Consider the following 144,179-nt stretch of genomic DNA (forward strand, 5'->3'; position numbering starts at 1 on the left):
TATGCTTTCTATTGGAAGAACTATGGTTGTTATGATTTTTGTCTCCTGTTATTTTATTTTATATTTTGTACAGATTGGTCTATGTGCATTTAGTGCGTCATATGGAAGTGTCAGATAGAGTGGTAGTAGGAGAAAAGGGGACAGCATTTTTTTGTCATCAAGGGATCTGTAAGGGGTGTGAGGGGGTATGTGGGGTAGCAGAGGAAAGATGAGGTCATTTTGACCAGGATGAGATTGGGGCACTGTGGGTTTACATTTTATATTTGAGTGATTTAGCAGATGCTCCAGAGCGACATACATTTAGTGCATTCATCTTAAGTAGGCCTAGGTCTAAGCCCTTAGATCTCAATATCTACTGAGCTAAAATGTGGAATTGTTTAAAGATGGTCATGAAATTTATCATTTAGCCATTTGATTTAGAATTTTAGGTACCCTGAAGGTATATAAAATTATTTTATGAAAGGAAAAGACAAGTGCAAGCATTATTTATTTATTTCATTTTGGGGGGGATAATAAGACTGACATGTCTGACAGTTTCAGAAGATGGGCAGTGGCTCTGCTGTCCTAGCTTCAGGGGGAAGCTCATTTCTACCATGGGGTGACAGGACAGAGAAGAGCTTTGACTGTGCTGGGCGGGAGCTGTAGGGATGGAAGGCAACGAGACCAGGGCCCGGTTTCCCAATAGCGATGGAATTTAGGCTTACAAGTGTTTTAAAGATACATATTTGGTCGTTGTAGTAAAGATGTCCAAAACACCATGCAAAGAGAACAGTCGCTAAGTGTGTCATTGGAGCATGTGTGTCACGCCCTGGCCATAGAGAGGCTTTTATTCTCTATTTTGGTTAGGCCAGGGTGTGACTAGGGTGGGCATTCTAGTTTCTTTATTTCTATGTTTTCTATTTATGTGTGTTTGGCCGGGTGTGGTTCTCAATCAGAGGCAGCTGTCTATAGATGTCTCTGATTGAGAATCATACTTAGGCAGCTTTGTGTTTTGTGGGTAGTTAGGCACCTGTGTTTTGTGGGTAGTTGTTTTCTGTTTTGTGTTTGCACCAGATAGAACTGTTTCGTTTTGTTCCACTTCGTTTCAGTGTTCAGTTTGAATAAATAATCATGAACACGTACCACGCTGCACTTTGGTCCCCTTCTTCAGACGAGCGTTACAATATGTCGATACTGATAGTGTCAAAAAAAAGGGAGCGCTGCTCTCAGATTAGCTTTCTCCATTCAAATCTTAATTTAACATAATTATTTCACAATAGTGACTACGGATCAGCTCCTATTACAACCTAGTGCAGCAAATATTGAGGTGGCTTTTTCTAATGTAATGCTTACTCAATAAAAATGCACTAAATCACCGATTTGGCACATCATGTGCACGTTATGCTACAATGAAAGAAAAGAGAAACCTGCACACTGTTCTTGCTAGTATCACTGTTCTTTATTAAGTTTACGTATTGGCCTCAAGGCGTTCGTCAGAGCTTTGTAAGTGTTTTTAATCTGCAACCTTATGTAGACATTGCTCCACCCACATCCGTTCAGTGCATCAAATGTTGCTGTCGTCAAGATAAAAATAAACATGTGTTATCAAATATAACAATTTCATAAATATTCATACAAAGTACATACTTTATTATCATGTACCTGCAACAAAGATACTATAGCTCAGATATGAGAGTGCCTTTTGAATTTTGAGGCTACACATCATGAAATAAATTGAGACAAATTACAGAAAGTAGTAAAATATAACTAAATTGATTGAACATGAATATGATTGAAATAGGCATATCCGGTTTTCATTTTGTCATGCAGAGCGGAACAGGTGAACCCAAGAGCAGACTGGGATGAGGTAACCAAGATATTTATTGAAACATAGGTGGAGGATGGGGTGCAGGTCAGGGGAAGCTTGGGCGGGTTGCTGGAAGCCAAGTGCAGAGGCTGAGGCTGGAGAGAGGCGAGTTGGGACTGGGTAAGCAGGTCCGGAGAGCAATCCAAGGACGCAGTGGATTGGTGGGTTCAGGACAGAGTAACAGGACGTGGGACTGGAGACAGGGTCAGAGCGGGCAGAACTGTAGCGGAGAGGAAAACAGCATCAGGCAAGGGAAAACAGGCATAACACAAAAACAGGCTCTAATCAGGAACAAACGGCTAAAACCGCAGACTGACTAAGCAGAGGTTACGATCTGGCAGCGTGGAAGTGGCAGAGCTGAGTATTTGTAGAGGTCTTGATTATGGAACAGGTTGCAGCTGGTGTAGATCTGCTCTGCCTCCAGCACACCTGGCTCCGCCCACACACACACACACACACACACAGAGAGGAAGAGGGAGAGAGCACAGGGAGAGTGGCGGGCAGGTTAGGAAGACACGGGATGAGAAGTAGAAGGCGTGGCAGGAGCAGATGTAACACGTTTGAAGCATCTTTTTATACGTTATTTGTTTGTATCAATTGCAAAGACAATGGCAACTTTGTACTTGTAGTCAACTTTGTTCTGAAGAAAATCAATTAGCATAATTAAAAAATCCCCATAAAACCAGCTAGAAATATCTGTTTTTTTTGCATGGGCTACGTCTCAATCAACCACATCCGCCGATGTCGGCCACCTGCATCTGTGGGGAAAGGTGGAAGAGCTACAGCGGTGTTAGTCAGACCATGAGACTTCCCGAAAATTGACCTTCTCACGAAAACGTCTGTAGTGTCTGAACGGTTGTCCTAGAAACTATTAGGACTCATCTATGGAAAGATGAGACTCTTATGAACATGATCGTGTCTGAAGTCGGTACCACAGATATGCCAACTTCTGTCTGAAGTGTCCGAACAGTTTGGGCTACACATTAATATTACCCCACTATTGAAAGTTGAGAACACATACAAGACTCGTCTGAAGGTAGCCCTGTACCAGTTTTAAAAAATGATGGAAGCATATTTAGAAGTAGTTTAGTGCCTAAAAACAGGTATTAAATATGTGTCAATTAAAAAAAATAATCTGATCTTTCTTTTATGTCTCAGATATAGGACAAACACTTCAAAACAAACTTCCTTTAGATTTGTGTTTTTTTTACTATCTGTTTTTCAATGTATGAATCTGTTATTTAATGCATTTCCATAGGCTAACAGCGGTAAGGTCAAATTCAATGTTTCATCAAATAATTTAGAAAACATTTTTTGATACCGAAATGATTCCTAAAATTCAAATATGACCATCTTTAAACAATTCCATGTGTTAGCTTAGACTCTAGGGCAGGGGTGGGCAACTCCAGTTGTCTTGACGCGACTTGCAATAATGTGATGACTGTTATTTATTAAATCAATTAACTATGTTTAATTGTTACTCGATTAAATTAACCATGTAACAATTAACTCATTAGGCATTTGGGGCACCACAGGAAAAGTTGTTTAACGGATTACCATCTCCCAAATTAAACTCTTGGAAGATATGTATCTCAATAACAGTCACTGATTAATCATTACCTCATCAGTCTCATTCTGAATGTCACATACTCCTTGATATCTGAAGGAACATTAACTGTATTCATGAATCAGCAATACACAAATTGGCGTAATTATTTATTTACTAACTAACTAAATAATAACACAGAATACATAAACACACACACAGTATAGGTTATTGATTACTAATGTAATACAATGAAAACAGGTCCCTAGTGGACTAACAAAAGCATAACCATTTGGTTAAAAAATATGGAAGGATGGAAAGAGAGGGAAAGGGAGAGTCAACTATCGTTGTTACATTTGGAAGCTACGCTCACGGAAATATGAATAATTAGCACCCTAACTACCGCTCATTCAGATTAGAAATGCAATATATATTTACGCGGAGCTGTCCTTGATCGTCGTCCATCTCTGTTGAACTTGATGGGTCCTATGGTGAAGTTGTCGAGGGATATAAGACTCTGGTTTGTCCACGAGAGGTCACAATGTCCTTTGCAGAGCTTCTCTGGTAGTGGAGTGGTTGTTAGAACAGTTACGTGAGATTTACGAATGGTTGTCTGAGAGGGATCTGTTCTTCACCCTTGTGTCTTTGGTCAAATGTCCTAGACTACTTTACATGCCAGCTGCCGACTGGTAAATGCTACGGTCTAGTGAGTTTCTTCTTCTTCTGTAGGGATTGAGAGTCAGAGTTTCAACATTTCAAACGTATGGACTACTGTCTCACGTTTTCTGGTCTGTAGAGTTTAAACCATCTCTGGTAGTGGAGTGGTTGTTAGAACAGTTACTTGAGATTTACGAATGGTTGTCTGAGAGGGATCTGTTCTTCACCCTTGTGTCTTTGGTCAAATGTCCTAGACTACTTTACATGCCAGCTGCCGACTGGTAAATGCTACGGTCTAGTGAGTTTCTTCTTCTTCTGTAGGGATTGAGAGTCAGAGTTTCAACATTTCAAACGTATGGACTACTGTCTCACGTTTTCTGGTCTGTAGAGTTTAAACCATTTATCATGTTCAGCTCGCGCTGTATGTTGGCTGGTCTCATGGAAATTTAGTTACAAAGGCTTTTATAAAAAGGGGGCGTTCCATCACGCGAACACAATGCCTGTGCTCACTTGGGCATGGTTACTAATTTTTCACAAGTTTATATGGAAAACAATTATCTAATCTAAAATCACATTGCTATCTTCCCAAAAGTATTATCATACATAATCATATATTTTATACAACATTTAGATGCAAACCTGACAACTAGAATGTGTACACCCTCAGGGATACAGTTATTTAGTTATACCATCCTTAATGACATCACAAAATAATAAACAATATGACATGTTTATTCTTTACATCCCCACCAACCATTCCAAACATTTGAATTTCAGAAATAATGTTCCAATGTCCAATCTTTTGATGTAATAGTTTTTAGGTGGGCCACACTCTCTGTAACAAAGAAGTTTCAGTCTTCCAATACTGCAGGGAAAGGAAGAGAATGTTCTCTCTAAATATACAACCCAGTGTTAAGGTGTCAAGACCGGCAGAGCCAGCCCCCCCTTCCCCTCTTCTGTGGGAGAGAGGGGGTCTGGCTATCCCCAAGCATTTGCCTAGCTGATGGGTCCTTTGATCCACTGTATGGAGAGTCATGACAGTCCACGGGGGCCTGATTGGTGTCACATTTTCCCCCAGCCCCAGCTAAAACACCTGACTCCATCAATCAACTAATCATGAATGCAATTTATTTAATCAGCTGTGCAATGCTAGGGATGGGGAAAAAGTGTGACACCACTCCAGCTCCCGGGGACTGTCAGGACTGTCAAGCCATTCTTAAGGGTTTGATGAGCGTAGCACTGAGTGGGTTCAGGAGAGGGATGTCTGCCATGGATGCCCTGGTGACAGTTAGTACAGAGATAGGAGAGGCCCTGAAAATAAAAGAGGTGATGAGTGCTGTGTATTTTTTTATGGAAGAGAGGTGGGAATGTGAAATACTGTATGTGATGAGGAAGATGCAAGAAGTTGTGAGAGTTGTGGAAGATTGGTCTCTAACATGGGGGTTTAGGATGTCTATGGCCAAGTCCTGCTTTATGGTGTATTCTAGGAGGAAGTTTGAAGATGTTAGGCTACAAATATACGGACAGGATATAGGTTGGGTGTATTTAGGTATGTGGTTTGATGAGAGGCTTACGTTGGAGATGTTGAGCATATTAAAGTTAAGTGTAGGAAGGTGCGTGAGACGGTGTGTGGAGAGATATATAGATAATCAGTTTTTATTAATTTTAAGGATATATTCAGATGATTCAAAGGATCTAGTCAGTGTTAGGGTGGGGGCAGGAGTGTACATCCCATATTTCAATCTTAGAGTATGTAAGCGGTCAACTGATTATGTGTCAGTGTATGCAGCCGAGTTGGCTAGGTTTGAAATGGGTGGAGGAGGTGAAACCACTCAGAGTGGTGATCTGCTCTGATTCGACGGCAGTGTTGAGTAATGTGAAGATGGGCAGGTCGGATATGACAGACTTGTTTGTGAAGATGATGGTGCTGTTATTGGGATTGGAGAGGATGGGGGTGGTGGTAAGATTTTTCTCGGTTCCCGTCCATGTGGGTCAGGAGGGTAATGAGAAGGACGATGTGGTGGCTAAGAGTGCTGTGAGGAGAGAAGGAGTAGATATTCAGCTCTCGCTGAGCCAAAGAGAATTCAAGTTCTTGATCCGGGCAAAAGGGCTTGATCTTTGGCAAAGGGAGTGGGATGCTAGTAGTAAGATGAGGCAATTTTATCGTAATGCACCAGTCAGGAAAGGAAGAGGTGGGGAGTATGGGATGTCGACAGGGTTGGGTAGATTACTTTCTAAATGTAATCCATTACAGTTACCTGTCCAAAACTGTAATCAGTAATGTAACTTTTGGATTACCCAAACCCAAGTTACCCAAGTAACGTAATCTGATTACATTCTGTTACATTTAGATTACTTTCCCCTTAAGAAGCATTAGAAGATGACAAAAATGTATGTTACCAATTGAACGGCATCTATTGCAGGATAAATCAATGTTAAAGTATACATAGCTGGCCATATATGGATGTTATATTTTACTTTATGGCTTGGTTATGTAGGCTTCTTCTAACCCTTCGCTTTCTACTACATATAATAATACGATTAAATTATATCTTTACATTAAAAACCAAAGTTTATTAGAATTTCAGTCATTCCAATAAATGTTATAGCCCTTGATCTTCAAGAATAGAATTTGGAAATATGGAAGTATAGATTAGCCAAATTGTTTAACCTGAGCATGACCCCAAAACTAAGTACTTACTAAACAGCTCTACTCTGTTTTTCAGGATTTTGTTGTCATGGGGGACTGATTGGGCTCATTGATTCGAGTTGAAAAATAAATGCTGCGCACATAGAATGGCACGATTTGAGCACTACTGAAAAGGGCTATTTACATGTGAAAAATAAAAGCCATATGCTGCATTTGCTACAGGCCTATTGTTTACATTTTTGTTAGTGACACTGATATCTTGAGCTGTTTAAAGGGCAAATCCACAGATGAAACAATGTCAAAAAGGTTGCCCCACCTCTGTTTTGGAAAAAAAACACTCTCAGATTAATAGACAGAGCTATGGATGCAAGGACTGACCATCCATGATATCAAATGATCCATGATCCTGAGAGCAGTGGTGTGCGTAGTAGAGCTGTACCAGTACAGAGAAATAAGCCAACAAGTGATATAGCAATGATTATCAACTGTACTGCAGGGATGGAATGTAAATTGCAGAAAATTGAGGTTATGGTGGTAGCTGCAGAGAGGTATTTGGGTGCGCGAGACTTGACGTCAGAAGAGTTACAGGGTGTGTTAAGTGGTGATATTCCATCCTTTCAGGCTGTTGGCCTGAAGTAGGACTAAATATATTTAAATAATGGAGTAGGGTGGTTTTATTTATTAATATATATTTTTAAATTTGTGAGTGTAGTGTCAGATGGTAGGCTATAAAAAATGTTTTTTAAACAATGTATTAAGAGAGTTCAACTCCAGTCTAGTAGGTGGCGGTAATGCAACAGTGGATGCCAACCACAGTTTTCTTCATCGAAGAAGAAAATCACTTTCGTTGGCAAGTGGTAGACAACATTATACAGTGGTTCTATTTTTCTTGTTCTGTTTTTTAAAATATATTGGCAGCTTCGTTTAACATAAATAAGCATAAATAATATATGTGAGTTGTACTGTACAGGGAAGCTGAAAGAGAACGAAGGTAGGCGATGTATAGCCTTTGGACCCAGTCTCTCTAGCTGCTTTTAGCAACGCGGGTGTATTTACAATGCATACACTAGCTTTGAGCCCAATTGTATTGGGTTGCACAAAAACAGTGCGCAGGAAGCGAGTTAAATACAATTCCATTTCGATTTACTGTGCCGGTCGGTTGGTCACTATGACGGGGAATATAAATAAATAATAGTTATGCACATGCGTCATGTGGTCAAAAAATGAACAACTTGTGGGGGGACTTTTATTTTGACATGAGGTAAGCAGAGAAGAAATGGGTCTATAACAGACCCACGTTTGGAAGGTCTCTAATTCCCTGTTTTTGTGCAACCCAATACAGTTGGGAGCAACGCTAGTGTATGTAAATACACCCCCGTTGTTAAAAGCAGCTACCCTCTTCCAAGTACTGATGTAAACAAACATGCAATAATCATTACAAGCATGGCAGTTGCATAACTTAAACCAAGGATCCTCTCAGAATCTAATGATGATTTGTAGCCTATTTGTTGTATCCAGAGTCGTATAGAGATGCCAACCTATACTGGTTGTGGTGAAATCAGTGGGTTTAATCCTTGGTCATGTCCATATTCTACAACCCCTTTTATTTTGCCCAGTAAATGCATAGGTAGGGATCTCTTGCTTTCATCAATCCAGCATTTCCAATGGTGATGACTCATGAAGGAAAGAAGATGATGAGAGGAAAGTGCTAGTAGTGAATCATTAATCCATTTGTTTATTTACTCATTTGTTTATCCCAGGCCTTGGATGTGGGGACTTGAATTAGTATATGGATTGGGACTATAACCCTGTGTTTTGTCCTCCTAGACCCAGTAGAGTTCTTCAGACAGCGGAACCATGGCAGCTGTGGGGACATGGGGTTTCTCTCAGCCTTCCGTGGAGAGAATACGGTCCCTGATTACTGCTGGAGGACACGCCACAGATGCTGTAGAGGAGGCCATGGCAGGTTGGCATGAGTTGGCGTGGGTGACTCATCTACTACAGTTCCGCAGTGCAGCATGTCTTATGTCCATTGTGAAACTCTTGAATTTCTTCCAGATGTTGAAGATGATCCAAAGACTGGGCTTCACATTGTGGGGAGGGGAGGATTCCCTAACAGTGGGGGAGTGTTGGAGTGTGATGCTGCCATCATGGAGGGCATCACTGGCAGGTTCGGGGCAGTCGCAGCACTACGGGGGTGAGTGAACCACATGCTAAAACCACTGCCATGGCATGGGAAAGAGATGTCTGTGAAAATGAATAGTCATAGGGATGCCCATTAATAAATGTAACGGTATGAAACTATGGTTTCCAGGGTTGGGGCTCCGGTGCGGGTGGCTCGTAGGGTGATGGACAGAAGCCCCCACAGTCTGCTTGTTGGGGAGGGAGCAGTAGCTTTTGCCAGGGAGCAGGGCTTTACTATAGAGCCCAATGACAACATGCTGAGTGCACACTCAGCCAAGGCTTACCAGGTACCAATACTCCCTGGGGGAAAATGGCATGGCTAACCATTTTAAATATAAATGACAGATGTTGGAAAACTACAAATTATAAATCTTGTTCATTCTTGCAGGAATTTCTGGAACAGAAGCAAAGTGTCAGTGGACATGACACACTTGGTGAGAACTGAAACTTAATTTTTTTAAATGTTGATTTATCATGATCTTCCTGCTCATTGTAGAGCATTGAGTGACAGTAGAACATCTACTGTAACAACTGAAAATGACTGATAAATGTGACTGAGACTTGTGCATTAAATTGTTTGGTCCTCTAGGGGGAGTCCTAATCCAAATAATCACATTAGTCTTAGTTGTATATTACATTATTTATGGATCCCTAACCTGGCACCTACTGTTTTGAATCTGGAATCTCTTTACAATAGTCTCGATTCCCCCATCTCCAATATCAAAGTTTCTCATCTAGGTTAAATAACCCCACTTTCTCTTTTTTTAATATATTTTTTAAGTTATTATTACTGACCATTCCTGCAAGACAAGTTGGTACAAAACATCTGTGGAAGCAGGTCTAAAAGTGCAGGTTACATATTTAGTATCAGATCTAACAACTTCTTCCCTTTCTCAACAGGACTTATAGCGTTAGACAACATGGGGAACATAACTGTTGGTGAGGAAGTTGGTGTCTTCTGTTTTTTCTCTTGCTCTTTCTTATTTATTATGTAAAAGACATATTGCAAGCTCCAGTAGTTGAGTATTTATTTTCAGAGTCTAGAGATACTTCCATCGTAGCTACAGTATGAGGTTAGGTTGTAGTAATATGATTCAGCTGATTTTGCTCATGTCCTGTTTTTCAGGAGTTTCTACTTCAGGGGCCCCCTTCAAATCACCAGGGAGGGTGGGAGACTCACCCCTACCTGGATGTGGCCTATACGCTGAACACATGGCAAGCTTACAGCTACCAAAATCAACTCAGTCAAAGAACTGCACACACTGATGAACTTCTTTCCCTCTCTGTTTTTTAGTAGCCTTTTCTGGATAATTGTGTTGTGACACACTACACAATGAATCCATTTTACTGCATGTTTGTTAATCCTACAAAGATTGCAGGTTTATGTAAAGTTTTAATACACTATTGTTATGTTAATGTATCGGTTTCAGTACGCTTAAAGGGAATCTCATTCATAGCCAATTCACCACAGTTTAACATCCTTATGATCAATTATCCTTATGATCAAAAAACACTGGAGCAAGGGAAACGCATGTTGAATTGAAAGTGGTTTAAAATATTCCAACTGAAGTAACAGTCAGATTGCAGGTTCACACCAAGTGTAACAGGCACATTTTTCTATGACTGTCATCTCTGTCATTGTATAACCCTGCTCACTTTTTCAGGTGGGAGCTGCGGCAGGTATGTGAACTATTTGGATGATCTTTTCTTTGAATGCTCAAATACATTTTTTATTATATTATATATTTTCTAAAGACTTCTCTTATCAGCCACAGGTGATGGTGATAAAATAATGTGTCATTGCCCAAGCTTCCACGCTGTTCAACTGATGAAACAGGTAGTGTTATGAGATTATCAAGTCATAAATCCTTTTACTTTGTCAACCTTATACTGAGTCAGGTGTAGGTTTGATGTGCCCTGTGGTTGAGATGTTTGAGCAGCCACACTGTCCCATGAAATCTAACTAGCCAGCTATTATTCACACAGCATTAGCCTGCCTGGAACTTTTGGCCACCCTTACCTCAACTGACTTTCTGTCTCCCCCAGGGGTCATCACCCAACATGGCCTGTTACACTGTCCTGGATGACATCATCAGGAGGACTGCCCCGGACAAGTGCTTTGAGATTGGACTCATCGCCCTGAACGTGAAGGTATCTTTTCTACTCTTAGTACTATATTATAGAGATACAGAGTAGTCATTGTTATATAAATAAATTAAGTTGCACAAAAAAACAGATTGGGTCTTTCTGTCTTCTCGACTCCCTAACACTAGATTGAAACCTATCCTCTAGGGTGAAGTAGGGGCTGCCTCTTCAGTGGAGTTTCCCTACACATTCTGGATCCAGGGGAAGGACTATGTGGAAACAAGTACTCAGCTTCCAAATTCCACAGAAATGGAGGGCACAGAAAAATGTGACACATGTACAGTAAAATAAAGGGTGTGTCATTGTTAACAGTGATGTCTTGAATTGTATTGATAGTAATTGATAATAAAACTATTTTATGTTTACTATAAGGGTCTAATAGTGCTGTCTGAAATAATATTTTAAAGTAGGCCTACACACAGGTATGAAAATAATGTTATAATGGTATGTAGCATACTTATTTCCCCCAATCTGTGGAAAGGAAGTTTATATCTTTAGCCTACTTGTGAAATTTTTAACGCCTTTAACATGCACAGTTTATGGGCTGACTGACTCATACCTGTGCAGGTCCTGACAGGTGACCATCCTAGGCTGACATGATGTCACCCACACTAACTATGACTCAACCATTCAGGATGGAAGATCCTTCTGAACATAAACATTTAGCTAACCTTTGTCGATGCATGATCTGATGTGACTGGTCAATTTCATGAGGGACCTGGTCTGTGCCTTCCGTTAGTTTTGCCATTGTATCCTCCATGTGGTCCTTGTCATTAATTTACTCATCCAACAGACTATCAGGGTCATACTGTACATTTTGAGAACCTATTGACAGAGGAACAATTTGTTTTTTGAGCACTCTTTTTATGATTAATTTAATCACATATGATAGGCTTGATTAATCTTAATTAATCTAGATGGGGGGGTCATGTAATTGATTTTCCCAGACCAGAGTGATTCACGCCAAAATTTTGCCACGTTTCACTAGTAATGACGTAGACTTTGACAGCAAGCGCAAGGGGCAAACGAAACATCGACCAGCCTAGTTTCCTAGCTACATTGTCATTAGGGTAGTGTAGTCATATTCGGCACGGCAGAACATACTCAATATAAGACGAGCCTTTAGGAACAAACTACGATTTCTGAGAATCGCTGATCTTGCGTCTAGGGCTTCTCTGTTCAGTGTTTGAGTTGCTATTTCCTGGTTGATACTAGCAGCCATTTTGGTTTCACGACAACTAGCCTGGGTTTGGATGAATACCTTGCCAGCTAGTTAGTTACTTTTATTTTTCCTCCAAAGGAATTAGCTAGTTAACTATTTATTTAAAAAATTTCAGAGCGAAAGGGAGTGCCGTTTTATAAGGAAAGGGGATTTACTGTGACGAGTCCAAGATGAATCCCGAATAGTAAGTACAGTAGCTAACTGAACGTTAGCTAACCTAGCTGTTCTGCTAGCTACACAGCTAACATTATCTGACCTGTTTGTGTTCTGTCCATCTAAAAAGTGCAAACTAGTTAGTTAGTTAGCTAGCTACCATTAGTCACTGTGTTGTTTGTTGAGGTCATATTAACGTTTCACACAAGTTAGTCAATGTCAATAAATGTGTTTACAGTCAGCTAGTTAACTTAGTTGCTAACTAGCACCGGCATAGTTATTAAAAATTAATTAGTTAACTGCTAGGGCAGAGTAGTTAAGTATAGTTGGTAACGTAGTACTAACTAATGTAAGTTACTTAGCTAGTTACCTTTTTATTCTAGTAGCCTGGCAAAGCACACGTCAACTAGCTAACGTTACTGTACATGTCATTAGATATGTTGTGATTATCGCTATCTAACTAGTTAACATTAGCCAGTCAAGTCAATATCCCAATGTGTAACGTTATATTACTGCAGCCTTTTGTGCACTTGGTCAATAATGGTGGTGGTAAATATTGGTGGTATAATTGGTGGTGGTCAATAATAAATGCTAGCTAGCTATTTATATCTATAACGATTTCATCTGTGGCTATACTACACAGTGGTAACTTAACTCCTTGCTAGTTAGGCAATGTAGCTAGCTAGTACACTGGTTGATGCTAGTTAACTACATTGACAATAAACCAAATGAGTGAATTCAGCATTGTGATTGATTCTCTAACGTTACATCCATGTTATTCTGTGAATTTGGCCCTCAAGTGGAAAGCAACTAAGCAATATGACAGGATAGGAGTCAGTGGCACCCACCCACTCTCTACATCCTGAGTCAGTCATGTGTAGGTCACATGCAATATGACATGCCTCTTTCAACACACTCATTGGGTTGTTGGGCAAGCCACGGGTTCGTCTACCATCCCTCTAAACATGTTGGCAATTACCGGAATCCTGTGGTTTAGACATATAGGTTGGTGTTTTATGATACATATTTAGTATGTATTTTAGCTCAGTTAAAAAATAAAAATCTAATCTATTCAACAGTCCCACTGCATGGCATGGCAGTGAACATCTGATTTGTAATGTTCTTCAGAATCTATTCTGATTACACAAGATAGTGACTATGCCTTTGCATTGCAAGGGTAGCCATTTCCTTTTTTGACAGGCACACTAGGCTGTTACCCCCATTTAGAGACAGGATAACATTTTATTTGAGACAGGTTTAATGGGTTCGCACTCAGATGTTGCATAAAGCTTACTTCATTATTCAATGTTTATGAATTTTTTACTGCATCAAGGATAGCGTACAGACGTTTCGGCTTTACAGCCTTCAGTGTGTAGGTACAATTCTCTTTCAATCAAAAAAGTATTTCTAAAGAACAACAGATGAGAAGCAGGTGCTTCTAATCAGGGTTGCCACTCATCTGCCAATCATTGGCCCCTCTGGTGTACCTGTATACAAATTTGTCACAAAAATAAACAGAATTACAGGGTATGGGGGCGGGGGCGGGCACGAAGGGCAACTCTCAAATCAACTGCCCCAGGTGTCTGCTCACCTAAATACATCACATCAATTCATGAGCCAGCCCACCGCGAAGGACATCAGGCAAAGCCGTTCATAAATGTGTGGGGCCAACTCATAAATGATATGCAAAATCTGCTAAGAACATTGTTCTTGTACAGTCTAAATGTGGCTTATAGGAACAAGGTGAAATCTAATTCTTAGTTTAAACCATGTGGAAATACAGAATTTAATTGATATATCCAGCCCTTGCTTCTGGGAGAGCGCAGTGGTTCTCTTTTGATCAGTTATTTCTTTGAGACCTCAAGGGGTACATTATTCATAAGTTGTTATTGAACTTTTAAAGGCCAAGTGCAGTCCAAAATGGTATTTTCCTGTGTTATACATATCTACACTATGCAGTTGGAGTAATACTGTGAAATTGATGACCTTTTAGTGTAAGAGCTGTTTGAAAAGAGTGCCTGAAATTTCAACCTGTTTGGTGGGATGGACTTTTGGCCTCCCATGGTGACATCGCCATGCGGTATATTAGTTAATAAACCAATGAGAGAGAGTTCCAAAACTCTCTGCCAATAACTACACATTTTTCCCCTCCCAACTCAGACCTATCCTAAACAGTCCTAGCTAAATTCTTGCTTGAGAAATTTACCTTTGCTAAGAAGCTATTTTTGTTTATTTTTGACCATTTTTATTGAAAACAATCACGGGAAAGTACTTATTTGTTACCCATAAATGATTTGGTATTGAGATAATGGGTTGCGAAATGTGCTTTCTATCAGCAGACGGCGCTCTTGACTGATGTGTAGCTACTTTCTCTGGTACTTTTCTCGGTGTAGCCTACTTTTATTCAATTAAAATTCAAGATTAACTTCAAGCAAAACATTTAGGAAATGTAGCTGGCAGCATTCTTTCTATGATAAACGTTAGAAATATGATGGCTATGCATCGTTTTTGCCAAAAAGACCTTGCTTTTTCATTGTACGCTCATTTACTAGTGTGGCTGCTAGCCAAATAGCTTTGCACATCTGAAAATGAAGCTATTTTCTGCTGAATGTGTTGCACTTATGTATTTTCTGTGAAGGACAATTAGTTGTATGCCCCTTATCACCCTTGAAGCAACAAAAAAAAAATGTATTTTTCTAGTAAATCATAAAAATAAATAAATCATATAACAGTTTTGGACTCATTCAGCAGTTTTTACCTAACGTTTAATTAAGTAGAATACTATTGGAAATGAATGTGAAAAGTTCATTTATATTCCTGAAACATAAGTTGAAATTAATGCCGTCGCTGCTTCCCGTTGTCTGTTAAAATGTAAATATATATATATTTATTTATTTAAGTCAATAGAGCAAGGGCAAACGTTTGGGGTGTATGCACTATTTAAACTAACACTATTCAAAGGCCACACAGAATCTGAGAATACTTTTTATAACACTGGTTAGAAGAGAATTTGCTGAAGACCTTCATCCAGAATGTTAGATGGAAGTTTTGCGAGGCTGCCGAAACAGGGAAGGAAACAAATCAGTTGCTTTGTTATTCAACTTAAACAAATCACCACCCGCTGTAGTATATCAACAGTGACTAGGGTTGGTTTCTATTTGAGTGATAGTTTGACTCGCAGATCCATGTATTGGTGTGAGATCAGCTACTTTTATACGGAGAGAGTCTTGAATTTTCCCTGCCGTTTGAGTTTGAGACGGCCAGCGGGTATGACAGAATCAACTGTACAAAACCAATGATATTTATCTATTTTAAATTGATTTTGTCATTGTTTTTACTATAAGCTTGTATACTAACATCACTAATCGGAGGTAGAAAGGATGTGTAATTACCCTCATTCGATGTAGTCAATGTGAGGTTGTGTAATGTAGTAACACATACTGTCCACGTACAGGAAATTGCCACATCTTAAATGACCATGTTTTCATGGCATATCATTTTGAAGCCCATTCAAAAACAGTACGGGACTAGATTTATTAGGATCCCTGTTAGCCGACTCCAATGGCAACAGCTAGTCTTACTGGGGTCTGACACAACGAAAAAGACAAGACTTTATAATTGACATTTTATTTAATTAACACGTGTTCAAATCAAATCAAATGTTATTTGTCACATACACACATGGTTAGCAGATGTTAATGCGAGTGTAGCGAAATGCTTGTGCTTCTAGTTCCGACAATGCAGTAATAACCAACAAGTAATCTAACTAACAATTCCAAAACTACTGTCTTATACACAGTGTAAGGGGATAAAGAATATGTACATAAGGATATATGAATGAGTGATGGTACAGAGCAGCATAGGCAAGATACAGTAGATGGTATCGAGTACAGTATATACATATGAGATGAGTATGTAAACAAAGTGGCATAGTTAAAGTGGCTAGTGATACATGTATTACATAAGGATGCAGTCGATGATATAGAGTACAGTATATACGTATGCATATGAGATGTATAATGTAGGGTAAGTAACATTATATAAGGTAGCATTGTTTAAAGTGGCTAGTGATATATTTACATTTCCCATCAATTCCCATTATTAAAGTGGCTGGAGTTGAGTCAGTGTCAGTGTGTTGGCAGCAGCCACTCAATGTTAGTGGTGGCTGTTTAACAGTCTGATGGCCTTGAGATAGAAGCTGTTTTTCAGTCTCCCGGTCCCAGCTTTGATGCACCTGTACTGACCTCGCCTTCTGGATGATAGCGGGGTGAACAGGCAGTGGCTCGGGTGGTTGATGTCCTTGATGATCTTTATGGCCTTCCTGTAACATCGGGTGGTGTAGGTGTCCTGGAGGGCAGGTAGTTTGCCCCCGGTGATGCGTTGTGCAGACCTCACTACCCTCTGAAGCCTTACGGTTGAGGGCGGAGCAGTTGCCGTACCAGGCAGTGATACAGCCCGCCAGGATGCTCTCGATTGTGCATCTGTAGAAGTTTGTGAGTGCTTTTGGTGACAAGCCGAATTTCTTCAGCCTCCTGAGGTTGAAGAGGCGCTGCTGCGCCTTCTTCACGATGCTGTCTGTGTGAGTGGACCAATTCAGTTTGTCTGTGATGTGTATGCCGAGGAACTTAACTTGCTACCCTCTCCACTACTGTTCCATCGATGTGGATAGGGGGGTGTTCCCACTGCTGTTTCCTGAAGTCCACAATCATCTCCTTAGTTTTGTTGACTTTGAGTGTGAGGTTATTTTCCTGACACCACACTCCGAGGGCCCTCACCTCCTCCCTGTAGGCCGCCTCGTCGTTGTTGGTAATCAAGCCTACCACTGTTGTGTCGTCCGCAAACTTGATGATTGAGTTGGAGGTGTGCATGGCCACGCAGTCGTGGGTGAACAGGGAGTACAGGAGAGGGCTCAGAACGCACCCTTGTGGGGCCCCAGTGTTGAGGATCAGCGGGGAGGAGATGTTGTTGCCTACCATCATCACCTGGGGGCGGACCGTCAGGAAGTCCAGTACCCAGTTGCACAGGGCGGGGTCGAGACCCAGGGTCTCGAGCTTGATGACGAGCTTGGAGGGTACTATGGTGTTGAATGCCGAGCTGTAGTCGATGAACAGCATTCTCACATAGGTATTCCTCTTGTCCAGATGGGTTAGGGCAGTGTGCAGTGTGGTTGAGATTGCATCGTCTGTGGACCCGTCTGTGTTTGCATCTATCACATGTCAGTACAAACACACAACAAGTAGGCCACATGGGGGAGAGGCGTTGTGTTGTGAGGTGTTGCTTTATTTGTTTTTTGAAACAAGGTTTGCTGTTCACTTGCGTTTATATGAGATGGGAGTTCTATGCACTCATGGCTCTGTATAATGTACCAGGAAGTAGGCTGGACTTTCATAGGGTATTGTCCCCAGCCCTTAACACCTCCCTCAGCATCTTTTGTTGCACTGAAGTCCTTGCAAGAGGTATGCTACTTATCCATCCCCACACTGCTTCCATGGATCCATGGACTCAAATTCACCTGGTCAACCAGGGGGTTCTCTGAGTTCCCAGTTAATAGCCCGCAGAAAACAGGCTATATCTGATGCAGTGCGTTTTAGTGATGATTGGGGGAGGGGGGGTTGTCGACAGTTAAATATCGCAATATTATTTGGGATGCAAACTCCATATTAGGAAGGTGTTTGTAATGGTTGTACACTTAGTGTATAGTCAGCAATATGTTTGGAATATCAAATCGCAATACATATAATCGTGAGAATCACAATAGAAACCGTATTGGCACTTAAGTATCGTGATAATATCGTCTCATCAGATCCCAGGCAAATCCCAGTCCTAGTGTGTATTTTTGCAGAGCACTTGCTTTCATTATCTTTGCCTTGCTCTCTAGCCCATCTTTTGTCTGCCGGAGCTGAGCAGCTGATGTGGAAGTCGAATAATGGTGGGCGGCTTGGTGTGTCTGTCTTTGAAGCATACACAGTATCATCCAATCCCACTTAAAATGCTGACTGTGATAGTGGGGTAGACAGATTTTTGCTGTAGGCTATTTCCCCCTCTCTTGCAAGACTAGTCAGCGGTACTACTAGCCTTTCACAGGGCCTGTCATTGTTGTCCTCAACCATCTGCTTAACGAAGACTGCATGACTGTAATTCATAACAATGGGCGAGGGGGGAAAATGACAGGGAGGCAGGAAACAGGGCTGCCTCAGAGTTTCTTGAGCGTTGCCCAGGTTCTAGTTTCTAGAGCGTCGCCCAGGTTCATCCGAGCCTGCCTGCCTTCCTTTGACGACTGGAGAGAGTGGAGGAGGGTCCGATCTGAATTCCCCTCTATTGTGGAATGCTTAATCAGCTTACTGGAGTTTCCGTACCTTTCTGTGTGTAGCCTAGTTGTATGGCACATTGCGTAGCACATGCCCCTGTTAAATAAATGCAGCAAACCGAGTGGAGGGGGTTGAGAGAACTGTGTGTGTGTGTGCTTTGGTTAGAACTGAACATGAGTGGACAATAGCTGTATAGTTTCTAGATGTTTGTCTTTTGCTGGTCTGACCTAATTTTATAGGCTTTGCTGATGATGCTTCCCTAATTCACACGGTTGGGAGTGGGACAGGATGTATGGACTGGAAATGCTCAGCATTTTGTTGTCGTCATGGGTCCATCCTACTGGGGTTTCAGCTCATATACAGTTGAAGTCGGAAGTTTACATGCACTTAGGTTGGAGTGTATGTAAATTAAAACTCGTTTTTCAACCACTCCACACATGTCTTGTTAATTAACAAACTATAGTTTTGGCAAGTTGGTTAGGACATCTACTTTGTGCATGACACAAGTAATCTTTCCAACAATTGTTTACAGATTATTTCACTTATAATTCACTGTATCACAATTAGAGGTCGACCGATTAATCGGAATGGCCAATTAATTAGAGCTGATTTCAAGTTTTCATAACAATCGGAAATCTGTATTTTGGGGTGCCGATTTATTTATTTTTACACCTTTTTATTTAATCTTTATTTAACGAGGCAAGTCAGTTAAGAACACATTCTTATTTTCAATGACGGCCTAGGAAAGGTGGGTTAACTGCCTCATTCAGGGGCAGAACGACAGATTTTCACCTTGTCAGCTCGGGGGATCAATCTTGCAACCTTACAGTTAACTAGTCCAACGCAATAACGACCTGCCTCTCTCTCGTTGCACTCCACAAGGAGACTGCCTGTTACGCGAATGCAGTAAGCCAAGGTAAGTTGCTAGCTAGCATTAAACTTATCTTATAAAAAACATTCAATCAATAACGAACTGAAATGAACTGAAACGTTAGCTTTCTTACATAGCACATATTGCACTTTTACGTTCTTCTCCAACACTGTTTTTGCATTATTTAAACCAAATTGAACATGTTTCATTATCTACTTGAGTCTAAATTGATTTTATTGATGTATTATATTAAGTTAAAATAAGTGTTCATTCAGTATTGTTGTAATTGTCATTATTACAAATACATTGTTAAAATTTAATCGGCATCGGCTTTTTTGGTCCTCCAATAATCGGTATTGGCGTTGAAAAATCGGCCGACCTCTACTCTGGACGGTTCTGACTTAGAATATGTGGACATTTACAAATACCTAGGTGTCTGGTTAGACTGTAAACTCTCCTTCTAGACTCATAGTAAACATCTCCAATCCAAAATTAAATGTAGAATCGCCTTCCTATTTCGCAACAAAGCCTCCTTCACTCACACCGCCAAACATACCCGTGTAAAACTGACTATCCTACTGATCCTCAACTTCGGCGATGTAATTTACAAAATAGCCTCCAACACTCTACTCAGCAAACTGGATGCAGTCTATCACAGTGCTATCCATTTTGTCACCAAAGCCCCATATACCACCCACCACTGCGACTTGTATGCTCTCGTCGGCTGGCCCTCGCTACATATTCGTCGCCAGACCCACTGGCTCCAGGTCATCTATAAGTCTTTGCTAGGTAAAGTTCCGCCTTCTCAGTTCACTGGTCACGATAACAACACCCACCCGTAGCATGCGCTCCAGCAGGTATATCTCACTGGTCATCCCCAAAGCCAACACCTACTTTGGCCGCCTTTCCTTCCAGTTCTCTGCTGCCAATGACTGGAACGAATTGCAAAAATCGCTGATGTTGGAGACATATCTCCCTCACTAATTTTAAGCATCAGCTAATCGATCACTGCAGCTGTACACAGCCCATCTGTAAATAGCCCATACAATCTACCTACCTCGTCCCCAAATTGTTTTTATTTACTTTTCTGCTCACCATTATTTCAACTTTCACATCATCCTCTACACATCTATCACTCCAGTGTTAATTTGCTAATTTGTCATTACTTTGCTACTATGGCCTATTTATTGCCTTACCTCCTCCCACCATTTGCACACACTATATATAGACTTTTTTTCTATTGTGTTACTGACTACGTTTGTTTATTCAATGTGTAACTCTGTGTTTGTCGCACTGCTTTGCTTTATCTTGGCCAGATCGCAGTTGTAAATGAGAACTTGTTCTCAACTGGCCTACATGGTTAAATAAAGGTGAAATAAAAAATAAAGTGGTGATCCTAACTGACCTAAGACGGGATTAAATGTCAGGATTTGTGAAACTGTGTTTAATTGTATTTGGCTAAAATGTATGTAAACTTCTGACTTCAACTGTAAATGAGCATAGCCTGAATTGGTGTATTTTAGCAAGCATCAGTGGGCCAAGGAATGGTGTTTTAGTGTTTTACCGATCGTTTGAAGATCAGTGTTTGGCAAGCTCATACCCGTTTGCTACATTGTTACGCTGTGAAAGCCAGTTTGATAAGATGTCCCATTTTGAATCTAAGAACATCGTCATTAAGGCTACCGCTGTCTGTCACACGTTGATATTGGTGACCATCACCAGAGCTCACAGCCCCATGTCAACCCAGTCTTAAGTTCACACCTCAGCCCTCACCTCTTCCTCCTCACTGTGAGTTGCTGCGCAGGTCCCCCGGCCTCGTTTCACCCAGTGTGCATGTACCTGCGTGTGTCTGACTGTCTGTGTACGTTTTTATGTAGGCTATTTTTGTGCAAGTGTTTTTCTGTGTGGTGTCTCTCACACCGGATCAAGGTTAGCAGCACTCTGAAACCTGAGCTGATGAACTACAGAGAGCTTTGGCAAATTCGACAGCAGCTCTGTTTGTAACAAATCATTAAACATGCATCAGGCTGATATGACATGAGCTTAATTAAAGAAGGCTTCTTAGTGAAGTTGAGCAAAGGCCTACTGAGTTTCTACTGTATTCCATTTAACATACTATGTTGTCAGCAGTCACAGTGCAGTCTTCATCCTTTTTAAAATGCCATTGAGTGTGTATCACATGAGCACTGAAACGTTGATCTCCCCCACTGATATTTTGTTTTGCTGATCGTGCACAGATCTGTATGGTCCTAGCAGCGTGAGGTTTCATTTGCCTGCCAAACCCGATGTTTCACTGTCTGCTGAAATTGCAGACAACAGATGTCTGTTGAAATGTCTACTTTTCTGCACCAAAAAGGTATGCAGGATTGCATCTCTTTGTGTTTGGACTCAGGCTTGAATTAGCCTGGTTTCAACTTTGGTGTGCTAGTCTATAAAGGGGTCTGCGTGAAAGACCTTTCTAGGCGTTAGGCAAGCATTATAACACATCAGACTCATACACTCTGATTGTATGGTGGTGTGACCAAAGTAGTTATGCTGAGAGTTAACCCAACACCAGTATCTTGCCCAAGACATTGAAAGCAACATAACCGCAATGGCGTCTTTTGAATCGTCTGACGCAACAATACAATGAAATCTCTCCTTGAGAGACGGTGAAGCGAGAAGAAACTGTTCTGTCTGAGGAAACCATCAGAGCTAATGCTGTCTACAGAGTTTAGAGGCAAACTTCCAATGGTTTCTGACAAGGCTAGCGTAATTTTAATTTTACATTTTTTTTATAGCTACTTTTGTTGAAACTGTGGGGAAACCTGGAATCCTGTTTTTAAAACATCTCTACTCTCCACAGTGACTATTTATTCAAGCTGCTCCTGATCGGTGACTCTGGTGTCGGAAAGTCTTGTCTTCTCCTCCGATTTGCAGTAAGTGTTCTGTTCATCCGTCCCTGTCTCATAGCCATTCATAAGGTGCTCGTCGTCACTCATTAGTTGTTCAAAGGCTGACCTAGTCATATTAACAATAATAATTATAGTCTTAATAATAATAATAATAATAATAATGTAATATTGGACTAAATTCACAAGGTAAGAACTGGATGCCCTGTAATGTGAAAAGGTCAAATCGATCACAGAAATAGTATTTATGTTATAGTATTAAAACTGTGTTAAATCAACATTTTCTGGTTTACTCTCCTACTGCGGCGAATGATCCTACTTTTGGATTCCTTTTTTTTCTTCTCTAGACTGGGAATGTATGAAAGGTTAAGGATTTGTACTTTGAGCAGGACGTCTGCATGTTCCCACACCGACTCCTCCCCTTTCCTTTCTCCCCAGGATGACACATACACAGAAAGCTACATTAGCACAATCGGAGTGGACTTCAAAATACGAACTATAGAATTAGACGGAAAGACTATTAAACTTCAAATCGTAAGTGCTCCCCCCCGACCACATCTCTATTGTCCTCTACTGTGTAAAGGGGAAGCTCCACGTTACACTAACAAGTATGTATTTCAGGATCTGGCCACATTTGGACCAAAAAATGCCATTGTAGGCATTTTAGAACCTAACTCTAGACTGTTCACCAAATATCCAAAGGCAGAGGCCTCCTACATTATTAAGACTATCACGGTTGACTACAAAATGGTGAATTATCAGTTAGAAATACCCTTCTCTCATTTGTGTGTTTTGGTCTTATTTGTCACAGTTGAATGTGCTATGAAGCAGCATCTATTTGGCAGAGGTGTGTGTGTGTGTGTTTGGCCTTCCCGTATTTGTGACGGTGACTGAGTGTCTCTGCTGTGTGTTGACACTGACAGTGGGACACGGCGGGGCAGGAGAGGTTTCGCACAATCACATCCAGCTACTATAGAGGAGCCCATGGTATCATCGTAGTCTATGATGTCACAGACCAGGTCAGTCCACCATTACCTTTTCACTGTGTTTGAGTGTTCTAGATTATTTTCCACTATTAGTTGTTTTTAATTGAAATTCCGGAGTGCAGGTTAACTAGTATTTTGAAAGACTAAGGCCTAGATTCAATCAGAGCAAGCATTAACCGGTGATCGCCGAGAATCGCATAGCTGATGTTTTCGCGGTGTCAAAGGTGTAGCTGCGTTGGCGCTGTCAAATCGGTGAGCAGCTGCTCTTGATCATTGTCCCGACGCCACATCTGTCCCACTCACGTTAGAAGTTCAGAATGAAAAAGTGTAGGTTATAGAGAAATAATGATGCTCAAATAGAAAATCATTAAACAAAATAATGAGGATTTCTGTCAGTCAAATCGAGGTCTTGATTACATCACACGTTCCATTGTTTGAATTTGTAAACATGGCTGCATGGGGTTTCTCATAATGCGACTCTATGCAGCCAATGGCAACGTCTGGTTTAATGCCAGGTGCCGCTTGTGGATTTGAAAGCTCTTAACGCATTTCCACCTCCGACACCGCCAAAACAACCACTATGCGGATGTCGGCTAAAGCGGATCTGATTGAATAGATCCCTTTACAAATATCTTGCCTACCCTTTCATGCTGGTTGTGATTCTCTTTCTTCTTCTAGGAGTCCTTCAATAATGTCAAGCAGTGGCTACAGGAAATCGACCGTTACGCCAGTGAAAACGTCAACAAGCTGTTGGTAGGGAACAAGTGTGACCTGACAACAAAGAAAGTGGTGGATTACACAACAGCAAAGGTAAGGGCTTCCATCAAAGTCAATGGGTTATCAGATGGTGCAAGAGTAATGCATTTTTCTATTTAACTATTTGAAAAAATAGTCTACAGCTGTGGTTTCCAAACTTTCAAATTTGATATTTTGTTGAGGCCCCCAAACAAACCAAATGTTTCTGGACACAATCGGATCTTTGTCTGCAACCCAGTAGTAAAATAGTAATAGTGTACAGTACTGTCACGAATGCAGCAGCTCCTCTAACCCAGTCTCTCCATTCCATTCTTTGCAGGAGTTTGCAGACTCCCTGGGCATCCCGTTCTTGGAAACGAGTGCCAAGAACGCCACCAATGTGGAGCAGGCCTTCATGACCATGGCTGCTGAGATAAAGAAGAGGATGGGCCCTGGGGCTACGACCGGAGGCAACGAGAGGTCCAATGTCAAGATCGACAGTACGCCTGTCAAACCTGCCTCGGGGGGCTGCTGCTGAGAGGGAGAACCCCCACCAACACCTCTACCCTCACCTCCACCTGGCCCCCCTCCACCTGGCCCCATTCTCCACCATGCCTCACCCACCCAGCTTAACGGTAACTGAGCGAGAGTGTGAGAGCGAAAACAAAATTAAGTTGCCTGAATTTGTACTGTAGCTGTACTACCAACAAAAATGTATGGTTATCACCCTCCCTTTATGCCCTGGTAGTTGATGATTAGTAGTACTTTCCAGGCTGTCTGTTAGCAGTCAGATGGTCAGCCGCTCACTGGACCTCCCCTGGCACCCTCCTGGAGTGGCTTTACCCCCCCCCACCCTTACCCGAACCTCATCAGAAACAATGGATTTCATTTGAACCCCCACCCCCATCTGTGTGAAGGTTAATGAGAATAATGTGTGCGTGTCTATCTCACTGCATTCCTACTGCAGGGTTGGTCTATAGTCAAATTATGTTTTGTTCTTCTGTCCCCCTCTTTTCTTTTCGGTTATTTTGCTGTTTGTATCAGCAAGTGTAGATCTCTGTCCCTTTCGAAGGCGTTTATTCGCCAATATGCGGTCAGCCAACTGCACAACAGTGTCTCACTGTCTCGCAAAAAAGTCTATTGGAAAATATGTACATATACATTGTGTGTGTGTATGTGTGTGTGTATATATGTAAGATCTGATTTGCTAGTTCTGTAGACTTCAATACATTATCGGAGTAGTCTTGACTTAATCTCTGCATTAAAATTTGTCTCAACATGTCACATTTAAACTGAAAAATAAATAAATGTTGTACTTCCAGACTGTATGATACGGAATAATCTGTTTGCGATTCTTGGTGGATATGTAGGAACATCTTGTTTTTAATAATTTATTCTACATTTATATGGCAAATATATTGTACCAGTAACTTAGACTGTGTATGCAAATTGGCCATTACCTGTGGGATATCTCAGTACAGAATTGCATATATAAAACACTATGTTCTTTTTTCATAATAAAGGCTACTGAATACAGTTTTAAAAGAACTCAACCATTTCTCTAGCACTGTTTGACGTGTGTTCGCTATATGGATAGATGTCTAGCTAGATTTGTGCAATAGCACAGTGGTCTGTTGTATGTCAGATTGACTTTACCACAGAATGCTAACTACAGAAGGTCAGAACAAAATTCCCATGTATCCCATTCTCACGAGTTCTCCCCTGAAGTCCCCACAGTGCACCAACTGCTAAATTCAGACACATTCTAGTTATTACACTTGAGCTCTACACTGATTGTACATAAAAATCAAGTGGCCATACAGTATGAGGTTTACTCAGTAGGAACAAGTAGTGTAGTTTTCACCAGGTTTAATCTGTGAATGAGGATTCCAATAGTGGGAATGAAAGTTTTCCAGGGTGTTTAAAAGTTCTCATTCAAAGTGTACATTACCCTCATAACATTCACAATTGATTACTACAGTAACAAAGACACTTGTTAAAAACATGTTGCACATTAAAGGCTTTAGGTACAAGTACTGTATTTCTTAATGCACTTTTCATCCAGGATTTCTATGTTCTGGCCCAAAGTGCTAACTGCTAGGCTACCTGCAGCCCTAAAGCCACTGAATGGTCCAACATCCTACATTACAAATCTACAATGTGTAGTGCAGACCACATTCTAATTTGGAGTGATGAATAACGCTTCACCATCTGGTAGTCCGATGGATGAATCTGGCTTTGGTGGATGCCAGGAGAACACTGCCTGCCCGAATGCATAGTGCCAACTGTAAAGTCTGGTGGATGATAAATAATAGTCTGGAGCTTTTTTTCATGATTTAGACTAGGTCCCTTAGTTCCAGTGAAGGGAAATCTTACGCTACAGCATACAATGATATTCTAGACGATTCTGTGCTTCCAACTTTGTGGCAACAGTTTGGAGAAGGCCCTTTGCTGTTTCAGCATGACAATGCCCCAGTGCTCAAAGCGAGGTCCATACAGAAATGATTTGTCGAGATCGGTGTGAAAGAACTTGACTGCCTGCACAAAGCCCTGAGCTCAACCCTTTTAGATGAATTGGCCCACCGATTGGGAACCAGGCCTAGTTGCCCAACATCAAGTGTTCTACCTCACTAATGCTCTTGTGGCTGAATGGATGCAATTCCCTGCAGCAATGTTCTAACATCTAGTGAAAAGCCTTCCCAGAAGAATGGAGACTGTTATAGCAGCAAAGGAGGGAGCAACTCCATATTAATGCCCATGATTTTGGAATGAGAGGTTCAACGAGCAGGTGTCCCCACATACTTTTGGTCATGTTCTGTACCTTGATTAGATATGTATTATGCTGATTAAACAGCATGATCATTACACAGGTGCACCTTGTGCTGGGGACAAGGCCACTCTAAAATGTGCAGTTTTGTCACACAACACAATGCCACAGATGTCTCAAGTTTTGAGGGAGCATGTAATTGGCATGCTGACTGCAGGAATGTCCACCAGAGTTGTTGCCAGAGCAGTGAATGTTAATTTCTCTACCATGAGCCATCTACAACGTAGTTTTAGAGAATTTGGCAGAAAATCCAACTGGCCTCACAACCACAGACCGTGTGTGGCGTCATGTGGGCAAGATTTGCCCGTTCTTTCTGTGAGATGTTACCCCACTCTTCCACCAAGGCACCTGCAAGTTCTCTGACATTTCTGGAATGGCCCTAGCCCTCACCCTCCAATACAACAGCTCCCAGACGTGCTCAATGGGATTGAGATCCAGGCTCTTCGCTGGCCATGGCAGAACACTGACATTCCTGTCTTGCAGGAAATCACGCACAGAACGAGCAGTATGGCTGGTGGCATTATCATGCTGGAGGGTCATGTCAGGATGAGCCTGCAGGAAGGGTACCACATGAGGGAGGAGGATGTCTTCCCTGTAACGCACAGCATTGATATTGCCTGCAATGACAACAAGCTCAGTCCGATGATGCTGTGAGAGTACAGGCCTCGGTGTAACACTCATTCCTTCAACGATAAACGCAAATCCGACCATCACCCCTGGTGAGACAAAACTGCGACTCATCAGTGAAGAGCACTTTTTGCCTCCTGTCTGGTCCAGCAACGGTGGGTTTGTGCCCATAGGCAACATTGTTGCCGGTGATGTCTGGTGAGGACCTGCCTTACAACAGGCCTACAAAAAGCCCTCAGTCCAGCCTCTCTCAGCCTATTGCCGACAGCCTGAGCACTGATGAAGGGATTGTGCGTTCCTGTTGTAACTCGGGCAGTTGTTGTTGCCATCCTGTACCTGTACCGCAAGTGTGATATTCGGATGTACCGATCCTGTGCAGGTGTTGTTACAAGTGGTCTGCTACTGCAAGGATGATTACCTGTCCGTCCTGTCTCCCTCTAGCGCTGTCTTAGGCGCCTCACAGTAAGGACATTGCAATTTATTGCTCTGGCCACATCTGTAGTCCTCATGCCTCCTTGCAGCATGTCTAAGGCATGTTCACGCAGATGAGCAGGGACCCTTGGGCATTTTTCTTTTGGTTTTTCAGAGTCAGTAGAAAGGGTGCATGTTTTGGAATATTTTTATTCTGCACAGGCTTACATTTTTTCACTCTGTCATTTAGGTTAGTATTGTGGAGTAACTACAATGCTGTTTTCTCATATCACAACCAAAGTCTGTAACTGGTTTATCATCACCATGGTGAAATCCCTGAGCAGTTTCTTTCCTCTCCGGTAACTGAATTAGGAAGGACACCTGCATCTTTTTAGTGAATGGGTGTATTAAGCCTAATTAATAACTTCACCATGCTCAAAGGGAGATTCACCGTCTACTTTTTTATATTTGTACACTACCAATCGGTGCCCCTTGCGAGGCATTGAAAAACCTCTGGTCTTTGCGATGGAATCTGGGCTTGAAATGCACTAGTTGATTGAAGGACCTTCCAGATAATTGTATGTGTGGGGTCCAGAGATGGGGTAGTCATTCAACAATTATGTTGAACACTATTATTGAACACAGAATGAGTCCATGCAATTTATGTGATTTGTTAAGCAAATCTTTACTCCTAAACTTATTTAGGCTTGTCATAACACAGAGGTTGAATACTTTTTCAGCTTTTATCCCCAATTTCATGATATCAAATTGGTAGTTACAGTCTTTTCCATCGCTGCAACTCCAGCCGCACCAATGTGTCAGAGGAAACACCGTACAACTAACTGGCGACCGAAGTCAGTGTGCATGCGCCCGGCCCATCACAAGGAAACACTAGAGCGCATTGGGACAAGGACATCATGGCCAGCAAATCCCTCCCCTAACCCGGACAACGCTGGGCCAATTGTGTACCGCTTCATGGGTCTCCCGGTTGCGTCCGGCTGCGACACAACCGAACCCGGGTCTGTAGTGATGCCTCAAGCACTTTGATGCAGTGCCTTAGATCGCTGCGCCGCTTGGGAGGCCCTAGCTTTTCAGTTTTAATTCATCTGTAAACATTTCTGAAAACATAATTCCACTTTCACATTGTGAGGTATCGTGTGTAGATCAGTGACACAAAATGTCAATTTAATACATTTTCAAATCAGGCTGTAGCAACAAAATGTGGAAAAAGTAGGGCCTCCCAGGTAGCGCAGTGGTTAAGGGCACTGTACTGCAGCGCCAGCTGTGCCATCAGAGTCCCTGGGTTCGCGCCCAGGCTCTGTCGTAACTGGCTGCGACCGGGAGGTCCGTGGGGCGACGCAAAATTGGCAAGCGTCGTCCGGGTTAGGGAGGGCTTGGCCGGTAGGGATGTCCTTGTCTCATCGCGCACCAGCGACTCCTGTGGCGGGCCGGGCGCAGTGCGCGCTAACCAAGGTGGCCAGGTGCACGGTGTTTCCTCCGACACATTGGTGCGGCTGGCTTCCGGGTTGGATGCGCGCTGTGTTAAGAAGCAGTGCGGCTTGGTTGGGTTGTGTATGACTTTCAACCTTCGTCTCTCCCGAGCCCATACGGGAGTTGTAGCGATGATACAAGATAGTTGCTACTACAACAATTGGATACCATGAAATTGGGGAGAAAAAGGGGTAAAATTTAAAAAAATAAATAAATGTGGAAAAAGTCAAGGGGTGAGAATTCTTTCTGAAGGCACTGTAAATTTAAAAAGCACTTAACAAAATAATGAATCAAAAGCATGACAACAGTCAAGTGGTCTCTTTTCAACACAGCAAGGATCGTTCCACAATTTTTTAACCAATGTGATATAAATTGCATGCATGAAGGGTGCAGACACTTTTTTGCCGATTTCACTTGGTTTTGAGAAACTTAGACCACCCGCAATAGACTTCCTCATTGCATGCTCTGCAGTATGGGGGCTGTGGAAAAACACAAACAAAGGCTCCAAAAACACCCAAATACATTATTTTAGTGATACAGGTCATTAGATGTTGTACACATGAAATTATGTCATTCTGAACTTTATCTGCACCATTATATTATTCCAGTTTGTGCGACTCGAGCAGTATCCCCTACCAGCCTTTGTTAATGTTTTTCCATAGCCCCCACACTGCAGGACAAGCAATAAGGAAGTCTATTGTGAGTGGTCTAAATTTCTCAAAACATACCATTGACATAAAAATGTTAACATTTGGTGAAAAAAATGTGAACCAATCCTTTAAGGCAAGTCAAAGTGAAGAAGCTCCTCCCCCTCATCAAGCCTGCTCCACCAATCCACACTCATTCTTCATTACTGAAAGAGAATAGGAGAAAACTGACTTCTTCTGATGATAAATAATAAACCTGATAACATGTCACTAGAGGGTGCTATAGAGTAATCATATCCCATAGAAACATACTATCCAAGCCTCGAATGGGCTCTGGACCGCCATCCTATCCGGGTCTCCTGCCTGGGTCTCCTCTCTCCCACTGGGCTCCCTGGGCTGGGTCAGTCTGTCCATGACCGAGATAATAGAGGAGAAGAGGTGCTCTGAGTGGGTCTCCAGCGCCTTGGACTGCCTCTCAATAAGACAGAGGGTCTCTTTCAGAACTGGGGGACATAAGAAGAGGAAGAGAGAGAGGGGGGAGAGACAGGGGAAGAGAGATGAGAGAGTAGTATAAACTGAACTATATGGGAACTGAAACAAATAGTCAAGCTCACCACTGTTAGCAGACAAGAAATTATACCCTTTGATCAAGGTAGCCTTCACACAAACAAGTAAACTCATTTGTCATTTGTAATGTGGAGTCCTTTAAAACACAGGCAGCGCCCACTTCAATAGTCTCAGATGTTGTTGCAGTGTCATGCAATTCATTTTACGCTTCCGTTAGTAAAGGAGCACAAGTGTATTTCAGAATTCACAAAGGGAAATAGTGTAGGGTGGTCTGTTGGCCTCATCGTCTTTCGGTTAAACACTTCCACACTCTTTACTAAGAAGAAGTCTGATAGGCTGATCCGCTTGAGTTGAGAGCAGGATCATTCCTGTGTGAAGACTAATTTCTAAACCTGTCCTAAATATCAGGTGGTGGGTGACACCTGAGATACAGTAGGTATAAATTAAATAGCTGCAGGCAAAGAGTAACTTGTCAATGATGGAAGGGTCACCGGAAGAAGTGGAGGTCAAACAACCCAAGAGAAGCCCTCCAGTTTGCAGAATTGAGGTGGTCAGGGGCTGATGTGCGTTCACTTCTGTCTGAAACCTCTGTGGAGGGAGAAAGCGAGGGGGAAGCAGAGAGTGAGATAGGGTGAAGAAGACAAATTGAAAAACAGAGGTAGTGGGGAGAAAGAGGCATATAGAGATATTACGAGAGAGAGAGAGAAAGAGAGAGAAAGAGAGAGAGAGAGAGGGAGAAGGGGGCAGAGTGGGTTGATTAATCCATTTTCTCAAGATATAAAGCTGAGAAGATGCGTAATGTACACCCGAAGAATTAAATATAGAATTGATTTATATGACAATTTAAAGTATCTGTGTATGTGCACCACTGACCTTATAATCCGCCAGGGATGACTTGACACTCTTGATGTCCACAGTGGGCGGCTCCAGTACCTCCATCCTCTCCACCACCGTGTACAGCCATTGGATGAGCTCCTCCAGGTTAGAACAGAAGGTCTGATGGGTAAACAGGTCGCAAGTCGCAGAATTAATATCAAATTGCCCCACAACAGCTTGTTCGTGGATTTGCATTTAGTAGTATTTAAAGGTGCTACACATAGGATGTGTGTTATTGTTGAATTTGTGCATTGTAATTTCAGAAAATGTCCATAATATATCGGTCGTAATAGTGGAATGATAGTGTTTCACAGTATTACTTAACCGCCAGTGTTGTGATTGGCTGTGATATTCACAGGTTGATTTCTCCCGTCGAAGCGGCAGCTGTTCTGACTTTGTGGCTGTGCTTCAGTTTGTTTTAGTTTATGTGATAAAACAAGTACTGGATAGTGTAGGGAATCATTGTACCATCCAAATCGCTGAGAAAAATATTTTCAGCAACCAAAAATATTGTTTTTACAGCCGTTTGAAGCTGGTGAACTAAAACCCAAAAGTAAGAATATTTTTTCTTATTGAAAATATGTTTCACAGTGATTTAGATGGTACAATGACTCCCTACGCTACCCAGCGCTAGTTCTCACATAAAGGTAAACGGTGTAGAATTTTTGCAAATATCACAGCCAATCACATTAATACTGTGAAACACCATCATTCCACTATTAGCGCCAGATACACTGAGTGTACAAAACATTAGGAACACCTGCTCTTTCCATGACATAGACTGACCAGGTGAATCCAGGTGAAAGCTATAATCCTTTATTGATGTCACCTGTTAAATCCACTTCAATCAGTGTAGATGAAGGGGGAGAAGACGGGTTAAAAAATGAGTTTTAAGCCTTTGGGCAATTGAGACATAGATTGTGTATGTGTGCCATTCAGAGGGTGAATGGGCAAGACAAAAGATTGAAGTGCCTTTGAACGGGGTATGGTAGTATGTGCCAAGCGCACCAGTTTGTGTCAAGAATTGCAACACTTCTGGGCTTTTCCCGTGTGTTTCAAGAATGGTCCACCACCCAAAGGAAATCCAGCCAACTGTGGAATGCTTTCGACACCTTGTAGAGTCCATGCCCCGACAAATTGAGGCTGTTCTGGGAAATGCAACTCAATATTGAGGCGTTCCTAATGTTTTGTACACTCAATGTATTATGGACATTTTCTGAAATGACAAAATTGGCAATGAAAAAAAATATATATATATCCTGTGTGTAGCACCTTTAAGATAGATGAGACCTATGTACTGTACATGTATTATGCAATATTCCATTATCAACACCTTGCATGGATTGTGTAATGTGTATTGTATTTCATTGTGCGGTGTATCATATTGCATTACGCTGCATTGTATTGGTGGAAGTGGCATATGCTTGTCATTATATTCCACAAAATACAGTGATCATCTTACAGTAGCTCTCTGTCCTAACCTGGATGTGCTGCATGAGGGACTCCGTTTGCTCCTGCTCCCCCTGGCTCCCCGTCTGGAACTCAGGCAGGGTTAGTCCACCCACCATGCCAGCCGCCTCCCTCAGACTGGCCATTCTCACTCCCCTGCTTACTACCCCAGCCTCCATCCTAAAACCAGGGCCTCTGGCTGCCTGGAAGGACTCCCCACAATTGCTCGCTTCAAAGGCGGAAAGTATTTGAAGTCAAACACGTGCTAAATTAAAAACTATTGCAAATACTATAAAATACCATAGAATAATAGAGCTAAAATGCTGCCACCAACACATACCTTTATTGAAGTGTTGAAGTGCTTCAGAAATGGACACTTCCTCTTTCTCCTTCTCTTCCTCCCTTTCTTCCTCCTTACTCTGCTCCTCTTCTTCTCTCTCCTCCTCTGCCTCCTGTTTCTCTGCCATGGTCATGCAGGACTGGACAGAGGTGTTCCCCCTCTCCAGGGAGTCCCAATAGGCTGTGACAGATTGGCTGAGTTGGGCCGTCACCTCCCTGACTTGCTGGGACAAACCCTCGAGCTCCTCCAACTGCTCCGGGAGAGGCCAGAACTCCTCGTCCCAATCCCACTCTCCGAGGTACCCTGGCCGGGGAAGGATACTGGTTCTGCGGATGAACGTGGTGGAAGAGGAGGAGGAGCTGCCATGTTGGCGGTAGTGACCTCCCCCGCTACGATGTGAATGGTTCAGACCACCACCACTTCCACTATAGTCCAGACTCTCTACTGATAGACCAATAGGGTCTGCAGAGCAGAAGGGGCTAGTGGAGAGGCGACCATCAGAGGACTTGGAGTGTGAGAACCCACGCAGCTCAGATGACCTCTGACCTATACCCAGCATTCTCATCTCCCTGGCCCTACTAGTGCCCACCCCTGCCGTGACACTTAGGGAAAAGTCCAAAGCTGATAGGCTGATGGAGCTGCAAAGACGGTCCAGTTCTATCCCCGAATCCAGGAGGCCTGGGTCTGTCTGAATGAGAGACCCACCCCCGAGCTCTGAGGTATCCCATCCACCCACCCCCCTACCTGGCCTCAGGGGGTAGGTGTAGTCCAGGAGGGTCTGATACTCCTTCTCAGGGTCCCAGCTCGAAGAGTGTCGGTCTGGGGAGTGGGGCAGGGAGCTGGAAATGGCATAGGGCCAGTAGTTGGCCTGATGGGGGGACATGGTGTGTAGCGCAGGGTTGGAGCGACCCTTGGGGTCGCCCACTGAAGGGCCTACGTTTAGATACGTTTCCCCTCCCTCTTCACGTGATTGATAAACTTCACCTGCAACCATTCTCAGCTCTGTCCGTCTCTGTCTGGAGGGGCGCAAATGGGAGATGTAGGAAGGCGAGAGGGAGGATAGCAGAGTGGAGGTCCACTTGGGTCTGAGTGGAGTAGAGAAGCTATGGACCTCCAGGGGTCGGCTGGAGGGGCTGTGTCGGCCAGGCCTGCTGCCCAGGTATAATGACCTGAAGGTGGGTTCTTTGTGTGATAACCTGGTCCTGAGGTCTGACATCCCCAGGGAGGTGTTGAGGTCCTCTTTGGAAGCTGAGCAGGGCAAGATGTCAGCCTGAGAGGGGTTGAGGTTGTCTGGGGACTCCTGTTGATGGTCTGCTCTATGACGGTCTGCTTCATTACTGCTACCTTCCCACTGTCGCTCCTATGGTGAGGTATAGAGTAGGAATAGGTACAGCTAACATACACTGTAGTATTCATTGTTATTATTTGTATAGTAGAAGTAGAATTAGTTTCAAAGCAAAAACAATAAAAAATCAGGTCACCTAAATTTAACGTGTTCTTTATACTTCTCAGAAGTCATACAATTGTAGCAGTCAATGCATTTGTTACAAAGCATATACACTCCCATCTCACGTGTTCTGGGTGCTCCTTGTTTAGGATGGAGGCCTGCTGCTGCTCTGTGGTGGTGGCCACCGGGGTCCTTATAGAGTACTGCCTCCTGTCACTCATATACCCGGAGGTGGGTGCCATGTCAGCATTCTTCCTGGGACCACCGCTGTCCCCTTTCCTCCTCTCCTCGCCTTTGTCTTTGGAATGTTGGGTTGTTGTTCTGCCTGTCCCACTCCTCTGGATAAACTCTGGAATCCGGTTCTTCTGTCGCCCACTGCAGCCCTTGAACTCCAGCGGAGAGACGTATGCTGGGACGGCCCTGTCAACTCCCAGCTCCATGGTTACAAGGAAAGGCCTAGAGATGCGTCATGTGTCCAAGGCAACCGCTGAAATTGACAGCAACATAAAAAAAGGTACATTTCAGTCTGTAAACAGTTGTTGCAATGTAAAACAAAGACTGGTTGCATGGTCAGGGTTGGCAGCACAGATATGTATGAGGGCGCTTATTGGGTCCATGGGAGTGGAATGATATCATATGTTTGCTCCTGGCTGCCTGACTCGCCTCACTGATCTCATTAAGTCTGCATGCTCAGGCTTGCCTTGCCAGTGTCCGCGGGACCAGGAGAAAGGACACTGCCCTTTGTCCACTTCTGCAGTGTTCCTGCAGTAACGTAGCTACAACCAGACAGACCAACCATATAAAACACGCAAACATTTAGCATCCATCCAGCTAGAGCCACCTGACAAGTCATGCTGATATGGCAATGTAAACCATCATATTAGGGCAACGTGTGGTAACAAGTGGTTTATTTATAGTAAGGCTCCCCTAATACACTAAAAGACTAAAAGTATGTGGACACCTGCTCATCGAACATCTCATTCCAAAATAATGGGCATTAATATGGAGTTGGTCACCCCTTTTAACAGCCTCCACTTTTCTGGGAAGGCTTTCCACTAGATGTTGGAACATTGCTGCATGGACTTGCTTCCATTCAGCCACAAAATAATTAGTGAGGTTGGGCACTGATGTTGGGCGATTAGGCCTGGCTCGCAGTCGGCGTTCAAATTCATCCCACCGATCGCGACAAAACGTATTTGTATGGACCTCGCTTTGTGCAAGGGGGCATTGTCATGCTGAAACAGGAAAGGGCCTTCCCCAAACTGTTGCCACAAAATTGGAAGCACAGAATCTTCTAGAATGTCATTGTATGCTAAAAGTTTTAAGATTTCCCTTCACTGGAACTAAGGGGCCTAGACTGAACCATGAAAAACAGACCCAGACCATTATTCCTTCTTCACCAAACTTTACAGTTGGCACTATGCATTCGAGCAGGTAGTGTTCCCCTGGCACCCGCCAAACCCAGATTCATCCGTCGGACTGCCATTCTTTGATGAACTGACTTGTTGGAAAAGTGGCATCCTATGACAGTGCCTTGTTGAAAGCTCTTCAGTAAGGCCATTCTACTGCCAATGTTTGTCTATGAAGATTACATGGCTGTGTGCTCGATTTTATAAACCTGCCAGTAACGGGTGTGGCTGAAATAGCCAAATCCACTCATTTGATTGGGTGTCCACATACTTTTGTATGTATGTACAGTGCATTTGGAAAGTATTCAGACCCCTTTACTTTTTACACATTTTGTTACGTTAGAGCCTTATTTTAAAATGGATTAAATAAATGTTTTTCCTCATGAATCTACACGCAATACCCATACTGACAATGTGAAACAAGTTTTTTAAAATCTTTACAAATGTATTAAATATAAAAAACAAATATTCATACCATTTGCTATGAGACTCGAAATTGAGCTCAGGTGCATCCTGTTTCCATGTATCATCCCTGATCATCCAATCAAGTTTCTATAACTTGATTGGAGTTCACCTGTGGTAAATTCAATTGATTGGACATGATATGGAAAGGCACACACCTGTCTATATAAGGTCCCAAAGTTTACAGTGCATGTCAGAGCAAAAATCAAGCCATGATTGTGTTGAGGCACAGATCTGGGGAAGGGTACCAAAAAATGTCTGCAGCATTGAAGGTCCCCAAGAACACAGAGGCCTCCATCATTCTTAAATGGATGAAGTTTGTGGAGATGTGAGAACCTTCCAGAAAGACAATCATCTCTGCAGCACGCCACCATTCATTGCATTGTTTGCCCTATAACCTGTTAGTTAATATGCCTTGCCACTGTGATATTTAGGCATAAGGCCAAGACAATAAGAAAACACAGAATAAATTCAGCCATAACCTTTGTTTCCTCACAAAACCGGAGAGCAACCTCTGTCCGGTGAAGTCCACAAAGCATATTGCATGTAACAAACAGTTACACAACCTACAACATGGTCAAGTAAGTTAAAAGTTTCCCAAATTTTCAGACTACTTAACAACTATTGATTTAGAACCACAAGTCGCAAAGAAAACAGGAGCTACTTCCACTATTCTAGCACCATTTCAACTTCAATATTTCAACATCATCAAATCACCTACTGTATGCTTAGACAAATACAGTGACAACTAAAAGACACCAAAAACAATTTAGTCCAATCAATGTAAGCTAAATATATTGTCCATGGTACGGATTTCTGTGTGTGTGTGTGTGCTGTGTGTGTGTGTGTGCTGTGTGTGTGTGTGTGTGTGTGTGTGTGTGTGTGTGTGTGTGTGTGTGTGTGTGTGTGTGTGTGTGTGTGTGTGTGTGTGTGTGTGTGTGTGTGTGTGTGTGTGCGTGCGTGCAAGTAGAAAACACATGTTTGACTCACCCTACTCACACCAATGCCATCCTCCTCTCTTTCATGTTGAATAAACGTTCTATGACCAAACTACCTACCCTCCATGACAACTACAGCACCTGATGTCACAGGAAGGCCATAAAGATCATCAAGGACAACATCCACCCGAGCCACTGCCTGTTCACACCATTATCATCCAGAAGGCGAGGTCAGTACTGGTGTATCAAAGCTGGGATCGAAAAACGGCTTCTATCTCAAGGCCATCAGACTGCTAAATAGCAATCACTAACTCAGAGAGGCCGCTGCCTACATGGAGACCCAATCACTTCAATGAATGGATCACTAGTCACTTCAAAAAATGCCACTTTAAATAATGTTTACATATCTTACATTACTCATATCACATGTATATACTGTATTTTATACCATCTATATTGCACCTTGCCTATGCCGCTTGGCCATTGCTTATCCATATACGTATATGGACATATTCTCATTCACCCCTAGATTTGTGTGTATTCGGTAGTTGTTGGGGAATTGTTAGATATTACTGCATTGTCGGAACTAGAAGTACAAGCATTTCGCTACACTCGAATTAACATCTGCTAACCATGTGTATGTAACCAATACAATTTGATTTTGATTTGATTTGATTTACTTGGCTAAAATGCTTGCTCACTATCCTACATATACCTACGTATTGAACTAAATATTGAACTTCCATCCTCTCTGGCCAGGTGCACAATGTATGAATTTCTGGTTGTATCAAAATCGTCGTTATAATCATTGGCCAGTACGGAGAATTAAGTCAAAACATAAGTCCAAATCCCTATCTCCACCCATGGCAAATTTAGGAAAGGGCCAATTTTAGCTAGCTAGCTAGGCATCGGTGGACAACACAACAAGAAGCAACAATTCAAGTTTTCTGTCAATTAAGTTTTGATTTTGATGTGATGTGATTGGTGTGAAGCCAAATCCAAACTAGTTTCACTTGACACTTTTCTTTTGGTGTGCCAGGAACATTCACAGTTGAGCTCACTCAGTTCAGCTCAACGCTGATTGGCTATTATTGTAGGCAGGCCAAATACCGTCTGGCTTTGCATTCCATGCTACGGCTGGCAACAATGTCATACTCTTTTTGATCAGACAGCATCAAATAGGTGAGCTACACAGAGAGACAGAGCATACACTCAGATGCTTTCTCCAGCGAGAAACATTCAGCCTCTTGCCAATTAAAGGAAAATGATTAAATACACATGAATACACACCACTGTTGGTGACAAAGTGGTTTCCTTGAGAATTACCCTATCTATATTCATCAGGAAGTTGAATATCTCCGATAAGCTCCATTATATTTAATGACAGTAAGATTCCATTCTAGACTCACACATAAGGAACACAACATTTTTGTTGTAAATACAACAGCGCGTCACAGTCAGTTTTTCTTTAAACAGACAGCTAATACTCATTGTGTCTGGGGTGTTGCACTCCCTCTAGCATCCTTCCTGCAGGTTGAAGTCTAATAAATCCATCTAATATATATATAGCCCACACCATCACAATAAATCCATGATTTATTTCTAAAGAAACATGACATGAAGAAAATCTCTATTTCAGAAGTACAGAATAGCATACTCTGAGTTGCCCTTATGTTAGGCCCTGATCTGGCTAGGCCAAATTAATTTAACAGACAAGGTTTTCTTAGAATTCCGTGGCATTATTTTTAAATAATTTTATAGTATGAAGAATACAATTAAACAAAGCTGAATAAAATAGAAAGGATATTTTCTCCAAACAATTTTTAATACATTCTAAGGCTGCAACGTGCGACTCTAATGATGATTTGAAAAAAGTTACATGAAAGGCATGGGCTCTGCTGAGTTTTTTTGTGCAGGCTGTACACACTCCAATAGTCTCTCATTCACAATTTGACAAGCACTTGATAATGCCTCCAATTTACTGGCGGCATTCACTTTGTGTGGCCGTAATGCCCCCTGAAAAAATCCATGCCTTTTGTGGCCAGTGGCCGTTGTGCCCTGAATATAATAATAATAATAATTTCCTTCTCCCATCTGCGTGCTTCGAAGCATCTCTCACTCACATGGCTCTCTCAGGTAGCTCAATTCTTATTAGCCAATGCCCATCACATAATTAGGTTTCTCTCACAGGCTACAAGTGAAGACAGACACATCGGGGACGCAACTGCGTGTGTCCTTCTCCAATTCCGAGGCGCATATGGAAGATATTGAAAGAACTGTCCACATTAACTTTTTGTCAGCCAACAAGATGAGTAGGCCTAACGAGCAGCAAAAGCATTAGCCTATGTCAATCTACTATCCCACATAGTACAAAAGTTTACCTATTCTATTTTTGCGATAAATAAATATTTCAAACCGTCTGGGACAGTTGTGGGATGCAATAAATTGCAAATTAATACAACTACTAGTATCAACATTTTCTTTAAGTAATGAGGCTGATGCAACAGATCAGAACATTTATCTTAAAATGTTAATAAACTATTAGGCTGTTTCTTCACATTATAAACGCATCATTGCGCATACGGCAGTAGACTGTAAACGCAAATGTTTCAAAATCAATTAGCGGGAAAACACCATTCTCAAAAATGACCGCAAATGTGATTATGCATGTAAATGCTTTTATTATAAAAGGTGCATTTTTATGGTGAAAATAATCTTCCCAAAATGTGAAACTCACACGCTGCTTATGTATGCCAGTTAGGCTCCACACCCGTTGAAAAGCGGATTCATGTGATTAATTTTCAGAAGTTGTTTGGCCACTTTAGTTGTTATACATACATATTAGCCTGTGGGCTAGGCTACATGAGGTGTGCAACTATGATTGGAAAAAGCCATACTGCACAGAAGCTGGGCAGCATTCACAAGTGATAGGCTAATATTGTCAGCCATAAGACTATTCTTGATTTAATCTTGTCTTTACATATACTAAATCATATGTGTGAAATTTGTTTTGATTTAGAATGGATTATCATTATCATGCAACTGTCTCAAAACAGGAGCAGGGGAAAATAATACACGTCATCTATGCACTTAAATAGCGAATGGAGGACACTTTTCCCGTGGTTAATTTTCATGCCAGCCTGGTATAAATAAATATATAAATATAGTAGGCCTAGCCTATAGAAAGCTGATGGGATTATCCTCTTTTTAATAGAGGCCATCACTCTGTTTTCTCACGCAAATGCATAGCCTATAGAAATGTTGCGTAACATGAGCTCATGAAGCGTTTGATTTTCGATTACATTTGCCTTGACGTCAGAGTGATAAGAGAGACAATAGAGTGCTGAATAGTTAGTTTGAGTGCTAAGTACCAGGCTACTAATGACCATCAGCAGCATCAGAGAATGGAGAAGCCTAATTACCATGACTAAATGTTCACATGAAATATGACTGCCGTCTTGACTTGTGAACACCGGTGTGGCGGTAATACGGTCACCGTAACAGCCCTATGCTAGAGTGGGCATGAACCCTCTTATATTTCTCTCAAGGCCAGCCATGTTGGTCAGGGAGTTGGTCAACCATGGTTTGCCAGTGCTGTGATAAAATATTGTTTAAAACAAGGAATATGAAGAATTTATCTGCATTTTCTGTGTGTTAGCTAACTAGCCAGACAGTTTTAGAGGAATGATTCCATACATTTTTATAATGAACTGCCAATATGCAAATATTCCATTCAAGCAATGCCGTCAATCCACAGCAGTACACTGTTTCAAATCAGTTGATGATAGGACTTAGACAATTCGTAAATGCAACAAGTACATAATAGGACTCACATCTTTCCAAGAACATGTATGGTCTGTTTACATAGAGGCTGTTTATACAGAAAGTGTATAAAACCTGTATAAAATGTATTTGTAATTATATGGCAATATCGTAGTTTGACTATAATTCCATTACAACATTTCTGATATACACGGAACAAAAATATAAACGCAACATGCAAAGTGTTGGTCCCATGTTTCATGAGCTGAAAAAAAAGATCCCAGACATTTTACATACACACAAATAGCTTATTTATCTCACATTTTGTGCACAAATGTGTTTACATCTGTTAGTGAGAATTTCTCCTTTGCCAACATAATCCATCCACCTGACAGGTGTTTCCATGTCAAGAAGCTGATTAAACAGCACGGTCATTACACAGATGCACCTTGTGCTGGGGACAATAAAAGGCCACTCTAAAATGTGCAGCTGTGTCTCACAACAAAATCCCACAGATGTCTCATGTTGAGGGAACGTGCAATTGCAATATTGACTGCAGAAATGTTCACCAGAGCTGTTGCCAGATGAATTGCGTGCCCATAGTTTACTGCCTCTTACTCTGTCCCAGATGCTAATATATGCATAGTATTATTACTATTGGATAGAAAACACTCTGAAGTTTCTAAAACTGTCTGAATTATGTCTGTGAGTATAACAGAACTCATAGGGCAGGCAAACTTCCAAACAGGAAGTGGAAATTCTGGGGCTGGTTGATTTTCAACTCATCGGCCTCCCGGGTGGCGCAGTGGTTAAGGGCACTGTACTGCAGCTCCAGCTGTGCCATCAGAGTCCCTGGGTTCGCGCCCAGGCTCTGTCGTAACTGTCCGCGACCGGGAGGTCCGTGGGGCGACGCACAATTGGCCTAGCGTCGTCCGGGTTAGGGAGGGCTTGGTCGGTAGGGATGTCCTTGTCTCATCGCGCACCAGCGACTCCTGTGGCGGGCCGGGCGCAGTGCGCGCTAACCAAGGTTGCCAGGTGCACGGTGTAGCCTCCGACACATTTGTGCGGCTGGCTTCCGGGTTGGATGCGCGCTGTGTTAAGAAGCAGTACGGCTGGCTGGGTTGTGTATCGGAGGACGTATGACTTTCAACCTTCGTCTCTCCCGAGCCCGTACGGGAGTTGTAGCGATGAGACAAGATAGTAGCTACTACAACAATTGGATACCACGAAATTGGGGAGAAAGAGGGGTAAAATTTTAAAAAATAAAATAAAAAGATTTACAACTTATCACCTTATTCACATCCCAATAAGATATGGATCTGTTTGCACTTCCTACGCCTTCCACTAGATGTCAACAGTCAGTAAAATGTGTGTGATGTGGGGCCGGATGGGAGGGGAATGAGTCACTGGTCTGGCAGAATACCAGTTCCTGGTTATGTGCAGTACTCATTATATCGCCTTGCGATAGACAAAAACGAATGCTCCGGTTGGAACGTTATTGGATATATACACTGCTCAAAACAATAAAGGGAACACTAAAATAACACATCCTAGATCTGAATGAATGAAATATTCACACACATTAAATGCTTTTTTCTTTACATAGTTGAATGTGCTGACAACAAAATCACACAAAAATTATCAATGGAAATCAAATTTATCAACCCATGGAGGTCTGGATTTGGAGTCACACTCAAAATTAAGGTGGAAAACCACACTACAGGCTGATCCAACTTTGATGTAATGTCCTTAAAACAAGTCAAAATGAGGCTCAGTAGTGTGTGTGGCCTCCACGTGCCTGTATGACCTCCCTACAATGCCTGGGCATGCTCCTGATGAGGTGGCGGATGGTCTCCTGAGGGATCTCCTCCCAGACCTGGACCAAAGCATCCGCCAACTCCTGGACAGTCTGTGGTGCAACGTGGCGTTGGTGGATGGAGCGAGACATGATGACCCAGATGTGCTCAATTGGATTCAGGTCTGGGGAACGGGCGGGCCAATCCATAGCTTCAATGCCTTCCTCTTGCAGGAACTGCAGACACACTCCAGCCACATGAGGTCTAGCATTGTCTTGCATTAGGAGGAACCCAGGGCCAACCACACCAGCATATGGTCTCACAAGGGGTCTGAGGATCTCATCTCGGTACCTAATGGCAGTCAGGCTACCGCTGGCGAGCACATGGAGGGCTGTGCGGCCCCCCAAAGAAATGCCACCCCACACCATGACTGACCCACCGCCAAACCGGTCATGCTGGAGGATGTTGCAGGCAGCAGCACGTTCTCCACGGCGTCTCCAGACTGTCACGTCTGTCACATGTGCTCAGTGTGAACCTGCTTTGGTCTGTGAAGAGCACAGGGCGCCAGTGGCGAATTTGCCAATGTTGGTGTTCTCTGGCAAATGCCAAACGTCCTACACGGTGTTGGGCTGTAAGCACAACCCCCACCTGTGGACGTCGGGCCCTCAAACCACCCTCATGGAGTCTGTTTCTGACCGTTTGAGCAGACACATGCACATTTGTGGCCTGCTGGAGGTCACTGCTCTGGCAGTGCTCCTCCTGCTCCTCCTTGCACAAAGGCGGAGGTAGCAGTCCTGCTGCTGGGTTGTTGCCCTCCTACAGCCTCCTTCACGTCTCCTGATGTACTGGCCTGTCTCCTGGTAGCGCCTCCATGCTCTGGACACTACGCTGACAGACACAGCAAACCTTCTTGCCACAGCTCACATTGAATTGCCATCCTGGATGAGCTGCACTACCTGAGCCACTTGTGTGGGTTGTAGACTCCGTCTCATGCTACCACTAGAGTGAAAGCACCACCAGCATTCAAAAGTGACCAAAACATCAGCCAGGAAGCATAGGAACTGAAAAGTTGTCTGTGGTCCCCACCTGCAGAACCACTCCTTTATTGGGGGTGTCTTGCTAATTGCCTATAATTTCCACCTGTTGTCTACTCCATTTGCACAACAGCATGTGAAATTTATTGTCAATCAGTGTCGTAGATTTCACAGAAGTGTGATTGACTTGGAGTTACATTGTGTTGTTTAAGTGTTCCCTTTATTTTTTTGAGCAGTGTATGATAATAACATCCTGAAGATTGATTCTCTACTTAGTTTGACCAGTTTATTTGACCTGGAATATAACTTTTTGAAGTTTTCGTCCGAGTTCGCCTGGACCAGCGCCAGCTTTTGGACATGTGAACTAAACGTGCTAGCAAAAGTAGCTAATTGGACAATAGTAATGGACATTATCAAACAAAACAACGATTTATTGCGGAACTAGGATTCCTTGCACTGCATTCTGATGAAGGATCATCAAAGGTAAGGGAATATTTATGATGTAATTTCGTATTTCTGTTGACTCCAACATCGCAGAGAAATATATTTACGTCTGAGTGTCGTCTCAGATTATTGCATGGTATGCTTTTAATTATTTTTGTATTTTTTTAAGTTGAAAAAAAATCTGACACAGCTGTTGCATTAAGAACCAGTGTATCTTTAATTATATGTAAAACATGTATATTTCGTCCAAGTTTATGATGAGTATTTCTGTTATATGACGTGGCTCTCTGTAATTACTTCAGATATTTTGGAGGCATTTCTGAACATGGCGCCAATGTAAACCGAGATTTGTGGATATAAATATGCATATTATCGAACAAAACATAAATGTATTGTGTAACATGATGTCATATGAGTGTCATCTGATGAAGATTATCAAAGGATAGTGATTAATTTTATCTCTAATTCTGCTTTTGTGACTATCTTTGGCTGGGAAAAATGGCTGTGTGTTTTTTAGGATTTGGTGGTGATCTAACATAAATATATGTTGTGTTTTCGCTGTAAAACATTTTAAAACTCGGAAACGATGGGTAGATTAACAAGATGTTTATCTTTCATTTGCTGTATTGGACTTGTTAATGTGTGAAAGTTAAATATTAAAAAATATATATTTTTGAATTTCCCGCTGCCTTTTCAGCGGAATGTTGGGGGGTCCGCTAGAACCTGTGTCCTAGACAGGATAAGCTGCCTCCAACGTCGTTTTAGAGAATTTGGCAGTACGTCCAACCGGCCTCACAACCATAAGGTGTCGTGTTGTCGAGTGGTTTGCTGATGTCAACATTGTGAACAGAGTGTCCCATGTTGGCAGTGGGTTATGGTATGCAGGCATAAGCTACGGACAATGAATTGCATTTTATTGATGGCAATTTGAATGCACAGAAATACCATGACGAGATCCTGAGGCCCATTGTCGTGACATTCATCTTCCGCCATCACCTCATGTTTCAGCATGATAATGTGACATGCTGGCCATGTCACAAGGATCTGTAAACAATTCCTGGAAGCTGAAAATGTCCCAGTTCTTCCATGGCCTGCATACTCACCAGACATATCACCCATTGAGGGTGTTTGGGATGCTTTGGATCGACGTGTACGACAGCGTGTTCCAGTTCCCGCCAATATCCAGCAACATCGCACAGCCATTGAAGAGGAGTGGGACAACATTCCACAGGCAATCAACAACGAAGGAAATATGTCACGCTGCATGAGGCAAATGGTGGTCACGCCAAATACTTACTGGTTTTCTGATCCACGCCGCTACCATTTTTTAAGGTATCTCTGACCAACAGATGCATATCTGTATTCCCAATCATGTGAAATCCATAGTTTAGGGCCTTATGAATTTATTTAAATTGACTGATTTCCGAGTATGAACTGTAACACTGTAAAATTTTAGAAATGTTGCATGTTGCATTAATATTGTTGTTCAGTATATTGCATGCCTTACTTTTACTTTCCTGCATAAGTAAAAGCAGGAAATGCATCACCTATTCCTCTACTGCAATTCAATCCAATTAGACTGATTTTCGATTTCTCCCAGACCAAGATGGCTGCCATTTTTGCCCTATTATGGAACTGAGGGTTTATGACATAGCCCCTCTACCCTCTAGTAATTTAATAGGATCTCTATGGCGTTGTCATTCAAAGCCTACTACAGAACAAAGACTGATAGAACACTCAGTCTGCCCCATTTCCTTAGTTGTTACCTTTATGCCGACACCATTTGAAATATCCTACTGTATTATGTCTGAAAACAAACAAATACACATCAATTTAATCTAAGTTAATTTCTTACCACTCTGTCGAAGCTGCCACTGTGATCAAATCATTTCGGTCCCCGGTGCTTCTTTGTTACTTTCATTTGAGGGAGAACAGTTGTGGATACTGGCTTAGCAACAACTTGTTTGCCTTTAATCACACATGGCAGAGCAATGCACAGTGAATAATCGATGTTGTTGTTAATGAGCCAATGACTGTTCTTGTAGCCATACTTGCCAGACTTACAGACATTTCTGGGAACAAGACTAGTTTTCTTTGTATATATTTATCTTATTAAGAGAGCCTAACTTTCAGAGATATGCAGGTGATTTGACACCTCAACACTAACTAGGGTTGTGCACTGTGACACTGTATGACCTTAATACGCACACTTAGTTAAATAGGAGGAGGACAATGATACAGAAGCTTTGCTCTGTGAGAAAACCCTCCCATGTTTTAGGATGCTGACTACTCTTCTGACAGGCAGTGTTTTTTAGGGGGCTGAAAAAGTACACAGATCTCACTGGGCACCAAAGGTAAACCCAGTGATTCCAAACAAATGAACAAAACAAAGCAGCGCTCCTGGGTGAATAAAGCTTGCTCACTGTCCAAAATGATCCCCGTTATAGACATCTATTTCTTGGTTAGTTTGGCCTACATTTCCCAATCTTGTTTGTAAAGAAAGCTCTTAATTGTCAATCTAATGTGTCAAATAAAGTTCCTAAGAGCCTTCCAGGTCTTTCAAAAATCCCATCTTTGTGTGAAAAACAAACAACTATGGTTGCCAGGCTGAAACAAAATAGCCTAGAGTTTACAATCATTTATGGTTCCTAATATTTTAACTGTGATACACTACGTAGGACCTAGTAACTTTAAATGATTGCAAGGGTCTACACAAAGTACAAGTCAAAGATCAATCAATTGAGAAATAAAAAAAATACCAGTGCAGGGCTTGGGGTGTGGAGGGGGTTCCATGTACATTTAGTTGAGATTTCTGACTCAAAACTGAGAATGAAGAAAATGGTAAATGTTCCGTTTTTTGTTTCTGAATTTGAAAATGAAAATCGGAAATCGACTTGTTTTCTCATTTATTGTGTCAAAATTGGACATGGAACAACAGAAAACAAATAAAATGCATTCAATGTTTGATTGTAGTTTTTGTTCATACATGGAAGTACATGCCTCCTCGTAGAATATTCACGGGGTTTAGGGGGTGTGTTTACAGCCTAGGTTGGCAGCACAAAGAAAGGATTAGACTGTGTGAGTGTGACAGGAATATAAAAATACTCATGCTTGCTAAAATGCATGACTTATTATGAAATTAGCATGCCAATAGAAAAACTCAACAACTGAACAAAGTTGGCTTGCACTAGCTGACTATTGAGTAGCTAGCAGGCTAGTTAAGTTAGTCCCTCAACCTGCTACAAGATTAAGGTGGCTTCTGTAGTTTGTTATTTCCACTTTAAAATATCAGACCTGATTTATCCTAACTAAAAATGCATCAACCCTCTCAAAAATGTCAATAAATTATAATCCACACAATAATTAACATTTTCTGATACTGCAGGATTATTTTCCTGCTTTGAGAAAATTGTAAATATTATGACCCTACATCTGTACATAGACCCTGTGGGGAGGTGGGGGGGGTTGATGATCAATGATATGGAACCAGTCTAATATTGCTTGGTTAATGATTCCCCTCCCCACAATCTTCCTCTTTCTCACACACCAACAATCTTCCTCTTTCTCACACAGTTCAGTCCTATGGACGATGCTCTCAAGGTCCTGTACTACTCCTCCTACAACACCCCAATGAGAAGCAATAAACCTGGCCCCATGACTGTACAGTAAGTGTGCGTAACTCTCTAACCCTGCTATACCTACTGTGCTGAGACAATATGACTCTAGAACAGTTTTACACTACTTTAAATGGAATGCTCAACAGTGATTATCTCTCTCTCTCTCAATTAAATTCAAATGGACTTTATTGGCATGGGAAACATATGTTAACATTGCCAAAGCAAGTGGAATAAACAATCACAAATGAACAGTTAACTCTCTCCTTCTCTCGCTTGACAATCTTTACAGGTCATTCACAGATGGTATGGTATGTAGGCTGGTTGACGCCACCTGCAGGCCTGTTTGAGGGACAACAGGACAGTACATATCAGAATTCTTGGACTTCAGCTGAGACCCTCCCTTTACACTTCCTTTAAAGCATGATGCTCTCAAAGTGTGTCTCTCCATTTCTCTCATGTCATGTGGTATTCTCTCGCTCTCTCTCCAGCATGCATTAGGGGAAGTTGTTTGCACCAACATCATTGCCAAGCAATTGACTTGGCAAAGTTCAAATGTCATACAAAGTGGGTCATGTTCAGACCCCAAATCCTGTCTGTCACTGAATCCATTACATATCTTAGACATATACAGTTGAAGGTGTGGTCTGTACCTTGTGAATATTCCCTTTTGATTGCACAAATATGCCCATTTGTTCTCTCAGCTTTAAAATAAAGATGTTTTTCAGAATTACTGCCACAGGCATATGTTAAATAGTCAGGCACTTGCACATTGGAAAAGAGTGGAGGGGTCAGAGAATTAAGAGGCAAAGGCCTGAGGCTATAGCCCACTAACAAATGACCGGCCAGGCCTGAGTATTTTACATACAGTATATGTCTATGGCAGTAATTCTGAAAAACAAATGGGAATATTTGTGCAATCAAAAGGGAATATTCACAAGGTACAAACCACACCAACTGAATATGTTTAAGATATTTAATGGAGTAACTGACAGACAGGAGTAGGGGGCTCAACATTACCCACTCGGTATGACACTTGAACTTGGCATGTCACATGTGTCACGTGACTGGATCACAAACAGACATATCTAGTAATCATAAAAGCAACGTTCAGGGAATTTAATGACTTTTGACATTTGCTCAGTACTTGAAGGATGAATAGAAAAACTTCCACAGACCTCTTTGAAGGTAGCACATTGCTGCCATCTAGTGGATGAAATTGTTTACAACACAGGAGTTAATTCTGTAAATACACTACAATTCAGCCATATGAGACTTGACACAGGATTAATCATGCTAACTTCAACCCATATCAGATATAATAATATTGGGTACCTTGTTGTACATATAGTGCCAACACATACATGAGCATAATAATACAGCCTGTCACATTTAACACTTCATCCAAAGTGCTTTACCATAAAATGTTAAAACAGGCTTAAAAAAAAGTCATGCTTGCTGAAGTGGATTGCTGCATTTTGTTGGTAGTGAATAGATGTGTAAAGACCAGGGTTGGGTAGGTTACTTTCCAAGTGTAATCTGTTACAGTTACTAGTTGCCTGTCACAAAATTGTAATCAGTCATGTAATTTTTGGATTACCCAAACTCAGTCACATAATCTGATTACATTCTGTTACACTTAGATTACTTTCCCCTTAAGAGGCATTAGAAGAAGACAAAAATGGATTTACTAATTGAACGACATCTATTGCAGAATAAATCAATGTTAAAGTTTACATAGCTGGCCATATATGGATGTTATATTTTACTTTATGGGTTGGTTATGTAGGCTTCTTCTAACCCATCACTTTCTACTACATATAAGAATACAATTGAATCATATCTTTACATTAAAATCCAAAGTCTATCAGAATTGCATTCATTCCAATAAATGTTATTCCCCTAGATTTTCAAGAATAGGACTTGGAAATATGGAAGTATAGATTAGCCAAATTGTTTTACCTGAGCATGACCCCAAAACAAAGGGCTTATTAGCCAGCCCTACTCTGTTGTTTGTGATTTTGTTGTCATGGGGGACTGATTGGGCTCATTGATTCGAGTTGAAAAATAAATGCTGTGCTCATGGAATGGCACGCTTTGAGCACTACTGAAGAAAAGCCCCACTTGTATTCCATAGGCTTGGATCCGCAATGTGCAGCTGTTGCAAGTGCACATTATTCATTGTCTGTCCATTGGTTTCAAAAACAATGATTGATAGGCAGCTTAAACTTCTTGAATTCAACCATTATTGGGTTCAAATACACATTTAGATTTGTGAACAGCAATCCACAACCAAAATCCGTAAGGCGCAAATAGCTAAATGATAGCCCATTGATGTGAATCACACTGCTGCTGTATGTGGATATCAATAATACGTGATATTCGTATCGCCGTACACTAAACCATTGCTGTCCTCATTACCTCCAAGCGTTTATTCAAGTTGGATAATCTTTGCATGTCGACAGCAGTCTCATCATTGGTAGACATACTGTAGCTTGGACTGTAGCCTACAAAAGCCTATTCCTGCTCTTTTCCCGCGATCCATCAAACACATTTGGTGTGTCATCATAGTGGTCTTTGACTTGTGGTCAGACTCACTCAGGTGGAACAAACTTAAACGCGCCTTTTTTCAATGCTGATTTGAATGTCATTGAGAAAACAGAGAAGGGTCAAAGATTTTTTCGCAAACATCCTTTCTGAGTTTAAAAGTAATCCTCAAAGTAATCATCTAGTTTTTCAAAAGTATTTGTAATCTGATTACTGCATTTTTGCTTGTTATACGTACCGTTTCTTTTGTAATCCGTTACTCCCCAACCCTGGTAAAGACAAAGTAATATCATGAAATATAATTCTGTCAAATATTATTATTATTAATATTTTACCACAGACCTTATTATAAAATATTTGATTTTATATCACAGATAAAAGGCAGCAATTACATTCCCTTTTATTACTTATAAAGAAAAGGAAGAGAGGTAGGGGATTGGGAGTTTCTTCAACGAAACCCATCTACATTCATCTATCCACTCTTGTCCCACACCCAGATCCCTCCATCCAAGTGCCATCTGTCAACTTTCATTAAAAACCACACTTGAAGCAAATATAAACATTCAATTAAACCGATTTAATCAAAGGGCAGTTGAACAAGAGTGAGACAAGTTTAGCATGGAGGGGATACAGTACGCCTGGCAGCATGAGATTGGTGCCAACATCAAAACAACTTCCCCTAATGTATCCTTGATAGAAAGAGAGAGCGAGATATGTGTAGAGTCACATCGTCTCAGCACAGTAGGGTACAGCAGGGTTAGAGCGATATGCAGACGTACAGTTATGAGACCAGGATTATTATTTCTCATCGGGGGTGTTGTAGGAGGCAGTGATGCAGGACCTTAAGAGCCTCATTTCCACTGGCTAGGGCCAAGTGACTGAACTGTGTGAATGGTCCTGTCGTGTGTGCGTGCGTGAATAAGTAACCAAATAATATTAGACTGGTCCCGTATCATTGATCATCAACCCTGTAATGGCTGATGATCTGCCATACATTCAGAACTCACACACAAATAGATACACATCAGCACTGACTACAGTTTAATTGGATATTGTTATGTGTAAGCAATGGCTAAGTTATCTGGCACTTTCCATAGCTCGGTAATCATTTAAAGTAACTGCTGTTCATTATTACTCAGTCAATAAACACCATCAGCCAACAAAAGATCTAGCTAAGTTAGCTACAGAAAGTCATTATTAAGAAATTTGACCTTTCTGCAGCAGGTAGCTCTAGCCGGGCAGCTTCATCTTGTAACAGGTTGAGGGACTAATTTACTTCTACTAGCTAGCATGACTATAAACCAGTAGCCAGCGCTGGCAACTCTGTTCAGTTGTTGCTGAGTTTGTTCTATTGATATGCTAAATTCTGCATCTTAGCTAACAGTATTTTCTTTCCTCCTGTCACACTCACACAATCTAATCCTTTCATTGTGCTGCCACCTTTGGTTGTAAACACACCCCCTAAACACCCTGAAAAGTCTGAGCGTGAAAAGTCTGAGCGTGTGCGTACTTCCGAGTATGAACAAAACGAAAAAAGAAAATTGAATAAAATATTCGTTTTTCGTTATTCCACATCCAATTTTGACAATAAATGAGGATACAAGTACATTCCCGATTTTACAATTCAGAAATAAAAAACAAAAATAATGTGATTTTCCGTTTTCCATTCTGTGGTTTGACTCGGAAATCAAAATAACGAAACGTAAACAGACCGTGACAGCACATTCACAAGAATTATCAATGTAAACTACAGACTTACTCTATGTACAGTACCAGAGGCTACTTTATTTCAAGTATCCAATTTCTACATTGAACCAGTTCTAAAATGACATTACGAAACCCCTGCTCTCAGCCCTAGCCATTTAACAAAGGTCTTCACTCCAGGAGAGGCTCAAACAGAACATATCTTTTTCTTTAGCGTGTGCCTGTTGGATGAATGTATGCCAACTAAAAAAAATACAACGGACGCATCCTTACAGAAACATTTGTTTCACTACATCCCTTCTTGTAACAAAGATACAACCAGAGATGCTGTATATAGTGACGAGATGGTCTTATTTCCACCAGAACAATGGCAGTCGTCCCAAAGGCGTAAGGCAGGCGATCTGCTTACTCTCAACCAGTGAGATGAGCAGACAGCTCCCAGACTGTAGCTAACACTAATCTCTAGTGGGGGGCCATGTCTGTAAGAAACTAGTATATACATTCGTCTTGTGCACATTGTTCACAGTATTTCATCATTTAATATCACAACTAAACTCAATACAGGTCAATAAGGACATATTGGTGTGCTGGTATTAGAACACATTTATCTTTGTGTTAAAAATGTCTCAATACAGCCACACACATCAGCAACAGAGGGCTCCACTGCTTTTATACTGAACAAAAATATAAACGCAACATGTCAAGTGTTGGTCTCATGTTTCATGAGCTGAAAAAGATGGAAAAAGGCACACACTGCTGCTCATGCTCTCAGCTGATAATTATTTATAACATTTCAACCCTTAGGTCTTCATCAGGCATCCATATCCCAAGTGGGGGTGGAAGGTAATTTTATATATATATATATATATATATATATATATATATATATATATATATAGGGGCAGTACTCAGTAATCGACTTCCCAGCACCAATTGTATTGTGGACATGGCTAAACTGATACCAACCTCACACTATTTTCACTTCAGACTTTTTCCTCCAGACCAAAGGGACAGCGATAGGGAGCACTAAGGCTCCTAATTATTCAAACATATCTAGGAATGTTTGAAAAACATTGTGGTGCTGAATCCAGACCTTAACCCCTTTCTCTCCAATATTCACCTAATTCTGAAATATTTGGATAACATTTTCGTGATCTATACAGGCAACCAGGAAGAACTTTTGGAATTCCATGCTTATCTAAACGTTGAATGAACACCTTCATTTCACCATTAACTGTGACCTATCACAAATCAATGTTCTTGATGTGATGGTTATTAAGGACAAAACTTCCCTCTCTACAGGAAACCTACGGACAGGAACACCCTCCATAGAGGTGTCAGCTTTCATCCACGTCCACTTATTAAGTCTCCCTATAAGTCAATTCAGTCGCATCAGAAGAATATGCAGCTTTGATGCTTCTTATCAAAAACAGACCACGAACCTCACAAAGGTTTAAGAGGATACAAAGACAATTGGGAAAAGCATGCCAATGATAATTTTGAAGTACTAACAGTTGGAAATCCTTCAACCAAAAGTTAAATAAAAAGCAGAACATGTCCCATCATGCTTCACCCAACACTCACCATTGGGGAAGGCATTTAATGATGTTAACAGGAAGCACTGGTACATTGCCGCTCACCCACAATTGAAACCCATTTTAAAATATCACCCAGGGTTTCACAAAATGTAGGGATATTCTGTCAGAGAACCATTACTACTCACAATGGGCCAGCCTGGTAAAGGTAGTGTCATGCTCTTGTGAATTTTGGGTAGAGCATATATGACAGGTGTCACACATGTGGTTGGGCAGTCAACATTCATTGTCTTTGTAAAAATCCCCTTCATCCCCAAATGTTGACAATTTATTATGGATCCCAGAACATTTCCATACTCAAGAAAAGCTTATTTCTCTCAAATGCTGTGCAGTCAAGTGAAATCCATAAATCACAGCCCAATTAAATTATTTCAATTGACCGATTTCCTTCAATGAACTGTAACTCAGTCAAATCTTTGACATTTTTGCATTTATATTTTTGTTCAGTACATGTTACAGGGTAAGGGTGTGCCAGTCAGACAAGACGTAGAAGAGCCGCTCAGGTCAGGATGCCAGGTGGTTGCCTGTTGAGTGTCGCTGAGCAGGAGCTCTTCCCTTCATTGTACAGTACACATAGAATCAATAAACAACCAAGAGGCAGGAAAGAGAACGAAAGTAGAATGAAAAGAAACAGGGGCTAATGTAGGAATACTGACCAGATCAGAGGCATTGTTGATGACTCAATATAATGAGCAATAATCAAAAAGTAAAAACATGCCAGAGTAATCTCCAGAATTTTTTACATTGCATTTATTCACAACATTGACATCTCTGTACAGGAAGCAATAAACTTGCATGACAATCGTTCACTATCACTGGAGGCTGCTGAGGGGAGGACGGCTCATAAAATTGTTCAGAATGGAGTAAATGGAATCAAACAGCTTTTTTGGGGGGGGGTCATTCCATTCACTTCAGCCATTAAGAGCCATCCTCCCTCAGCAGCCTTTATTGTTCACTAGGTCATCATGTCTCATCATCCTCATACATCTCAACAAAGACAATAGTGTGCAAAGTGAGTATTGCACCATAAAAAGTAAGTGAGACTGTTCTACAGACTACATGTGTATAAATGTGAAACTACAAACCAGATTGTATGGTTCATGGGGAAATAGTCCAGACTGATTCAGTATGGTGTACTAATCCTGGTCTCTTACACAACAATCCTCAGACATGGATGCATAAGTTATAGATAAGGTATGTCCACATCGCATGTGTAATATACCAGGAATGGAAACTAGAAGTCGACACAGCGGCCCTTCCTCTCCCAGTCCCCGTAGCGCGTGGGTTCTGGGCCTCGGGGCCCCCCCTGCTCCTTAGTGGCTGGGTTCACATCATCAGGGAACTCTGGTAAATCAATGGGGAATGATTAGTGTGAGAGGTAATGGAGCATCCTAGAAGGTATCTGCAACCTTTTGCCTTATCTGTGACATAGTGAATATTCAGTGCAGTCGGAAAGTATTCAGACCCCTTGACGTTTTCCACATTTTGTAAAAACTGAAATATCACATTTACATACACTACCGTTGAAAAGTTTGGGGTCACTTAGAAATGTCCTTGTTTTTTAAAGAAAAGCACATTTCTTGTCCATTAAAATAACACTAAATTGATCAGAAATACAGTGTAGACATTGTTAATGTTGTAAATGACTATTGTAGCTGGAAATGGCTGATTTCTAATGGAAAATCTACATAGGCATACAGAGGCCCATTATCAGCAACCATCACACCTGTTTTCCAATGCCACGTTGGTTTATCTAATCCAAGTATATCATTTAAAAAGGCTAATTGATCATTAGAAAACCCTTTTGCAATTATGTTAGCACAGATAAAAACTGTTATTCTGATTAAAGAAGCAATAAAGCTGGCCTTCTTTAGACTAGTTGAGTATCTGGAGCATCAGCATAGAAAGAGGAGTGGGAGGCCCCAGTACACAACTGAGCAAGAGGACAAGTACATTAGTGTCTAGTTTGAGAAACAGACACCTCACAAGTCCTCAACTGGCAGCTTCATTAAAAAGTACCCACAAAACACCAGTCTCAACATCAACAGTAAAGAAGCGACTCCGGGATGCTGGCCTTCTAGGCAGAGTTCCTCTGTCCAGTGTCTGTTCTTTTGCCCATCTTAATCTTTTATTGGCCAGTCTGAGATATGGCTTCTTCTTTGCAACTCTGCCTCGAAGGCCAGCATCGTGGACTCGCCTCTTCACTGTTGACGTTGAGACTGGTGTTTTGCGGGTACTATTTAATGAAGCTGCCAGCGAACATTAGACTCTGTCATTTTAGAGAATTTGGCAGTACATCCAACCAGCCTCATAACCGCAGAACACGTGGTGGTCACACCAGATGGTCACCAGATTATGACTGTTTTATGATCCACACTCCTACCTTTTTTTTATGAAGGTATCTGTGACCATCAGATGCATACCTGTATTCCTAGTTATGTGAAATCCATAGTTTAGGGCCTAATTAATTCATTTCAATTGACTGCTTTCCTTATATGGAGTATAACTCATTAAAATTGTTGTGTTTATATACACAAAAAACAGTGCATTTGTCCTACTTTCAAGGGGATCCTTTATCTTCTCATCATTCATGTCAAAGCGGCCCTGGGGGGTTTTGGCCTTGCGCAGTGGCTCCTTGTCCTTAGCTGCTCCACTAGCTGTCCGCAAGCATCCTTTACACAAAAGAAACACATTACAGCTGAGGCATTAACCACTTCATACCTAACCTAAAAGATACATCTGTGTTGATATTTTGAGATGATTTTTACATATCAACATGAGATTATTGTTTAACAGGTGGCTTGAGAAGGGTATCAATCTCTTGGTGTAGATTTTCTAATCAAATTATGTATGTGAGTGTAGGAACCATTTCCAGACTTAACATTAAAATAGTTCACCTAATTTCAGTTTGTGACAAAACAAGCAAGTATAGAGAATCATTGTACCAGGGCTGACAACTTTTGAAGAAAGCTTGGAGTGAGATTTGCCATGTGAATTTCATTGCCCGCTGTCACAACCCCTAGATGGAAAATGTTACTGTTTTAAAGCTAATTTCCTGCAATTCTACGTATTGTGACATGGCTTAGGTGCAGAACCAGGGTGGAATTTAAAAAACACACAAAACAGGTCAGGTGTATTCAGGAGGCTTTGAACATTAAATGAACACACAATTCAATGACTGCTTACTTTGAGATTTTTTTGGGGGGGTTAAGGTAACATTTTAATATCAATGGTCAATGGCAGTGGGTAACCAAATCAGGTTGCAGTCTCCTTGTCCATCGACTGCTTTCAAGGTATGGACAATTTTTAAAATGTGGGTGAACTCTTTAAAAAAAGGTCTGGAAGAAAATCCTGCTTGCTCTCCAGAAGGGTTGGCCTCCTTGTTACAACAATTAATTTCTCAAAAATCACCCAGCCTTCAAGAAAAATCAAATGAATACCAATATGCAGGAGGTTTATGCCTACTAGTTGAAGATCCTTGCAAAGGGTCAGAAACCTTCTGGTAAAATCAGGAAATTTTCCTTGGGATGTTAAGTCCGGGAATTTGGGTAATTTCGCTTAAAATCATCCAAAAAAGTTAGCTTATAACAGTGAACCTTCTTTATGGGATACACAATGCAATTCTAGATCATATGGCATATTTTGGTTAAACTAATTCAATTGAATTGCAACCCTCTGCATGCACAGTGCATTATTCCATCACATGTGCAGTGCACTCTTCCATCACATGTACAGCTGATTCTCAAGATCTTGCACACTAATGAGATGCTATTGAGCTCACATTCTACACTGTCTGAGCCAAGGACAACCTGCTTTCTGGGAAGTTTTGATTAATACCTGGGTGGGGTGAATACATTTTATATGATTTTTTGTTAACTAATAAATAGTAGCCTACAGCAAAGTAAACGCTTTTTTCTTAATAAAAATGCTTTTTTTGGCAGAAATGCCTTCTGGAACATTTGAGCTTTCATGTGCCTTAATAGCAAACTTGTATGCCATCTGTAAATACAAATAAAAAGGTTAAATTACGAGCCTAGTTGGTTTAGCCACCGAAAATGACAGCAAACTTCCCGCTAGCTATGATTGGCTGAGATAATGATTGGGCTGGACATCCCGAGAGACAAGTTCGGATTGGTCTGCCATGTAGCACGCTTCTGGCTGTAATATGAGCTGGTCAGTATGTGTAAGTAATCCTTTCTTGTTTAAAGATATCACATAGTAAAACTGCATAAGTGTTGCTCTCCACTTTCCAGAGGACCGATTTTTGAAATCAGTGGAATTAGAATATGATAGTTAAGGAGATGATTGCAAATATGCAGACTGAGTCAGAAACAGAACACACAGAAGGCTGTTGGAAACACCTGTCTCCAGATTAGATCTTCAAACTAAGGGCAACCATGTCATCCGTAAGAGTCTAGCCAGCTACATTTTTAGATATTACACTTAATTGTCAGAATGTAATTTCCATTTCAAGTTAAAGTGTACTGTTAGCTAGCTAGCTAACATTAGCCAACTGGCTAGCTAGCTAATGTTACATGTATGATCTGTGTAGTAATATTATTCGTATCTCAGAGCCATTTGCATTTCTAGTTACAGTCTAATGTTAGCTAGCTAACATTGAACATGGTTGGTTAGCTACCTGCAGATTCATGCAGGGTAGTAACGTTATGAGTTGGGATTATGGTTAATTGTTTAGCTAGCTAGCTACATGTCTAAACAAAATTCTCCGCTGTGCAAGTATCCATTTCAATAGAATGTTATGATGTCACTGCGACAACTGTCGATAGACGTAGCTGTCGATAGACGTAGCTGGTAAATTAGCGCAGAATAAGTGACACATATACGAGCGCGTCATCCGGCACCAGCAGCACAGCTGCAGTTACCAACGCTCTGGGTAACATAAAAAAGCTTAACCAGCTCTGCTAGGGCAAATAAAATGGTCAGAGTGAACTGTTCTCTCATTTGTGTATGGAAGAAGCTAGCTAGCAAGCTAGCCAACATTAGCTTGGGTACTTGTCTGCTGTTAGGTCAAAACGCTCAGATCAACCCTACTTTTCAGCCAGAGCGTCCAAAACGTTCCGAGGGGGAAACGCTCTGAATTTACGAATGGTCAAATGAACAACATTCTGTGTTTATGAACACTCCAGATTAAATTTAAAAACCCACCAGTAGTATAACAAGATTTTAGTTTTAAGCGATGGGTGGGGCTAAAATTTAAGGGTGTGAACGATGCTGAATGGGTGTAGACAAAGACCTCTCCAGTGGGTACCAAAATATTAAAGGGCCATTTTATCAAACGTGAGTTTATCAACTTTCATTTTCTCAAAAGTGTAAACTTTCAAAGCACAATTACTTTCCAATTGTATCTCAACTGTAGTGTATGATATACAATTTTCTAGCTCTGAGACTCTACTTTTATCCAATGTAAAAAATAAAATAAAAACGTTGCTACATAAAACCGAATCGAGCCGGTCGGTCGCATGAGATTACGCTGGCAAAATTGGGAAGGTCTGTAGTGACGCCTCTAACACCGAGATGCAGTGCCTTAGGCCGCTGCACACACAGACTGTCCTACATTGCCGAGGAAGAGCTTGCAAACAAGCGTTTCACTGTACTAATTAATTACACCTGCTGTATATTTTGCACGTGACAAATAAACGTCGATGTTGATGTCGTTTACCTTTCTAGCCAGCAAGCATGTGCACATTGTGGCTAGCCACTTTGAGAAACGACACTCTTCGAGTTCTTTACGCACCTGTAAAAGCAGACTCCATGAATAACCCTTTGGTCGCACGAAAAATCGATGTAGAAGCACATACGCGTAGTAGAGGCATGTTCATTGCCGTTAGCTAGATACACTGGCTTGATAAGAAAGGTCAAACTGGCATTTACACAAGTTTATGGTGTTTTGGCAAGCATTAATGACGTCTGGAACGTCATCATATTGCGACAAAATGAACTCTGCAGTAACTACGTATGGACACCAAGGCGAGCCAAAGTAAAATGTGTGAGTCAATCAGGATGCAGTGCAAATCAGAATCCTTGGCACGACCATACCCTACAACCTAACCTTAACCTCTACCCCTTACCTAACTCTAACCTTAACCATTTCAAATGTTAACTGCAATTGGGTCAGAGTTGGGACGTCCTAAGGATCCGGATAGCACCAACCATCAATCAGGCATTGGGATAAGATGCAGCCTTGTACACAACATAACCTAGCACCACCGGTATGTCCCTGTGTAAGTGCTTTCATCATCATGTCTTCTGGATGCAGAACGTGATATAACATCATTATGAATGTCTGTGGGAGAAGTCATGGGTCTATATGTTCTTCTCCTTATACATTGTATGCATGTGTGCATATGTGGGAAAAGTGCATTTCTGTTGCCATGACTATTTGTGACACACACAGATTGAGGTTTCCCATGGGTTCTCTTGCTTTCCTTGGATGCTTTATCACTAAAAACAGTGAAGTGTGGAAGAAGTATGGTGTAACCTATCAATCCACCGATCAGTGGTCCAGAGGAGATGAGAAAATAAAGCCTTGTTATAAATTGGGATACAGCTTTGGTATTCTTTTATGGACAATATTTAGTCTCTTGTTATATTTTAAACAAGATAACTATTCGGTTAGAAGAGCCAAACATTTTTCAAATACAAAGCCATGAAGACAAATACGACAAATGATACAAAATCATTTAATACAAATTTGTAACGTACAAATTGCCCTACTCTGTTCATGACTATGATTAAACAATGATTGCAGGATAACGTCTGCAATAAACTATTTATTTTACATGCAGCTTGAAATTAAAAAGAACCTTGCTCCATTCATACATTTTCAATTCAGAGACATAGGCTACACAATGATTTATGGTTTTACATGGTACAGTGATTCATCTGGGTCTAGACACAAGAGATTATACTGTAGCTAATTTCACTCATACAGTCCTATTCATAAATCAATAGGATTTATTGCAAATTAACTGTAGCAATGTTCATGAAGGACATGACACAGATCGGTTTATTGCAATTTATGTTTTAACTTCTTAATTGATGATGTTCAGGATATGCTGCTTTGTTTCCCTGGTGGTGAATGAAAAATGCATGGGCTGAGTTATACATTACTGTAGTATAAACAGGAGACTAAGCTGTAAACGCAGCGTTAACGCTCATTGGTAGTGTGTAGTGATGAATGCATTGCAACATTATAGATTATAGAGAAGCAAAGCCCAATAAAATCAAATAGAGGACATGTTTAGAAATATCCATACATCATACAGTATGTTACAAAAAGGGTGCAGAATAATAGCAAAATAAGAACTGAGGAATATTTGTGGCTGTGTCACTAATATTGTATGATTGTAGTTACAAGGTGGAATTGTGGCAGAGAAAACAAGCAGTAAATGCTCACTTGGTCGAAATGTAATAACATGTTAAGACAGTTCTGAAATGCACAAAGGACATGTATTTGATTGCATAAACCAAGCCTAAATAATTTTCATTTAATGAAAAAAACAAATAAGAATACTGATTTTTTTAAATGAGAAGACTGAGGACACGAAAGAAATGCAAGGTGTTGCCTAAACCCTCACTCTAAACTGCCGCTCACTGTGCTTGTTCACTTCTTTGAAACGTATCTGCCATTTTGACCACCTTTTTCCCTTGAGGGCTTTGAAACAACTGAAAGCCAGCATGCTTGCTTGGTTTAGGAATTTCAGGAGTTTTGGAAAAGCCACTTAAGTGATGCTGCAGTGCTGATATTTCTGAGTAGAAGGGGAAATTCTACCCTACATTCCTTTTTGACCATGGGGAGAGAGGCCCTGGACTAACTCACTCACTCTCTCTCTCTCACACACACACACACACACACACACACACACACACACACACACACACACACACACACACACACACACACAGCTGCATAAGATCAGCATCACACACACACACTTTACAGTTGCAATGAGTGTTACACTAACACACAAGTACAGCCCCACATACTCCATAATGTAGATTCACATTCATCATTATCATGCAACCAGTATCAATCACTTGCTGGAAACACCATTATAAAGGTCTGGTATTGACTAATAGGGCAGATATATGAGGGATGGTTCCTATGGTCAAAGAGAGTTCTGGCCATCAGTTTTCCCAGACACAGCAATTTAATTCCTTCCATGCACTCCAAAATGCATGATGACCATTGGTTTAAAACAAAATATGACAAAAACACAAAGCACAACACTGCTGTATTAATTATTTTAAAATATTTTATATGGCCTTATAATTCTTGCCTGTCATCATATGTATAAATGGATCACCAGAACTGAAATTATTAGAGGACTATAGCCTAAAGTACAAGAAAATTGAACAAATAACAACTTTTTTTTTACAGGCATAATTCAGCTGTTTACCTGGTTTTATTAAGAAATTATAGGCTAATAGTAACAATGGATACGGTACCTACCAAAAATAATAATAATAATAACTTCAACAAACTCAAGGCAATATTAATATTTCTACCGTCGTGCTTGTTTGAAAGATAAAAACAAGAACTAATATTGGATAATTAATTAGTAAAATATTTAGATAACTCATTTCTAAGCAAATACCAGGTAAATAGCAGACTGCAATAAAGTTTCATCCAAATGAATAAGTGCTTGAGTGATGTGGTAAAAGGTAAAAGATAATTACTCATTTATAAGAGAGAAACTTCATGAGATGGTAAATTGTCAAATATTGTCACTGCTTCTTCCCTGCACAGAGAGAAAGGGGATGCGTCTAGTCAACTGCTAAAACCTCATTTATAACCATTGTTATCAACATAAACATTGTTATGAGACACAGATAGGCTACTGAATGTATGCCACCGAATCGATACATTTTTTTTGAATTAGGCCTGTTCCTCAAATTATCAGGTATGAATATCTATACGTTTTCCTGTAAGAGAAAGTGCTAAAATAAGTGCTCACTTATTGTTGACTTATATCAAGGTATATCTATAGGTTTAGGACTATAGGATTATGTTTTACTGAAAATGTTAAATAAAATCTTCTGAAATTAAACCACGTAAAAACAGGCAGATAAACTGAAACTCAAAAGCCCATTGCTATTGAGCTCGTGTCGTGGCTTAAGTTCACTGACACTATCAACCTAAACTTTTTTCGAGACAGTGTCAGATAAATCCGGTCCTCGTGAGTCATATTTTTTCAAGTCGTCTTCATGATCTTAAAAAGTTGTTCACTATATTACTACAATCCCTTTAACCTTTAAAGAGGGGAAATAAAAGCGGTCAGAGTTTGTTATTCGCAGGCGGACACGCTGCTGATTTTGGCGGTGTTTTCAGTCCAGGGCTGGAGGTTCTGAAGCGCAAACAGGGAGCTGTTATGCAGGCAGAGCGGGTCCGGGTTTGCCGGTTGGTTTATCGTTTTCTGAAAAGCCTCCTGTTGGAGTTGCATGAGGATCCGGTTGGCTTGCTGTCGCTCTGCTTCTCTCTCCTCCGCTGTCTGGCGCCTGGAACACCGGAGACACGAGAGAGACACTGTGAGGCATCAGAGGGAAATTATATCCAAAACAGGCTGCGTCGTATATGTACAGGCCTTGAGGCCTAAATCACATTTTGACACAAAGTGAATGTCTTCTGGATTAATTTGAACACGTTTAGTCAATCATGATTAGCCTAGATTAAAGCACATTGTTTAACAAAATTGGCATGGAGGCAAAATTGCTTGCTTACGCATTATTAACATGTTGGCTAAAAGCTGATATCCAAATACAAATTGTCCACAATGTTCGAAATTGTTCTCAGCCAACAATAGCCTATGTGGAAATAAATACAGTTTGGCAATTAATTTGTCTTCGTCTGATGGCATAAATATTCCTTTGGATTTTTCTGTTATGTTCTCCCATTAACTGAATAATAATTATTAGGCCTAGACTATATACCATTATATTAATCGTTGATTGATATGTTATTTTTAAATTTCTAAAATCCAATCTCCAGAGACGTATACAACTGCTTCAGTAGACTACGGAAAACATCTTCAATCTTAATGCGTAAAAGACGTGGCCAAATTGGCCTTCCACTTTTACCCACGATATGTTTAATCTGAAAATAGCTTTAATAAAGACTTTAGAAATAAATATTTTTTGTCTGAAATGACATTATTTCGAAAGATTTAAAAAACGTTCACTTTTACAAGAGTAGTCATATGCTAAGATAATCATGATCCTACTTTTGTGGGATAGGATATAGTTAGTTGCCACAGAATGTAACTCATTATAAGACTGACTTTGTCTTTTCCTTGACTGTTGCAAGACAACATTAATTAACTGAATGCAACGGTTTAGAACCGAAAACTTAAATTGTAAAATACAATTTACGACCTGGGGTAGACAAAGAAGTGGGGCGATTGGATTTTGTAAATATTTCTTATCAAATGCACACAATTAATGAATGTCATATAATAGATAAAGACATAATTTTCTATGCGTTATTATATTAAAGTTCATATTTGTAAAACATCACCCAGATGTGTAGACCTTTTGCTATTTTTGTTGGGTTTGTAGCCTTCTTGGAGTGTAAATAAATTGCCCATTCTATACATAAAAGCACCAACAGACCTAAAACACACACATACACGCGCGCACACACACACAAACAAACTACGACATTCAGCGCTGGAGCGTACACTACGTTAAATGTGGCCTATACAGATAATCATCAGTAATCTCACCTCCATTTTGTTCTTCTGTTCTGGAACCATGTTTTGACTTGCGCGTCAGTCATCTTGAGGGCCTTAGCCAAAGCCGCTCGCTCTGCGGAAGCCAGGTACTTCTGTCGGTGAAAGCGTTTCTCCAGCTCGCAGATCTGCAGGCGGGTAAAAGACGTCCGGGGCTTTTTCTTCTTTGGGGGCGTTCGGTTCTGGTACGGGTGACCTACACGGCGTGTTACAGTGAGGGGTGAAAGCGCCACTGGATTGGGAGACGGATAGATAGGGGCAAAAGCAAGCAGCAAAATCAGAAAGAGAGCAGCAACAGAGCAGCGAAGCAAGTTCAAGAAACGTCAGACATAATAGAGGGGAGATCTATAGCTCACAGGGAAAATTAAAGGGTTAAAATGCCCGAACGTGACACAAAGAAGCGCAAATTCATTAGGACATTTCAAATTCCTAGACCAAACATCCCATTGTTAACAGTCTAACATGAGACATGCAGCCCCGAATTATATAAATGGGAGGAAAAAACTTAAATTAATAATTAAAACCCCATCCCACCCTCTCAGAAAAAAAGGTTCTGTATAGAACCAAAAAGGGTTATATTGTTTGCTTCATATATGGCACCCCTAAAAGTTCTACATAGAACCCTTTTGAACCCCAGCGGTTCTTCTTCACAACCAAAATGTGTGTATTATTTTTGCATTATTATTGCTAGGTATTACTGCACTGTTGGAGCTAGAAACACAAGCATTTCGCTGCACCTTCGATAACATATGCAAATCTGTGTACGTGACCAATAAACTTTGATTTGATTTGAAAATGGGTTCCTTATAGAACCCTTGGGTTTCATATAGGGTTCTAAATGGAACCAATTTCGGTTCTATATAGAACCTTAAGCGATTCCATAGATTAACCAAGCATAGAACCCTTTTGGTTCTATCCAGAAACGTTGTTTCTAAGAGTGTAGGCATGAAGTTAACTTTTAATATGTCCGTTTGAAGGAAAATGTTCATGTTAAATCATGGAGCGCTAAGAAGCAAAAATGCGTAAGTGTTAGCCTATACGTTGTTGTAGCAATTTGGGAAATGTAATTTAGGCTATTTCGATAGCATGTCTTAGGGTATGTTATCTAAGTCACTGTTGTTTGTAGGTGCTTCTGATGAGCTATAAAGGCCGAGTAAAATAAGTAAAAGCCATTGGTGTTCATCAACTAAAATTGTCTCATGAAATTACACAGCGTGTTAAAGCAGTAGCCTAGCATATGATTTATTATCTATTATTTCAGAGCTGAGTTCATCAGGAACAATTACTAGGCTACGGACCAACATCAGGAACATAGCATGACGGGGATTGTCTCATAATAAACATGGCAACGCCATTCATATTGCTATTTAATTTCCAGACAACCAACCACATGTTATGTGCATTAGAGGTGGTCTACCTGTGAACCTGTCTTTGGTGTATCTTCTGTTGCTCTCCATCCAAGGGAAGGTAAATCCCGTCAGGTTGTTAATCGAGCCTGGTATCGTGGACATACCACCGGGGATGGACGAGTGTCCACTGTTCAGAGGCCGGTGCGCGGGCACACGGATGACTCCAGCCGCGTTAACGTTATTCCCACTGACGTTCATCCCCATGTTCATGTTATAGGTGCCGCTCAGATTGGTTACCCCATATGCGTTGCTGTTATATCCAGAGTTGTTGCCGGTGAAGTTACCCGTCATGGTGTTGTAGGCAGTGCTGACAACGCAGCCGAGTCCATAGTCCGACTCGGGCATCCAGCTCTGATCCACATTGTTGAGGATGTGGTCGATCCCAAAGCTGATGGGCTCCGCGTGAGTGTGCTGGAGGTGCGCTCCAATATGATCCATGGCCTCCTCGAGCCCCCCGCGAGGTACAGAGGTGCTCCACGCGGTGCGCCTTATCTTGGAGCTTAAAAACGTATTCTACTCTCGCTCCAGTCGTTATCTAATAAGTGTGGGTGCATGTGTGTGAGTGTGTACGTGTTTGTATGTGTGCGTGCGTGAGAGAGTGTATGTGTGTGACGCTAAACTAAAAGCGATTGTCTGTTTTTTTCTTCTTCCTTTTTGGCTCAGGCAGCCTTGCCGGCTGGAGTAAGAGAGCATCAATCAAAGTGCCAAATAGGCAGAGCGAGATTAAGACCCAATTTTAGGCCTCGAGACTCAATTGGCTAAAGACACTACGGAGAGGCCACAAGCTCATTCAGTGAAAGCTGCGCGCCTTCTCTATGGAGTCGTGGCACACTTCATAAACACCAGGCGGAGTCTTGTGAAAGTAGGCAATGTTTATATTCTGTAGCCTATTCATTTCACCTCATGGTACAGTACATTTTTATAACATCAATTACAAAACTGTTTTACAAACCTCAAAGTAACCTAAGGTAAATAGGCGCGTGGTCAGCTCCGTGCAAGCAGTGAAAGTGTTTAACGCCCATCCATCCATCCATCATAAATAAATAAATGGGTATAGGTCTCTGTGTTCAACTTATTTCAGGTAGACTTAATCAAACGTCTCCAATTGACAGTGGTTCTCGGGAACACAATTGAACTGGAGACAAATCTACGTCCATGGTCAAGCAAATACGCAACCCAACAACATTACGCACAATAAAACTCCATTCGGTTATAATTGGGGAAAAACATCAACAAATAGCCAATTTTGTTTTGATACAAGGACAAGATGAGGAAGTAAATCGATTAATAGCATACAAAACCTTTAGTTAACTGCTTATCATAATGAATTTCAAACAGACCTGCAATGTGCACATCTTTTATATAAAACCTATTAATGGCATAGGCCCATGCGTAATTCCAAAGTTATTCAATTCACTTGTGAATTGTGGGCTCATCTCTTGATTCTATATGTAATTAAAATCCAATACTGCCAAATAGATCCGTGCCATATACAGCCGGAAGGAGTTGATTAGGCTTTCAGGGGAAAAGGGAGATCAAATAGGTCAATTCATGATAAGCATATCACGTGCTCAACTCCTATAATGATCTCCTATAATTACCCCATTATGTATTTATGTTTCCTGTAGTGGCATCATTACAAAACTAATGTTTTTTAATTAGCCATTGACTGAGTGTGCGTGTGTCAATACTTTCCCCCCAGAAGAACCAGAAATATTCAGGCTACTACAAACTCGGTATTTTTAATGAAACAAATCCACTGTTTTATTCAATCTGTATACGTCATTAATGATCAATGGCTTTGTATTCTGTATTCAGTAACATTCAAGTTAAAATGAATACATATTGGCTGCCTGTAGCATATCTAAATAAAATCCCAATAAATTATCAAAGCGAGTTTTTGGAATGCGTTATTAATCTACACCTAATAAATGTTTAGAAATGAGAAATTCAACAAACAAAAACATACACTTTAAAACAATTAAATGAAAATGAAACCATATGGGTCATTGATTTTCTCTCCTCTCGAAAGCTTCAGGGACGTGATTATTTAACCGAGACCATTAAAGTATTCGTATTGGATCTCCAGATTCTCACTGGCCAATTGACCAACATTAACCTTTAATGGCTCGCGGTGCTCCCAAACTTATGTGGTTTTCCAACTCGTTAAAACGTGGACTAGGCTAATAACGAACGTTGAGGACTTTCAGGGAGAGGTAAATAATTCAAATGAAATGCAATCTACTAATGCAGTCACGGAGGACTGCACGCTTTTCTTTTTTCTTCTGAGAAAGAGAGTTAGAGCATGAGCGTGTGTGTATAGGAAAATCTTGCCTATCTGTCCATTTAATAGGCACTATGATAAGGCTTATTATAATTCATCGAAATGGTGGTGTAAATGATTAGCTGTTCTCATGCACAGTGGGCCATGGGTCTTGTGTGTGTGTGTGTTTGTTTGCCTGAGGGTGTTTGTCTGTGTGTGTTTGTCTGTGTGTGCGCGCGCGCGCGCGCGTCATACACCTCCAATCCAACTAGGAGTAAAACTGGCAGCAGCATTTGATCAAACTCGATTATTGAGCGGCGACCTCCAATAGCAGCTCCGGTGTCGGTGTGGGGTTTGGCAAAACTTGTCTTTAGAGACATTTAGCGTATTGATTTCTTACCACTTTAAGTAGCCTATGCTTGACAGTGCACTAATCCCAGCGCTTTAGGCAACATTAGCATATCCTAATAAATTAAGCCATATAGCCTATAATGGGTTATTAAGGCCTATTTTCAGATTTGTTTTTAGTTCTGCTGCTTTATCGTGTGAGGACAGTCTCGTGGTGGTATGTGGTCCTCTATCCGGATGTTGTGTTTCTTTCCCCCCAGTGGTTGTATCAGAGTATATCGTCTTTCTGACTCTACCTGCGCAGTCCTTGATCCCTAACCCCGACCTCTCTGGCGCCAAATCCATCACCTCACCCCCTCATGCTTGCACTTAACGAGAAGGCTCGCCTGAGTCAAGCGCACGTGGCCAAGAATGGCACAGTTTGGGTGAGCGCTCTGTTCCCGCATACACGAAAATTAAACTATCCCTCTCTCCCCAATCTTTTCTGTCCCGCACCGCCAACTGTGGTGTAGACGTGGACATTTCAATTGATTGTATCAGAATGAATAACACAGCGCAGCAGCCACATTCTCAAAGAAGCCAGATAAAACATTGCATGGACATGTTGTATCTCATATCGACACACAGAACAGCCGTCAAATACAACCAATGCCTCGAGCCAAACTTATGTCAGTGCCTACGTGCTTGTGCACCCGGATATCCACTGGCGCATAAATAGGCCTACCCTATTGAACAATTATTTTATACACAGATCATCTAAACAAGCTGAACAAATACCATGAAAACACATTCATTTCACATATTCATTGTAGAATAAGGCTGTAACATAACAAAATGTGAAAAAAGTTAATAAGGGGTCTGAACACTTTGTGTCATACTTTGACATTTTTTTCATACTTTCACCAACCAGCTCTCGCAGTCTCTCCTCAGAATTAGATGTTCATCCACATTTCTCAATCAAAAAAACATTTCAAAGTTATTCCAAACGTCAAATTTCGAAGTGAGAATGGATGTCAAATATTGACTTGTATCTGCTGTTGACCTGGCTGACTTTGACTGCATTTGATTGGTTTGAAGAGTAAAAATGTGTAATGCAATTCCTAATTGACTTAACACCTTCACTTGGGTGAATTAGGCCTAATTGATTCCTTGGCATAGGTCTACATGAGCTTTTTTAAACTGATATGAGCTGAGTGTCCCTGTGATCGTTGCTGGTCAAGTGTGCACTATTTCATACAGTCTTTGAATGACTTAGGTTGATGTACTCCGCTCTTACCCATGATCTGAAGGGCTGAAATAAGTTCTGAAATAACAGTTCTCAACGGGATAAGTGAACTATCATCCTGTTTGTTTAGTAACACAGGGAAATGGCTGCCACCACAGGGATCTCACACGCCAGACACTGCTAGCCCCTCCACTTCCTCCCGAGCACGCAGGCACACAAGCGCGCACACACACACACACACGCACGCACACACACACACACACACACACACACACACACACACACACACACACACACACACACACACACACACACACACAGTCTCTGAACAAAAACATATGAGACATGGGATTCACACACAGGAAAAACATGAGGAAAAAGATGGGCATGTTTTGATTCACACCGCTGCAGGCAGACTGATCCATCAGAGTTAGATGCACTTTACTGACACACCTGTAGGTAATGTGAGGCAGTAAACACAAACTATTTTGTCTTGAAGACTGTCTAATGGTCTAATTGACAAGGGGAACTCTCCCAAGGTGTATTCATTCTCAGAGTGCACATAAGGACATTTTGTTTTCTCCGTTAAAAGTCATGTTTAAAAGCATAAACTCAGACTAACCATTTACTACTTGTGAGGAGGAAAACACAAGAGAAGAGCGCCCGGAGGTAAGAGCATGTAGCCAGTGGATAAGCTATGTTGTGTTTGTGTGTGGTGCTTGGGGTGGGGGTGTATGTGGTGTGAGTGGAGGAGAGTTGCTACAGTCCAGGCCATAGGTGTAGCCACATGAAAGTGATGACCTCATACAGTCTGTCAACACACACACACACACACACACACACACACACACACAGACTAAAATCTCAGAGCGATGGAACAAACCGTTTTTTCACCTATTTTCTTCAAACAAGACCAGAATTTCATAATTGTAAAACACAGAGTAGCTCACATTTCCATGTCTTGCAGAACACAAGGTTGACTCTTTCCTCTGCCTTGTGTGATTGACCGGTCCCTTATCTGAACGTCAGCAACTTCCAGAAAAGCCCATTTTCAAGTGATGGATGGGACCCAGTCAGAGAGAGAGATAGAGAGACAGAGAGAAAGAAAGTAGAAAAAAAATAAAGCAACCATGGACACTGGAGTGAGTTGCCTTCAGCTAGTTGGACACAGATGCACCTTATTTTAATGACAGCCATCCATGATAACTTAAAAGGAGAAGATTTTTTATGTAAATGGAATGTTATGGAAGGGTCCAGACACTGCGATTTCACATGTTTTTGAGAAACTTACCCCAACCAGAAATTCACTTCCTCATCCTCGTTGTGCAATATTGGGGCACTGAAAACACATGACAAAAATGCTAAATAAAATTCCTAAATGTGTCCTTTTAGAAACGGAAGCGTTCTCAGTGTAGTGATGCAGGTCTTTAGATGTTGTACACATGAAATTGTGTCATTCTGAACTTTATCCGCAACGTTATATTACATTTTGTGGGACTCCTGCTGTTTCCCATATCCAGCTGTTCCATTGTCTGTGCAGCCTGCTGTTAGAATGTATGGAGAGCGTTCGCTCGAGTGGCAACAAAATGGAATATAATTTTGCGAATAAAGTTCAGAATGTCACACTTTTATGTGTACAACATCTAAAGAACTGCATCACTACACTGAAAGCTTTTCCATTTCTAAAAGGACGCATTTGGGTGTTTTTTGGAGCCCTTGTTTGTGTTTTTTCGGAGATCCTGTAGTGCACAACTAGGATGAGGAATTGGATAGCTGGGGTAAGTTTCTCAAAACATGTGAAATCACAATAAAAGTGTCTGGACCTTTCTAAATTGAACAAAAATATAAATGCAACATGTAAAGTGCTGGTCCGATGTTTCATGAGCTGAAATAAAAGATCCCAGAACTTTTCCATACACACAAAAAGCTTATTTCTCAAATAATCCCCGGCCGAGTCATACCAAAGACTGTAAAATGAGAAAGATGCGTCTCTGCTTGGCATTCAGCATTAAGAAGATAGATTGGGGGTAAGGCCCTGCGATAGACTAGCTTCCTGTCAAGGGCCTGTACTTGTACATCAAGCTGCCTCACTCTACAGAAACAGGAGATAGGCTCCTGCTCCTATGAGCCAAGGCTTGTGCAAGGCTACGTACTGATAATATGGACCAGTATCTTGTTAGGTTAATTTCTGGAAGGACAAATGATATTTTAGATAGTGTCATCATCAATTCATTTTCATTCACTTTGGAGTAGAAAAGTCACCAGAACTGACTTTTTCACAATCGTTCAAAAAATTATAATATTACAAGGGGCATACCAATTGTAGTGATGAGTACATAAATAGAATAATGGGTTATGACATTTAAATGAAGTTAAAGCGGGGTTTGGTGGTGACTTTCTGAACTGTTATAGTTAGACCAAAAGTTTAAAGTAATGCAGAAATTATTGGTAGTTCAGTTCTGTTTGGGATATATTGATCAGGAAAAGATCCCCCAAATTTTCCATACGCACAAAAAGCTTATTTCTCTCAACTTTTGTTTACACATTTGTTTACATCCTTGTTAGTGAGCATTTCTCCTTTGCCAAGATAATCCATCTACCTGACAGGTGTTATCAAGGCTCAGGCTAAGACCCAGATGCAGACACAGGAGGTGTATAGTACGAGCCTCAGAGTTTATAGTAGTACAAGGGGCAGGCAAAAGATAAATCAAGGCAGGCAAAGAGTCGTAATCCAAATCAGAATCGGGCAGGTACAGGGCAGGCAGGCAGGCAGGCAGGCAGGCAGGATCAGGACAGGCAGGCAGGCTCAGGACAGGCAGGATCAGGACAGGCAGGATGAGGACAGGCAGAAAAGTCCAAACTGGGAAAACCAAAAACTAGCACCACAGGAAAGACTTGACAAGACAAACTGGCAACAGACAAACAGAAAACACAGGTATAAATACACCGGGGATAATAAGGGGATATGGGAGACACCTGGTGGGGGGTGGAGACAAGCACAAAGACAGGTGAAACAGATCAGTGTGTGACGGGTGTGGCATATCAAGAAGCTGAAGAAAACAGCATGAGCATTACAGCATGCTGGGGACAATAAAAGTCCATTTCAAAATGCGCAGTTTTGTCACCCAACACGATGCCACAGATGTCTCAAGTTTTGAGGGATTGTGTGAGTGGCATGCTGACTGCAGTAATGTAGTAATGTCCATCAGAGCTGTATGGCGTTGTGTGGGTGAGCGGTTGTGTACAGAGTGCCCCATGGTTGCGGTGAGATTATGGTATGGGCAGGCATAAGCTACAGACAGCGAAAACAATGACATTTTGTTTGATGGCAAATTTGAATGCACAGAGATACCGTGATGAGATCCTGAGGCCCATTGTCGTGCCATTCATCCGCCACCATCACCTCATATTTCAGCATGATAATGCATGTCGTAAGGATCTGTAAACAATTCGTGGAAGCTGAAAATGTCCCAGTTCTTCCATGTCCTGCATATTCACCAGACATGTCACCCATTGAGCTTGTTTGGGATGCTCTGGATTGACGTTTACGACAGCGTGTTCCAGTTCCAGCGAATATCCAGAAACTTCGCATAGCCATTGAAGAGGAGTGGGACAACATTCCACAGGGCACAATCAACAGCCTGATCAACTCTATGCGAAGGAGATGTGTTGCGCTGCATAAGGCAACTGGTGGTCAAACCAGATAATGACTGGCTTTCTGATCCACACCCCTACCTTTTTTAAGGGTATCTGTGACCAACATATGTGGCGGCAGGGTAGCCTAGTGGTTAGAGCGTTGGACTAGTAACCAGAATATTGCAAGTTCAAACCCCTGAGCTGACAAGGTACAAATCTGTTGTTCTACCCCTGAACAAGGCAGTTAACCCACTGTTCCTAGGCCATCATTATAAAAAAAGAATTTGTTCTTAACTGACTTGCCTAGTTAAATAAAGGTAAAATATATATATATTTTTTAAATGCCTAGTGGCTAGAGCTGGTGGGCTTGCAACCAAAAGGTTGCAAGTTCAAATCCCCAACCTGACAAGGTACCAATCTGTTGTTCTGCCCCTGAACAAGGCAGTCATTGCTAGGCTGTCATTGAAAAAAATAATTTGTTCTTAACTCACTTGCCTAGTTAAATAAAGGTTAAATAAAAAATATCTGTATTTCCAGTCATGTGAAATCCATAGATTAGGGCCTAATTGACTGATTTCCTTAAATGAACTGTAAACTCAGTAGATTCTTTGCAATTGTTGTGTTTGTATTTTTTGTTCTGTGTATATTTACATCAAAATAAGGTTGGATCCGCTGACCCCATGCCTTTCCCATACAAGGCCTCTTGTCACTCAGGTTCATTGAGTTTAACCCCTCAGGGGGGATTGATGGTCAGGGTGAGAGGAGTGACTCAGGAATAGAAGGCAAAGATCAGGGAAAAGGACAGGGAATGTTTGGCCTGAATGCTTGGAAGGGAAGCAGGGACTCCACGTTTGGTTTTATGGACACACCATCAAATATAAAAAAAGTGCTTATTCTGAACTTTGACGTTGTATGGTGGATGCTGGCTATGTGCTGCACTGTGTGAATGTATACTGAGAAAAATACAAAGGCATGGATCCATCAATCAATCTCATGACCAATCTGTCCAATAATGTGCAATCAAGAGGAGTCATTCATACATATTAAAATGAAACCTGAACTTAATCAATACATGTTTTGGAGTCATATGTTCCAAATTCAAAATCATGTGTATGGCTACCCTCGATGGCTAAGTTGGTTGACACATGGTACTGGCAAACACAAAGGCTGTGGGTTCAGTTGAACCCTATGTCGTGTTGGATAAAATGTGTATAACTTCTGCTTTGATGGCTAACGCGTAGTGCAGGAGCTACTTGAGATATTCATCCCAGCAAACCAAAATTGGTTCTGTGAAAGTTCTAACAACATTTGTTCGGTCGCGGAATGTTCTCATAACACAAAAACTGCCCAGTCGTGCTGATGATTATAAAATGTTTGCGTGATGTTGCAAAAATGTTCCTCGGACACATTTCATCTGTTCTTTACAGCTTCCCAGAATGTTTCATTAGGCTGTAGGAACAGGTTCCCAAAACACAAAATATGCTCAGATGTGATGCCATTCATACAATGATTAACTATAGTTGCACAGGACATTCCTATAATGTTGTAAGGACACCTTAAATTTAAGTTTGACCTAATATTACCACAACATTCTCAGCATGCAAATTTGTAGCTCATTTGGCAGTTTTTCTCCACATTTATTGACAATTCACATTTGAGAACTGATTTTTTAGGTGATACAATGAGAGATGGTATTTTAAATTCATTTATAGGACATTTGAACAGCATTTCATTATACAAACACAACTGTATGTTTTGCATTTCATATGTTGACAATATGCACATGTGGGGTTTGAAGCTGCAATGTAAGGTTCCCTTGACAGGTCTTTTATCCTCTGCACCACCAGGGAAGCTCTCTCACATCTACTTTTTTCTCTACAATATATAGCCATGGCAGTATGGTCAATCAGGAATTCCATGCTTCCTTTTTAGCCTTCTAACGCACAGTTCAGATGTCAAATTTATGGCGAGTCGAACTGAATAGAAATTAAAAGCATGGTTAAGCACTTTGCTTGACATACCGATTGGTTTCATACAACCACCGTTAACACGGTATCAAACTTCCTTGTTGGTTTTGGGTCGAATTCAGGCAAAAGAGCGACTTCTCACAGGATGTGAGGATGTGGATGTGGTAGAGAAGTAACCATTTTCTTAACTTTTTTTTTTACATGCAATTAACATATATTAACATGCATGATAATTTCTCTCAACAGTGGGAGAACTGCTCTGGCGTGCTGCTTTAAACAGAGGTGTCCCTCACGTCCACCGCGATAAAAGAGCGGCAGAGCGTATGGCAGAGGATGCGCTGACCAGCTGGCAAGTATCCTCACTGACAATTTCAACCTATACCTGACCGGGCTGTAATACCAACTTGTTTCAAGCAGACCACCATAGTCCCCGTGCCCAATAATGCCAAAGTAACCTGCCTAAATGACTATCGCACGGTAGCACTCACATCTATAGCCATGAAATGCTTTGAAAGGCTGGTCATGGTTCATATCAGCACCATCATCCCAGACACCCTGGACCCACTCCAATTAGCATACCGCCCAAACAGATCCACAGATGACGCAATCTCTATTGCACTCCACAATGCCCTCACCCACCTTGACAAAAGGGATACTTATGTAAGAATGCTGTTCATTGACAGCTTAGCATTCAACACCATAGTCTCCTCCAAGCTCATCACCAAGCGCAGGACCCTGGAACTGAACAGCTCCCTCTGCAACTGGATCCTGGACTTCAGGCAGTGAGGGTAGGTAATCATCCATCACACTGACCATCGACATGGGGGCCCCTCAGGGGTGTGTACTTAGTCCCCTCCTGTACATCCTGTTCACCCACAATTGCGTTTACGCGCATGGCTCCACGACGTGTTAGGACTGATCACCAAAGCCGATGAGGCAGCCTATAGGGAGGAGCTCCGAGACCTGGCAGTGTGGTGCCAGGACAACAACTTCTCCATCAACTTCAGCAAGACAAAGGAGCTGATCGTGGACTACAGAGGGCCCAAAAAATGGTCAAATACTCCATCCACCCAAGCCATAGACTGTTCTCTCTGCTACCGCAAGTGGTACCAGTGGACAAGTCTGGAACCAACAGGACCGTGAACAGCTTCTACCCATAAGCTACGAAACAAGACTTCTAAATAACTAATCAAATAGCTACCCTGGACTACCTATATTGACCCTCTTTTGATCTACCTCTCTTACACAGACTCTGGGCACACACACTGGACTCTACACTCACACATACTTACACTGACACCCCAACACACACACACACACACACTACATATGCTCACACCACACACACTCTCACAACATACGCTGCTGCTACTGCTCAGTCTTATCTATCCAGTTGCCAAGTCACAAAGCATGTGACAATTTTATTTTATTTTATCGTCAAAAGTCTGAGGTGCAATCTACTGTTTCACACGGCACTCTATCCCCGCTCTTCTAAAGAGAAAGTTACCTATTTTTTTAGTTTAGGGAGGCAACAGAGCGCTGTTTAATCTAGAGCTTAGACATGCAGTAACTAACCCAGGGAAATACTGGTAACTGGGTTATTCACCATCACTTCATCCCAGTGGAGGCTGCTTGGGGAGGACAGCTCATAATAATGTCTAGAATGGAGTGTAATCACTGGAATGGGGTGGCAGGTAGCCTAGCGGCTAAGAGAGCTGAGCCAGTAATTGATAGGTTGCTGTTTGAATCCCAGAGTCAACTACACTACCGTTCAAAAGATTATTTAGAAATGTCCTTGTTTTTGAATGAAACACATTTTTTGTCCATTAAATTGATCGAAAATGCAGTGTAGACATTGTTAATGTTGTAAATGACTATTGGAGCTGGAAACAGCAGATTTTTTATGGATTTTCTTCATAGGCGTACAGAGGCCCATTATCAGCAACCATCACTCCTGTGTTCCAATAGCACATTGTGTTATCTAATCAAAGTTTTTCAGATTTACAGTTTTTTCCAACTGCTTACACACGTTTTCAAAACGGTCTCCCTTTTTCAAAACTCTACACACAATTCCCAAAACTGCACACACAAAATGCAAAATGCCTCACATCTCCTTCAAAATGTAACACTGCATTCAACATGCCATAAACACATGTCAGAATGAAGCATTTGCATCAAATGACAAACACTGCTTTCATAATAGTACATTTTTGGATATACCATGTAAACACTGTTGTTCTAAATCTAAAGCTCTTTGGTCTTTCATAGGCTTAAAAGTATATTTTTAGAATACAGTAAAGAACACAATTGTGTGTGTGGTGTCCCGGGGGGCAGTCCAGCAATTGGTAGGGGGGGGGCAGTCACCAGTGCTAAGCTACGGTTCATCTCTTCTCCGGCCTGGGTCTGGCCACAATACTTCATCTGGATCAGGGACAAGCATTGTGTAAATTGCATCCAGAAAAGTGAGCATATGGCCGGTGTTGTACAGACCCAGTGTGGCATTGTGGTGGAGGACCCCGTTTTGAGTGACGGCAGCACACATAGTTATATTACCCCCACGCTGTCCAGGGACATTGGTAATTGCCCTCTGTCCTATTACATTTCTTCCGCAGCGCCTGGTTTTGGTGAGGTTGAAGCCAACCTCATCCACATAAATAAATTCATGGCAAATTACATGGGCATCCAGCTCCAATACTCTCTGTAACAGACAAAATTATATACAGTTGGGTAAATATGGTATGTCTGAAGTACTGGAAGTAGTGTTGCATACATTCCTCTACAAAGTCATGTCGCATATTCTTGAGCAAGAGGACAAGTACATTAGAGTGTCTAGTTTGAGAAACAGACGCCTCACAAGTCCTCAACTGGCAGTTTCATTAAATAGTACTCACGAAACACCAGTCTCAACGGCAGCAGTGAACAGGCAACTCCGGGATGCTGGCCTTCTAGGCAGAGTTGCCAGAGTTGCCATAAAGCCATATCTCAGACTGTCCAATTAAAAGAAAAGATTAAGATGGGCAAAAGAACACAGACACTGGACAGAGGAACTCTGCCTAGAAGGCAATATCTCGCATGGAATAGACTTCAATAGCCTTCAATTTACTTCGTTTTTTGGGGGGGGGTCATTTTAATTGAAACCAATCACAGTAAGGTACTTGATTGTCACCCAGTAATGATTTGAAATTGAGATAAAAACAGCTGCATTGGACCTGGATTTGTTTTGATATATGAATTATGAATCATCATTTTCCAGAATGTTTTGTTTTGCATGCATTTGTATGTTTGCATGCATTTGTATGTTCTGAGCCTGTATTTAAGAAGCATATTAATACACAAGAATACAAGTTATTTAAAGGAAGATCAATCCAACAAAAATCACATTTCATAAGTTTTGCATACTTTTTTTGCAAAATGCATAAATCCATAAATACGAATACAATCGTTAAATTACGAGCCTACTTGGTTTAGCCACAGAAAAAATACAGGAACCTTCCCGCTAGCCATGATTGGCTGAGATAATGGTTGGGCTGGACATGCAGGGAGATGAGTTTGGATTGGTCTACCATGTAACATGCTTTTGTCTACAACGTGACCTGTTCAGTATGTGTTGACAGTCCTTTCTACGGCAACGCTTTTGAAAGATATAACATTACCATTGAGAACAACAACATTGATGCCCTGAATTTAGCAGGCACTATCGATAGATCAGTTGGAAGAAGTGATGGGCTACTTTCTGCACACGTAACGGTCAGTGTGAACCGGAGTGACTTGACACATACTTAGCTAGATGTGGCTGGGGGGGGTTATAGCATTTCCTTCACATGACCCATCAATTTAGACATGTCATCTAATAAGGATAAAATATTTATTACTTTCTGCTTTTGATATTGCTACAATGCAGTAACCACTTCACTGTACCATTGACCCCTTCTGTATCCTGTGCATGTGACAAATAAACCTGGATTTGATTCAATATAGCGTGTGTTTACCACATGGCCTCATGTGAATCCTTAAAGAGATGGGTGGGGCTAAGGCTTAAGAGGGCGTGAACGGTGCTGAATGGGTGTAGACAAATTAATTATGGATCACCATAATACTCTTCCTGGGGTCTGGCCCGTACTCCACTACCACATATCACAAAATCCATGTGTATGTGTGTTTAGTGCATGTGTTATCATGTGTGTATATGTCTGTGCCTATGTTTGTGTTGCTTCAAAGTCCCCGCTGTTCCATAAACGTGTATTTTTTATCTGATCTATCTAAAATCTGATTCTACTGCTTGCATCAGTTACATGATGAGGAATAGAGTTCCATGTAGTCATGGCACTATGTAGTACTGTGCGGCTCCCATAGTCTGTTCTGGACTTGGGGACTGTGAAGGGACCTCTGGTGGCACGTCTTGTTGGGTATGCATGGGTGTCTGAGCTATGTGCTAGTCATTTAAACAGACAGTTCGGTGCTTTCAACAGGTTTTACCTCTCACAAATACAGTCCCCTCCTGTACTCCCTGTTCACTCATGACTGCACGACCAGGCATGACTACAAAACCATCATCACTGGGGCCAAGTTTCCTGCCATCCAGGATCTCTATACCAGGCGGTGTCAGACTCGAGCCACCCTAGTCATAGACTGTTCTCACCTAAATGTACAGAATTACCTCAACACCGGTGCCCCCGCACATTGATACATTGACTCTGTACCGGTACCCTCTGTATATAGCTCCGCTAATGTTATTTACTGCTGCTCCTTAATTATTTGTTATTCTTATCTCTTACTTTTTTGTGGGTCTTTTCTTACAACTGCATTGTTGGCTAAGGGCTTGTAAGAAAGCATTTCACTGTAAGTTCTACACCTGTTGTTTTTGGAGCATGTGACAAATACAATTTGATTTGATGAAGTCAATCTCTCCTCCACTTTGAGCCAGGAGAGATTGAGATGCATATGATTAATATTTGCTCTCTGTGTACATCCAAGGGCCAGCTGTGTTGCCCTGTTCTGAGCCAATAGCAATTTACCTAAGTCCCTCTTTGTGGCACCTGACCACACGACTGAACAGTAGTCCAGGTGCGACAAAACTAGAGCCTGAAGGTAGATCAGTGCTTTATTATGGACAGACTTGTCCCCTTCTTAGCTACTGTTGTATCTTATTATGGACAGACTTGTCCCCTTCTTAGCTACTGTTGTATCTTATTATGGACAGACTTGTCCCCTTCTTAGCTACTGTTGTATCTTATTATGGACAGACTTGTCCCCTTCTTAGCTACTGTTGTATCTTATTATGGACAGACTTGTCCCCTTCTTAGCTACCGTTGTATCTTATTATGGACAGACTTGTCCCCTTCTTAGCTACTGTTGTATCTTATTATGGACAGACTTGTCCCCTTCTTAGCTACTGTTGTATCTTATTATGGACAGACTTGTCCCCTTCTTAGCTACTGTTGTATCTTATTATGGACAGACTTGTCCCCTACTTAGCTACTGTTGTATCAATATGTTTTGACCATGATAGTTTACAATCCAGGGTTACTCCAAGTGGTTTAGTCACCGGAACTTGCTCAATTTCCATTTTATTCATTACAATATTTGGTTGAGGTTTAAGGTTCAGTGAATGATTTGTCCCATATTTAGGACTAACTTATTCCTTGCCACCCATTCTGAAACTAACTGCAGCTCTTTGTTAAGTGTTGCAGTCATTTCCGTCGCTGTAGTAGCTGACGTGTATAATGTTGAGTCATCTGCATACATAGACACACTGGCTTTACTTAAAGTGGCATGTCGTTAGTAAAGATTGAAAAAAGTAAGGGGCCTAGACAGCTGCTCTGGGGAATTCCTGATTCTACCTGGATTATGTTGGAGAGGCTCCCATTAAAGAACACCAAATGTGTTCTGTTAGACATGTAACTCTTTATCCACAATATAGCAGATTGTGCAAAGCCATAACACATACAGTACCAGTCAAAAGTTTGGACACACCTACTCATTCTACATTGTAGAATAATAGTGAAGACATCAACACTATGAAGTAACACATATGGAATCATGTATCTCAGCAAAAAAATGAACGTCATCTCACTGTCAACTGCATTGATTTTCAGCAAACTTAACATGTGTAAATATTTGTATGAACATAACAAGATTCAACAACTGAGACATAAACTGAACAAGTTCCACAGACATGTGACTAACAGAAATGAAATAATGTGTAACAGAACAAAGGGCAGATCAAAATCAAAAGTAACAGTCAGTATCCGGTGTGGCCATGAGCTGAATGAAGTACTGCAGGTCATCTCCTCCTCATGGACTGCACCAGATTTGCCCGTTCTTTCTGTGAGATGTTACCCCACTCTTCCACCAAGGCACCTGCTAGTTCCCAGACATTTCTAGGGGGAATGGCCCTAGCCCTCGCCCTTCGATCCAACAGGTCCCAGAAATGCTCAATGGGATTGCGATCCGGGCTCTTCTCTGGCAATGGCAGAACACTGACATTCCTGTCTTGCAGGAAATCATGCGCAGAACGAGCACTATGCTGGAGGGTCATGTCAGGATGAGCCTGCAGGAAGGATACCACATGAGGGAGGAGGATGTCTTCCCTGTAACACACAACGTTGAGATTGCCTGTAATGACAACAAGCTCAGTCCGATGATGCTGTGACACACCGCCCCAGACCCTGACAGACCTTCCACCTCCAAATCGATCCCGCTCCAGAGCACAGGCCTCTGTGTAACGTTCATTCCGTCAAAGATACACGTGAATCCGACCATCACCCCATGTGAGACAAAACCGCGACTCGTCAGTGAAGAGCACTTTTTGACAGTCCTGTCTGGTCCAGCAAAAGTGGGTTTGTGGGTCCCATAGACAATGTAGTTGCCGATGATGTCTGGTGAGCCCTGCCTTACAACAGGCCTACAAGCCCTCAGTACAGACAGTCTGAGCACTGATGGAGGGATTACGCGTTCCTAGTGTAACTCGGGCAGCTGTTGTTGCCATCCTGCACCTGTCCCGCAGGTGTGATGTTCGGATGTACCGATTCTGTGCAGGTGTTGTTACACATGGTCTGCCACTGCGAGGATGATCAGCTGTCCGTCCTGTCTCACTGTATGGACATTGCAATTTATTGCACTGGCCACATCTGCAGTCCTCATGCCTCCTTGCAGCATGCCTAAGGCATGTTCACACAGATGAGCAGGGACCCTGGGCATCTTTCTTATGGTGTTTTTCAGAGTTAGTAGAAAGGCCTCTTTAGTGTCCTAAGTTTTCATAACTGTGACTTTAATTGCCTACCGTCTGTAAGCTGTTCAACAGGTACATGTTCATTAATGGGAAGCATGGGAAACAGTGTGTAAACCCTTTACAGTAAAGATCTGTGAAGTTATTTGGATTTTTACAAATTATCTTTGAAAGACGGGGTCCTGAAAAAGGGACATTTCTTTTTTTGCTGAGTTTATTTACCAAATAAGTGTTAAACAAATCAAAATATATTTTATATTCGTGATTCTTCAATGTAGCCAGCTTTTGCCTTGACGAACAGCTTTGCACACCCTTGGCATTCTCTGAACCAGCTTAATGAGGTAGTCACCTGGAATGCATTTCAATTAACAGGTGTGCCTTCTTAAAACTTCTTACGGCTGAAATCCCATTAACGGGATCGATTTGACAACAGCCAGTGAAAGTGCAGGGCGCCAAATTTAAACAACAGAAATCTCATAATTAAAATTCCTCAAACATACAAATATTATGCACCATTTTAAAGATAAACTTGTTGTTAATCCCACCACAGTGTCCGATTTCAAAAAGGCTTTACGACGAAAGCACACCATCTGATTATGTTAGGTCAGCGCCTAGTCACAGAAAAACACAGCAATTTTCCAGTCAAAAAGAGGAGTCACAAAAAGCAGAAATAGAGATAAAATTAATCACTAACCTTTGATGATCTTCATCAGATGGCACTCATAGGACTTCATGTTACACAATACATGTATGTTTTGTTTGATAAAGTTCATATTTATATCCAAAAATCTCAGTTTACATTGGCACATTATGTTCAGTAATGTTTTGCCTCCAAAACATCCGGTGATTTTGCAGAGAGCCACATCAATTTACAGGAATACTCATCATAAACGTAGATTAAAGATACAAGTGTTATGCATAGAATTAAAGATATACTTCTCCTTAAAGCAACCAGATTTCGAAAAAGCTTTATGGTAAAAGCTCACCATACGATAATCTGAGTACAGTGCTCAGCCACCATACAGATACCCACCATGTTGTGGAGTCAACAAAAGTCATAGCATTATAAATATTCACTTACCTTTGATGATCTTCATCGGAATGCACTCCCAGGAATACCAGTTCCACAATAAATGTTTGTTTTGTTCGATAAAGTCCATCATATATGTCCAAATACCTCCTTTTCGTTTGCGCGTTTAGTCCAGTAATCCAAATGCACAACACGCGAGCACTAAGTCCAGACGAAAAGTCCAAAAATGTATATTACGGTTTGTAGAAACATGTCAAATGATGTAAAGAATCAATCTTTAGGATATTTTTATCCTAAATCTTCAATAATGTTTCAACCGCACAATAACTTTGTCTTTAGAAATGAAAAGGAACAGGTCTGCACCTCAGATTGCAGACCAAATAAATGCTTCACAAGGAACAGACACATCTCAACATCAACTTTTCAGAGGAGACTGCATGAATCAGGCTGTCACGACTCCCGCCGAAGTTGGCTCCCCCGCCTGTTCGGGTGGTGCTCGGCGGTCGTCGTCACCGGCCTACTAGCCGCCACCGATCCCTTTTACTTTTCGGTTAGTTTTGTCTCATTTGTTACATCTGTTCCTATTTTGATGTTCACGTTGTGTCGTTGGTGTTGTTTGTGCTCTGGACCGTGTTACCCGTTGTTTTGGGTTGGTCAGTGTTTTGCACCCTGCGTGTTTGGGTGTTTACTTTTGGTGCCACATTAAAGTGCATCTTTCCCCTGGACCTCTCTGCTCTCTGCACCTGATTCTTCTCCACACACCTAGCCAGCAGTGGTCGAATTGCTGCAAAGAAACCACTACTAAAGGACACCAGTAAGATGAAGATGATTGCTTGGGCCAAGAAATACGAGCAATGGACCGGTGGAAATCTGTCCTTTGGCCTGATGAGTACAAATTTGAGATTTTTGGTTCCAACCGCCGTGTCTTTGTGAGACGCAGAATAGGTCAACGGATGATCTCCGCATGTGTGGTTCACACCGTGAAGCATGGAGGATGAGGTGTGATGGTTTGTGTGTGGTTTGCTGGTGACACTGTCAATTCAAGGCACACTTAACCAGCATGGCTACCATAGCATTCTGCACCGATATGCCATCCATCTGGTTTGTGCTTAGTGGGACTATCATTTCTTTGTCAACAGGACAATGACCCAACACACCTCCAGGCTGTGTATGGGCTATTTGACCAAGAAGGAGAGTGATGGAGTGCTGCATCAGATGACCTGGACTCTATAATCACCCAACCTCAAACCAATTGAGATGGTTTGGGTTGAGTTGGACCGCAGAGTGAAGGAAAATCAGCCAACAAGTGCTCAGCATATGTGGGAACTCCTTCAAGACTGTTGGAAAAGCATTCCTCATGAAACTGACTGAGAGAATGCCAAGAGTTTTCAAAGCTGTCAAGGCAAAGGGTGGCTTCTTTGTAGAATCAAACATATGTGACACCTACCACGCTGCGTATTGGTCCGATCCTTGTTTCACCTCTTCAGAGGAAGAGGAGTAAATCTGCCGTTGACAATATGAAATATATTTGGATTTATTTAACACTTTTTTGGTTACTACATGATTCCATATGTTTTACTTCATGGTCTTCACTATTATTATACAATGTAGAAAATAGTAAAAATGAAGAAAAACCCTTGCCTAGGTGTGTCCAAACTTTTGACTGGTACTGTAAGTTCTTCCAGCAGCAGACAATGATCGATAATGTCAAAAGCCGCACTGAAGTCTAAGAAAACAGCCCCACAATATTTTTATCATCAATTTTTCTCAGCCAATCATCAGTCATTTGTTGAAGGGCTGTGCTTGTTGAATGTCCTTCCCTATAAGTGTGTTGAAGGTCTGTTGTAAATTTGTTTACTGTAAAATAGCATTGTGTCTGGTCAAACACACATATTTACAAAACTTTACTAAGGGTTGGTAACAGGCTGATTGGTCGGTTATTTGAGCCAGTAAAGGCTTTACTATTCTTAGGTAGCGGAATGACTTTTGTTCCCCTCCTGTCCCGAGGGCACACACTTTCTAGTAGGCTTAAAATGAAGATATGGCCAATAGGAGGGGCAATATCGTCCCCCTACTATCCTCAGTAATTTTCCATCCAACATATCAGACCCCAGTGGCTTGTCATTAATATTTTTTTCACCTCTTCCACACTCACTTTGTGGAATTCAAAATGACAATTTTTGTGATTCATAATTTGGTCAGATATACTTGGATGTGTAGTGTCAGCATTTGTTGCTGGCATGTCAGGTTTGCTAGTCTTGCCATTATCAGCCGGCTTTGTAATGAATGAGCCACCTGATTCAATGAATGATGGAGCTGAGATTTCCTTTTTTCCAAAAATGTAATTGAAGGTGCTCCAAAGCTTTTTACTATCATTCTTTGTCATTTATCTTTGTTTCATAGTGTAGTTTCTTCTTCTTTTTTTATTCAGTTTCATCACATGATTTCTCAATTTGCAGTACCTTTCCCAATCAGTTGTGCAGTCAGACCTATTTGCCATTCCTTTTACCTCACCCCTCTCAACCATAACATTTTAAAATTCCTCATCAATCCAAAGGGATTTAACAGTTTTTACAGTCATTTTCTTAATGGGTGCATGCTTATTAGTAACTGGAATAAGCAATTTCATAAATGTGTCAAGTGCAACGTCTGTTTGCTCCTCATTACACACCACGGGCCAACAAATTGCTTTACTGGGAAGCTTAGCAGAAGTAGATATTCTCATGTTATTTATGTTAGTGCAGGGTGAGCTGCACACAGTGGACTTCCTACTAGGACACAATGCCTCAGTGCTAACAGAATAAATCTGGTTTGTAGGCACATGATTTCTGTATACAATAGCTGCCGGATCAGCCGAGGCATTCAGGGCAGTTAGAGGGACATAAATTAAGTTACTTACATTGTGTCTACCAATGCCCCCAGTATAATGTACATTTGCTAAAGCATTATGATGACTCAGTGACACAACGGTAGGGATTACCTGAGCTTGGGTCATAGATTTTTAAAAACATTTTAACTAGGCAAGTTAAGAATTCATAATCATATGAATTCATATCATATCATTCATAAGAATTCATAAAATAATTCATAATGGCAGCTTACCAGGGAACAGTGGGTTAACTGCCTTGTTCAGGGGCAGAACAACAGATGTTTACCTTGTCATCTCAGGGATTTGATCCAGCAACTTTTCGGTTACTGGCTTAACACTCTAACCACTAGGCTACCTGCCGCCCCAGATTTAGTCAGTGTCTCAACGCAGCCTCATAACGCTCTGAAAGGATCCAGGAACCCAAATGATTTGGGTGGATCCCATCCTCCTTATAAAAAGTGTTTTGTTTCCAAAAGTTATCGAAATTGTCAACAAAAGTCACACCCACTGAGCTGCAATAATCACATAGCCAGTTGTGAATAGAAAGAATTATTCTAAAATCAAATCAAATTTTATTTGTCACATACACATGGTTAGCAGATGTTAATGCGAGTGTAGCGAAATGGTTGTGCTTCTATTTCCGACAATGCGTTCAATGCCACGATTCAGAAAGGGCACAGGGCAAGATATGATGTGTCAATAAGAGTCAATAAGCTCTTTGAAATCCAGTTTCAACTGTTCAGAACTAATGTCATAACGTCATTAAAACCCACATGGACTATGATAGAAATAAAATTTTTGGATGAAAAATGTTCTTGTTTTAAACAAGATATTTTGTCATGAAAAGATGCTCGACTATGCATATAATTGACAGCTTTGGAAAGAAAACCCTCTGACGTTTCCAAAACTGCAAAGATATTGTCTGTGAGTGCCACAGAACTGATGTTACAGGCGAAACCCAGATAAAAATCCAATCAGGAAGTGCCTTATTTTTTGAAACCGCATCATGCCAATGACTCCTTATATGGCTGTGAATGGGCCACGAATGAGCTTAGGCTTTCTGTCGCTTCCCCAAGGTGTCGACAGCATTGTGACGTATTTGTAGGCATTTCATTGGAAGATTGACCATAAGAGACTACATCTACCAGGTGGTCGCTTGGTGTCCTCCGTTGCAATTATTGCGTAATCTCCAGCTGCAGTACTTTTCCGTTCGCTTCTGATGAGAAACCAACTGTCACGAATGATATATTATCGAATAGATATGTGAAAAACACCTTGAGGATTGATTCTAAACATCGTTTGCCATGTTTCTGTCGATATTGTGGAGCTAATTTGGAAAAAAGTTTGGCGTTGTAGTGACTGCATTTTCCGGTCTTTTTCTTAGCCAAACGTGATGAACAAAACGGAGCTATTTCGCCAACACAAATAATCTTTTTGGAAAAAATGAATATTTGCTATCTAACTGAGAGTCTCGTCATTGAAATCATCCAAAGTTCTTCGAAGGTAAATTATTTTATTTGAATGGTTTTCTTGTTTTTGTGAAAATGTTGCCTGCTGAATGCTAGGCTTAATGCTATGCTAGGCTATCAATATTCTTACACAAATGCTTGTGTAGCTTTGGTTGAAAAGCATATTTTGAAAATCTGAGATGACAGTGTTGTTAACAAAAGGCTAAGCTTGTGTTTGAATATATTTATTTAATTTCATTTGCGATTTTCATGAATAGGAAACGTTGCGTTATGGTAATGTGCTTGAGGCTATGATTACGCTCCCGGATACGGGATTGCTCGTCGCTAGAGGTTAATAATGTAATTTTCTCAAGCTCCAGGATAGAACATTGTTTTTGCACCAGGAACAGTCACACTTCTTACCATGGAGCTTCCCAAAATCACGATTGGAGAGAAGGACGAGGAAATCCGCCTATTCCCACGCTTCACAGGATGGTGCAGGCCTCCGATAGATGGAGAAGCCCCGCTCGATCCAGCGCAGGAATGGAAGGTTGCTGACATCGTCTTCGAAATTGTGGGGGAAGATGTAGGAGTAGGCACAGAGGCCGCAGACACAGGTACCCCCAGCAACGAAGGTGCAGGAAGATCAGGCTCCAGGGCGACGAAACTATTCGTTGTTTGTATCCGCTCCGGGACTCTCGTTGGGACTGTAGATTGCTTTGCAGGAGGCTGCTGATTTTGGCTTCCACGCCTTGTGACATGCGACCATCGTTGATTGCCGTGCTCCTCTTGCTGTGCACCTTCGACTCCATTATAAGATGGAGAGGAGAGGCAAGAGATGGCTCCCCTGGCGAATGAACTCCGGGCAACACCGTCCAGTTGGATAACGACAAACGACAAGACGGAGATGCATCCAACATGCGCGTAGAAAAGGTCAACATTTCACTCTGCGTTTTCTCCAGTTTCTAACGTAGGCTGGCAACCTGCGTGATCAAGAAAGCCACCTAAAGCCTATAATCCTCTGCAAGCAAACAATTGCCGCATTGGAAGTCTGAATAATCCAGTTTAGTAGAAACAGCTCCTACAGCGCTGGAACCGTTCATTTACTTCTCCAGACAAAGAGGACTCCATTGGAAAACTCATCTGGGCCTAACATAGCTTTATGGCTAACTTAGCAGCTAGGTGTGAGGCTCTTTCAAGCAGACTTTAACCTATCAGTTAAGCGGGATACCAAAACATTCAAGGGACATTTTCTCAACTTTCAAAGCAGAATTAAGAAAAACACACAATTTCAAATTTTGCAACATAAGACAGAATCGAGGCGGTCGGTCACATATGAAGAGTATGGGATTTTTTAAATAACTCATAAATTGTGTTGTGTACTGATTGACTATATTAGACTGAAAAAAATCTGAAATACCACAGCTGTCCCCTGATGATGCAGAGGGTTAATGATCTGTCTGCAGAGCTGAAGATTGCAGCTTCAACCCCACATATTCTTTAACCATGTGTCTTTTGAAAGAATTTGTGAAATAGAGGCTCAGAAAAATTCACTAAAAAAGAGAATATCTTTATTGTGTCCAGATTTATAAATCCAGTCTAACTGTAAAAAAAATGTAACATTGTGTAAAAATGTACTGTTCAACTTTAAAAAAACCTATATAATTCCTACTTTGAGATGATTGATTTGGTTGCCATGGCTATATACGGAAAAAATAAGATGCAAGAGAGCTTCCCTGATGGAGCAGAGGATAAAAGACCTCGCTTGAGAAACACATTTTGCAGCTTCAAACCCACATGTGCAGCTTGTCAACATATGAAGTGTAAAAAATATGATTTTGTTTTTATGACTAAATGCTATTCAAATGTCCTATGAATTAAATAACATGCAGATTTTCAACATATGAAGTGTAAAAATGTCTTTCTATGATTCAATGCTCTTCAAATATCCTATGAATAAAATTAAAATGCCATATGTGTAACGGATGTCGTCTGGAGATAGAGAGGAGGACCAAGGTGCAGCGTGGTAAGTGTTCATGTCTTTTTAATAAACAAACTGAACACTGGAACAAAACAATAAACAATGTGAACAAAACGAAACAGTACCGTGTTGCCCAAACACTCACATGGAAACAAACACCCACAAACCAAAAGTGAATCCCAGGCTACCTAAGTATGATTCTCAATCAGAGACAACTAACGACACCTGCATCTGATTGAGAACCATACTAGGCTGAACACAAAAAAACAAGAAAAACAAACATAGAAAAACAAACATAGACTGCCCACCCCAACTCACGCCCTGACCATACTAAATAAAACAAAGAATAAAATAACAGAACTATGGTCAGAACGTGACAATATGTCTCTATGTCACTTACAATACAGTCCTCAAATGTTAATTGCCATTCAATCTGGAGAAAACATAACGGTAATGCATTCCAATCTGCTTTCTTATTTTAAAAAATATATATATTTCACCTTTATTTAACCAGGTAGGCCAGTTGAGAACAAGTTCTCATTTGCAACTGCGACCTGGCCAAGATAAAGCATAGCAGTGTGAACAGACAACACAGAGTTACACAAGGAGTAAACAACTAACAAGTCAATAACACAGTAGAAAAAAAGGGGAGTCTATATACATTGTGTGCAAAAGGCATGAGGAGGTAGGCGAATAATTACAATTTTGCAGATTAACACTGGAGTGATAAATGATCAGATGGTCATGTACAGGTAGAGATATTGGTGTGCAAAAGAGCAGAAAAGCAAATAAATAAAAACAGTATGGGGATGAGGTAGGTAAAAATGGGTGGGCTATTTACCGATGGACTATGTACAGCTGCAGCGATCGGTTAGCTGCTCAGATAGCAGATGTTTGAAGTTGGTGAGGGAGATAAAAGTCTCCAACTTCAGCGATTTTTGCAATTCGTTCCAGTCACAGGCAGCAGAGAACTGTAACGAAAGACGGCCAAATGAGGTGTTGGCTTTAGGGATGATCAGTGAGATACACCTGCTGGAGCGCGTGCTACGGATGGGTGTTGCCATCGTGACTAGTGAACTGAGATAAGGCGGAGCTTTACCTAGCATGGACTTGTAGATGACCTGGAGCCAGTGGGTCTGGCGACGAATATGTAGCGAGGGCCAGCCGACCAGAGCATACAAGTGGTGGGTGGTATAAGGTGCTTTACTGGCAAAACGGATGGCATTGTGATAAACTGCATCCAGTTTGCTGAGTAGAGTGTTGGAAGCAATTTTGTAGATGACATCGCCGAAGTCGAGGATCGGTAGGATAGTCAGTTTTACTAGGGTAAGTTTGGCGGCGTGAGTGAAGGAGGCTTTGTTGCGGAATAGAACGCCGACTCTTGACTTGATTTTTGATTGGAGATGTTTGATATGAGTCTGGAAGGAGAGTTTATAGTCTAGCCAGACACCTAGGTACTTATAGATGTCCACATATTCAAGGTCGAAACCATCCAGGGTGGTGATGCGGGTCAGGCGTGCGGGTGCAGGCAGCGAACGGTTGAAAAGCATGCATTTGGTTTTACTAGCATTTAAGAGCAGTTGGAGGCCACGGAAGGAGTGTTGTATGGCATTGAAGCTCGTTTGGAGGTTAGATAGCACAGTGTCCAAGGACGGGCCGGAAGTATATAGAATGGTGTCGTCTGCGTAGAGGTGGATCAGGGAATCGCCAGCAGGAAGAGCAACATCATTGATATATACAGAGAAAAGAGTCGGCCCGAGGATTGAACCCTGTGGCACCCCCATAGAGACTGCCAGAGGGCCGGATGGCATGCCCTCCGATTTGACACACTGAACTCTGTCTGCAAAGTAAATGGTGAACCAGGCAAGGCAGTCATCCGAAAAACCGAGGCTACTGAGTCTGCCGATAAGAATATGGTGATTGACAGAGTCGAAAGCCTTGGCAAGGTCGATGAAGACGGCTGCACAGTACTGTCTTTTATCGATGGCGGTTATGATATCGTTTAGTACCTTGAGCGTGGCTGAGGTGCACCCGTGACCGGCTCGGAAACCAGATTGCACAGCGGAGAAGGTACGGTGGGATTCGAGATGTTCAGTGACCTGTTTGTTGACTTGGCTTTCGAAGACCTTAGATAGGCAGGGCAGGATGGATATAGGTCTGTAACAGTTTGGGTCCAGGGTGTCTGGGATGGGGGGATGACTGCGGCAGCTTTCCAATCCTTGGGGATCTCAGACGATATGAAAGAGAGGTTGAACAGGCTGGTAATAGGGGTTGCGACAATGGCGGCGGATAGTTTCAGAAATAGAGGGTCCAGATTGTCAAGCCCAGCTGATTTGTACGGGTCCAGGTTTTGCAGCTCTCTCAGAACATCTGCTATCTGGATTTGGGTAAAGGAGAACCTGGAGAGGCTTGGGCGAGTAGCTGCGGGGGGGGAGCTGTTGGCCGAGGGGAGGCGGAGGCATGGCCAGCCGTTGAGAAATGCTTGTTGAAGTTTTCGATAATCATGGATTTATCGGTGGTTACCGTGTTACCTAGCCTCAGTGCAGTGGGCAGCTGGGAGGAGGTGCTCTTGTTCTCCATGGACTTCACAGTGTCCCAGAACTTTTTGGAGTTGGAGCTACAGGATGCAAATTTCTGCCTGAAGAAGCTGGCCTTAGCTTTCCTGACTGACTGCGTGTATTGGTTCCTGACTTCCCTGAACAGTTGCATATCGCGGGGACTATTCGATGCTATTGCAGTCCGCCACAGGATGTTTTTGTGCTGGTCGAGGGCAGTCAGGTCTGGAGTGAACCAAGGGCTATATCTATTCTTAGTTCTGCATTTTTTGAACGGAGCATGCTTATCTAAAATGGTGAGGAAGTTACTTTTAAAGAATGACCAGGCATCCTCAACTGACGGGATGAGGTCAATGTTCTTCCAGGATACCCGGGCCAGGTCGATTAGAAAGGCCTGCTCACAGAAGTGTTTTAGGGAGCGTTTGACAGTGATGAGGGGTGGTCGTTTGACTGCGGCTCCGTAGCGGATACAGGCAATGAGGCAGTGATCGCTGAGATCCTGGTTGAAGACAGCGGAGGTGTATTTGGAGGGCCAGTTGGTCTGGATGACGTCTATGAGGGTGCCCTTGTTTACAGATTTAGGGTTGTACCTGGTGGGTTCCTTGATGATTTGTGTGAGATTGAGGGCATCTAGCTTAGATTGTAGGACTGCCGGGGTGTTAAGCATATCCCAGTTTAGGTCACCTAACAGAACAAACTCTGAAGCTAGATGGAGGGTGATCAATTCACAAATGGTGTCCAGGGCACAGCTGGGAGCTGAGGGGGGTCGGTAGCAGGCGGCAACAGTGAGAGACTTATTTCTGGAGAGAGTAATTTTCAAAATTAGTAGTTCGAACTGTTTGGGTATGGACCTGGAAAGTATGACATTACTTTGCAGGCTATCTCTGCAGTAGACTGCAACTCCTCCCCCTTTGGCAGTTCTATCTTGACGGAAAATGTTATAGTTGGGTATGGAAATCTCAGAATTTTTGGTGGCCTTCCTGAGCCAGGATTCAGACACGGCAAGGACATCAGGGTTAGCAGAGTGTGCTAAAGCAGTGAGTAAAACAAACTTAGGGAGGAGGCTTCTGATGTTGACATGCATGAAACCAAGGCTTTTTCGATTACAGAAGTCAACAAATGAGGGTGCCTGGGGACATGCAGGGCCTGGGTTTACCTCCACATCACCCGCGGAACAGAGGAGGAGTAGAATGAGGGTGCGGCTAAAGGCTATCAAAACTGGTCGCCTAGAGCGTTGCGGACAGAGAATAAAAGGAGCAGATTTCTGGGCATGGTAGAATATATTCAGGGCATAATGCGCAGACAGGGGTATGGTGGGGTGCGGGTACAGCGGAGGTAAGCCCAGGCACTAGGTGATGATGAGAGAGGTTGTGTCACTGGACATGCTGGTTGTAATGGGTGAGGTCACCGCATGTGTGGGAGGTGGGACAAAGGAGGTATCAGGGGTATGAAGGGTGGAACTAGGGGCTCCATTGTAAACTAAAACAATGATAACTAACCTGAACAACAGTATACAAGGCATGTTAACATTTGAGAGAGACATACAGCGAGGCATACAGTAATCACGGGTGTTGAATTGGGAGAGCTAGCTAAAACAGTAGCTAAAACAGTAGGTGAGACAACAACAGCTAATCAGCTAGCACAACAACAGCAGGTAAAACGGCATTGACTAGGCAGGGAGGGTCGGATTAACTACACACAGAGCCTGAGTGCGGCTGGGGCCGACAGATAAAACATAAACAAGCAGAATGGAGTACCGTGATTAATGGACAGTCCAGCATGCATCAGCTATGTAGCCAAGTGATCAGTGTCCAGGGGGCAGCGGTGGATGGGGCAGGGAAGCTGGACTGGCGAGTATTATCCAGGTTAAAAAAACTGGCTGGCTGTGGAGAAGGTAAAAGGTAAAAGCCACTAGCAGTGGCTAACAATGACTAAATAGCTTGTAGCTAGTTAGCTGGTTAGCTTCTGGAGGTTCTTGAGTGTGTTCTAAAAATTAAAAATAATAGCGATTCCGTATCACATTGGGTGAGGCAGGTTACCGGAAGGTATAAACGAATTAAAAATCTAAAAGAGATTGAAAGTAAATATGGGTCCAGTGAGTGGTTGGGACGCGGCGATTCAGACGGTTAGCAGGCCTGTGCTAACAAGCTAACCGTTAGTAGGCCGGGGCTAAGTAAGGTAGCAGTTAGCGGACCGGGGCTAAACAATCTAGCAGTTAGCAGGCCGAATTAGCAAGCAAGGAGGTAGCAAGGGCTAGAAAGTTAGCCTTTGGGGGACGTCGCGATGGGGTGAGTCTGTTTATGCCTCTTCATGCGGTGACATCGATAGACCGGTCGTGGGTCCGGATACTGTAGCCCAGGAGTATGCTTCGGTGGTAGCACAGGAGCTCTGGCCGGGATAGCTTCAAGCTAAGTGGGTGGAAACGCTAGCCAGGAGTAATCATCCGAGGTTGCGGTTAGCTACTTAGGTAGTTGTGAAGATCCAGCTGAAAATGATCCGTTTGCGGTGGGAATCCGGTGGGAATCTGGGGATAAAAAATAATAGGTCCGTTATGCTCTGGTTAGAGTCGCGTTGTTCGAACTGGCGAGAACTTTCCGAGCTAAAGGTTAGCTGATGACCGGTTAACTGAAGACCGCTAGCAATGGTTTGCTGATAGCTGGTAGTTAGCTGGCTAGCTTCAGTTGAGGGGGGTTCCGGATCCGAAGTAAATATAAATACTTTAGAAAAAAAGCAGATCCGCGCTACATTGGGTGAGGCGGGTTGCAGGAGAGTATTTAGAAGTTGAGGTTTAGCAAAATGTTTTAAAAGATATGCGAAGAAAAATATGTAAAAAAACTATATATACAAGGGACACGACACGACAAGACGTCTGACTGCTACGCCATCTTGGACTCACTTATGCTTTAAGGAGCTACACATTTGCATGCTGAGAATTTTGTGGTAATATTTGGTCAAACTTAAATATAACATTTTCTAAATATTCTTGAAATTTGCTGAGTAAAATGTGTATTGTGTGAACATCAATGCAATATTATGTTTAACATAAAACAAATATGCCATGAATGTCATAAAAACATACGTATTTTGGAAATTGTGGAACATTGTGCACCATTGTGGGAATGTTCTGTGCAAACTTCATGAATATCACAATAATATTCTTGCAACATCCCAAATAACTCCCACAACTTAATTAAATGTTCTGGGAGCCTTTAAAGAACTTAGACCAGGTGATCTGTCAACATTCTTACAACATAAACCTTTTATTGCAGCGGGCTAAATAAGAGTCACACAGAGTGACTTTTGGTAATCTTAGACAAATTAATTTTGAAACAAAAGTATACACCTCACAAACATGGACATGTGATAAAAAATAAATGAATAATAAAATAAAGACACTTGTCAGATATAAAGTTGAAGGCCTCCTGAGCGGCTGCTGAGTGGCCCATGGGGCGTTGTACATTTGGCCCAGCGTCGACCGGGTTACGGGAGGGTTTGGCTGGCAGGGATGTCCTTGTCGCATCGCACTCTAGCGACTCCTGTGGCAGGCTGGGTGCATACACGGTCGCCAGGTGTACAGTACAGTGATTCCTCCAACACACTGCTGTGTCTGGCTTCTGGGTTAAGCAGGCATACATCAAAAAACACAACTGTTTGAAGTAGGAACACCAGATTTTGATCTGTGTTTTTTAAATGACCTTTATTAATGATGAAATGATGAAAAATATTAACAACATTCCACCCATGAGGCCAAAGAGGGCACTTTTGGTATTGACTGCAGGAAAGGGCTACGGGAATATCCTGTGCAAACTAACTTAAACGTTGAATGAATGTCATACAGTATTTTGTGTTTTGGGAACCTATCTCTTGTCATATCCCCACAATGTTCCCTCAACCTAAAGAAATGTTTTAATGAACTTTTAAAGAACATAAAACATTTGTTCAGGGAAAGTTATTGTAACATCAGGTGAATGGTTTTTTTGCACCCTAAAATAAACGTTGTATAATCATCCGCACAATTGGGCAGTTTTTGTGTTTTGGGAAAAACCTAATAAAAAATTCTGGGAACCTTTAAAGAACAGACTAAATGTGTTCTGGGAAAGTTCTTGTAACATCAGGTGTTACGGTTTTCTTCCGTTGAAAGAGAGTCGGACCAAAATGCAGCGTGGTAATTTTGATACATGTTTAATAAACGAATAAACACAAACAATACAAAAAAGTAACGCGAAAACCTAAACAGCCTATCTTGTGCAAACAAACACAGAGACATGAACAATCACCCACGAAACACTCAAAGAATATGGCTGCCTAAATATGGTTCCCAATCAGAGACAACGAAAATCACCTGCCTCTGATTGAGAACCACCTCAGGCAACCATAGACTTTTCTAGACAACCCTACTAAAACCCCAATACAAAAACACACCACAAAATAAACCCATGTCACACCCTGGCCTGACCAAATAAATAAAGAAAACACAAAATACTAAGACCAGGGCGTGACATCAGGTGAATGTTTATTCAACCCGAAAAGAAACGGTGTACAGTCATCCGCACAACTGGACAGTTTTTGGGTAATGAGAACATTTACCGCAACCTAATGTATATTTAGGGAACTTTCGCTGAACCAATTTTGGTTTTCTGGGAAAACATTACTGGTACTTTGTGTTATTACATTACCTGTAAACCTAATGAGAACTATTGAGGAATGTTCTGCGTTGGTTGTTGCAGATGTTGTGCACAACATTTTAGTGAATGTTAGGAGAATATTCCAAGGATATATCATTTTTAAAAAGAATTTATGAAAAAAACATTAAATGTTTTTGGGATGTTATCCTAATGTTAGATAAAAACCTAACTAGAACTTAAGGTGTAATATGCAGAAATCGCTCTGACATTTCCTAGTTGCTAAAATTCTAATAGTTCCCCTAATTCAGTTTATGTGGCGAAACAAGCAAGTATCGTGTAGAGAATCATTGTAACATCTAAACCGTGATTAAATATATTTTCCATACCAATTTTTTATTTATTTTCAGCTCTTTGAAGCTGGTGTACAAAACCAAAAGTAAAACACGCAAAAACGAAATTTATGAACGGGAAGCAAAGAAAGAGTGTACATAGAACAGATCTACCACTTCTCTGACTTGCTTGCAATGTGAATGACCGATCTATAACTCACATTTCTATGTGAATTTGGTTGGGTCACCCAAAAAGTTACATATTACAGCTTTAATGGGAATCTTAGCTAATGTTCTGGGAATGTTCCGGGTTTGCTGGGATGGTTCTGAACAGGCCTCTCATGTATATGTGAGATTGGGCTTCACCACGGGTTAGTGGCTTAGAGAGCAGGGAACTATGAGACCATGCTACACTGTGTTGTGTCTTCCTGGCTAATTGCTCAATTCAACTCCTATGAAGGATCTGTCCAAATTGAACAAAATAATGAATTGGTCATAATTTCTTCATTCTGCTGACATTCAGAGAATATTCAGACACCAATGGCACTGATAAGACACAGCACTGATAAAGGCACACTTATCTGAGTGGTAATGAATGAGGGAAACAAGTGCCATGAGAGGGTCAGAGATGGACACAACAACAGAACCACATCATATAATCTGGGACACAATCTGTCACTGCACCTCATGTGAAGTCTACCATTTAACAGCAAACGCAATCTAGCATTGTGCTCATTGTGGATATAATCTATAATACACAATACACAGCCCATTAGTAGACTATCTGTGAATGTTATCTGCTGCCTAAGTGTAACTCTGAGGTGTGGTTTGGCAGAGGCAGAGCATACTGTTCGAGGACGTACACAGTCTCTGTGCTTGTTTATGGCACATGACGATTGGAGGTAGTTTGGAGGTGTGTGTGCGCCTGTAGTAGCTGCTGGGATCACTCAAGAGGAATAGGCTGTAGATTTATAGCCCGACTCCCCTCACGCACACACACACACACATCCTGTTCCTGGCCAGCAGCTGGACTCTGTCCGGCCAAACGGTAGCCCCTGTCAGAGCTGACAGTCCAGCCCCTCCCCACCCCCATTGCATCGTGGGTGCCTCCCCTCCCGTTCCGTTGAACGGTGGGTCGAGTGTGCCCTTCCTGTTGTCTGCGTTTGATTTGGGAAGATGAGTGGGACATTCCCGCTTCCCTTTCCCATCCCACATGGCCAGCTGGGAGATGCTGAATCCTCACAGACAGATGGAATCATCTGACTGGCTACTGGTCAGAATGTTTAAGGATAGTTTCATACATATATTTATGACCCTATTGTTATAAGAAGAGGTGATAACCCTTCATTTAGCCCTGACTAGGTACCTAGTGTAAAAAAAAACAGCAGATAACAGAGAGGGCTACATAAGAAACTAGCCAGACCCTTTATTGTAAATCTATGACTATTCAATCAAAAGTCTAAACATTAAGAAAATGACTGTAAAAACTGTTAAATCCCTTTGGATTGATAAGGAATTTAATAATTTTATGGTTGAGAGGATTGAGGCAAAAGGTATGGCAAATGAGTCTGGCAGAACAACCCGATTGGCAAACGTAATGGAATAAAAAGAAGAAACTATACTATGAAACAAAGATGAGTGATAGTAAAACGCTTTGGAGCACCTTCAATTACATTTTTGGCAAAAAGGCAAACTCAGCTCCATCATTCATTGAATCAGATGGCTCATTCATCACAAAACCCACGGATATTGCCAGCTACTTTAATGATTTTTTCATTGGCAAGTTTAGCAAACTTTGGCGTAACATGCCAGCAACAAACGCTGACACTACACATCCAAGTATATCTGACCAAATTATGAAAGACAAGCATCGTAATTTTGAATTCCCGTATAGTGAGTGTGGAAGAGGTGAAAAAAGTATTGTTGTCTATCAACAATGACAAGCCACTGGGGTCTGACAATTTGGATGGAAAATGACTGAGAATAATATCGGTCGATATTGGCACTCCTATTTGCCATATCTTAAATGTATATCTTTAATGTATATCTTAAATCATTCACAAACCCTAAACCTCAACTAAACCTCAACTTCTTGTAATGAATAATGTGGAAATTGAGCAAGTTGATGTGACTAAACTGCTTGGAGTAACCCTGAATTGTAAACTGTCATGGTCAAAACATATTGATACAACAGTAGATAAGATGGGGAGAAGCGCTGCTCTGCCTTTTTAACAGCACTATCAACAAGGCAGGTCCTACAGGCTCTAGTTTTGTCGCACCTGGACTACTGTTCAGTCGTGTGGTCAGGTGCCACAAAGAGGGACTTGTGAAAATTACAATTGGCTCAGAACAGGGCAGCACGGCTGGCCCTTAAATGTACACGGGTAGCTAACATTAATGATATGCATGTCAATCTCTTATGACTCAAAGTGGAGGAGAGATTGACTTCATCACTACTTGTTTTTGTAAGAAGTGTTGACATGCTGAATGCACCGTGCTGTCTGTTTAAACTACTAGCACACAGCTCGGACGCCTGTGAATACGGGGTGGAAGGTTTGTTCTTAACTCACTTGCCTAGTTAAATAAAGGTTAAAAAAATATACCCCACAAGACATGGGGTCTCTTCACAGCCCCCAAGTCAAGAACAGAGGAGGTGCACAGGACCACATGGAACTCTACTCCACATCAGGTAGTTGATGCGGACAGTAGAATCAGATAAAAATGCACCTTATGGAACAGCTGTGAAGACTGTGTGAAAACTGACTGAGGACTGTGAAGAGACACACATGCTAGCACACACACTCTACTCACATGTTCATTGTTGTATGGTGGTATTATACATTTTATATTGTAGTGGTGTAATGTTGTAGAAATGTTATATGATGTACTGTTTTATCTTTTGTTTTATGTGTCACGTAAGTGCCTTAATGTGTTTGGATCCCATGAATAGTAGCTGCTGCCTTGGCTAAGGGAGATCCCTAATAGATACATACACAAATATAAAACTGCAACGAAAAAGTACAAATAAATCTTCCCAGTCAGATGTTCATTTTTTCACACTGTAAACATTGTGTTTTTGTGCATACATTAATACTGCAGTAGCTTTGGAGTGAACACACACACAACCAGACTGCAGATCTTTCAGCCAGCCCACACACACACGAAGATACACACTTACACACACACACACCCACGCACAGAAACACTAACTTGTCGTCACAGTGATTTGGACAGGTAGGATGTTTCACTGTTTGCCGGTTTGGCCTCATTGCACGGCCCTCCCAATTACACAGCAACGTACACCAAAACAAACAAGCATCCAGCCCAAACACACACAGCCACACCCGCACAAACACACACACACACACACAGACTGCCTGGTGCCTGTGTTGCCCCAGGGGCCCTTGGCTAGCTTAAAGGCTGCCCTGATAGGGCTGCAGGGTCTCTCTAGTCACACTTAGTGGGAGGATGACCTGCAACAACTGATCCATGCCTCAGCCCTCAGCCTCCCTTATCCAAAACACTATTACAGACCTGTCTGAGTCCGGCTCAGATCCTATCCCTCACTTCATTAAAACACTGCTGTCTGCATTCCTCTGTCTGTGTTTCTGTCTGTGTGTCTGTTTCTGTATGTCTCTGCCAATATGTTTAGCTGCCTAGCTTTCTGCCTTTCTGTCTGTCTATCCATCTCTATGTCTATATGCGTGTGTTTGAAAGAGAGAAAGAGAGAGAGGGAAAGAGGAGCAGTACGAAAAAAAAGAGAGAAAGACAGAGACAGTAGAAAGTGCGCGCAGGCAGAGAGAAAAAGAGACAGTAGAAAGTGCGTGCAGACAGAGAGAAAAAGACAGTAGAAAGTGCGTGCAGACAGAGAGAAAAAGAGACAGTAGAAAGTGCGTGCAGACAGAGAGAAAAAGAGACAGAAGAAAGTGCGCGCAGACAGAGAGAAAAAGAGACAGTAGAAAGTGCGTGCAGACAGAGAGAAAAAGAGACAGAAAGTGCGTGCAGACAGAGGGAAAAGAGACAGTAGAAAGTGTGTGCAGACAGAGAGAAAAGAGACAGTAGAAAGTGCATGCAGACAGAGAGAAAAAGAGACAGTAGAAAGTGTGTGCAGACAGAGAGAAAAAGAGACAGTAGAAAGTGAGTGCAGACAGAGAGAAAAGAGACAGTAGAAATTGCGTGCAGACAGAGAGAAAGAGACAGTAGAATGTGAGTGCAGACAGAGAGAAAAAGAGACAGTAGAAAGTGTGTGCAGACAGAGAGAAAGAGACAGTAGAAAGTGCGTGCAGACAGAGAGAAAGAGACAGTAGAATGTGAGTGCAGACAGAGAGAAAAAGAGACAGTAGAAAGTGCGTGCAGACAGAGAGAAAGAGACAGTAGAAAGTGCGTGCAGACAGAGAGAAAAAGAGACAGTAGAAAGTGCATGCAGACAGAGAGAAAAAGCGACAGTAGAAAGTGTGTGCAGACAGAGAGAAAAAGAGAGTAGAAAGTGTGTGCAGACAGAGAAAAAGAGACAGTAGAAAGTGCGTGCAGACAGAGAGAAAGAGACAATAGAATGTGAGTGCAGACAGAGAGAAAAAGAGACAGTAGAAAGTGCGTGCAGACAGAGAGAAAAAGAGACAGTAGAAAGTGCGTGCAGACAGAGAAAGAGTCAGTAGAAAGTGCGTGCAGACAGAGAGAAAAAGAGACAGTAGAAAGTGTGTGCAGACAGAGAGAAAAAGAGACAGTAGAAAGTGTGTGCAGACAGAGAGAAAAAGAGAGTAGAAAGTGTGTGCAGACAGAGAAAAAGAGACAGTAGAAAGTGCGTGCAGACAGAGAGAAAGAGACAGTAGAATGTGAGTGCAGACAGAGAGAAAAAGAGACAGTAGAAAGTGCGTGCAGACAGAGAGAAAGAGACAGTAGAAAGTGCGTGCAGACAGAGAGAAAGAGACAGTAGAAAGTGCGTGCAGACAGAGAGAAAAAGAGACAGTAGAAAGTGCGTGCAGACAGAGAGAAAGAGACAGTAGAAAGTGCGTGCAGACAGAGAGAAAGAGACAGTAGAAAGTGCGTGCAGACAGAGAGAAAAAGAGACAGTAGAAAGTGCATGCAGATAGAGAGAAAGAGACAGTAGAAAGTGCATGCAGACAGAGAGAAAAAGAGACAGTAGAAAGTGCGTGCAGACAGAGAGAAAGCGACAGTAGAAAGTGCATGCAGACAGAGAGAAAAAGAGACAGTAGAAAGTGTGTGCAGACAGAGAAAAAGAGACAGTAGAAAGTGTGTGCAGACAGAGAGAAAGAGACAGTAGAAAGTGCATGCAGACAGAGAGAAAAAGAGACAGTAGAAAGTGTGTGCAGAAATAGAGAAAAAGAGACAGTAGAAAGTGTGTGCAGACAGAGAGAAAAAGAGACAGTAGAAAGTGCGTGCAGACAGAGAGAAAGAGACAGTAGAAAGTGCGTGCAGACAGAGAGAAAAAGAGACAGTAAAAAGTGCGTGCAGACAGAGAAAGAGACAGTAGAAAGTGAGTGCAGACAGAGAGAAAGAGACAGTAGAATGTGCGTGCAGACAGAGAGAAAGAGACAGTAGAATGTGCGTGCAGACAGAGAGAAAGAGACAGTAGAATGTGCGTGCAGACAGAGAGAAAAAGAGACAGTAGAAAGTGCATGCAGACAGAGAGAAAAAGAGACAGTAGAAAGTGTGTGCAGACAGAGAGAAAGAGACAGTAGAAAGTGCGTGCAGACAGAGAGAAAGAGACAGTAGAAAGTGCGTGCAGACAGAGAGAAAAAGAGACAGTAGAAAGTGCATGCAGATAGAGAGAAAAAGAGACAGTAGAAAGTGTGTGCAGACAGAGAGAAAGAGACAGTAGAAAGTGCATGCAGACAGAGAGAAAAAGAGACAGTAGAAAGTGCGTGCAGACAGAGAGAAAGCGACAGTAGAAAGTGCGTGCAGACAGAGAGAAAAAGAGACAGTAGAATGTGAGTGCAGACAGAGAGAAAGAGACAGTAGAAAGTGCGTGCAGACAGAGAGAAAAAGAGACAGTAGAATGTGAGTGCAGACAGAGAGAAAGAGACAGTAGAATGTGAGTGCAGACAGAGAGAAAGAGACAGTAGAATGTGAGTGCAGACAGAGAAAAAGAGACAGTAGAATGTGAGTGCAGACAGAGAGAAAGAGACAGTAGAAAGTGCGTGCAGACAGAGAGAAAAAGAGACAGTAGAAAGTGCGTGCAGACAGAGAGAAAGAGACAGTAGAAAGTGCATGCAGACAGAGAGAAAAAGAGACAGTAGAAAGTGCATGCAGATAGAGAGAAAAAGAGACAGTAGAATGTGAGTGCAGACAGAGAGAAAGAGACAGTAGAAAGTGCGTGCAGACAGAGAGAAAGAGACATTAGAAAGTGCGTGCAGACAGAGGGAAAGAGACATTAGAAAGTGCGTGCAGACAGAGAGAAAGGGCATTCTATGCCATCAAAAGGAACATAAATTTCTACATACCAATTAGGATCTGGCTAAAAATACTTGAATCAGTCATAGAGCCCATTGCCCTTTACGGTTGTGAGGTCTGGGGTCCGCTCACCAACCAAGACTTCACAAAATGGGACAAACACCAAATTTAGACTCTGCTTACAGAATTCTGCAAAAATATCCTCAGTGTACAACGTAGAACACCAAATAATGCATGCAGAGCAGAATTAGGCCGATACCCACTAATTATCAAAATCCAGAAAAGAGCTGTTAAATTCTACAACCACCTAAAAGGAAGCGATTCCCAAACCTTCCATAACAAAGCCTACAGAGAGATGAACCTGGAGAAGAGTCCCCTAAGCAAGCTGGTCCTGGGGCTCTGTTCCCAAACACAAACACATCCCACAGAGCCCCAGGGCAGCAGCACAATTAGACCCAACCAAATCATGAGAAAACAAAAAGATAATTACTTGACACATTGGAACGAATTAACAAAAAAACAGAGCAAACTAGAATGCTATTTGGCCCTAAACAGAGAGTACACCCTGGCAGAATACCTGTCCACTGTGACTGACCCAAACTTAAGGAAAGCTTTGACTATGTACAGACGTAGTGAGCATAGCCTTGCTATTGAGAAAGGCCGCCGTAGACAGACCTGGCTCTCAAGAGAAGACAGGCTATGTGCACACTGCCCACAAAATGAGGTGGAAACTGAGCTGCCCTTCCTAACCTCCTGTCCAACGTATGACCATATTAGAGATACATATTTCCCTCAGATTATACAGATCCACAAAGAATTTGAAAACAAATCCAATTTTGATAAACTCCCATATCTACTGGGTGAAATTCCACAGTGTGCCATCACAGCAGCAAGATTTGTGACCTTTGCCACAAGAAAGGGCAACCAGTGAAGAACAAACACCATTGTAAATACAACCCATATTTATGCGTATTTATTTTCCCTTGTGTACTTTAACCATTTGTACATTGTTACAACACTGTGTATATATGTATAATATGACATTTGTAATGTCTTTATTGTTTTGAAACTTCTGTATGTGTAATGTTTACTGTTCATTTTTATTGTTTATTTCACTTTTGTATATTATCTACCTCACTTGCTTTGGCAATGTTAACACATGTTTCCCATGCCAATAAAGCCCCTTGAATTGAATTGAGAAAGAGACAGTAGAAAGTGTGTGCAGACAGAGAGACGGTCTGGGCTGTGCTGCAGTGCCTCTGTCTTTACAGGAGCATGATGTGACCGACAGCTCTCTCTGTGGGGTCGGAGGTCAGTTCTAATTGGGTTAATGGACACAGAGAACCAAAACAAACAGATCTCAGGTCAGCCCAGATCAGAGGCCAAGCAGCGTCGCCCAGAACCAGAGAGGAACAACAAACGAGCAAACAGAAGCCCCTAGACACAACACCGCCACATAACAACAGGATAGGGTTACACGGCAACACTTAATACAGTCTATGTAGTTGTCCTTATGACATGTAGTTACTTTGATACTATTTTGGTCACTAGAATATCTATACCCCGTATTGGTACAATTCTAAAAGTAGTCTAAAATGAGTTACTGGTATTTATACAAAAAAAAGGAAATCCTCTCAAACTACACACCACAAGGGCAACATAACCTCTGACTAGTTACATTACAGCAGTACACTGAGCATGAATGATTGACATTTCACAGTTAGGCACTAGATCATGACATCTAAGATTCAGGAAATGTCAACCCAATCCTGGGATTCCCATTGGCTTAGTGTTGCATGTGAACTCTAACTTACTGTAAATGACTAATCATACTACGAACTTGAGCCTGTAATACCACAATGCCCATGGCTTAGCAAATAAATATCCCTGATGGAGGGGGTAAAAGACGCGGAGACAGCACCTTCCGATCCGCAACAGGAAGTAGGAGGGAAAACACTTACTGAGGAGTCATAAAGAGCTCTAACCCTAACCTGACACTAACACCCAAAACATGAGAACAACAGGCTACGTAGGATTTCTACTGTATCTGATATTATATCTGGTGGCATGTGATTGTAAGTGACATCAAATGTTGCCCTCCTCATAGAACAGTCAGAGGAACTCTAAAAAGTAATCACTCATAACACGCCACACGAAGCCAGTGTCGATCTAATGGTCTCCGTAAAACGTCTGTCCAGCTGTTAAGCACCTGCATCCATCTCTCTCATACAGATTCTGTTTAGACGATTTGGCACTGACTGTGTCAGAGTGTGTGTCTCTGTGTGAGTTCACGGAAGCCTGAGGTGGGCGTGTTTGTCGGACTACGGAAGGGCTGTGTGTGAGTGCGTTGTGAAAGAGTTAGGATCTGTTTGGGTCAATAACGAGGAGAGGCAGCACTGTGTCACTCAACAAGATAAACAGTGTCAGAGTTTAAAACAGCCCAGACCCCTCTGTCCACACACACACTCACATGCACACTCCCTGTTGCTTAGGGGAAACCCCAGACGTTTCACCATTGTGTGGTAGACCACCTGATTGATCTAGTCAAAGGCTTGTTGATTAGTTGACAAGCTGAATCAGTTGTGCTAGCCCTGGAATAGATCAAATACATGGAATGGCTGGGGTTCCGGTAAGGTATCTTCTCTATATTTCTACAAACACCTCCACGCCACATAGCACCTCTTCTTTATCTTTACACACGCCTATCTCTCGCTCCTCTCTACATCCTCTCTCCTCTCTTTCCCCAGTAACTTCAGGCAGGCAAAGCCACCAGCCAACTGTCTAACTTGTCCTGATGTTGTCATCATGCCACCCAGTGACAGCGTAAACACCTCCAACAGCTCCGGTGGGAGGTGGGTGGGGGCCGGGTGCCGCAAGGGGCCCGCGACTTTAACTGCCTTTAATTGTCCAAACTTTTGTTTGACATCACAGGAAAACATCCCAGCATCAATCTAGAGCCAATTACAGCAAGTTCACGCCAGGCAGGTGGAGTCAACGCCTATCGGGCCTCTGTCGCCGTGACACCAGGATGATTGATCACCGCGCTGCGGCAACGGCTCTCTAACCTGATCAGCCAAATTACCGTGGCGACCGCGGGGGCCATCTGAGCCTCGCACCGCAAATTAAATCCACAGCACTCGTCACATCACACACACACAAACGCACACACACACGCACACACACATCACACTTACATCACACACCCAAGGCAGACTACATCCTCTTGTCCTCTCAATCAGAGAGAGAGAGAGAGAGACCGCCACCATTGTCCCAGGGGACCACAGCACCAGGTGATGGGAACGGCCGGAGGACATTAAGACATATTAATGTACTAAAGACTTAATGAAGCTCAGTCCAGTACTCAGAGAGAAGAGAGAGGCTACCGGAGTGGAGGGTCTCGTGTTTACTTTATTAGTTTACAGCAGATTAATGGGGCTAATCATTTAAGTGATGGAGATGGATTACCCTCTCAAAGCTGGCCCTGGCCCCAATACCAACCCCTCCTTACCACCCCCACCACCACTCCTCTTCTCTCCCCTCTGGATCGCCCACCTCTCTCTCTCCCTGCTTGGCCAATCTTAAAGCAACATGGAGGGAGGGCGCATCGCAGAGGGCACATCTTTTGAGCCTAAAAGGAAGACAATCCGTGCAAAAGTGTAAGAGTAGACCCCGCCGCAAATAGATGATCTAACAGGGATTCAACAGCACAGATTCAAAAAAGAGAAAGAGACTGACTACATGTGTGTGTAGGGGCGGGGGGACTGATTTTATGATTTCCATTCTGAATCTTAAACGGGGGGAAACAGAATCACTGTCAAACCTTGACGTGGAAATGGATTATCTCTCTGATATATCAAAGGTACAACTTCATTGTAACCGTATCTGATGAAATAGACCGGATGCAATAGTGCACGAGCCTACTGTGGAACCTTCGCAAATCAAGATGAGGTCATAATGTATACTGAGGCAGGGCCTGTTCGTTGTCTCATTGGGTTTGGGTCTGTGCTTGAGGTTGATGCCGCAGCAGACGGCTTCACTTTATGGCAAATTAGGACACCATTGTCACTGTGGCCCAGCCCCTTAGACAGGATATTGCATCGCTTTGCTGGTAATAAAAGTGTCACACACGCACACTCCTCTTTACATCTCCCTCCTCCAACTCCTCCTACCATCTCCATCACTCCGCCCGCTGCTGGCAGTATTTGAGTAACACAGCGTCCACCAAGAAGTTTAATTACTGTCTCCTCTTTCTCTATTTCTCTTTCAATCCCCCACTTCCCACTCTCCTACCCACTGCAAGATAGATCTCAGTGTCAGAGGCCCTGACACATGAAGACAGAGCGCAGGTACCACTACATATGCATGCACAAGTGTACACACACACACACACACACACACACACACACACACACACACACACACACACACACACACACACACACACACACACACATACATACACACACACACACACACACACACACACACACACACACACACAAACGCTCACACAAACATACACACTTTCTGTCCCTCAATTCCCGCTCCCTCTGATTCCGTGGCTACAGGGGAACGCATTCGGAGTATTGTTCCAAGCCAGAGTGAAGGGTGTGGACTGAGATATAAATCAGAGTCAGTGTTAAGTAAAGTTTAGATCAGAATGTGCACGCAGGAGAAGAGCTCATTCTAAACAGCACTTAACCCGTAAGAGGCTACAGTAACATACATATAATAGTAGGTCCATTTAAAGTGTTAAATACATACGGTGGTGCATCAATGTATAACAAACGCAATGCACTCCAACTAGCCTAACCGTTAAATCCCTCGACTGCAAACAAACCCCCGAAACCTCATGATCACATATTCAAACATACACACTCATATCCTCACAAATATTTACACGGGCTAGACCAATAAACAATACCACACAGTAATGAATTACAGTTTCTCAATCGTGTAAGGCTTTTAAGCATTTTTTGGAACAATTGCGCCTTTTCAAAATCTTAAATACATTCATCAAAAGGACACAACTGCCTATATAAAAATATATATATTTAAAAAAGGCAACTGTATTTATCTCTTGAGTCAAAGCAGGCAAAAAATAAAGTTAGTCTGTGTTTTAGAAATCCCAGTAGATAGATTTTCTTTGCAGTCACTAAATCATGACAATCCAAATTGATAAGGTGCGGAATGATGGGCAATTACTGTCATTTTATGCTTATTTCACGAAGCAATTCATACACATCAAATTAAATACTCCTGATAAAAACAAATGTATAAATAAATAGGCTAAGCACATTGTGTGCAGGATTCAATTACCGGTATCATCACAATCCAATTCCATATATTAATTAAATACAAATGTTCGTTTGCTCATAGTTTTGTAGACTTTCCATTGTTGAACAGAAACACAATCCACAATAGAAATAAGGAAAGGTGAATACAATGGAGGAACACAACTAATATGAATGTATAGGCCTCAATCCACACCAAAGCAAAGCTCCATAATGTAAGGAAGGTCACAATGTTGGAAATGATGAGGAGTAAGCAAAAGTTACATGGAAGCAACCCATCTTCATCTCTGCACGTCCGCAATGTTGTAAAAAAACAATTAAAAAAACTAAACAATTAGACAATCCCCATTGACTAGATATTTCCATGTATTGACACTGATGGGGTGATTTAGAATTTTGTGTAGTAGTATTTACTGATGTTCCTACTATCAACCATCGGTTACAGTTAGGGTTAGGTTTAAAATAAGGGTTAGGGTAAGGGTTAAGGTTAGGGTTAGGTTTAAAATAAGGGTTAGGGTAAGGGTTAAGGTTAGGGTTAGGTTTAAAATAAGGGTTAGGGTAAGGGTTAAGGTTAGGGTTAGGTTTAAAATAAGGGTTAGGGTAAGGGTTAAGGTTAGGGTTAGGTTTAAAATAAGGGTTAGGGTAAGGGTTAAGGTTAGGGTTAGGTTTAAAATAAGGGTTAGGGTAAGGGTTAAGGTTAGGGTTAGGTTTAAAATAAGGGTTAGGGTAAGGGTTAAGGTTAGGGTTAGGTTTAAAATAAGGGTTAGGGTAAGAGTTAAGGTTAGGGTTAGGTTTAAAATAAGGGTTAGGGTAAGAGTTAAGGTTAGGGTTAGGGCTAGGGTTAGGGTTAGTAGATAGTTAGTTGAAATGTTACTGATAGTCTGTAGAGCATCTACAGATGGACTTTCCAAATAAATACCCGTTTCTCTTCTGATGAAAACAATGTGCTCATGTTCTGTGAACAAAACATTTAAGATAGGATTTTGTATTCACTGAGGACATTTGTATTTAATGTTTTGCTAAAGGCGGTCTAAGGTATGCAAGTCAGGTACGAAGGCAAGACAATGATCAGAAGATCTGTAAATGTATTTGAGCATTTGATCATTGCTGTTCTGCTATAGATACATCTCAAAACAGATCCTAAAATTGCTAGTAGGAGATTGAGAAAAACGGTATGATCTACTGTTTGGAGTGGAATTCTGTAGATAATACTGTGATTATTTTCTAGTGCTTTCTACTATTTTGTTTTGACAACTTTGAGAGATAAAGTTGCTCAACTGTCTCTTATCACAAGAAAAGAAAAACATGAAAAGAAAAATGTAACCTTCATTTGTCATATTGACAATGAAATATTAGCCTTTTTTTGTTGTTGTAAAATATCCATATCAATTATTTACCATGCAGCGAAATGCAATATGATAGAGAGTAATATGTTTTCATACGGCATGCATAATTCCAATGCCTTTTATTCATGTGAATATAAATGAGACATTATAATAAAGCTCCTTGCATAGGCATGGTAAGAGCTTTACATAATATGAATAAGGTTTTTTTCTGTGTCACTGGTAAGAATATTCCCTCTACTTCCCTCTGGTGGAGAAAAAGAGTAGAGAACAGACAATGAGTCAATGAGAAAATCTTGAGCAGGATACCCAGACAGATGAACAGATATCCAGTCCCAGTCAAAAGTTTGGACACACCTACTCATTCAAAGGGTTTTCTTTATTTTTACTATTGTCTACATTGTGCCTTGAATTCTAAATAAATCACAGAGTGGCACTAGCAAAGGACAACCACATCATCACACCTCCTCCTCCATGCTTCATGGTGGAAACCACACATAAGGAGATCATCCGTTCACTTACTCTGCGTCTCTCAAAGACACGGCAGTTGGAACCAAACATCTCAAATTTGGACTCGTCAGACCAAAGGACAGAATTCCAGCGGTCTATTTTTTTCTGCAGCATTTCAACCATGAAGGCCTGATTCATGCGGTCTCCTCTGAACAGTTGATGTTGAGATGTGACTGTTACTTGAACTTTGTGAAGCATTTATTTGAGCTGCAATTTCTGAGGCTGGTAACTCTAATGAACTCATCCTCTGCAGCAGAGGTAACTCTGGGTCTTCCTTTCCTGTGGCGGTCCTCATGAGAGACAGTATCATCATAGCCCTTCACGTTTTTTGTGACTGCACTTGAAGAAACTTTAAAAGCTCTTGAAATGTTCCGTATTGACTGACCTTCATATCTTAAGGTAATGATGGACTGTCGTTTCTCTTTGCTTATTTGAGCTGTTCTGTCACGTTCTGACCTTAGTTCCTTTGTTATGTCTTTGTTTTAGGTTGGTCAGGGCGTGAGTTGGGGTGGGTAGTCTATGTTCTTTTTTCTATGTGTTTGGCCTAATATGGTTCTCAATCAGAGGCAGGTGTCGTTTGTTGTCTCTGATTGAGAATCATACTTAGGTAGCCTGTTTTCCCCATTTTGGTTGTGGGTGTTTAAGTTTTCTGATTAGTGTTTTTCTGCACCTTACAGGACTGTTTCAGGTTTTTTTCTCGTTTATTCACGTTGTTGTTTTGTATTTCAGTGTTCCATTATTAAAATCATGAACACGTACCACGCTGTGCTTTGGTCCACACCTTCTTCCACCCACAACAGCCGTTACAGAAACACCCACCAACCAAGGACCAAGCAGCGTGGTATCGGGCAGCAGCGATTTCTGGACTCATGGACATGGGAGGAGATTTTGGATGGAAAAGGACCCTGGGCACAGGCCAGCCACCCGCAAGTGCCATGCGAGAGTGGGCATCCAGCAAGGGTGTGTTGTGCTGGCCCAGCGTGTTTGGTCTCCAGTATGCCTTTTCGGCCCAAGGTATCCTGCGCCGGCGCTGTGTGCTGTGTCTCCGAGGTGCTGGGAGGGTGCAGTGCGTTCTATGCCTGCGCTCCGCCCGTGCCGGGTGAATGTGGGTATTGAGCCTAAGGGAGAGGTGCGAGTGGTATGCACCAGATCTCCAGTACTCAACCCACAGCCCGGTTCAACCTGTGCCTGCACTCTGGAGGGTCCGGGCTAAAGTGGTCATCCAGCCTGGAGGAGTGGTGCCAAGGCTGCGCACCAGGGCTCCAGTGCTCCCCCACAGCCTGGTCCGTCCGGTGCCTCCTGCAAGCACCAGACCTCCTGTAGGTCTCCCCAGCCTGGTGGGTCCTGTGGCAGCCCCAGCCCCACGCACCGTCAGTCAGGAGCTGCCAGAGCCGCCTGTCAGTCAGGAGCTGCCAGAGCCGCGCATCAGTCAGGGGCTTCCAGAGCCGTCCTTCACTCCGGAGCTGCCAGAGGCGCTGCCGGAGTCTCCCATCTATTCGGGACCCGCTGCAAGGGTCCCCAGTCCGAGGTCGGCGGCGAGGGTCACCACTCTAAAGGCACCACTGAAGCGGGCAAAGAAGCGGGCAAAGACTATGGTGGAGTGGGGTCCACGTCCTGCGCCAGAGCCGCCACCGCCGACAGACGCCCACCCAGATCCTCCCCTATAGGTTCAGGTTTTGCGGCCGGAGTCCGCACCTTTGGGGAGGGGGCACTGTCACGTTCTGACATTAGTTCCTTTGTTATGTCTTTGTTTTAGGTTAGTCAGGGTGTGAGTTGGGGTGGGTAGTCTATGTTCTTCCACCTACAACAGCCGTTACATGTTCTTACCATAATATGAACTTGGTCTGTTACTAAACGCTATCTTCTGTATATACAACACAACTGATTGGCTCAAACACATTAAGAATTTCCACAAATGAACTTTTAACAAGGCACATCTGTTAATTGAAATGCATTCCAGGTGACTACCTCATGAAGCTGGTTACGAGAATGCCAAGAGTGTGCAAAGCTGTCATCAAGGCAAAGGGTGGCTAATTTGAAGAATCTCAACTATAAAATATATTTAGATTTGTTTAATACTTCTTTAGTTAGTACATGATTCCATATGTGTTATTTCACAGTTTTAATGTCTTCACTATTATTCTACAATGTAGAAAATAATTAAAATAAAGAAAAACCCTTGAATGAGTTGGTGTGTCCAAAATTTTGACTGGTAGCATAGGTGACATTTCATTATTTGGTATTATGTAGTATTTGTTTGTATTATGTAACCTGTAGTTTAGATGAAAAGTAAAGTACAGTTTCTGTGTGCTTTCTGGGAGAGGGAGTCTGACAAGCCATTACTGCAGACAGGTCATTAACTATGTGAGATAAGTAAGAGCTGCTGCTGAAATGGCTGTCCTGTTCTCTCTCTCTCAGCTCACCTCACCCACCTCTTCTCCCTCTCTCTCTTCCGTATGCAAGATAAGTTGAGGTGCAGCGACAGTGTGTGTGTGTGTGTGTGTGTGTGTGTGTGTGTGTGTGTGTGTGTGTGTGTGTGTGTGTGTGTGTGTGTGTGTCTACATGTGCATATGTATGCGTGTCTGCTTGGACATGCGGCGAAGCGATGGCCTGACAGGCAGTTTGTGTGTCTCACCTCTCAGACTCTCTATGTTCAGTGCCTTTTGAAAGTGTTCAGACCCCTTGACTTTTTCCACATTTTGTTACATTACAGCCTTATTCTAAAATGGATGAAATATTACTTTTTTTCTCACACAATACCCCATAATGACAAAGTGAAAACAGGTTTTTATTTTTTTAAATGAACAGAAATACCTTATTTACATAAGTATTCAGACCCTTTGCTATGAGACACGAAATTGAGCTCAGATGCATCCTGTTTCCATTGATCATCCTTGAGATGTTTCTACAACTTGATTGGAGTCCACCTGTGGTAAAGTCAATTGATTGGACATGATTTGGAAAGGCACACACCTGTCTATATAAGATCCCACAGTTGACAGTGCATGTCAGAGCAAAAACTAAGCAATGAGGTCGAAGGAGTTGTCCATAGAGCTCGGAGACAGGATTGTGTCGAGGCACAGATCTGGGGAAGGGTACCAATAAATGTCTGTGGCAGAACCTCAGACTGGGATGAATGTTCACCTTTCAACAGGACAACGACCCTAAGCACACAGCCCAGACAACGCAAGAGTGGCTTCGGGACAAGTCTCTGAATGTCCTTGAGTGGCCTAGCCAGAGCCAGGACTTGAACCCGATCAAACATCTCTGGAGAGGCCTGCAAATAGCTGTGCAGCAATGCACCCCATCCATCCTGACAGAGCTCGAGAGGATCTGCAGAGAGGAATGGGAAAACTCCCCAAATACAGGTGTGCCAAGCTTGTAGCGTCATACCCAAGAAGACTCGAAGCTGTAATCACTGCCAAAGGTGCTTCAGCAAAGTACTGAGTAAAGGGTCTGAATACTTACTATGTTAATGTGATATTTCAGATTTTTATTTTTAATAACTTAGCAAAAAGAAATGAAAACTTGTTTTTGCTTTGTTATTATGGGGTGTTGTGTGCAGGTTGATAAGAGGGAAAAAAATGATTTCATCAATTTTAGAATAAGGCTGCAATGTATAAACATTTGGAAAAAGTCAAGGGGTCTGTATCCTTTCTAATGCACAGTATCTTTGAGTGTCTGTATGCCCCAAGTGAGTCTCTATGTCTCTGTTTCTGTGTCTGAAGGTGTGCATATGTGTGTGTATCTCCATGTTTCCTAGAGAGACTGCCATTGTGTGTGGATATTTAATGTGTGTGTGTCTTTATTAATTTGTGTCTAGGAACATGCCTGGATCTCTCTGAGTCTCTCACTGTGTGTGTACTATCCAGAGCCTCAATCGTCCACACAGTGATTATCTCTGAGCTGTTTTCCAGACACTCCAATGCTCAGCAGGCCTGGACACACCCCAGCCCTCCCCCGCAGGGTACACAACGCACCAGCCGTCCCCAGCAGGGTACACAACGCACCAGCCGTCCCCAGCAGGGTACACAACACACCAGCCCTCCCCCGCAGGGTACACAACACACCAGCCCTCCCCCGCAGGGTACACAACGCACCAGCCGTCCCCAGCAGGGTACACAACAAACCAGCCCTGCCACGCAGGGTACACATCACACCAGCCCTCCCCCGCAGGGTACACTACACACCAGCCCTCCCCCGCAGAGTACACTACACACCAGCCCTCCCCCGCAGGGTACACAACACACCAGCCCTCCCCCGCAGGGTACACTACACACCAGCCCTCCCCCACAGGGTACACAACACACCAGCCCTCCCCCGCAGGGTACACTACACACCAGCCCTCCCCCGCAGGGTACACAACACACCAGCCCTCCCCCGCAAGGTACACAACGCACCAGCCGTCCCCAGCAGGGTACACAACAAACCAGCCCTGCCACGCAGGGTACACAACGCACCAGCCGTCCCCAGCAGGGTACACAACAAACCAGCCCTGCCATGCAGGGTACACAACGCACCAGCCCTCCCCTGCAGGGTACACTACACACCAGCCCTCCCCCGCAGGGTACACTACACACCAGGCCTCCCCCGCAGGGTACACTACACACCAGCCCTCCCCCGCAGGGTACACAACGCACCAGCCCTCATACTCAAGGGTAAAATGTGTTTTTCCTATTTATCTTTCTCTTACTGTATCAAATGCATAAACACATGTGTTCTATGCCATTCCATTACCTCTTTTCCAGCATTTATTATGAGCCATCCTCCCCTCAGCAGCCTCCACTGGATTTCACACACTGTCATACTTTCTTTTCCAACTGCAGAGGATGCGGTAATATCAAATATGAAATTCTGTTGAATTTGTTTCTTTCAAGATATAGTTATGAGCGTTTGGTGTGAGAGGAAGAAACCCATTCCCCTGAATGCAGAACCATTTGGGCTCCCGAGTGGCACAGCAGTTTAAGGCACCGCATCTCCGGCCCTGGTCTGATTCCGGGTTGTATCACAACTGGCCGTGATTGGGAGTCCCATAGGGCGGTGCACAATTGTCCCAGCGTTGTCCAAATTTGTTCTAACCTGACTTGACTAGTGAAATAAAGGTTATATAAAGAAAATGGAGCATTCCTTTATGAAGGAGGGTGTAAGGTGCATACTACACCACAAGGTGGCAGTAAAGGCACATACATTGAAAGCGGTATCTGAGCACACATATCAGGTGAACATTATCTTCTCTGGTCACATGGGGGCACTAGTAACTCTAGATTAACCACTAAGGTCAAAAATGTTGGTGTGAAGGCAGAGGATGACACTGAAGACCAATTAGCAAGAATTATGTCACCATAAACACTCCACTGATGACAGCTATGTCATGAGATAACTGTGGTGGCAAGTCAGTAATGCTTAAGAAAAGTACACTGATGACCCCTCTGAGGCTCTGACGTACGAACACACACACACACACACACACACACACACACACACACACACTACCCAAATGCACTTGCAGACATAAAATTTGTGCAAATTGGGTTATCAAGTAGGCCATAGCTTCATATTTCCAAGTCAAACCAAAGAACTCAACATTGGAATGGAATTATGTGTGTTCATAAATAATGATTTATCCTGATTCAATAACTTACATTCTTGTTTATGAAGATGAGCAGGGGAGTGTATTTAATCGACATCACGGTTGGATCTATAATTAATGCACATTTGGCCTCCTAATATAGCTAATGACCGTGTCTTGATGATCTGGGGTTATCTCGGCTGTTTCCATGGAAGTCAATTTCAAAGCATTGTCACAGCTCTGATAAAAACACAAGAGAGAGATTTGAAGATAAGATCTCTAAGCACCAAAAGGCATGTAGTTTAAAGTCACCTTTGGATTGCCTGTCGGTGAACTGTGTGCCAATACTAAACTGATCACAACAGATCTGTCTCATGTCTTCTGAATCCAAAACCCTGGAGGAAGCTGCAGACAGCATATGTGCTGGAGGAGCCATTCCAACGCATGTGGAGCAGAGACATAGTCAGTGAATTCTGTTTGTCTATAAGCTTCTATTAAATGAATAGATGAAGTAGATTTTGCCCATTAGATAAGAGTGCTTTCACCTGAGCATTTTCAATGTGGTCAATGCAAGCATGCTGGGAGTAGGGATACTGTTGATTTGTTTCTAGCCTTATGTGGCCTGGTATTTTCCCTTTCAACTCAGTTTGCTGCACTGGATATAAGTTATTTTGACAATATTTCTGTAGTCTATATTTCTATCTTTTGTTGGTGCCTTTGTAATCTTTATTTTTTTTCCCATACTTGCACACTAGATATAGATAATACACATATAATATTATTTCGTTCTGCAGATTCCAAAGTTCAAAATTGAAGTTTGACCATCAGCTAGTTATTTATATTAATTTCTATAGCTATAGAGGATACAAAAGTTAGTGGTAACAAATGGTCTCCATAATCTCACATACAGAGACACACGTACACACACACACACGTACACACACACACACACACACACACACACACACACACACACACACACACACACACACACACACACACACACACACACACACACACACACACACACACACACAGTAGGTCTCTTTCCCTTTAAATCTTGAGATCTGCCTGCCCAGCATGAACACATCATAAAAGTAGACAGGCAATTTCTGTTTTCACCAAATAGCCACGCGAGCTCGTTCTGCATCTCAGATTTTAATACACTTGACAAGCGGCTTAGCAGCACGCAAGGGAGAGTGAGCCGAGCCGGAGGGAGAGAAAGAGATCCGGGAGAGAGATTTTTGGGAGTTATGCCTATCCAATGCCTCTAAATCCATTTGCCGTTTGAATTATCAACTAGAATTTGATTAATATGCAAATTCAAGGGGAAAAGGCTCGTATAATTATCTCAGTGGATAGTAATTAATCTCTGGTTAAAGTAAATTAATACATCTATCAATTTTGTCAGCGACATGCTTTGTTCAATAGCCTGTAAAATTGAAGTTCGAAGTGTTAAGGGGCTGTACAGGAACTTAATATCTAAAACTTTAAAATGTACCCTATTTAGTGGTTAATCAAGCCCCCCATCTTAATCTATATTATTTCTCACTTCAAATCATACTAGGGGGACGTGGTCGAGCCAAGAATCGTTCAAATTCTTCTTCTTCCTTTGTTTATGATGTTGACCACTTGTTCCTACCCTGATGAAAAGCTATTTCAACCGAAAGGTTTTTTGTCCAGAAATCATTGAAAGACAGAATGCATGATTATTTCCATTATCCATTCCAATTCTTCAAACTATTGTATTAGGGCTAATGTTAGCGAAATATGTTCTTAATAACAAATCTGAATAAATAAATAAATAAAAAATATAAATAAAATGAAAAGACTATTGTTATCAACGAAAGTGACATATGCCGCCGGCATGATAGGGCCTACTTGAATTTAAAAAAGAGGACAAGCAAAAAACAAAATGCTTTGTTAGCCCTAAATAACTGTGGATAACTTTCAGATATCATTTCAAATCAAATGACCAATTATCAAAACAAGTGATTAGGACCCGAGAGAGAGAGAGAGAGAGAGAGAGAGAGAGTAGGTGAGAGAGAGCGAGAGAGAGAGCGTAGGGGCGTAGGGGGAGAGAGAGAGAGAGAGAGTAGGGTAGAGAGAGAGAGAGAGAGAGAGAGAGAGAGTAAGTATAATGTTTACTGTAAATGTGTTATTGTTTAAAGTAAACATATGTTTCCCATGCCAATAAAGCCCTTAAAATTGAATTGAGAGAGAGAGCGAGAGAGAGAGAGATAGGGGGAGGGGGTAGTGGAGGGGGAGAAGGGTGCAGACCCTATTGTTTCAGCAGGGATTCATGCATCAAACTTCAATTTTCCAACCGAATGAACTAGTGATTTTCTTCTCCCTCCCTAGCTGAAATACACTTAAAACTTGTGGATTAATTACCATAGTGAGGTATTGGGGATTGCACTTGTCTTTGCCGTTGGACAACACATAAAATAAGGAACAGAGACCAGCACGTGCCTCACTGGAATAGCACACTTTGTACTGGTCACTGTTTGACCCTGCATTAAAGACATCCACATCAGAAACCATGCGGAAGCAATATATCTAAAGTACACTTTATTAAAAACACATGAAGCTTCTCTGTTCTAGGATATGTTCTGCGGTGAAAATTATTTCACGTCAAGTAACGTTGAAAAAAAAATGCAAAAACAAATCCTCGACCTAAATTTTACCCAACACAACCAATCAAAATATAAATGTTGCTGCGAGAAATGAATAGAGCAGCGTACAATATTGATAACCGTAAGAGAATCAACATTGTCCACACATGCATCCATTGGCTAATTAAGGCCTGCAATTGTTCAAGGGATACTTTGGGATTTGGGCAATGAGGCCTTTTATCTACTTCCCCAGAGTCAGATGAACTCATGGATACCATTTGTATATCTCTGTGTCCAGTTTAAAATAAGTTAGGTAGTTTCGCAAGCCAATGCTAACTAGCGTTAGCGCAATGCCTGGAAGTCGATGAGTATCTGCTAGCATGCTAGTAGATGCCCATAGTCATAGACTTCTAGTCATTGTGCTCTACCGCTCTACTGCTCGTTAGAAACTTCCTTCAAACTGCAGGAAAAGACATAAATATGGTATCCACGAGTTCATCTGACTCTGGGGAAGTAGACAAATGGCATTGCCAAAATCCCGAAGTATCCCTTTAATTCGATGTTGTTTTTTTATAATTTGATTTTGTATTATTTAATAAAAAATAATCAGGTATTTACCTGACATAAACGTAGGACTTTCGCAGTTTAATTCAGCCTCAGGGATGGGACAAAAGTTGGCTTACCCTCTGTGTGCGAGTCATAGGTCTATAACGCAGCCTCGAGCCTATTCTGCCAGACATCTTGAGCAGCGAACATTTTTTTGGCAGGGAAGGCAGCCTGCTTTAACTTCCAAACTTTCCAACCAATACAAATAGCACTAAATGGAACAAATTAGGGAGAGTATTTATAACACAGCCCAAATAATGACAACAAGAATAATTTAATAATAACAACAATAACATAGCCTAATTATAATGACATTATCAAAATAGTGTTGCTAACAGGCCTAATAATATAATTGAATAATAATAAACTAGGTTACTAACAACAATATACACGGTAGAAATAAATTAATGATGATAATAATAAACAAATTGTAGGCTAATATTAACAAAGAAAATACTCATTTCAATACTAATACTTCCTCCTATAATTTGATTTCTACTATTACTGCTACTACTAGGCCTACTACTACTAGGCCTACTACTACTACTACAATTACTACTACTACTACTACTACTACTACTACTACTACTACTACAAGTACTACTACTACTACTACTACAATTACTACTACTACAATTACTACTACTACTAATAATAATGATTAAAAATAATAATAATGATGATAAGTATTATTATTATTATGACGAATCATTATGTGGATTGAATGCAATGGGGTTTTCATTAAACTAGGCCTAACTGAAAACAATACATTTCTAGTAGGCAGCCTAGATAATAGTTTGTAATAAAATTGGTTGAAGAATTATCCTCGATCCTCAACTTCAAAGGCGAGTTTTCTATTAGGCCTAGTGCGTTATGTATCTATATTAAATCTAACTCCATAATAAATTATTAACATCTTGGGTTCACATTATTAGGCTCTCAACTTCATAAAAAAAGGTCATAGACAAAGAAAAAACGTAGGTAGCTAACAGAAGAACACAAAACGAAAACAAAGCTCTCTACCAATCGCACAAATGTCACCGTTTAAACATGGGACTTCCCTACTTAGCATGAAAAACACCCAGGCCACAAGATGAACTGCTGGAAGATCTATCGCCCAAAAAGCCAAACGTATTATTTCTAGCTCCTCACACAAACACAAAGCACAGACCAGACCCCTCTCCAGAATGAGACTTCAATTGTGATGCATAGACTTGTTAAAGACGCGCGAGTAAAAAAAGGATCGACAGTGATAGCTATGATGAGCCCAGATGCCCTCAGAGGAACTATGTATGCATTACAGCCTTTGTAGCAAAAAAAGGAGGGTTTAATCAATCCATCAAATTGACTGGAATTGTGAGGAAACCTCAGAAACCATATGGCCTCCTATCGTTTGTGTCCTTTTATGTGGAATGAGACACGCTTGTCTCCGTATTGCGCGCGGCTGGAGTTCGCCCTTGCCCCATTGCCGCTGTCACACCGGGGAGCAGTACTCATTTGTCCGCCGGTTTCACGCTTCTACGCAGAGAGTGAGTGAAAAACTCACAATCAGCCTGGAGAAGCTGGCCCAGAACTCGACGTTTTTGTGCCTCCTTTATGGCCTCTCTGTGCTCCAGATTGGCGTTTCTCACATCAATTCTATTGAGGAAATGAAAACACACTTTGCCGGGTCAGAAAGCAGGTTTTCAATGTGTTCAATGTATTTTCAATGTGAAAGAAAAATGATATTTTGCCTCGAGGTGCATGTTAATTTAATATTGGATCGAAATGTGAGCAAATATTTGGAAACAACTAAAATATGTCATTATAATATAGAATGCTGATTGCAATAAGAGCTGGAATTAAACTAACAATGGTCCCAAAAGCATTTCATGCTATTTAGGCCTGTTCTTCAATAAAATGAATGGGAATAGTGAGAAACGAAATGTTTTATTTTGGAATACATTACACTTCATATGCCTACATTAGGTTGTAAATGGTGTTCTGGCATTAAAAGGCACTTACAGGTATACAAACCATTATAAATATATTAAAATGTGACTGATATTGCAAGCAACCAGGTGAAATATGATGTATCTTTGATTATTATTTTAGGAAATGTATTCCCATCGTTATCAAACGTTTGACATATGTAGGCCTAGTTATAACACGCACACACAGCCTAACATACAGTATGTTTTGTGTATTTCAATATGAATGTCCCTATAATATTCAAACCATTACAGTCGTTTAAAATAAAACATGCATTCAAATAATTCATAGATTGAGTTACTAGCTAGTGTTATTAGCCCGTAGTGGTAAGACTGCCTGTGTGTGTGTGTGTGTGTGTGTGTGTGTGTGTGTGTGTGTGTGTGTGTGTGTGTGTGTGTGTGTGTGTGTGTGTGTGTGTGTGTGGATAGGTTAAGTGTACATATTGCTTTTCTTTAAACTATTCCACGTTGGTTAAATTAATGGATGAATACAACAGCTGCCTGCGTCTGTCGTTGCAGACGACACAGTCCATGCGATGCTGAGTGTTCTTCATAAAAGCCTCATGAGTACATGTGGTGCATTAATGGCACTTCAAACTTTCGTCGTGGTAAGAGGGAGATAGATACAAAGGTAAAATCCTCAGTCATCCACGTCAATCTCCTCATCGTCGGAGCAGCCCTTACTGCTAGCATGGTCTGTATATGGCGATGAAGGCAAGGACAATAATAGTTTGTTAGATGTGTCATGCTCATGGTTCAATAGCGAAGGTGACTCGGCTCTGTTAGGGCCCAGCGCGCCGTTAGCTGCGCATTTCTCCAGCTCGGCTAGTTTGGCCATTTTCTCGAAAGACACTGTGCCCACGGCTTTGGCCGACTCCACGTCCGCCTTCATCTCCTCCAGGTCGCGTTTGAGTTTAGCGCGCCGGTTTTGGAACCAGGTGATGACCTGTGCATTGGTGAGGCCGAGCTGCTGTGCTATCTGGTCACGGTCAGCTGGACTCAGATACTTCTGGTACAAGAATCGCTTCTCCAACTCGTAGATCTGGTGGTTGGTGAAGGCCGTGCGAGACTTCCGGCGCTTTTTGGGGTTATTCCGCGAACCGAATAGTGTCGTGCCGTCTCGCCCTGTGAAATGATATTTAGAGAATAAGAATATTAGCCTATAGGCATTTAGTGAATCACCAGGCATAATGTCGCTCCAAGAAACCTTACAGAAATAACCGCTAGACTAATAACAGGCCTGTGTATGTATGTCTCATCTAAAACCACCACCAACAACAATAACAACAACAATATCGCCAATAGGCTAGGCTACGGATAGGCTAATTAATAACAGACGACAATAAAGTGATACAATAGGTCTAATGAAAATAATCTTAAACTAAATATTGCATTAGTTATGAATATTATGTGGATTAGTATTTTGCATACGCTTAATATTCGTGTTTACATGGTGGAACTATTCAGCTCTAATATATTTTTGTTCACATAAAAATAACCAATTCGATACACATATGTATTTTCAAATTCCTTCACAGTTGTAAGCGTTTTGGCCTGGCTCGTTATGCAAAAACATGCATTGTGCTTTAATTAAATTTTCAAATTCTGAAAGAAATATGTCTGTGCACAGACCCACTGCAAGCACACACACACACACATAGAGACCTTACATGATCTATTTCGTCAGTTGCATTTGTAGACCTTAAGCTGAATCACCCTAGGCTACACAGTCTGTACCTAATAACTGCATATGATAAACAAAGAAGTGACTGTTCAGACGTACCCTCTGCCGCTTGAAGAACACTGACTTCGAGGCCTTTGAAGGTTTTGCTGGCTAGCTCCTCCAGAGCGCAGAGTGGGGAGGTTTGGGTGAAAAAGGCACGGCTGCACAGACTGTGACCCGAAGAGGACAGCTTCTCGCTGCAGGAGAGCATGTGCGCCGTCCCGCAGCTGGAGTAACTTCTCTTCACCGAGGGCTTGTTCAGGATGTCCTCTATACTGAACGGCGTCAGGGGCTTGCTGGAGTTGGCCGGCTGCGGGAGCTGGTTCAGCGCACTGCGTCTCCGGTCCTCCATAACCGTGGGCTCTTTGGAGGTCATAGTAGCTTATCAGGTGACACTTCGGAGAGTTGTTTATGCTCTGGTTATACTTCAAAATAATTATGCCTAAATTAAAAGTTGTGGGAAATCCGATCACAGGTGCTTCTGCAACCGCATCTTGGTCGCTTTGCCGCAGGGTAGGGAGACTTTGAGTCCAGTTACAGTCCCACTTCTCCTTTCCACGGTTCCGGGGTGACGCACGAGCCACAACATGAAACCATCCCGTGGACAGTGATGCCCAACAAAACAGTCGCAATTGGCCACGACTAACAATTGATCTCTTTCTCCCCCACTCGTTCTCCCGCTCACTTTCTCTCCCTCTCGCTTTCTCTCCCTCTCACTCTTTGGGTATATATGGTCCCGTGCAGGATTTAACACGAGCTGAGCAGCGGTAATTAGAGGGCATGGCCGGGGGAGGAGTCGAATTGGAATACTTAATGCTTCCAGACTTTCGTTTAAGTCAGCAATTAAAATACATTTTTTTTTTGTATAATATTTTTCGTTCGGCTAGCTTATTTGGCTACCACATAATGGACGCATGAAAAAAAAATATTGGCCTAGGCTCAATATCGTTCAGATTGAATTAACTTTTGTAAAATGCAGGATAATTTGCTTGCAGTTATGATATGTAAGGTAACCTATCGAGAAAAAAAAGGTTTTACTTGTTGCCTAATTTTCGATATAAGAAGTCGACATGTGCAATGGCTATGGCTGTGCGTAAACGTGTGCAGCAGCCTGCCTTTGCGTTCGTGCGTGCACGTGAGTGTAGATATGCCCTATGTTTTATAAAGGCTATTGTGCAAGCAGTATATCAGGCTGATAATACTTCCGGGCAGAGAGACATCATCACCCCCTTTAGCCGTGCAATATCCTCTGCGCTATAACTCAGGCGCAAAGGGCTAGCCTTCATAGCGCGCGGGGGAAAATATTTCACCTCCTCACTGCTTTGCTGTCATGATGTACAAATATGGATCTGTCTCATAGGTAAAGTATTTGCAGTAGGCCTATACTATTTGGAAAAATAGTGTCAGGTTCACCATCCAGTTTGATTTCACATTTATACTAGGCTTAATTAAATAATTGTAAGGCTAGCCTAAAGAGTGTGCCTGAGGAGTTTGTTATAGGCCTGTAATTATAGGCTGCTAGGTTATTGTAGGCCGTCATTGTAAATAACTGACTTGCCTAGTTAAATAAGGGGGGGGGGGTCTATGTGAATAAGTTATAAGTTATAGGTCTACTAATACTACTACTACTACTACTACCACTGTCTATTCTACTACTACTACTATTATTATCATTATTAATAATGATAATAGTAATAATAATAATATAGGCCTAGACTATTTGTTATATTATTATATCATTTGTCCGATTTGTGAATTCTGAAATATAGCCTTGCTAATAATAGGAATTCAATAGTCCTATTTGGCTCAGTTGGTAGGGCATGGTGCTTGCAACGCCAGGGTTGTGGTGTGAGTTCGATTCCTGGGGCCCCCCAAAAATAGCCTGCACGCATGAAAAGTCGCTTTGGATAAAAGCGCCAGCTTCATGGTATGCATTAATTAGCATAATAATAACGCATTAAAGCCATCGGTATAGCGTTAAAATCATGGTTAACACTGCAACATGTTCAAAAAAGGCAATAAAAAAGTCATATTATTGTTGAAAGCATATTTGGAAAGAAACGTTGAGCGCAGGGCCTATGTGGTCGGAAATGCATTCATTAAAATATACATATTTGCCTACTGTAAGTATAGGCTAGACGTCATGTACCTCCACCTATCACAATTAACGCAGCGGGCCATGTTTTTTTTTTTACTGTGATTAGATGCAACAGCCAAAACAGTAGATTATAGCCTATTAACCATGCATGATAAAAACAAGCAGTGAAATGTGTATTCGTGCGATGTACTGTATATTACACTTTGTATGAGTGAATTGTCCAATAGTATGGTCAGAACGGATTAAATATTTTCAGCCACCAACAGTCAGTTGTTTCATGTCCAATCCTTGACGCCCTCGGGCAATTTACTGGACTCAAGCGCGTGACATTTCAGAGGCTGATTGCTTTCTCGCACAGATTTCTGTCCATCAACTATCTTTTCTGCACGTGACAATAGTGCTGATGCTTGTAGGCCCTATCACACTTTAAGATTTAGAATGTAGGCCATGGTAAAGATTGATTGACAAGGGTGTCTGCAATCAAAGTTTACAATGAATAGTTGAGAATAATGACTTTATTACCCAAGTCACTTTATTTGCTGGGTTTGGAAGTGTTTTGTGTCTGTTTTATTTTGTTATTTACCCACGCGTGAGATTTGATTACACGGGCCATGTTGGATCTTTTCAGGGTTCCCCTCTCACCCGCGCGCGTGCCCTTTCCATACTCAATCATTGCGCCCACATCCGCGCGGATGAATGCGATGGATACCCTCTCAGAAATGTAGAAGCACTCACATTTTCACGTAGGTCTTGATTTCGTCATCAGGAGACATTTCTACTCAGGCCTTTGGTCTTTGATTGGCTTTTTTCTAAAAGTCACTCAGAGAAGATAATTGAGGGAAAAGAGAATTTAGGGATCTACAGGCCTACCACGGCCAAACATAGGCTTGAATAATCCAATTAAATAAATACATAATTCACTATTAAGAAAATACTCGTTGTTCATACGAAATTATGAGCATTGTCATTTTATCAAATAAAATAAAATACAGTGATATTTGTCACATGCGCCAAATACAACGTGTGTAGATTTTTATGTGAAATGCTTGCTTATGAGCCTTTGCCAACGTTGCAAAGTAAAAAAACAAACAAAACAATAATACAACATTTAAATATTAACACAAGAGGAATAAAATACACAAGAATGGAGCTATATACAGGGAGTACTAGTACCAGTTCAAGGTGCAGGGGAGCGAGGTATTTGAGGTAGATATTTAGTCCACATAAAGGCAGGGTAAAGTGACTGGCATCAGGATAGATAATAATAAGAGTAAGAATAAAGAACAGAGTAGCAGAAGTATATGAGTGTGAAAGTGTGTGTGTGTATGTGAATGTGTACTGGATGTGGATGTGTGGGGGTTTGTGTGAGAGTGTCGGCGTAGTGTGTGTGAGGAAGTGTGTATATAGAGTCAGTTAGTGCAAGATACGGTACAATGCAGATAATTAACTATTTAGCAGTCTTACGGGCTGGGGTAGAAGCTGTCTCGGACCTTGTTGGTGAGAGAGCGGGTGCTCTAGTACGGTTTGCCGGACAGAAGCAGAGTGAACAGCCCGTTTTTACAGTCGGACATTAGGTGCATTTGAGTAGTGAAACTTGATTTTTAAAAACAACAACGTTATTTAACCTAATTTTAACATTCTGTCATAAAAAGCTAATGTTCAACGTAATAAAAACACGTTTTTTATTAAAAACATTACTCTGCATCATTGGGAAAGGTTACATTTCTAAAATGGCTAATGTAAGTGCCTATTAAAAGAAAAATGTTTTGGTATTTTCAGTTCATTGTTGATACAGTTTGCATATCGGAGCAGTCAATTTTTCAAGATATTGGACTTTCAAGAAGCAAATTGTCACTGCCGATGTGGCAAGTGACACTTTGCTATTAAACACAGAGTACATGCAGGACCACAGCTACATAGGAGCTACAAATACATTTGAAAAAATTATTAGAATTTGAAAACAATATATACAGTGCAAGTCAAAAGTTTGAACACACCTACTCATTCAAGGGTTTTTCTTTACGTTTACTATTTTCTACATTGTATAATAATAGTGAAGACATCAAAACTATGAAAAGCGCATATGGAATCATGTAGAAACCAAAAAAAGTGTTAAACAAATCAAAATATATTTTATATTTGAGATTCTTCAAAGTAGCCACCCTTTGTCTTGATGACAGCTTTGCACACTCTTGGCATTCTCTCAACCAGCTTCATTAGATAGTCACCTGGAATGCATTTCATTTAACAGGTGTGCCTTGTTAAAAGTTAATTTGTGGAATTTATTTCCTCCTTAATGTGTTTGAGCCAATCAGTTGTGTTTTGACAAGATAGTTGTGGTATACAGAAGATAGCCCAATTTTGTAAAAGACCAAGTCCATATTATGGCAAGAACAGCTCAAATAAGCAAAGAGAAATGACAGTCCATCATTACTTTAAGACATAAAGGTCAGTCAATCTGGAAAATTTCAAGAACTATGATGAAACAGGTTCTCATGAGGACCGCCACAGGAAAGGAAGACCCAGAGTTACCTCTGCTGCAGAGGATAAGTTCATTAGAGTTAACTGCACCTCAGATTGCCGCCCAAAAATAAATGCTTCACGGAGTTCAAGTAACAGACACATCTCAACATCAACTGTTCAGAGGAGACTACGTGAATCAGGCCTTCATGGTCGAATTGCTGCAAAAAAACACTACTAAAGTTCACCAATAAGAAGAAGAGACTTGCTTAGGCCAAGAAACACGAGCAATGGACATTAGACTGGTGGAAATCTGTACTTTGGTCTGATGAGTCCAAATTTGAGATTTTATCTTCCAACTGCTGTATCTTTGTGAGACGCAGAGTAAGTAAATGGATGATCTCCGCATGTGTGGTTCCCAACGTCAAGCATGGAGGAGGTGTGATGGTGTGGGGATGCTTTGCTGTTGAGACTGTCAGTGATTTATTTAGAATTCAAGGTACACAACCAGCATGGCTACCACAGCATTTTGCAGCGATACGCCATCCCATCTGATTTGCGATTAGTGGCACTATCATTTGTTTTTCAACAGTACAATGACCCAAAAGACAACTCTTGGCTGTGCTGCATCAGATGACCTGGCCTCCACAATCACCCGACCTCAACTCAATTCAAATGGTTTGGGATGATTTGGACCGCAGAGTGAAGGAAAAGCAGCTAACAAGTGCTCAACATATGTGGGAAGTCTTTCAAGACTGTTGGAAAAGCATTCCTCATAAAGCTGGTTGCAAAGCTGACATCAAGGCAAAGGGTGGCTACTTTGAAGAATCTAAAATATATTGTGATTGGTTTAACACTTTTTGGTTACTACATGATTCCACGTGTGTTATTTCATAGTTTTGATGTCTTCATTATTATTCTACAATGTCGAAAAAAGTAGAAATAAGAAAAAGCCTTGAATTAATAGGTGTGTCCAAACTTTTGACTGGCTGTCACGCCCTGACCTTAGAGATCCTTTAAATTCTTTATTTGGTTAGGTCAGGGTGTGACTAGAGTGGGCAATCTATGTTTTCTATTTCTTTGTTGGCCGGGTATGGTTCCCAGTCAGAGGCAGCTGTCTATCGTTGTCTCTGATTGGGGATCATACTTAGGCAGCCTTTTTCTACCTGTAGTTTGTGGGATCTTGTTTTTGGTACTGTGCTGTTTAGCCCTACTAGACATTACGTTACGTTTTGCATTTGTTGTTTTTTCGGTGTTCATTTAATAAATTAAAATGTACGCCTACCACGCTGCCCCTTGGTCTGATCCTTCCATCGACGGGCGTAACACTGGCACTGTATATAGGCCTATATAATATAATATATTGTCTGTATGAAAACATGTAGGACACGTAGGACATTTCTAAGGACATTTCTACATACAGTGGGGCAAAAAAAGTATTTAGTCAGCCACCAATTGTGCAAGTTCTCCACTTAAAAAGATGAGAGAGGCCTGTAATTTTCATCATAGGTACATTTAAACTATGACAGACAAAATTAGATTTATTTTTCCAGAAAATCACATTGTAGGATTTTTAATTAATTTATTTGCAAATTATGGTGGAAAATATGTATTTGGTCACCTACAAACAAGCAAGATTTCTGGCTCTCACAGACCTGTAACTTCTTCTTTAAGAGGCTCCTCTGTCCTCCACTCGTTACCTGTATTAATGGCACCTGTTTGAACATGTTATCAGTATAAAAGACACCTGTCCACAACCTCAAACAGTCACACTCCAAACTCCACTATGGCCAAGACCAAAGAGCTGTCAAAGGACACCAGAAACAAAATTGTAGACCTGCACCAGGCTGGGAAGACTGAATCTGCAATAGGTAAGCAGCTTGGTTTGAAGAAATCTACTGTGGGAGCAATTATTAGGAAATGGAAGACATACAAGACCACTGATAATCTCCCTCGATCTGGGGCTCCACGCAAGATCTCACCCCGTGGGGTCAAAATGATCACAAGAATGGTGAGCAAAAATCCCAGAACCACACGGGGGGACCTAGTGAATGACCTGCAGAGAGCTGGGACCAAAGTAACAAAGCCTACCATCAGTAACACACTACGCCGCCAGGGACTCAGATCCTGCAGTGCCAGACGTGTCCCCCTGCTTAAGCCAGAACATGTCCAGGCCCGTCTGAAGTTTGCTAGAGAGCATTTGGATGATCCAGAAGAAGATTGGGAGAATGTCATATGGTCAGATGAAACCAAAATATAACTTTTTGGTAAAAACTCAACTCGTCGTGTTTGGAGGACAAAGAATGCTGAGTTGCATCCAAAGAACACCATACCTACTGTGCAGCATGGGGGTGGAAACATCATGCTTTGGGGCTGTTTTTCTGCAAAGGGACCAGGATGACTGATCCGTTTAAAGGAAAGAATGAATGGGGCCATGTATCGTGAGATTTTGAGTGAAAACCTCCTTCCATCAGCAAGGGCATTGAAGATGAAACGTGACTGGGTCTTTCAGCATGACAATGATCCCAAACACACTGCCCGGGCAACGAAGGAGTGGCTTCGTAAGAAGCATTTCAAGGTCCTGGAGTGGCCTATGTAACAGTATAACTTTAGACCGTCCCCTCGCCCATACCCGGGCGCAAACCAGGGACCCTCTGCACACATCTGCAACAGTCACCCACGAAGCATCGTTACCCATCGCTCCACAAAAGCCGCAGCCCTTGCAGAGCAAGGGGAAACACTACTTCAAGGTCTCAGAGCAAGTGACGTCACCGATTGAAACGCTATTTAGCGCGCACCACCGCTAACTAGCTAGCTATTTCACACCCGTTACACTTAGCCAGTCTCCAGATCTCAACCCCATAGAAAATCTTTGGAGGGAGTTGAAAGTTCGTGTTGCCCAGCAACAGCCCCAAAACATCACTGCTCTAGAGGAGATCTGCATGGAGGAATGGGCCAAAATACCAGCAACAGTGTGTGAAAACCTTGTGAAGATTTACAGAAAACGTTTGACCTCTGTCATTGCCAACAAAGGGTATATAACAAAGTATTGAGATAAACTTTTGTTATTGACCAAATACTTATTTTCCACCATAATTTGCAAATAAATTGTGTGATTTTCTGGATTTTTCTCTCTCATTTTGTCTGTCATAGTTGAAGTGTACCTATGATGAAAATTACAGGCCTCTCTCATCTTTTTAAGTGGGAGAACTTGCACAATTGGTGGCTGACTAAATACTTTCTTGCCCCACTGTATAGTGCCTCCCACTGTACAGTATATATGCACTACTGTTCAAAAATTTGGAATCACTTTGAAATGTCCTTATTTTCCATGAAAACATACATGAAATGAGTTGCAAAATGAATAGGAAATATCGTCAAGATGTTGACAAGGTTATAAATTATGATTTTTAATTGAAATAATAATTGTGTCCTTCAAACTTTGCTTTTGTCAAAGAATTGTCAATTTTCAGTAATTACAGCCTTGCAGACCTTTGGCATTCTAGTTCACAATTTGTTGAGGTAATTTGAAGAGATTTCACCCCATACTTCCTGAAGCACCTCCCAGAAATTGGAGTGGCTTGATGGGCACTTCTTACGTACCATACGGTCAAGCTGCTCCCACAACAGCTCAATAGAGTTGAGATCCGGTGACTGTGCTGGCCACACCATTATAGACAGAATACCAGCTGACTGCTTCTTCCCTAAATAGTTCTTGCATAGTTTGGAGCTGTGCTTTGGGTCATTGTTCTGTTGTAGGAGGAAATTGGCTCCAATTATACTCCGTCCACAGGGTATGGCATGGAGTTGCAAAATGGAGTGATAGCCTTCCTTCTTCAAGATCCCTTTTACCCTGTACAAATCTCCCACTTTATGACCATCAATGCACCCTCAGACCATTACATTGCCTCCACCATGCTTGACAGATGGCGTCAAGCACTCCTCCAGCTTCTTTTAATTTTTTCTGCGTCTCACGAATGATCTTCTTTGTGATCCGAACACATTTTAAACTTAGATTTGTCTGTCAATAACACTTTTTCACAATCTTCCTCTGTCCAGTGTCTGTGTTCTTTTTCCCATCTTAATCTTTTATTTTTATTGGCCAGTCTGAGATATGGCTTTTTCTTTGCAACTCTGCCTAGAAGGCCAGCATCCCGGAGTCGCCTCTTCACTGTTGACGTTGAGCCTTTTGTTTTGCGGGTACTATTTAATGAAGCTGCCAGTTGAGGACTTGTGAGGCGTCTGTTTCTCAAACTAGACAATCTAATGTACTTTTCCTCTTGCTCAGTTGTGCACCGGGGCCTCCCAGTCCTCTTTCTATTCTGGTTAGGGCCAGTTTGCACTGTTCTTTGAAGGGAGTATAACACAGTGTTGTACAAGATCTTCATTTTCTTGGCAATTTCTCACATGGAATAGCCTTCATTTCTCAGAACAAGAATATACTGACAAGTATCAGAAGAAAGTTCTTTGTTTTGGGCCATTTTGAGCCTGTAATTAAACCCACAAATGCTGATGCTCCAGATACTCAACTAGTCTAAAGAAGGGCAGTTTTATTGCTTCTTTAATCAGAACAACAGTTTTAGCTGTGCTAATGTAACAGTATAACTTTAAACCGTCCCCTCGCCCATACCCGGGCGCGAACCAGGGACCCTCTGCACACATCAACAACTGACACCCACGAAGCATCGTTACCCATCGCTCCACATTGAAAAGGGGTTTTCTAATGATCAATTAGCCTTTTAAAATGATAAACTTGGATTAGCTAACACAACATGCAATTGGAACACAGGAGTGATGGTTGCTGATAATGGGCCTCTGTACGCATATTTAGATATTCCATAAAATCTTTGCCGTTTCTAGCTACAATAGTCATTTACAACATCAACAATGTCTACACTGTATTTCTGATCAATTTTATGTTATTTTAATGGACAAAAAATTGGCTTTTCTTTCTAAAACAAGGACATTTCTAAGTGACTCCAAACTTTTGAACTGTAGTGTATATTTTTGCAACTCAGTTGGGGTCTCAATTTCCTGTTGAGAGTTAGAATAGTAAATACACAAGGTGTAATTTCAAAAATTGGTTTTGCATCAGCAGTTTTCATTTTGTTACTGCCTGTGTTACTCACTGACAGTCACTCAATTATCCCATGTCATTAAAACATGTTTTAGATTGTTAAATTATTCAAGTCAACTACCTAAATTTGTACTAATCATGGCCGAAATACCGGCCCATGGGCCCTGACCTGAAGGGAGCCTGTCATGCCAAATAGTGTCCCACAGCCAAAAAGTGTATTTTTGACGGTGACAACCTGCTGAATACCTGCTTCTTCAGAGGACAGAAAAGACTGGAAAGAGAACACTATTTGTTTACCATATTTTTTTAAATTTCACCTTTATCTAGCTGTAACTGACCTGGCCAATAGTCTAGCGTTAACTGACGTCACCTATAGCCTAGCTCATTAGTCACAAACCTTTTCTGAGTCAAGATCATTTTCTGAGTCAAAATGCAAGACGAAATTTATCGCGCAGTTTTTTAAAAAACATGACTTAAAACCATAAACTTATGCAACACTAACTAAATTAAAAACATTTATGTTGCAATGAGGTTTTGTGCAGTAGGCTATAGTCCCAATACGTTATCACTGCATATTGGCTCTGCTTGAATTGCCCTGGCGCTGACAGAGATGGCCGCCTCGCTTCGCGTTCCTAGGAAACTATGCAGTTTTTTTTTTTACATGTTATTTCTTACATTGGTACCCCAGGTCATCTTAGGGTTCATTACATACAGTCGAGAAGAACTACTGAATATAAGAGCAGCGTCAACTCACCATCAGTACGACCAAGAATATGACTTTCCTGGAGCGGATCCTGTGTTCTGCCTTCCACCCAGGACAACGGAATGGATCCCAGCCTGCGACCCAAAACAACGACGTCGTAAAAGAGGCAAACGAAGCGGTCTTCTGGTCAGGCTCCGGAGACGGGCACATCGTGCGCCACTCCCTAGCATACTACTCGTCAAGAGACTGGACATTGGCAACAAGGTTGATGAAATCCGAGCAAGGTTAGCATTCCAGGGGGACATCAGGGACTGTAAAGTTCTTTGCTTCACGGAAATATGGCTCACTCGAGAGACGCTATCGGAGTCGGTGCAGCCAGCTGGTTTCTCCACGCATCGCGCCGACAGAAACAAACATCTTTCTGGTAAGAAGAGGGGCAGGGGCGTATGCTTTATGGTTAACGAGACGTGGTGTGGTCACAACAACATACAGGAACTCAAGTCCTTCTGTTCACCTGATTTAGAATTCCTCACCATCAAATGTCGACCGCATTATCTACCAAGGGAATTCTCTTCGATTATATTCACAGCCATATATATTCCCCCCCAAGCAGACACAACGATGGCTCTGAACGAACTTTATTTGACTCTTTGCAAACTGGAATCCACACATCCTGAGGCTGCATTCATTGTAGCTGGGGATTTTAACAAGGCTAATCTGAAAACAAGACTCCCTAAATTGTATCAGCATATCGATTGCGCAATCAGGGCTGGTAAAACCTTGGATCATTGCTATTCTAACTTCCGCAATGCATATAAGGCCCTCCCCCGCCCTCCTTTCGGAAAAGCTGACCACGACTCCATTTTGTTGCTCCCTGCCTACAGACAGAAGCTAAAACAGGAAGCTCCCACGCTGAGGTCTGTTCAACCTGGTCCGACCAATCTGATTCCACGCTCCAAGACTGCTTCCATCACGTGGACTGGGATATGTTTCGTATTGCGTCAAACAACAACATCGACGAATACACTGATTCGGTGAGCAAGTTCATTAGAATGTGCGTTGAAGATGTCGTTCCCATAGCAACGATTAAAACATTCCCAAACCAGAAACCGTGGATTGATGGCAGCATTCGCGTGAAACTGAAAGCGTGAACCACTGCTTTTAATCAGGGCAAGGTGACCGGAAACATGACCGAATACAAACAGTGTAGCTATTGAAGTGAAGTGCTTTGAGAGACTAGTCAAGGACCATATCACCTCCACCCTACCTGACACCCTAGACCCACTCCAATTTGCTTACTGCCCAAATAGGTCCACAGACGATGCAATCTCAACCACACTGCACACTGCCCTAACCCATCTGGACAAGAGGAATACCTATGTGAGAATGCTGTTCATCGACTACAGCTCAGCATTTAACACCATAGTACCCTCCAAACTCGTCATCAAGCTCCAGACCCTGGGTCTCGACCCCGCCCTGTGCAACTGCGTACTGGACTTCCTGACGGGCCGCCCCCAGGTGGTGAGGGTAGGTAACAACATCTCCACCCCGCTGATCCTCAACACTGGGGCCCCACAAGGGTGCGTTCTGAGCCCTCTCCTGTACTCCCTGTTTACCCACGACTGCGTGGCCATGCACGCCTCCAACTCAATCATCAAGCTTGCGGATGACACAACAGTGGTAAGCTTGATTACCAACAACGACGAGACAGCCTACAGGGAGGAGGTGAGGGCCCTCGGAGTGTGGTGTCAGGAAAATAACCTCACTCAACATCAACAAAACTAAGGAGATGATTGTGGACCTCAGGAAACAGCAGAGGGAACACCCCCCTATCCACATCGATGGAACAGTAGTGGAGAGGGTAGTAAGTTTTAAGTTCCTCGGCGTACACATCACAGACAAACTGAATTGGTCCACCCACACAGACAGCATCGTGAAGAAGGCGCAGCAGCGCCTCTTCAACCTCAGGAGGCTGAAGAAATTCGGCTTGTCACCAAAAGCCCTCACAAACTTCTACAGATGCACAATCGAGAGCATCCTGTCGGGCTGTATCACCGCCTGGTACGGCAACTGCTCCGCCCACAACCGTAAGGCTCTCCAGAGGGTAGTGAGGTCTGCACAACGCATCACCGGGGGCAAACTACCTGCCCCCCAGGACACCTACACCACCCGATGTCACAGGAAGGCCATAAAGATCATCAAGGACAACAACCACCCGAGCCACTGCCTGTTCACCCCGCTATCATCCAGAAGGCGAGGTCAGTACAGGTGCATCAAAGCTGGGACCGAGAGACTGAAAAACAGCTTCTATCTCAAGGCCATCAGACTGTTAAACAGCCACCGCTAACATTGAGTGGCTGCTGCCAACACAGTGACTCAACTCCAGCCACTTTAACCAGGTAGGCTAGTTGAGAACAAGTTCTCATTTACAACTGCGACCTGGTCAAGATAAAGCATAGCAGTGTGAACAGACAACAACACAAAGTTACACATGGAGTAAACAATAAACAAGTCAATAACACAGTAGAAAAAAAGAAAAAAAGAGTCTATATACATTGTGTGCAAAAGGCATGAGGAGGTAGGCGAATAATTACAATATATTTGTCTTTATATAAGAACATAATATTAAATAGGAATAAACTATTTAAGCTGTTTTTAGATTTACGTTGATCACTACTGTACTTATTTACCGCAGCCAGCCTTGTAAGCTAGCCAGCTACAGTAGCTGGCTGCCAGACAGTTTTATTTAGCTAACGTTTGCTAGCTAGCTACTGTAACTGTTATTGTAGCTTTCTTTTTGTGTATAGCTTGCACCTCAATGGCATCGCTCGAGGATAATTTATTTTATCTGTCCAACCAGGCGAAGTACTATGAAGGCACCTCTGATCTCGACAAGAGGCGCAACATTCAGAAAAATTCACAATTCAGGGTAACGTTTAAGCAGTTAACTTCTATTAGATAGCTGGACGGATTTAGCTACGTACGACCATTTTTCAACATCCATTTTCCATCTAGCTAACGTTAGTTGGTCATCTACATGTTTCTAGCTATACATATAGTTCAGTGGAGGCTGCTGAAGGGAGGATGGCTCATAATAATGTCTGGAATGGAGTAAATGGAATGCTATCAAACACGTGGTTTCCATGTGCTTGATACCATTCCAATGACTCCATTCCAGCCATTATTATGAGCCGTCCTCCCCTCAGCAGCCTCCACTGATATAGTTATATGTCTGTCATATTGAGCTATCTAGCTATAAATTAATCCTGATCAATCAAATGGATAGGTGTAAGCAATTATGGTAATTCCAAATGCCCTTAACTAGGTGTCTTCGCTAGACAGACTAAGAGAGGGGAGGTGGGGTTTCAGCAACTCTTCTCTTCCAACTTGTTAGGCAATCATATGTACATACAGTCGAAGGATGGCCAGCCACACAGGAGGGTGATTATCACTAAGGAGGAGAAGGAGGCCTTGCTGACCGAGATGCATGCTGGCCATTTCGGAGTGAAGCACGTGATTGCCAAAATCAACCTATGCTTCTTCTGATGGGGAATTGTCAAGGAGGTGGACAGTTGGGAAAGTGAAATAACCTTTTGGTTATCAATCACATTCTATTATATCTGAAATTATTATGATTTCAATGAATGTCATATCAGAGAGCACACAATGTTTCAATTTGTCACTTTGTGTTTAAAGGTCAGTACCCTGTATAGCCTGCCAGAAGTTTGAGAGGGTGAAGACTGTGGTGCCGGAGTTGAAGCCCATCAAAGTGGTTTCACCATGGCGTATGATCGGGGTGGACCTCATCGGACCCTTCGCGAAATCCAGGAAATGGCAACAGCTGGTGTCTGACGGCGACCAATCACTTTACCAAGAGGGTGGAGGCAATACCCATTAAGGTCAGTAAATGAGGAGTACGTGCTTAACTCTAAATTCCCTTCTGTAACCAATTAAAAAGGGTGCTTGGAACCAAAAATGGATTGTAGTTTTGTGTGATACCCATCAAGGACAAGACTGGCGAGGCCACCTCCAAGGCGATGATGGACATCTTCAACCCAAGGTTCACCCATGATTGACTTAGTGTTGTTGTTTATCTATTGCTATTTTTGTACAACGTACTTTCAGATCACTGAAACCCCATCTGATGTGTTGGAAGTTGTCGAACCAGATCAGAACGCCTTCAAGAACCACCTCCAGGCACGGACTGAGGCTGTGGAGGTTTTTGACCAGGTAAATATTATTGTCCACTGTTAATTTAATTTCTGGCCCTCCAAGAGATATGTAAGAAATGTATTTGTAATATAATTGCATTTATTCCTGTTATCAATCAAGGTGAGACTGAACATGGCCCATCGACTGTCCGAGCTCCCCAGGAGGTATCCCATCCACCAGAGCCAGTTGAGTTCGGATCAGTCTGATTCTCTGTGCTCTGAGTCAGAGGGGGACCAGCTTGAGGTAGGCTATACCTTCCAAAAGTGTTGAAAAGTACATATCTCCCATTTATAACACTGCACTAGTCCATCAAATTTTCTCACAGTAAAGTGTAACCTGTGTGGTTACGTCTCTGTCTCCTACCCTGGTCCCTTTAACTCTATTCCTGTTCTCCAGGACCTAGGGGTTCTGCCCAACACCCAGACATGGATCCACCTGATGTTCTACATTACCAACCACCCTCCAACTTTTCATTTCATCATCTACAGCTACTGTTATTGTCATGCTGTCATTATCTGCTAAGAAAGTTTTCATTCTCTATCACACTAGGCACATAATATGTGAGATACACAGATGAACTAGCATTGCAAATAGTCAGAACAAAGAGAGCAACAGTGCCTGGACTTTGCCTCATCAAATCCCCCTTCTGAGACTGGCTGCCTGTTGAGAACAAGTGACAGGCAGAACATCCCACCCACACAGCAACCACCTCCTCAAAATTCCACACACCAGAATTCGGTATTTTAGTGTACACATTTTCGTTTAGTGTACACATTAATACACATTTTCGTTTAGTGTACACATTAATACACATTTTCGTTTAGTGTACACATTAATACACATTTTCGTTTAGTGTACACATTAACGTTTATGTATTAAAATCTGAAAAAAAATGGACAGGTTGGTTTTCACAGGTGTTTGACTGGGTGTTCATTATTATTAAGTTGTAAGGTATCCTTTGATGGTATTTATTTGTTCCACGTTATTCATTGTTGTATCCTAAGGACCTACAATAGATACCTATATATTAATCCACAAGGGTGTACTAATGAGCTATGCGAGATAGAAAAAATGAAAAATGAATAGAGGACCACTGAAATATTATTTCAGTGTAGATAAGGGAAGAGCCCCCATTGATTTTGTTAGTCACTCTCACTCAAATATCATATTAAAATGGTATAAAAAGTCATGGCAAAATGTGTAGAATTGCAGAACATTTGCTGTAAAACTGTAGAAAACAATTGTTCTGTAAAGCAAACGTATGTGTTTATCTTTTGTTAATAAAATACTTTTTCTGCAATCAGATCCCTCTATGTATAAAATTAGAGTTTTTATTATAGTCCTGGTGCTGACTTCATGTTAGTTAATGTGTAGAGGCTAATTGTATAGGCTGTGTGTTTGTAGATCGACCCGAGGTGAATGAAGCTACAGCAACCAATGTGACTGTGGCTGGGGTTATTTTTTGCTTGTATTTGCTGTTCCCCAAATAGCATTTTAGAATTGTTTTATTACATAGAAATTCAGAAAATGAGCTTAAACTTTCTTTAAAAAAAAGTAGATGCAGGGCCATAGCTACGTATAAGGACACCGATGTCGGGACCTATGAAATGTTTTCGTATTTGAACGCCCCCCCACACACACACACACAGCTGGTGAAGGAGACTACCCTCGGACTCTGACTGCAGCCCTGAGAGAGAGAGACATAGGGATTACAGGGTTGAGAGTGGGTCAGTGCTTAGATGTGAGGGACCTGAAAGGGAAGGATAAGAGCCCAGATAGATGTGTTCACCTGTGAGTTGCTAAAAGTAGAAAGCAGGACAGGTGCACCTTGAGGAACACAAGGGAAAAGTGCTTCTTATGATGGATGGCAGCAGTCAAGTTGTGTGTGTGAGTGTCATCTCTGTAAGCTTTTCTGTCACACACAGGTGTGAGCTGAAGAAGAGGGGGTTGGTTATGGGGCGGCTGAGTCTAGAGTACGCGTTCTCACGTTGAGAGTTCAGACATGACTGCCTCGCTGAAAACACACTCAGATCTTCTCCAGTCATTATGTTCCCTCTCTCTCTCGAGCCAATAAGAGCCTTGAAGGAAGATAAAGTCATACGATAGGCCACGCTCCAACAGAAAGGCCCTCCCACCACAGTGTGGAAGCTGTGACTGATGTGATATATTCATTACAGATGAGTGATGACAACAATGTGATGTATTCATTAATAGTGAGTGATGTCACTAATGTGATATACTCAGTGAGTGATTTCCCCTTTCTCGTCCCCAGCTGTTTGGCTCAGTGTCTTACGCTCCACTGAACAGTGCAATCTCTAACTATGGGCCAAACCACAATGGGTTAATGACAATGAAATAAAGTCAACGTTTGATTGTACCATGGTGTGAGTCAGTTGATTCAACTCTCAGGACACAGCAGAGCTCTGACTGACCCTTGGCAACAACCGGTGTTAAGATGTGTGATGTGATGCCAGGTTTCAATTAGAGAGAGGAGAAAGTGTCAATGAAGGGAGAGACAATGATGAGAGAGAGAGAGAGAGAGAGAGAGAGAGAGAGAGAGAGAGAGAGGTGGGAGTGAGACCATCAATGTGCAGAGAGAGAGAAAGAGAAAAGGAGCGAGGGAATAAATTGGCAACATCTGTGTAGAGAGAAAGAAATGAGAGAGTGAAGTGTCAGAGGAGAAAGAGAAAGCAAGAGTAAAACACTGTGAATAAGAGACAGAGGGGAAGATGTGTGGCTCGCTGGTATGACACACACACAGCAGATGTTGCTGCCATTCATCTTTAAATATAAGCCACTTTACTGAATAGTAAAATGACCATAACATTCTCTCACAACTATCTGCATAGTTCTACTGTGTCCATTCTCTTACAATATACTTGCTTTATTGGTCTATTTGCACAGATATATTACATTCGTTTTTCTGTCACAGTACCCATGACACACAGCACACAAACATTACAGGCTGGGAGCAGTTGGGGGTAAACAGTAGGATATTAAAGCCAGTAACCCTCAGGTTGTCAGCTCACTCCCAAAAAATTTCCACCCAGTCGGATTTGGGGATTGAAACCGGCAACCCTCTGGTTACCAGCCCTCCTCTGTAACCTTGAGGCTACGGCCAACCCTCTTCACTCTTATCCTATCCTCTCCTCTTCTTACCTCTCTGTCCTCACTTATTTTCTTTGTATCTTTCTCTTTCTCTTTCTCTTTCTCCATCTTTCTGCTTACCTTGTCTTTTCTGTTCATTCCTTCTCTTTGCAACTTTTCTTCTCTCTGATGTGGGATGTTCATTCAGGGGACACCTGTGAGGGAAAATATTGGGTTAGAATTCCTCTCTCCATAGCTCAGCTAACTTAATCATGAATGGCATTTTTGTTTAGCCTGTTGTGGACAGTATTGTGTCAAGTCCAAGGCTGCATAGTCAACTACCCGTTCTTAGGCAAAGACATTATTATTATTTTTTTATATATCATTTTTTAAAATTAAGTCTGAGAACATTTTCCAACATTTTTTTTTATTAATGCTGGAGCACTTTTATAATGTACCATTTATCAACGAGAGGAGCTCTAGAAGAAATCAATGTTTAATTTAAGGGAAGGTGTTTAGCAGCATACAGAACAAAAAATACCTTTTTAATCCAAACAGACTCAAATGATCGCTGCTGTCTGACAGCCTCACAACCACAGAGCATGTGTAATCAAGCCAGCCCAGGACCTCTACATCTGGGCTTCTTTATTTGCTGGATCTTCTGAGACCAGCCACCCGGACAGCTGATGTAGGTTCGTCATCACCAGGGTCTTGACATGACTGCAGTTCTGCATTGAAACCGACTTGGGTGGGCAAATTCTCACCTTCATTGGCCATTGGCATGCTGGAGAAGTGTGCTCTTCATGGATGAATCCCAGTTTCAACTGTACCGGGCAGATGGCAGTCAACGTGTATGGCGTCGTGTGGGTGAGCGGTTTACTGATGTCAAATTTGTGAACAGAGTGTCTCATGGTGGCGGTGTGGTTGTGGTATGAGCCGGCATAAGCTACAGACAATGAACACAATTGCATTTTATTGATGGAAATTTGAATGAACAGAGATATTGTGCTGAGATCCTGAGGCCCATTGTCATGCCATTCATCCGATGCCATCACCTCATGTTTCAGCATGATAATGCACAGCCCCATGTCGCAAGGATTTGTACACAATTCCTGGTAGCTGGTTCTGGCCTAGTTCTTCCATGGCCTGCATACTCACCAGACATGTATTTCACACATTGAGCATGTTTGGGATGCTCTGGATAGACGTGTACAACAGCATGTTCAAGTTCCCACCAAAATCCAGCAACTTCGCACAGCCATTGAAGAGGAGTGGGACAACATCCCATAGGCCACAATCAACAGCCTGATCAACTCTATGTGAAGGAGATGTGTCGCGCTGCGTGAGGCAAATGGTGATCACACTGGTTTTCTAGTACACACCCCTACTTTTTTTAAAAGGTATCTGTGACCAACAGATGCATATCTGTATTCCAAGTCATGTGAAATCCATAGATTAGGGCCTAATTGACATATTTAAATTGACTGACTTCCTTACACGAACTGTAGCTCCGTAAAATCATTGCATTGATATTTTTGTTCAGTGTTATTGTATCCAAAGCGCCTTCCAGTCATGCGTGCATACATTCTACATACGGGTGGTCGCGGGAAACAAACCCACTACCCTGGCATTACAAGGGGCCATGCTCTACCAACTCTACCAAAGGACCACTATCCTATCACACCAGCCCGGTGGAATAGACAAACATAATATTTGTGTCACATGAGTCACGTGTGTGTGTGTGCGTGACAACAGCATCAACCAAACTTATCTTATTTTGGAGATGGAGTAGCACTCAGATGAAGGAGTCTATGGAACCCTAAATTAGACATTTTGCACTGGGTGTGTTCTCTTGCATTAGGTCTATGCAACTAGGTTAGTTCTGGCTGAATGATTGTGAATGTGTGGGTGAGGGCTGGGCGGGGATAATGTGGCCCCACATGTCTGTCACACTGACAGATTCATTAAGGGAAAAGCCCATGAATACAAAATCCCACCAAACAGAATGAGACTTATTTATTGATCTATTTACCTTTATCTGACGACGAAAGTATTTCAGTCGAAATGTAGGTTTTACAGTATGGCCATTTCACACTCACAGAACTTTAAATTCAATTTACATTACAAAGGTTTGAGCCCAATCCACGTACAATGATGCTGCAGTGAAACTATAGGAACTTTTTCACCTTAATGGGACTGACTATTTCACTCTCTAGCCAAGGTGTAGTGTATCACCCAGGGTTTAAATGTCACATCTCTCCTATTGATCCAGTGTTTGACTCCTCTCGTCAGATCAATGAACAAAAAAAAAGAGATAGAATCTGGGGCTAAAAGAGACATGGAGTGTCGTAACCTTCTAGCACAGTCTGATTGGTCTAAAAAGGTTGATGCTCAATGCCACTTTCATCATTCCAGTGGCCTATCAAAGATGAAGCAGGTGTTCATTGTTGAGACACGTACACATGCACGCACACACACACACAAACATAACACTACCTACCTAATACATCACTTTCAGACAACACAGTATAAAATCAATGGGTATAGTGATTTGGAAGGCTTTTGTTCCTACTAAAAAACAGCACCAAACTTAATTGAGCGTAGAGTACAGAAAAAGTGATTTACATCAAATGTATTCCTGAATATGGTATGTTTCACA

The 144,179-nt window shown here is 41.9% G+C and overlaps 6 protein-coding genes across 9 annotated transcripts; 2 read left to right on the forward strand and 4 right to left on the reverse strand.

Annotated features, from left to right (window-relative positions):
- Window positions 1-7,512: 7,512 nt before the first annotated feature.
- On the forward strand, window positions 7,513-11,396 carry zgc:153169 (uncharacterized protein LOC767799 homolog). Of its 3 annotated transcripts, none has more exons than XM_024425763.2 (11): window positions 7,513-7,690; window positions 8,527-8,665; window positions 8,758-8,896; window positions 9,014-9,170; window positions 9,272-9,317; window positions 9,784-9,822; window positions 10,010-10,098; window positions 10,548-10,563; window positions 10,659-10,720; window positions 10,930-11,034; window positions 11,176-11,396. In XM_024425763.2, exons 2-11 carry the CDS (start codon window positions 8,557-8,559, stop codon window positions 11,317-11,319), a joined length of 906 nt encoding a protein of 301 aa, XP_024281531.1. In that variant the 5' UTR covers window positions 7,513-7,690; window positions 8,527-8,556; the 3' UTR covers window positions 11,320-11,396. The 3 variants fall into 3 exon arrangements, with proteins under 3 accessions (XP_024281531.1, XP_024281539.1, XP_024281523.1); XM_024425771.2 differs by having other exon boundaries at window positions 10,653-10,720; window positions 11,157-11,248; XM_024425755.2 differs by having other exon boundaries at window positions 7,514-7,690; window positions 10,653-10,720.
- A 628-nt stretch (window positions 11,397-12,024) lies between these two features.
- Window positions 12,025-25,730, forward strand: rab1ab (RAB1A, member RAS oncogene family b). The gene is made up of 6 exons (XM_042323437.1): window positions 12,025-12,434; window positions 22,428-22,500; window positions 22,912-23,007; window positions 23,397-23,492; window positions 24,138-24,269; window positions 24,535-25,730. Exons 1-6 carry the CDS (start codon window positions 12,421-12,423, stop codon window positions 24,730-24,732), a joined length of 609 nt encoding a protein of 202 aa, XP_042179371.1. The 5' UTR covers window positions 12,025-12,420; the 3' UTR covers window positions 24,733-25,730.
- A 4,031-nt stretch (window positions 25,731-29,761) lies between these two features.
- Window positions 29,762-35,749, reverse strand: LOC112250837 (centrosomal protein of 68 kDa-like). The gene is made up of 6 exons (XM_024421354.2): window positions 35,002-35,749; window positions 33,430-34,789; window positions 33,122-33,318; window positions 31,638-31,760; window positions 31,256-31,352; window positions 29,762-30,700 (listed from the first exon to the last, which is right to left on the reverse strand). The coding sequence occupies exons 1-6, from the start codon at window positions 35,314-35,316 to the stop codon at window positions 30,489-30,491; spliced, it is 2,304 nt and encodes a 767-aa protein (XP_024277122.1). The 5' UTR covers window positions 35,317-35,749; the 3' UTR covers window positions 29,762-30,488.
- A 19,165-nt stretch (window positions 35,750-54,914) lies between these two features.
- Window positions 54,915-60,119, reverse strand: LOC112253797 (succinate dehydrogenase assembly factor 4, mitochondrial). Its single transcript, XM_024425795.2, has 3 exons — window positions 59,937-60,119; window positions 56,740-56,853; window positions 54,915-55,525 (listed from the first exon to the last, which is right to left on the reverse strand). The coding sequence occupies exons 1-3, from the start codon at window positions 60,019-60,021 to the stop codon at window positions 55,416-55,418; spliced, it is 309 nt and encodes a 102-aa protein (XP_024281563.1). The 5' UTR covers window positions 60,022-60,119; the 3' UTR covers window positions 54,915-55,415.
- Window positions 60,120-62,446: 2,327 nt separating this feature from the next.
- Window positions 62,447-67,016, reverse strand: LOC112253805 (T-cell leukemia homeobox protein 1-like). 2 transcript variants are annotated; one of them, XM_024425812.2, is made up of 3 exons: window positions 66,347-67,016; window positions 64,924-65,125; window positions 62,447-63,700 (listed from the first exon to the last, which is right to left on the reverse strand). In XM_024425812.2, exons 1-3 carry the CDS (start codon window positions 66,774-66,776, stop codon window positions 63,490-63,492), a joined length of 843 nt encoding a protein of 280 aa, XP_024281580.1. In that variant the 5' UTR covers window positions 66,777-67,016; the 3' UTR covers window positions 62,447-63,489. The 2 variants fall into 2 exon arrangements, with proteins under 2 accessions (XP_024281580.1, XP_024281573.1); XM_024425805.2 differs by having other exon boundaries at window positions 64,924-65,161; window positions 66,347-67,014.
- A 55,604-nt stretch (window positions 67,017-122,620) lies between these two features.
- LOC112250904 (transcription factor LBX1-like) lies at window positions 122,621-124,436 on the reverse strand. Its single transcript, XM_024421486.2, has 2 exons — window positions 123,944-124,436; window positions 122,621-123,285 (listed from the first exon to the last, which is right to left on the reverse strand). Exons 1-2 carry the CDS (start codon window positions 124,257-124,259, stop codon window positions 122,801-122,803), a joined length of 801 nt encoding a protein of 266 aa, XP_024277254.2. The 5' UTR covers window positions 124,260-124,436; the 3' UTR covers window positions 122,621-122,800.
- Between the last annotated feature and the right edge of the window lie 19,743 nt (window positions 124,437-144,179).

This window comes from Oncorhynchus tshawytscha, linkage group LG01 (genome assembly GCF_018296145.1).
Source record: "Oncorhynchus tshawytscha isolate Ot180627B linkage group LG01, Otsh_v2.0, whole genome shotgun sequence".
In the NCBI taxonomy this organism is placed as follows: domain Eukaryota; kingdom Metazoa; phylum Chordata; class Actinopteri; order Salmoniformes; family Salmonidae; genus Oncorhynchus; species Oncorhynchus tshawytscha.

Excerpts from the sequence above, each read along its gene's own strand:
- LOC112253797 (XM_024425795.2), bottom strand. The coding sequence starts at position 60,021 with ATGAACATGCCTCTACTACGCGTATGTGCTTCTACATCGATTTTTCGT. Across the intron at positions 56,854-59,936 it reads CATGGAGTCTGCTTTTACAG|GATGCTTGCGGACAGCTAGT; the intron begins GTGCGTAAAGAA and ends TTTTGTGTAAAG. Across the intron at positions 55,526-56,739 it reads GATAAAGGATCCCCTTGAAA|AGTTCCCTGATGATGTGAAC; the intron begins GTAGGACAAATG and ends TTGATTTACCAG.
- LOC112253805 (XM_024425805.2), bottom strand. The coding sequence starts at position 66,776 with ATGGATCATATTGGAGCGCACCTCCAGCACACTCACGCGGAGCCCATC. Across the intron at positions 65,162-66,346 it reads CACCAAAGACAGGTTCACAG|TGGCGCTTTCACCCCTCACT; the intron begins GTAGACCACCTC and ends CTCCCAATCCAG. Across the intron at positions 63,701-64,923 it reads AACAGAAGAACAAAATGGAG|GCGCCAGACAGCGGAGGAGA; the intron begins GTGAGATTACTG and ends CCGGTGTTCCAG.
- zgc:153169 (XM_024425755.2), top strand. The coding sequence starts at position 8,557 with ATGGCAGCTGTGGGGACATGGGGTTTCTCTCAGCCTTCCGTGGAGAGA. Across the intron at positions 9,171-9,271 it reads ACTCAGCCAAGGCTTACCAG|GAATTTCTGGAACAGAAGCA; the intron begins GTACCAATACTC and ends TCATTCTTGCAG. Across the intron at positions 9,823-10,009 it reads CATGGGGAACATAACTGTTG|GAGTTTCTACTTCAGGGGCC; the intron begins GTGAGGAAGTTG and ends CCTGTTTTTCAG.
- LOC112250837 (XM_024421354.2), bottom strand. The coding sequence starts at position 35,316 with ATGGAGCTGGGAGTTGACAGGGCCGTCCCAGCATACGTCTCTCCGCTG. Across the intron at positions 34,790-35,001 it reads ACAAGGAGCACCCAGAACAC|GAGCGACAGTGGGAAGGTAG; the intron begins GTGAGATGGGAG and ends ACCTCACCATAG. Across the intron at positions 33,319-33,429 it reads ACTTCAACACTTCAATAAAG|CGAGCAATTGTGGGGAGTCC; the intron begins GTATGTGTTGGT and ends CCGCCTTTGAAG.
- rab1ab (XM_042323437.1), top strand. Across the intron at positions 22,501-22,911 it reads GTCTTCTCCTCCGATTTGCA|GATGACACATACACAGAAAG; the intron begins GTAAGTGTTCTG and ends CTTTCTCCCCAG. Across the intron at positions 24,270-24,534 it reads TGGATTACACAACAGCAAAG|GAGTTTGCAGACTCCCTGGG; the intron begins GTAAGGGCTTCC and ends CATTCTTTGCAG.
- LOC112250904 (XM_024421486.2), bottom strand. The coding sequence starts at position 124,259 with ATGACCTCCAAAGAGCCCACGGTTATGGAGGACCGGAGACGCAGTGCG. Across the intron at positions 123,286-123,943 it reads TGTTCTTCAAGCGGCAGAGG|GGCGAGACGGCACGACACTA; the intron begins GTACGTCTGAAC and ends ATCATTTCACAG.